The 126,861-nt window shown below is 42.0% G+C and overlaps 2 protein-coding genes and 1 long non-coding RNA gene across 3 annotated transcripts; 1 reads left to right on the top strand and 2 right to left on the bottom strand.

Moving 5' to 3' along the window:
* Positions 1–2,714: 2,714 nt before the first annotated feature.
* LOC129411275 (uncharacterized) lies at positions 2,715–6,436 on the bottom strand. Its single transcript, XR_008633232.1, has 3 exons — positions 6,330–6,436; positions 4,582–4,635; positions 2,715–3,117 (listed from the first exon to the last, which is right to left on the bottom strand). It is a non-coding gene; the product is annotated as an uncharacterized LOC129411275 (long non-coding RNA).
* A 5,841-nt stretch (positions 6,437–12,277) lies between these two features.
* Positions 12,278–125,493, bottom strand: brf1a (BRF1 RNA polymerase III transcription initiation factor subunit a). The gene is made up of 19 exons (XM_055158579.1): positions 125,245–125,493; positions 123,771–123,953; positions 122,759–122,836; positions 121,983–122,156; positions 120,488–120,519; positions 109,799–109,871; positions 88,698–88,847; positions 87,432–87,525; positions 87,170–87,296; positions 86,123–86,165; positions 85,952–86,044; positions 83,882–84,220; positions 67,323–67,384; positions 65,697–65,778; positions 65,561–65,616; positions 62,522–62,781; positions 29,968–30,025; positions 16,214–16,382; positions 12,278–14,461 (listed from the first exon to the last, which is right to left on the bottom strand). Exons 2-19 carry the CDS (start codon positions 123,943–123,945, stop codon positions 14,427–14,429), a joined length of 2,100 nt encoding a protein of 699 aa, XP_055014554.1. The 5' UTR covers positions 123,946–123,953; positions 125,245–125,493; the 3' UTR covers positions 12,278–14,426.
* LOC110153411 (BTB/POZ domain-containing protein 6-B) lies at positions 92,663–106,045 on the top strand. The gene is made up of 4 exons (XM_020917294.2): positions 92,663–93,591; positions 98,022–98,112; positions 99,536–99,654; positions 103,899–106,045. The coding sequence occupies exons 1-4, from the start codon at positions 93,173–93,175 to the stop codon at positions 104,929–104,931; spliced, it is 1,662 nt and encodes a 553-aa protein (XP_020772953.1). The 5' UTR covers positions 92,663–93,172; the 3' UTR covers positions 104,932–106,045.
* Positions 125,494–126,861: the final 1,368 nt, after the last annotated feature.

The raw sequence follows: 126,861 nt of genomic DNA, 5'->3' as shown, positions 1-126,861 counted from the left end.
AGTAGTAGTAGTAGTAGTAGTAGTAGTAGTAGCAGTAGTAGTAGTAGTAGTAGTAGTAGTAGTAGTAGATGACCGTTTTTTTGACTGGTGTTTTAAATTAAATTTAAATTGAATATTGAAAATAGAGATCAAAATCATTTTTTTGTTCTTGTTGATGTTTTTGACACTAAAACAGAAAAATGAAATAAACTCAAAATAAATTCCCATTTTATTATTTTTGGTTCTTAATTGAAATTCAAAAGGAGCAGTGGTACCTAATGGACCTTGCTCCTTTCGACTGTTTATTCAGACTTTTGACATTGTTATAGCTTTAAACTTCATGAATGAAATCAAATAAATAAACTTGATTCAGATTTCATTCCTGTCTCTCGTGCTTCAGCTGCTCTGTGTGTATTCTGAGTTAAAGCTGTAAATTCCTTTGATTGTTGTTAATGATTTGTCGAGTTCATATTTACACCGGTCGTCTGAACAGAACAAACAGCTGAGACTGTGGCCCCGCCCTCATAAACAAACACCGGGCTAACGCTAATGAGCTAATGGGTCGTTTACAGGCGTTACCGTGACGACAGAGTGAGTGTTAATGAGTTTTATTTAACGAGTGACACATTTCGAGGTTTGTGATAATGAGAAGTCGAAGACAAAAGGAGCAGACAGAACAGACGGGAGGGTCAGTCGTCTCACCGGGTTAATCAAGATGGATGCCACTTTGTGTGAGTGAGAGAGCAAACGATCAACTGGAACGAACGGAAATCACAGAAAAGTGTTGGGATACAAAGCCAATTCAAAAAATATGCTAATTTAATGTGTATTTAATGTGTAATGTGTAAATATTGTACATCACTCATTTACTTCTCCATGTTACCTTTTATTGTATGGAAAAAGTCCTGGTTCAGTCCTGGTGCAATCCTGGTTTAGTCCTGGTTTAGTCCTGGTTTAGTCCTGGTTCAGTCCTGGTTCAGTCCTGGTTCAGTCCTGGTTCAGTCCTGGTTCAGTCCTAGTTTAGATCTGCTTCAGTCCTGGTTTAGTCCTGGTCTAGATCTGCTTCAGTCCTGGTTTAGTCCTGGTTTAGATCTGCTTCAGTCCTGGTCTAGTCCTGGTTTAGATCTGCTTCAGTCCTGGTTTAGTCCTACTTCAGTCCTACTTCAGTCCTACTTCAGTCCTGGTTCGGTCCTGGTTCAGTCCTGGTTCAGTCCTGGTTCAGTCCTGGTTCAGTCCTGGTTTAGATCTGCTTCAGTTCTGATTCAGTCCTGGTTCAGTCCTGGTTCAGTCCTGGTTTAGTCCTACTTCAGTCCTGGTTCAGTCCTGGTTTAGATCTGTTTCAGTTCTGATTCAGTCCTGGTTTAGTCCTACTTGACTTTTGGTTCAGTCCTGGTTTAGTCCTACTTGACTTTTGGTTCAGTCCTGGTATTTAGTTTTTGTTTATTATTTGTTACCTTTGTTATTGTATGGAAAATGTTATATTCTCTCTATTATAACACCATAGATATAGAAAAGTAGATCTCACATGGATGACCGCGGTCTATTGGAACAAATGCGTCAACAAAGCCGCCATCTTGGTACTGGGTAACTCTGCTTTAAATGAATGAACGTCAGTCGGAGACAAGGCGACACCAGTGTTTCCCACAGAACAAGGAGCACTGTGTGGAGCTCAAGGATCTATTAGTCCAAGATTAGTTCTGGTTTAGTCCTGGTTTAGTCCAGGTTTAGATCTGGTTTAGTCCTGGTTTAGACCTGGTTCAATCCTGGTCCAGTCCTGGTTCAGTCCTGGTTTAGTTCTACTTCAGTCCTAGTTCAGTCTTGGTTCAGTCCTGGTTTAGTCCTACTTGAGTCTTGGTTCAGTCCTGGTATTTAGTATCATGGTCCTACAAAATAAAATCTTACTTTTGTCTTTTTATTCCGCTCGTTCGCATGCGGCGCAAAAGTCCAGCATCTTCGCTGATACTGTGAAAAACTTTACCTTAGACCACAGGTGTCAAACATAAGGCCCGGGGGCCAGATCCGGCCCTCCAAGACTTTTAATGTGGCCCTTGGGTGATTTTGTACAAAAATATTTTAATTATATTTTCTATTAAAATATTGGTAATTTTCTGCGGTGCTCAGCATAGCAGCGTCTCTGTACGTGGCCCCTCCCACCAGAGCAGCACAAATGAAGACTTGTCTCTTTCCAAACGCTCTTAAAGGACGATCGTTTTGACTGTTGACCGTGACACCCTCATCAGAAAAATGTCCAACATGACAAAAGCCGAGTGCAGGATTTTCCAAGAAAAATTGGACTTATTCCTGTTTACATACAAGTTAATGTTCAAACATTGTGTTGAAATTGACATTTTTCTTAAAGTTTCAGGTTGTTCATAATATTATAAACATATAATAAGAAAGAGTTCATCAATTAAAAAAGATTTCTGTAATAGATTTGCGTTTCTCTGCACAAATATTTGAACTTATTGTTATTTTTGGGGTTTATATGACATGAGTTTTCTGATCCGGCCCCTTTGGGATCAAAGTAGGTTGGATGCGGCCCCCGGACCAAAATGAGTTTGACACCCCTGCCTTAGACCATGGAACCATGCCTGAAATAACACATACGGTACGGGGGTGATGTGCAGTTAATTACACCACAAAGACCACAAAATCAAGTATACTGAATCAGATAAATAAAAACTGTAACATAAAGTGTAGGGGAGAATGAAACTGTTATAAATATTTCCTCCAGATATTGTATGTTTTAATGTTGTTTTGTTTTGTTTTGGACCTGTTTTATTGTTTGGAAATATTGTTGTATTTCATTATTATAATGGAGTCAGGTTTGTCAAGTTGTTGTGTAGTTTTGTATCCTGCTGTTGTATACTGTATATTGTGTGTGGGGGATGGTGGACTCGTGTACTTGCTGTAGTAACAGAAACTAGATTTTTTTTTTTTTTTTGTACATACCTGTCTTTCATTTTTCCTTCCGGCCATCCATCCATCCATGTGTCTGGTTGCTCCTCCTCCTCCTCCTCCTCCTCCTCTTCCTCCTCTTCCTCTCTGCTCTCTGACTCTGCTCCGAGCCCCAGAGCACCCACAATCCTCCAGTGTCTGTGGGGTTAGCTCGGTTAGCATTAGCCACAGGGTCATACACTGTAAAAAAAAAAAAAAGTATTCATAAACAGCAAATGCAGGTTATTTTGCTTTGTTTTTATCCAGTGGCAGAGTTAATTTAATTTGTGGGCTCTAGGTGAATTGAGTTTGGGGCCCTCATTATAATGCATTTGCATTATTGCATTGCATAATGTTTAGTCATTTGTTTGTTTGCTTTTTTGTATTATTTTAATATTTATTGTCTGTTTTTCCCATTGCACTTGAGACACACACATCTCTATTTGAATCACAATGGACTAGAAACTTGTCTTATTAGTTATGTTGCCTATAAGGCTACGTTCAAACTGCAGCCTGAAGTGACCCACATCTGATTTTTTGGCCTCTATGTTCCTGTATCTGATCTTTTAACAACAGTCTGAAAGACACAGATCAGATTTTTTTCAAATGTGACCCAGGACACTTGGATATGTGCTCCTGAAACTGATACATATCTGATCTTTTGACATGTGACTTCAGTGTGAACGGCCAAAGCGCATTCATCCACCTACACGTTATCAACAAGACACAAACGTCACTATTCTGCGCTGAAGTAGGAGAAAATTGTTAATGAACTCTGTGTCACTAAAGTGAAGCACATCACCACTCACCACTCTTGGCTCCGTCTCCACATCCACATGTTCCTTTCAACGGACGTCGCTGCTGCTGTCCCACAAAACACCACGACCAAAAACCTCGTCCTTCTCCTTCTCAATCTCCTCCTTAAAACAAGTAAGTTGTTCATGTTCTGGCTCCGGTACGAGAGGAACTTTAAAATCTCCAGGTGCTCAATGCTGCGTCCATGTTTGGACAACTTCCGTAAACACAGAGACGCTCACTGTGGTTGAGGTCATCGTGTCTCCAGTGTCACATGTGGGACACTTTTGGGCCATTTAATGTTCACACTGGAGTCACATACAAGTCACATTTAATTGGAAATGTGAACGACCTCACAAAAACATCGGATTTCACAAAAAAATCCGAACTGAGCGTTAAGTCCTGCAGTCTGAACGTAGCCATAGATAACTAGAACTGAAAGTAGTTTTATATTTTTGCAAGTACAATTACATTTTTGTGATTATTATTATTAGTAGTTGTTGTTGTAGTTGTTGTTGTAGTTGTTGTAGTAGTTGTTGTAGTAGTTGTTGTAGTAGTTGTAGTAGTTGTTGTAGTAGTTGTTGTTGTAGTTGTAGTAGTTGTAGTTGTAGTAGTTGTAGTTGTAGTAGTTGTAGTTTGTAGTAGTTCTAGTAGTTCTAGTAGTTGTAGTTGTTCATAGTGCAGCCACAAACTAACTCCTATTGGGTTCATTTCTTATTCTGGACATTCAGGCAGAGGAACCGAGGAACCTCGTCCCCCGTTAAGAATCGATCTCAGAACACTTCAAAGATCGACTGGTTAACTCAAAGTCCATTATAATGGACACAAATGATTGGGCCGGGTCTCAGGAGGATATGACATTAAACTTACTTATCTCCATGGCGACAAACAGGTGAACCAACCAAGCCAAGCTGCAGGTCAGATCTGTGGAAAAGCAATCCCACTCACATTAAGAGTTCCATATATTTCACTGTATTTTTGAGCAATAAAAACCTGTGTAACTGAATAAATACAAAATAAGATTATTTTAATGCACTCCAGACAAAGCACTGACATCTCCATGGAGACAAACAGAAGAAAAGTTACACAGTGCACCTTTAACCTCACTGTTTTGATTTTTTTACAGTGAATCTTTAGAGTTTAGTCTTGTTAGCTCAGTTAGCGTTCGCCTGGGGCCTTTCTCTGCAGATGTGAATCTCTATGGAGACGCCCACACTCCTCCCACACATCCCTCCGTCCGTGCATCCCTCCATCCCTGCGTTTATTCGTCTTTTGTCTGAGTTTCTGTCTGTTCTGTGTTTGGAAACAGATCGGGGAGCTCCTGTCCTCGGGCCACAGAAAATACCAACATCCACAAGGAAAAAAACATAAAAATACAGAAACGGTGGAGAGTCTGAACAGAGAGAGATAAAGTTAAAGAGAGACAGAGAGGAGGAGAAAGAGAGAGAGAGTTTGGAGGTGAACAGGTCAGACTGAAAGCAGCAATTACTACAAACACATCACTTTACACATCTACACAAAACATTCATTCAGAAATCTTCCTTCTGTTTTTCTTGCTCTTGAACTAGTTTGAAATGCAGGGACTCCCAGACTTCCCCCACCCGAGACGCTTCCCCCAGCTCCTCCAGGGGGACTCCAAGGTGTTCCCATACCAGCTCAGAGATAGTGTGTTTAAGGTCTTCCCCGCGGCCTCCTTCCAATGTGACATCCCTAACCGTTTGTGGACTTTAAAAACACAGAGGAGCACGTCTATCTGATGACATCATGAGGTGGGACAGAGCATTTTAAGATGATGTTGTAACGACGTCCACATGATGAACTCAGAGACACATGTAAAAGTGTCATGATGAGAAGGCTCTCTGTGGTTTTCATCTTCTGTTTCACATCACCTCAGTTTGATCTGGATTCAGAGATCTGCTCTCCCTCTCTTTGTCTTCTCCTCTTTTCAGCCTTTCCATCTTCCTCCTGTCTCTCTGTCCCCTCTGTCTGCATCTCTCACTCCTCTCCCCCATTCATTCTCCTCCTCCACTTCTCTCCTAACTCTATCTTTCGGTCTCACCTCCTTTTTATCTGCATCCTTCTCTTGTCTCCTCCCACTCTCTCTGCTCTTTCTAGAGAAGCATTCACATTAGGACTTTAGAACCATGCCGAAGCTCGGATGGCCCCTAAGGGCCTGGCTCCACTGCACGCGTCAGCGTTTACGCGCGTAACCTCGCGGCACCGGCTCTGTGTTTCTCAATGAGATCTACGCGCGCAGGACATACGCGCACCTGTCACGTGCACTGGAGCCGCCCTCATTCACTTTTCATGCATTCTGAAACTTACGCGTCCAAAAGTTGCAGCGCATAGGGCAAAATACACCCTGCACGAGCGTAAATACGCGTGGAGCCAGGCCCGAAACGCAGTATGTTTGTCCAGTGTGAGCGGAACGAACCACGCTCAGTCACGTTTGGGACTTTGGCTCTGTTGGAGGAGGTGGGCCAAAGCATGACACGGTGATCATGTACACGCACACGCACGACTTTACTACAGGAGCCGTGTGTGTGCGCGCATGTTACTCACACGAGGAAAACAGTGAATAAAATCTGCTCCAAAACACACGACAAACCCGCGCTCACCTTCAATAAAAACACACAGAAGTTTATGTGCCTCTGGTCTCCGGCATCATCACTGCTCCACGCAGTTTTTACCTCCATAAACTCAGAGGAGCGCGGACCATAAGGACGTCACAACCTCACTATTTACTACATATTTCTGCCGCTTTTAGATCTTATCTCCGCTAAAAGTGTCAGCACATGTTAACAACGCTGTTTGATGACGTCATCGGGCGTGGTTCGGTTGTGCAGGTGTGAGTGCGGAACACAGAACCCACAGCAATGGTGCTTGAGCACAGCACGGTCCGAAAGTCCAGTCCAGTTCATCATTATTTCTCTGTAGCCCCCCCTCTGTCCTTCTTTCTCCCCCCTCTCTCTCCATCCTTCTCCTTCTCAGTTCTTCTCTCTCTCTCTCACACACACACTCTCTTTCCTCTCCTCTCCTCCCCCTCAGTCTGTCTCTCTCTCCTCTCTCTCCTCCCCCAGTCTCTCCTCTCTCCCTCAGTCTCTCTGTGTCTCTCTCTCTCCTCCCCCTCAGTCTCTCTCTCTCTGTGTCTCTCTCTCCTCCCCCTCAGTCTCTCTCTCTGTGTGTCTCTCTCTCTCCTCCCCCTCAGTCTGTCTCTCTCTCTCCCCTCTCTCTCTGTTCTCTCTCCCCCTCAGGATTAGTTTCTAAACGTCTCTATAATCTCCACGTGTCATTTCACACATTGATTTTTACAGTTTGCTCTTATGTAACAGGTTTAAGCCCCCGAACAAAACACAGACACATGAACCCGGACAGAGGGCACCAGGACGTCAGCAGTATCGAAAACCACATACTAAAACCAGTATCGAAACTAGATACTCATTTTTTGCAGATATCGATACTAAAAAAACAAAGAACAAAACCTAAACAAGAACAAAAACCTATAAAAAACCTCCCAGGACCAGTGAGGGATTAAAGCCACGTGGGAATAAAAAAGAAAGTTCTATGATTTCATGTTGAAAATCTCATTCTATTGTCTAAAGAAAGTGTTTTTGTGATCATGGAGTCTATTCCGTAGTGTAGAAATAAACAATAGTCCGTCATTGTGAACAGGAAGTGCACAGACCGGCTTCTGTTCTTAAGGTATTTTAAGGTATTTTCAGGGTTTGTTCTTGAATTCGTGGAAACCAAAACAGAGCCACAGGAAGTGAGCGCACATGTTTGGAGTGACTTCCTGCGATAATGCTCTCAGGAAACGCGAGCAGAGGATGCAGAGGAGCAGGGAAGTAGAAGAAAGGGTGGGAGGAGAAGAGGAGGTCAGAGGAGCAGAAGAAGGTCAGAGGAGAAGGTCAGAGGAGGAGAGGAGAGAGTCAGAGGAACAGAGAAATGGTCAGAGGAGCAGAGGTAGGAGTAGAGGAGAAGGTCAGAGAGGAACAGAGGGTCAGAGGAGCAGAAGAAGGTCAGAGGAGCGGGTCAGAGGAACAGAGGGTCAGAGGAGCAGAAGAAGGTCAGAGGAGGAAAGAAGAGGGTCAGAGAAGCAGAGGAGGGTCAGAGGAGGAGAGGAGAAGGTCAGAGGAGCAGGGGACAGGGTCAGAGGAGCAAAGGGTCAGAGGAGCAGAGGAGAGGGTCAGATAAGCAGAGGAGGGTCAGAGAAGGAGAAGATGGTCAGAGGAGGAGAGGAGGAGCAGAGGAGAAGAAGAGAAGGTCAGAGGAGGAGAAGAGGAGCAGAGGAGAAGAAGAGAAGGTCAGAGGAGGAGAAGAGGAGCAGAGGAGACAGTCAGAGGAGCAGAGAAGATGGTCAGAGGAGGAGAGGAGAGGGTCAGATAAGCAGAGGAGGGTCAGAGAGGGAGAAGATGGTCAGAGGAGGAGAGGAGGTGCAGAGGAGAAGGTCAGAGGAGAGGGTCAGAGGAGAAGAGAAGGTCAGAGGAGCAGAGGAGAAGGTCAGAAGAGCAGAAGACAGTCAGAGAAGGAGAAGAAGGTCAGAGAAGGAGAAGAAGGTCAGATGGAGCAGAGGGGAGGGTCAGGGGCACAGAGAGGGTTTAATCTGACTTCTTAATTATGAATTCATCTTTGAAGTTAATTGTTCCAGAAACAAAACTCGGCGATAATTAAGTCTAAACAAACACAAGCTAATTAGAGAAGTTAATTAATGAGGAGAGGAGAGATTAAAGGTACAGACCTAAGGAGAGAGGAAGGAAGGAAAGGAAACAAGGAGATATGAGATAGGAATAAGATCAGCCTGAAGCATTCTTCTTAGCCAAAAAACAAAAATACAATATTATCTTCTAATTAAAAGCTCATTAAAAGTTCACGGTCTTGTTTAGGAGTTTGAGTTTCAACAAAAAGATGAGAGCGACTAACTGAAAGCTCGAATTTGATTTGAGACTTTTTTAACAGCACTAATCAGCTCACTAAGTCAGTTCTTTCTGGTCAGATTACGTTAAAATAAAACTCAGATTAGTCCAACAAGCGTCAGACAGAGCAGTGCATCCTGTTAGCATCACAATCCCAGGGAATGTTGATGAATGTTGACAGTAGAATGTGGAGCAGAGACACAATAGACGAGTTTCATTGTTGACAAAAGTGCACGTTGCATGCTGGGAATTATTTTGGTCGGCAGCAAGAAACACTAATTCAACATGACGGACGGAGCGAGAAAGCACGTAAAGCACAGGTGTCAAACATAAGGCCCGGGGGCCAGATCCGGTCCTCCAAGACCTTTAATCTGACCCTCAGCTGACTTTCTATTTTAGTAGAAAGTCATCTGATTGCCAGATTAAAGGTGTTGTAATTATATTTTCAATTAAAATCATGTTAATTTTCTGTGGTGTTTATCACAGCAGCGTCTCCAGCGTCTCTGTACGTGGCCCCTCCCACCAGAGCAGCACAAATGAAGACTTGTCTCTTTCCAAACGCTCTTAAAGGACGATCGTTTTGACTGTTGACCGTGACACCCTCATCAGAAAAATGTCCAACATGACAAAAGTGGATTTTCCAAGAAAAATTGACTTATTCCTATGTACATACAAGTTCATGTTCAAACTTTGTGTTGAAATTACATTTTTCTTAAAGTTTCAGATTGTTTATAATATTATAATATTTTGTAAAAGAAAGAGTTCATCAATTAAAAAAAGATTTCTATAATAGATTTGTGTTTCTCTGCACAAATATTTGAACTTATTGTTATTTTTGGGGTTTATATGCCATGAGTTTTCTGATCCGGCCCCTTTGGGATCAAAGTCGGTTGGATATGGCCCCCGGACCAAAATGAGTTTGACACCCCTGACGTAAAGGGTATTGATCCCGGTTATTTATCCACTCTAACGGCAGAGGACCCAAGACCATTTGACCAGAAATTGGTCATAAGCATCGATGGAGCCAAATCACCCTTTTCAACCCGACAAAAGGTGGACCAAACCAAATTTCTGGTCAGAATCACCAACTACCTGGACAAATATTCACTTTGGTGATATCCACAATGACTTGGTGGAAACTCCTGGGCCATTCACAGCAGAAAAGATGAAAACCATCCAAGAGTCTTGATGTGTTGTTGAACTTGTTGGAGTCCACGGTTTGTTAGGATCTTCTACGTTTGCTCTGCGGAATGTTTGAAAGTCGTTTAATTCACCGTTAGTGGTTCTTTTCACTCAGAATACAAAAAAGACATTTTCCTTCTTCCTGTGCTTCTATTTGTGCATCTGATAATGCAGCAGGAATTTACCATTATCTGGGATAAATACGCGAGGTTACACACTGTGTTTGACCGCTACCGTGTTTCTTGCCTCCGACCAAAATATTTCCCAGCATGCAACACGGGCTTTTAATAACAATGACGTCAGCTGAAACTCGTCTATTCCATAAATGTTTTCCCTGATCATTTCTGTTAGGATGGGAGGGCATCTGACACAAAAACATCGACACGTACAGTTCAAGTTTTCACAGTTGGTGATTTTACTGATGCAACTCAAAAAAACATTTGAAATTGATGCAGCATTTTCAAAAAACAGTCGATAATCTATTTTCTATTGGAAAATTTTAGACAAAAATCACAGTCGCCAAACGCAAATGTAAAAATATATTAGTCCATTTTTAACTGTAAACAAAACACTCAAGAAAGAATTCCCTATTGTCCTAAAAAAAAAATAATAATAATAATAATTTTGGTTTAAATTTGAAAGAAAAATCATTTAGCACATTTTGGCAAGTCAAAATTAAAGGTGCAGTGTGTGGAGGTTCTGCCAAATGCTTCTTTCTGTGGAGATGATTTGTTTTGCCTGGAATTTTCTGCAGCACGGCATTAAACATGATCTATTTTCAAAGAAGCAAGACCAAGTTACAGGTCAGATCTGTGGAGAGGTGACTACACTTACAGTAAGAATGCTGTTCAGAAGAACGTTCAGCTCTACTTTACATTTATTATTTACAGGTGGTTTTAGAGCTCAAAAATACTCAGAAAAACAGACATTGTGACTGTGAGCGGGGTCGCCTCTCCACAGATCTGACCTGTAACTTGGTCTGGTTTGGTCTCCATGAAGATAGAAAGCTACCTGAAAAGTTACATAATCCACCTTTTAAGTTTGAAATGTAGGTTTTGTAAATATCCGTTACAAACTGAACCCGTGTTTTAGGTTTGTGGAGCCAACAGTTTCACGTCTCTCACTGGAAAACACAAAACCTAGGAGAGATAAAGGTGCACTGTGTAACTTTTCTGGTGGAGGGTCCATCAAATGCTTTTCTCCATGGAGATGTTATTGCTTTCACAGTATGGTATTAAATTAAACTTTCCATCTTCACGGAGACCAAACCAGAGTAAGTTACAGGTCAGATGTGTGGAGAGGCGACCCTAGTTTTATAACTTTGAGTGACTTCTGGTCATTGCACAATTCATACTGGGAAAGATTTTCTGAAAAAGTGAGCATCAAACCTCCATGTTTGTTTTCCCAGTGGGATGTGTCTATTGACAAAGTCGATCTTTTCAAGTCTTTTGAACCATATCACTTTTGTTTCTGGTTCTGATATTGTCAGATTTTAGTTTTGGGATTCAGACATTGTAATTGTGTGGATGTTGGATCCTAACAGAGGAAAACGGCTCGAGAAATGTGCTTTGGAAGTTTGCGAACTCCATAAATGCAAAAGGGAATCAGATGTGTGTGACTGTAAACCTCTGTTCAAACTGTTTTCCTTCCCAATGGAATTGAAAAATAGTGAAAGGTGAAGGTGATGGGCAGGATTGATCCACAGGAAGGATAAAAATTGTAACCTTTGACTGTCTAAATCATCCCGAGTTTGCAGAGAACATTTTGTATGTAGAGCTCCAACAAAGCGGGATCTCATTTGTTTGTGCGAGAGGAGCAGAAGACAAACAGACTGAGCTGCACTTTCTTGTTCTTGTGGTTTTACAGCAACATCACGTCTTGGTCTCTTTGCAGTGGAAGGTGTTTCTTGGTGAACAGTTGGTGCCTTTCGCTTTGGTGATGACTTTTTAAATTCGTAACCGAGGTTAAGTCAGGGATCAGGATTTTGCTTTGTTGGAGCTCTACATACAAAATTGTTCTCTGCAAACTCGAGATGATTTAGACAGTCAAAGGTTTCCTTTTGGTTCTTCCTGTGGATCAATCCTGCCCATCACCTTCACCTTTCACTATTTTTCAATTCTGTTGGGAAGAGAAACAGTTTGAACAGAGGTTTGCAGTCACACGCATCTAATTCACTTTTGCATTTATGGAGTTCGCAAACTTCCAAAGCACATTTCTCGAGCTGTTTTCTGCTGTTAGGATCCAACAACCACACAATTACAATGTCTGAATCCCAAAACTAAAATATGACAATATCAGAACCAGAAACAAAAGTGATATGGTTCAAAAGACTTGAAAAGATCGACTTTGTCAATAGACACATCCCACTGGGAAAACAAACATGGAGGTTTGATGCTCACTTTTTCGGAGGATCCTTCCCAGTATGAATTGTGCAATGACCGGAAGTCCTGAGATTTGTGATGCATGTCTTGAATAAATGTAAAGTAGAAGTGTTTAATGTCACACTGTGGAACATTCCAGGCAGAGCAATGATGTATGTAGAGAAACAAGCGGTTACACAAGTTACACATTGCACCTTTTAAATTACATGAATTCTTAATAAATTTTCTGAATTTGGGTAGATTAGACAAGTCAAGTAAAATTATCTACTAGTAATAATCTACTACTATTACTTTCTTCTTACAGATATAGTACCAGATTTTTTGTCCATGTACATGAACAAAACGCCTCAGTATAACATGTTATATTTTCTGAGAATCAGAAAGTGTGTGTTAGCATCCTAGTTGTTATGAGCATCATGCAAAACTCCACTCCGGCTTCAAATGAACCATCGAGGTGAATAATTCGGATGTTCTGAATGCATAAGGTGAGTGAGGAAGAACTGCAAACTGTTTACAATGATCCAGTTCTGTTTTTCACGTTTTTAAGACAACAAAAATCAGGTACAGAGATTTAAATTTAAGAAACACAATATTCGTTGTCTTCTTTCAAGTGTAAAGAGTTGTTTTTTTCTAATTTAAAGTTAATTTGAGTAGAAAAAGTCGTGTTCCATCCGTGGATAATTTGACTTTTCAGGTCAAATCTGCTCAAATCCAGATACTAGAGTAATTCATTCTAGTTCTGTTCACTTACTCAGATATAAGTCTTCTCAATGTGTAATCTAAGTGTAATTTTGGAAAAACAAAACACAATTAATACCTTTTGAATTGCCAAATGTTTTTCTTTCAAATTTCTAACCAAACGGTCACATCAAAATGAATCCTCTAACACACCAAACATTTGAAACCTCATTTTCAAGCACTCCATGTCAGTTATTTTTACATTTACTTTGCAGACATAAGGCAACAGTAATTGAGTAAATACATGATGGTTTTTCCTGATAGTTCAAAGCTCGAGTTTGAGAACACTTAAGGCAAAAAGTGCAGTAAAGTTATTAAAGCGCGTATGACAGGTTTTGGCAATTCTCTCATTTTGATTTAATTTGTTAGGATCACATCTGTTGAAAATGTTAATTATAGTTTTCCATCAAACAAGAAGCAATTTGTGAAGAGAAGTTGGACAAATTTGTTGAGACTGACAGGAAGTGTTGAGTTTCAACAGATCATCACATTTAGTCAAATAAGTCGTCCAAACCGTCATAGGCACTTTCATTTATGATTCTGTAGCATTTGCAGGATCTGTGTTGGAGTCATAGACTTCAAACACGTTCAAAGAAATGAATATTCTGTATTCTTTTTCTTTCTAGTTTTGAAATCCTGCCTTCGTTCAGATAACACACATTATTGCAGCGCAGAATGTGATGAGTTCAAACTCAATTTTACACAAAGAAATGACTTAAGAGACACTTTGAGAATAAACACTTTCCACATCAAAATGACTTAAAGGTTTTAGATGACATAAAATCGACTCTTGTGAGCTTTAAGTCATGTTCTAATGTGATTTCCTCCTCAAAAACAGACCTGGAGTCGTGTTTTATTTCATTCACACATGCTGGAAGTGCTCCACTGTGTTTTTAAACTCTATACATCTTCACTGGAATCATTTGGATCATTTCAGACTTGGAATTGCCGATCTCTACTAAACTAAAAGTAAATTATGTGTATGACAAAATGTGTGAATGAAACAAAACACATCTCCAGGTCTGTTTTTGAGAAGATAACAAGATTATAACACGGCTTAAATCTCAGAGAGTGAGTTTTGTGTAATATAGAACATTTAAACCATGACTTAAATTATTTCAAGTACTTATTTTGATTCTGCTTTCATTTAAATAAAGTAATAAATAAGAAAAGTTGTAGTTTTTTAACCTGTGTAGGCTAAATTCTTAAATAATTATTCAGATTTCAAGTGATTTTACCCAATGCAGATGCTTCTTTTCGTAGTGCAGATCCCCAAATGTAGTAGTTGTTCCTATGACGACAGTTCAAGTCATTCCTCATTTGACGTTATAAATACTAGGCTTGGTTTTTATGTGCAACGAAACAAAATGGCCGCCGGGTTAAGCAGCGTTTTTTTGTTGTGCGTTTAGTTCAAGTCCATCGGTTATTTAGCAGCAGCTGATGAGAGGAAAGAAGAGAGAGGGAGAGGAGGACAGAGAGGTGAAGAAGAGGAGAGGAAAGGCTAGTAGTCGTCATAATCTCCGTCTGATCCATAACCTGAAACACACAAGAACACAAAAACACATTTAGCTTCTTTGAACGATCAATTTCTACTTAAAGCTTCACTGTGAAACTTTTCTGGTAGCGGGAACACCACCTGCTCGTCTCCAGACAGATATTATTGCTTTGTGTGGAATTTAAGTTTCTATTTTGGATTTATTCGAAGTGTTTGTGTTAGTAAAATTGAAAAACGTGCATTCCTCAGCAGATCTGACTTGTAACTTGGTTTGGACGTGGTTATGTTTAATGCCATACTGTGGAACATTCAGGACAAGTAATAAAATAATTTCCGTGGAAACAGCCAAATGACATCGCCAGGCCAAGTTACAGGTCAGATCTGTGGAGAGGGGAGTCCATTCACAGTGAGAATGTGTTTGTTTCTGGATATTTTTGAGCAGTAAAAACAGGATAGTTACATTTAATGCAACAGTGTGGAACATTGTGCACTAGGATTGACAAAAGAATCAAAAATCAGACACTAATTGATACTAAAACTAGTGTTGAAACGAGATAATCATTTGAGCAGGTATTGATACTAAAAAAGTCACATTCTCAGGACAGACATGAATCTTTCCTGAATGTCTTTAGAAGGATGTTGAGCTGCATCAGAACAAGTACAAGAGCACAAAAACTCTCCTTAAAACTAGAAAAATACACCTGTTTTAAGTTGAAATGCACTAGAAACAAGTGAAATTTACTTATCAAGAAATGTTAAAACAAGAAAATATATCTAGGCCTCCATAAATCTCAAAATAATAATAATAATCTAAAATATGTAACAATAATATTAGTTTACAGTGATATAAAATAAAGCATAAAACAATTCATGAATCACTGGATTTCTATAGAACCTTTCAAGATACCAAAGCTCTTTATACAGAGTCAGTCTGTACCATTGGGCCCTCTGACCACCACCATCAACACACATACATGACACATCCACAAGTGTCTTGCCTAAGGACACAACAGTCCGATGAGGTTTATTTGGTCTTCTGATAATTTACGTTATTAGGTTCTTTTTTCAGACCAAGGGTTTGTTTTCACACCTGACAGTTTCGACTGCTCACTGTGCTCTTCCTCAGAGTCTTGTGATGTTGCTCTGATGTGTCCGGTTTAGTCCTGGTTAAGTCCTGGTTTAGTCCTGGTTAAGTCCTGGTTTAGTCCTGGTTAAGTCCTGGTTTAGTCCTGGTTTCGTCCTGGTTAGTTGTGGTTTAGTCCTGGTTAAGTCTTGGTTAAATCCTGGTTTAGACGTGGTTTCATCGTGGTTAAGTCCTGGTTTAGTCCTGGTTTAGCCCTGGTTAAGTCTTGGTTTAGCCCTGGTTAAGTCCTGGTTTCTTTGTGGTTTCGCCGTGGTTTAGTCCTGGTTAGTCCTGGTTAGTCCTGGTTAGTCCTGGTTAAGTCCTTAGCCCTGGTTAAGTCTTGGTTTAGCCCTGGTTTCTTTGTGGTTTCGTCGTGGTTAAGCTGTTTAAATCAGCTGAGCGACATGTCACAGCAACATCACCTGACTCTGTTCTGCTCCCTGCGCTCTTCCTCAAACTGTCAGGGATGAAAAGAAACTTGGTCTGAAAAAAGAACCTAATAACATAAGGACACAACAGTTTAGTTTTTTTTGTCACTATTGCCCCACTGTGGCACATGATATTTCCCAGCGGTCGTGACCAGACCCAGCTCTGCTCAGCCACAGGATCTACCATTTACTCTTGAAAATAACATTCTATCATCTACATAAAGAAGCGTCCTGTTTCTCACCGCTGGCTCCGAGCAGCTCCATGGCGCTCACACAGCCTGCCTCCTCTTCCTCCTCCTCCTCTTCCTCCGGCTCGTCTTCATACACCACAGGTCCGCTCTCCACCAAAGCTCCGCCCGAAGAGGAGGCTGCCACCGGGACCGGGACGGGGAGAGGCCCTTCTGCTGCCCCCTACAGGACACAGCACACGAGAGGTCAGCCCGTCTCCTCCTGATCTGAGAGTCTTTGTGAGAACAGAGGATGCAAAAGAGAGGGTGAGAGGAGAAGAGGATGCAGATGAGAGAGACCGAGGAGCAGAACAGCAGAAGAGAGGGAGGATGTTTCGGAGGAGAAGGTCGGATGGAGCAGAGGAGAACGGTCAGATGGAGGAGAGGAGAAGGTCAGAGGAACAGAGGAGAGGGTCAAAGGAGCAGAACAGCAGGAGAGGGTCAGATGTTGCAGAGGAGAAGGTCAGATGGAGCAGAGGATGAAGAGGAGAAGGTCAGGGGAGCAGAAGATACAGTGGAGATGGTCAGAGGAGCAGAGGAGAGGGTCAGACAGAGTTTAAATGAGCAGAATTGTCGACTTGGCAAAGCAGCTTCCATCTCGTACATGTGAACTTCTGCTCTAACACTAAACTATAAATATATGAACAACCTCCAGGCCCAGAACTCTTCCTTTTGTCTTAAATATTTCAAAGGAAATATCTCTGTTATCATGTATTAAGGCATTCCAGGAAGTCCATATTTGGCCTCACATGTACGCATCATCAAAGTGTGACGGCGGTTTCATAATTGGCTTAGCATTAGGAGGACGGTGAAATGCAGAGTCCACGTTTTAAACAAAAGCACATTTGGCCCGGAGCGGAGTTTCCTTCAGATCTAAAACAGTGTGGAATTATAAACTGTTCTGGGTCAAAAAAGGAGAGATACAGCAGGTCACAGAAGAGGAGAAGAGAAGAGAGGAAAGGAAAGGAGAAAAGAGGAGAGGAGGAGAGAAAGAGAGGAAGAGAGAAAGAGAGGAAGAGAGAAAGAGAGGAAGAGGAGAGAGACGAGTCTCATAAAAATATGATATGAACTTGACTTAGAAAGAGCACAGAGTTTAGTTTGGTTTAATCTTGGCCTAGTCTGGTTCAGTACACGATACAGTCCCTGTTTAGTCCTTGTTAAGTCCTGGTTTAGTTGTTGCTTAGTCCTGGTTTAGTCCTAGTTTAGTCTTGGTTTTATCCTGGTTTAGCCTCTGGTTTAGTCTCTGGTTTAGTCTCTGGTTTAGTCTCTGGTTTAGTCCCGTTTAGTCTTGGTTTAGTTCAGGTTTAGTCTCTGATTTAGTCTCAGTTTTGTCCTGGTTTAGTCCCATTTAAGTCTCAGTTTAGTCTCTGGTTTAGTCTCTGGCTTAGTCTTGGTTTAGTCTTGGTTTAGTCCTGGTTTAGTCCTGGTTTAGTCCCTGGTTTAGTCCCTGGTTTAGTTCTGGTTTAGTCCCTGGTTTAGTCCTGGTTTAGTCCCTGGTTAAGCCTCAGTTTAGTCTCTGGTTTAGTCCTGATTTAGTCCTGAAAAAAAAAAATCATATCACCATATTCCACCTCATTACAGAAATCCCAAATCAAATTATTTCAAACAATTATTTTTGATCTTTCCTTTTTGATGAGTTTATTGCTCTTTTAACTGTGTTAATATTTGACTGTCCTGAAAGGTACTATACAAATCTAATGTATTATTATTATCATTTATTATTTGATGTTATTTTATTTCATTGTTAAAATCAACCTATATAGAGAAATGAAGGACCAGTACATGCAGCACATTTATAAACCTCGAGGAGAAAAGTGGCTGCTCCAGGTTTTGCAGAGGAGACCAGCTCAAAGACGACTGTGAACAGAATGAATAAGAAATCCATTCATATTTTCAATTGCAGCATTTGTGTAACTGAATAGAGTAATAAGCTGCCAGTCCCTCTACATTCTGTCTGAATCCACAAGTGTGAGTAACGGGACAAAAGAACGAGAAAAACCTCTGTCCACACTTCAAACAATCCAACCAGACGCTCATTTGTATCAGACATGTCCTCTTGAAAACTCTTCTAACGTTCAGAACAAAACCTAAAACTTCTTTTACCGGAGATAAATAAGAGTTTGGTGCTTCGATACTGCAAAAATCGGATGTTTCTCAGTCCTTTATGAAGCTTTCCCCCTTTTTTTTTAATCATATATCAGAACATTACCTGGTCCCTGAAGGGCTGAGCAGGTTTTCTATTCACCCTGTGTGTGTGTGTGTGTGTGTGTCTGTGTGTCTGTGTGTGTGTGTGTGTGTGCGTGTGTGTGTCTGTGTGTGTGTGTGTGTGCTGTGTGTGTGTGTGTGTGTGTGTCTGTGTGTGTCGTGTGTGTCGTGTGTGTGTGTGTGTGTGTCTGTGTGTCTGTGTGTGTGTGTGTGTGTGTGTCTGTGTGTGTGTGTCTGTGTGTGTGTGTCTGTGTGTGTGTGTCTGTGTGTCTGTGTGTGTGTGTGTGTGTCTGTGTGTGTGTGTGTGTGTGTGTGTCTGTGTGTGTGTGTCTGTGTGTGTGTGTGTGTGTGTGTCTGTGTGTGTGTCTGTGTGTGTGTGTCTGTGTGTGTGTGTGTGTGTGTGTGTCTGTGTGTCTGTGTGTGTGTGTGTGTGTCTGTGTGTGTGTGTGTCGTGTGTGTCTGTGTGTGTCTGTGTGTGTGTGTGTCTGTGTGTGTGTGTGTGTCTGTGTGTGTGTGTGTGTGTGTGTGTCTGTGTGTCTGTCTGTGTGTCTGCGTGTGTGTGTGTGTCTATGTGTGTCTGTGTGTGTGTGTGTCTGTCTGTGTGTCTGCGTGTGTGTGTGTCTGTCTGTGTGTCTGTGTGTGTGTGTGTCTGTGCGTGTGTGTGTGTGTGTGTCTGTGTGTGTCTGTCTGTGTGTCTGCGTGTGTGTGTGTGTCTATGTGTGTCTGTGTGTGTGTGTCTGTGTGCGTCTGCGTGTGTGTGTATCTGTGTGTGTATCTGTATGTGTGTCTGTGTGTGTATCTGTCTGTGTGTGTGTGTGTGTGTGTGTGTATCTGTATGTGTGTATCTGTGTGTATCTGTGTGTGTGTATCTGTATGTGTGTCTGTGTGTGTATCTGTATGTGTGTGTGTGTGTGTGTGTGTGTGTCTGTGTGTGTGTGTCTCTGTCCACTTGTGATAATTCCACCATTTATGAACCGACTGTCACCAAATTTGTTACGTGGGTCAAGTCCTCGTGCCCGATGCCACAAAAACAAGTTTGGTGATGATCCGAGGTCATTTGAGGTCACACGGGTCATTGAAAGGTCACGCCATTATAAAGGATAAGGCAATTTCTGCAAATTCTGAACCATCTGCGGCCTAAAATATTCCCCCAATCATCACACAAGTTGGCACACACATAACATGTACACTGGAGGTTACAGGTTGAAACCGGTCAAGGTCACTTGAAGGTCAAGGTAACCAGGGTCAAATATGTGTTTTTGGTCATAACTCCACAAAGGAGTCTCTCAAAATTCTATGCATTTGTATCGTCAAATATGAATATTTTTCAAGATAATCATTACTTCTAACAGTTTTTTTCTCTTTCAGTGTAGCCGTTAAAATTCTAATTGGAACAAAAATAATTTCCATTTCTTGTTTTTCTGGTGATACACAACACACTGATCTACAGTCACACAACTAACACACACACAACTCATGAAAAATGACATTTTCGTTACACAAATATCACACTAATGTTCATGGGCCTGTACACATACACACATTACATTGTGGATATAATGATCATGTGATATGGGCTGGACTCCTCATAAACTGTTTCTGTGCTGATGAACTGACCCACCGACGCCTCATGTGGACCAGGTTGATATCTCTGATTGCACTTGTTTGTTTTTGACCTTAACAGAGCATGCACCTCTCTGATTGGTTAATCCCCCTGTCAATCACTCACTCTGAAATCAGTCAAACAGGACACAGCTCCAGATCCACTCGTCTTTGTCAAGTTTTGTCAAAGCGTGTGGTTCTGACTGGACTTGTGAGATAATAACAGGGCTCGTGTACAGACCCATCGACAAATTTGGGAGCCTGGAACAAGAACACTCACACGGGCCCCTTTAAATATTAATTAACAGACCGAGATTCCAGTTGTGGGCCTCGGTAACCTGCTCGTAAACATGCGTGCACCCTGGACAACAGATGAGACTTTATGAAATTTGCTTAGTACAAATAAATTGAGTGTTATTCCAAAAACTCAGAGTGTATTTTAATGAGTACAGAAGTCTTGATGATCCAGTTTAGGTTGAAGTTGGAGTAAAAAGCCCCTCTCCTCCCCTCACTCTGTTTTTCTCTCTTTAAATCTCGGAGGATTTAAACTCGTTAAGTCGACATCTCATTAAAACCACAACAACATCAGAGGAAAAGACTAAATGAGAGGAACACAGGCGCTCTGGTTTAGTCCTGGTTTGGTCCTGGTTTGGTCCTGGTTTGGTCCTGGTTTGGTCCTGGTTTGGTCCTGGTTTGGTCCTGGTTTAGTCCAGGCCCAGTCCCTGAATAAACACAAACCAGTCCTGCATAAATCTTGGTTAAGTCCAGCTATTTAGTCTCTGATTTGGTCCTGGTTCAGTCCCTGCATGGTTCAGTCACTGGATCAGTTTAATCCTGATTTAGTCTTGGCTTAGTCCTTGATTCAGTCCTGGTTTAGTCCTTGGTTCAATCCATAGTTTAGTTCCTGGTTACTACAGGTTTAGTCCTGGTTGAGCCATTGTTTAGTCCTGCTTTAGTCCTTCTTTAGTCCTGGTTTAGTCCTTGGTTTAGTCCTTGGTTTAGTCCTTGGTTTAGTACTTGGTTTAGTCCTTGGTTTAGTCCTGGTTTAGGACTTGGTTTAGTCCTGGTTTAGTCCAGGCCAAATCCCTGAATTTAATCAAACCAGTCCTGCATAAATCTTGGTTAATTCCTGCTATTTAGTCCCTGATTTGATCCTGGTTCAGTCCCTAGATCAGTTTAGTCCTGATTTAGTCCTAATTTAGCCCTGGTTAAGTCAGTTTAGCAATGATTTAGTCCTGATTTAGTCCTGGTTTAGTCCTTGGTTCAGTCCTTGTTTAGTCCTTGGTTCAGTCCTTGGTTTAGTCCTGGTTTAGTCCTGGTTCAGTCCTGGTTCAGTCCTTGATTCAGTCCTGGTTCAGTCCTGGTTTAGTCCTTGGTTCAGTCCTGGTTCAGTCCTGGTTCAGTCCTGGTTCAGTCCTTGGTTTGGTCCTTGATTCAGTCCTGGTTTAGTCCTTGGTTCAGTCCTGGTTCAGTCCTGGTTCAGTCCTGGTTCAGTCCTTGGTTCGGTCCTGGTTTAGTCCTTGATTCAGTCCTGGTTTAGTCCTGGTTTAGTCCTTGGTTTAGTCCTTGGTTCAGTCCTTGGTTCAGTCCTGGTTCAGTCCTGGTTCAGTCCTGGTTCAGTCCTTGGTTCAGTCCTTGATTCACTCCTGGTTTAGTCCTTGATTCAGTCCTGGTTTTAGTCCTTCAGTCCTGTTTAGTCCTTCAGTCCTGGTTTAGTCCTGGTTCAGTCCTGGTTCAGTCCTGGTTTAGTCCTTGGTTTAGTCCTGGTTCAGTCCTTTTCAGTCCTGGTTTAGTCCTGGTTTAGTCTGTTTAGTCCTGGTTCAGTCCTGGTTCAGTCCTTGGTTCAGTCCTGGTTAGTCCTGTTTAGTCCTGGTTCAGTCCTTGGTTCAGTCCTGGTTCAGTCCTGGTTCAGTCCTGGTTAGTCCTTCAGTCCTGGTTTAGTCCTTGATTCAGTCCTAGTTTAGTCCTGGTTCAGTCCTGGTTTAGTCCTGGTTCAGTCCTGGTTTAGTCCTTATTCAGTCCTGTTTAGTCCTGGTTCAGTCCTGTTTCAGTCCTGTTAGTTTAGTCCTTGGTTTAGTCCTGGTTTCAGTCAGTCCTTGGTTCAGTCCTGGTTTAGTCCTTTAGTCCTGGTTTCAGTCCTTGGTTCAGTCCTGGTTCAGTCCTGGTTTAGTCCTGGTTAGTCCTGGTCCTGGTTCAGTCCTGGTTTAGTCCTGGTTCAGTCCTGGTTCAGTCCTTGGTTCAGTCCTTGGTTCAGTCCTGGTTCAGTCCTTGGTTCAGTCCTGGTTCAGTCCAGTCAGTCCTGGTTCAGTCCTGGTCCTGGTTTAGTCCTGGTTTAGTCCTTGGTTTAGTCCTGGTTCAGTCCTGCTGCAGTTCAAATCTAAATAAGACACACTTGAAGCATTAATGAAGAGCTGCTGCCTAAATTAGAGACGAAAGACTTAACTGGGTCACAGAGAACGAGAGAGGAAAGGAGGGAGGGAGGGTGGAGGAAGAGATAGACAAAAAAGGGGGGTTAAAGGAGAGAGAGAAGAAGAGAGAGGGAGAAAGAGTAGAAAGGGAGAGAAAAACCAAAAAGGAGAAAGTGACTAGAAAAGAGAGAATAAAAAGAGGGGATAAAGAAGAGAGAAATAGGGGAAGAGGGGATAGAGAGAGAAAAAAGGAGGAGAACGAGAGAGAGAGAGAGAGGGTGATCGGGAGAGCAGAGAAAGCGTAGAGAAAGAGGGAGGAGCGACAGAGAGGTAAACAGAAGGCAGAGGAGAGGCGCTAAACCAGGGTTAAACATGTCAGTGCCACATGAGACCGAACAGACTGGTCTGATCAGAACAGATTTAAACGTGTGAAAAAAGGAGGGAGAGAAAGACAGAGAGAAGGAGGGAGAGGAGACTGAGACATCTGCTAACGATGATCTAATTAGGACACGATTTAAGCACAGACAAAAATATAAAGAGGGGTTTATATTACTGTTTTTACAAGTCCAATTAGGCCAGAGATTGTAACGTAAAAGGAGAGTTATTGAAAAATGTAATTGTGATTTTATTTTCAAAACTTTTAGAGCTGTTTCTTTTCTAATTAACCCTCTCAGAGTTGTTCCGTATTTTCCGCACTATTGGCGCTCTGGATTATAAGGCGCACTGTCACTGAATGGTCTATTTTCGAACTTTTGTCACATATAAACCGCATCAGACTATAAGGCGCATTAAAGGAGTCAGTCAAACTTTATTTAAGGCGTTCACAATAACTCTCAACTTTGTTCAATTGTAACTAGGGATGGGCATGAGTAGTCGATTAATCGATAATTGATCATTAAGAATTTCGTCGATTACATTAATTTTTACCTACATTTGACAAACTGAATGTAGGTTTCTGTGCGTAGCGTAGGGTGATCATATGTCTGTTTTTCCTGCGGACATGTTCGTTTTCCATGTCCTGTCTTGGCCGTTTTTTTATAAAGTGATGCAAATGTTCAGGTTTTCATTTCCTTTCATTGGGCCATTAAACTGAATGTCTCTCGTAGCTCTCCGTGCACCAGAAGGAGTGAGCAGACACAAACAGTCGGTCAGTCTGCAACATGCCGAAGCACAAATGTGTATTTAACGATGATTTGTACCAGAAATTTCCCGCTTTTCGTCCCGGTCGAAACAGTGTCAGTGTTCAGTGTGTCAGGGACCTCAAAGCACCAGGACACCGAAAAACATGAAAAAGTTTTGCCAGGTGAGAGTCGCTCAATGTGGATGACGAGTCCCCACCTCCCTCCCCCCGTACGGTGTCCTGGTTTTGACAAACACAAATATGACTCAGTGGAATATAGGTTAGTGTGACCATGTCCTTTAATCTGACAGAAGTTGAACCACATCAGTGCACAAGAACTGTTTTTTTCTTCACTTAGTTTATGCAAATGAGCCATGAGGTTTTAAGTTTGGTTTCTGTGAGACTTGCACAAATCTGCATTAAACACATTATAATGTCAAACAGGCTGATGTGGCTCTAGAGTGGTTATTTTTATATGTCGTAAAGTTGAATTTATTTATGCAGATTAGGAGTGCAGATAGTAATAATAATGATGATCATTTTAATATAAAAACGTTAATGATTAATCGATAATCGATCGTTAATTCTCCCGACGATCGATTAATGAAATTTCATCGAATGCCCATCCCTAATTGTAACATGTAAAAAAAAAAATACTGTCTGAGATGCTAAATTGTTCTCGTATTCACAATAAGTCATAATAGTTTGAAACAGTTGGGTGATTCCGGCGTCCACACGTCCACATCCCTCTGGTCATTATCCGAGTCAGTGTGGTTACTGTTCCCTGGAGTTCAGTTCAGTGATGATTCTGGTCTTGGTAAAAGCTCGGACCACAGTTCATACTGATTTTTAGCCCAGGCGTCCATGATCCGTTGGCAGATCGTGGTGTAAGTGGCTCGGCGCTGTCTCTCTGTCTTGGTGAATGTGTGTTTCTTCTCTCATCCACTGCTCCCACGCAGCTCCCACTTTCACTTTAGAACAGTCTTGAGTTTAAAGTGGGCGTTGTGAGCGTGTCTCTTGACAGGTGCATTTTGATATTCAAAGGAATCACAGTCTGTATTACTCCTGATGCTCCTGACTATGGGAGCCGTAACGCTGCAAGTGGAGCGGCTTTTTGTACTTTACTAAAGTTGCACTAAGACACCCCAATAAATTCATATATAAAGTGCTCTGGATTATAAAGCGCAGAGTTGTTTTTGGATGACCTTAGAGGCTTTTAAGTGCGCTCTATAGTGCGGAAAATACGGTATTTAGAGTGATTCATGTTTGAGTCCTTTATTAAAGACGTCATTGGTCCAAATATTCCTGTTTTAACCCTCAGACAAGTCCACTGCTCTGTGCTTTTATTCTTAAATCAGTCATATAGTGTTTGTGTTTGCTCTGTGACGTCTGTGGATCATTTTGTTATAATCTGGACATTTTAAATCACAATATTTATCTAAAACGACTTAATAAAAGAAGTAAAACCGCTGATTTCCGAGACTGCCGTCGCCGTAAACGTCATCACACTAGAGCAGAGCGGTTTTATTCATTTGTACCAAAATGAGGAGAGACGCTGCAGGGCACAACGTGTGTCAGAATCCGAAAATCAAAGTGGAGAAAGAAGCGCGGACAGAGCAGTGGACGAGTGGACGGGAGCTGTTGGTGTTTTGAAAATAAGAGATTAAAGATTCCTCAAACGTGCACAAATCACTTTAAATACAACTTCAGAGGATCAGTCAAAAGGAAACTAATGTAACAGGGGAGAAAAACTGTGAAAAGTCCAGTTTGCAGAAAGTGTCTGATTTAAACAGTCACACACAAACACACAGGACTGATGTGTGGCAAACCCTCTTTAAACACTCACGAAAAAAAGAAACAAGTCCCTGTTGGTAAAGTGAAGAGTAGCTGAAATATTCATAGGCCTGAGAGAAAGAGGGAGAGAAGAAGTCAACAGAGAGGAGAGGGAGGGAAAGAGAAGAGAGAGGAGGAGAAAAAGAGGGAGAGGAAAAGATAAAGAGGGGGAAGGGGGGAGAGAGGGGAGGAGAGATAGAGAGGGGGGAGAGAAAGGAGAAGGTGGAAAGAGGGGAAGAGAGACAGGATGAGAAAGAGTGAGGAGGAGGAGATAAAGGGGTGGAGAGAAAGAGAGAGGAGGAGTGAAAAATGGAGAGAGAAGAGACAGAGAAAGGAAGAGAGAAAGAGAAGGGGGAGAGAGAAGAGGAGAGAAAGAGAAGGAGGAGAGAGTGGAGAGAGAGGAGGAGAGAATGAGAAAGACAGAGAAAGCAAATGGAGGGAGCGGAGAAAAAGAGAAAGAGAAAGGAGGAGAGAAAGAAGGAGGGAATGAGAAAGGAGGAAAGAAAGCAAATGGAGTGAGCGAAGGAGAGAAGGAGAGAGGATGAGAGAAAGAGAAAGAAGAAGAGAAAGAAAGGAGAAGAGAAATAGAACGAAGGAGATAGAAGAGAATGAGAAAGGAGGAGAGAAAGCAAATGGAGAGAGTGGAGGAGGAAAAGAGAAAGGAGAGAAAGAGAGGGGGGAGAGGAGGGTAGAGAAAGGAGATAGGGAGTGAGAGAAGGAGAGAAAGGAGCAGAGAAAGAGAGAGAGGGGGAGAGAAAGAAAGCGAGGGAGAATGAAAGAGGCGTATCCATGAAAACCAAAGGATGCGCTCAAATATTTAACATGAGTCTGGGAACTGAGACTGAGCCAATATTGAACAAAACTCAACTTTCCCACACAACCACCGCCAACGCCATGTCCCCCCGTGTGTCAGATGCCCTCCCCGTGTGTCAGATGCCCTCCCCGTGTGTGTGTCAGATGCCCTCCCCGTGTGTGTGTCAGATGTCAGGATTCTTGGACTAGTTGAAGATTCAGATTTCATTCTTCTGTCCAGTGTTACAGTAGAGATGTTGTGTTTGTGTTTGTGTTTGCTACAGAGGATTTGGACATTTTGTTTCAGTCAGATTCTGTGTGTGTGATTGTTTTGAGCAGGAATATTCAGAGCAACGGTCGAGAGAGTCTTGAACATGGAACCAGGGAAAAGGTCTGAGGTCTGAACCAGGTCTGAACCAGGTCTGAACCAGGTCTGAACCAGGTCTAAACCAGGTCTAAACCAAACCCCTCTGAACACTGAACCAGGGTCTGTCTGAACCAGAGGTCAATGAACCAGAACCAGGTCTGAACCAGGAAACCAGGACTAAACCAGGTCTGAACCAGGAACCAGGTCTAAACCAGGTCTAAACCAGGTCTGAACCAGGTCTGAACCAGGTCTAAACCAGGTCTGAACCAGGTCTGAACCAGGTCTAAACCAGGTCTAAACCCAACCAGGATTAAACCAACACTAAATCAAGACTAAACATGAACTAGGACTAAACCTGACACTAAATCTGGGCCTAAACAAGCAAATAAACCAAGACTGAACCAAGACTAAAACGAGGATTAAACCAGGGACTAAATCAGAGACTAAACCACTGGGACTAAACCACTGGGACTAAACCACTGGGACTAAACTGGTTTTAGTTTCAATAGTCTCGTCTCAATTTGCAGAACATGTCTCCTTGAATATTCCCTCCTCTTTTGTCCCTCTCTCCTCTTCGTCCTGATTAAAATAGTTCCTCACACATCCAAACCCCACAGTCTCGCCTCTGTCCCTGCGTTACATAACGAATGGGGACAGAGACGACCAATCAGAGCGCGGCGTTCACGGGGGGCGGGGCTTAGCTGTTCATTCATAAAAACACGTGACGCAGACGGACAATGAGGATGGAGGGATGAGAATGTGAGAGAAAAGAGGCAGAAAAGGGAGAGAGCAAATACCAAACTAAAAAAATGCATTCCTCCAACAAGAATATAGAGAGTCAACCTGAACTGAACCAAGACTAAACCAGAACTAAACCAAGACTAAACCAGAACTAAACCAGGATTAACCCGAGACTAAACCAAGACTAAACCAAGACTAAACCAGAACTGAACCAGGACTAAACCAGACTAAACCAGGACTAACCCAAGACTAAACCAAGACTAAACCAGAACTGAACCAGGACTAAACCAGGACTAAACCAGGACTAACCCGAGACTAAACCAAGACAAACCTGAAAACCAAGACTAAACCTGAACTAAAACAAGACTAAACCTGAACTAAACCAGGATTAAACCCGAGACTAAACCAGACTAAACCAAGACTAAACCAGAACTGAACCAGGACTAAACCAGGACTAAACCAGACTAACCCAAGACTAAACCAAGACTAAACCAGAACTGAACCAAGACTAAACCAGAACTAAACCAAGACTAAACCAGAACTAAACCAAGACTAAACCAGAACTAAACCAAGACTAAACCAGAACTAAACCAAGACTAAACCTGAACTGAACCAAGACTAAACCTGAACTGAACCAAGACTAAACCTGAACTGAACCAAGACTAAACCTGGACTAAACCAGAACTGAACCAGGACTAAACCAGGACTAAACCAGGACTAAACCAAGACTAAATCAGAACTAAACCTGAGCTGAACCAAAACTAAGCCAGGATTAAAACAGAACTATACCAGGACTGAAAAAGACTAAACCATGACTAAACCTGTACTGGTCCAAGACTAAACCAGGGACTAAATAAGGACTGAACCAGGAAAAAAACAAGACTAAACCAGGACTGAACCAGAACTAAACCAGGACTAACCCAGGACTAAACCCAAGACTAAACCAAGACTAAACCAGGACTAAACCAAGACTAAATTAGAACTGAACCAGGACTAAATCAGGACTGAACCAAGACTAAACCAGAACTAAACCAGGACTAAGACAGGACTAAACCAAGACTAAACCAGAACTGAACCAGGACTAAACCAGGACTAAACCAGGGACTAAACCAAGACTAAACCAGGACTAAGACAGGAGTAAACCAAGAATAAACCAGAACTGAACCAGGACTAAAACTAGGGACTAAACCAGGACTAAACCAGGACTAACCCAAGACTAAACCAGACTAAACCAGGACTAAACCTGAAATGAACCAAAACTAAGCCAGGACTAAAACAGAACTATACCAGGACTGAAAAAGACTAAACCAAGACTAAACCAGGACTAAATGAAAGCAGGTGTAAAATGGAGCAAAACCTGGACTGAAGCAGACTTTTCACTGTCACTGTGTGTGACCTCTAGAAGAGCTGACCGCTTCATTTTACACCGAGGATGTGATTTATGATCATGTCTGATGGACAGAATATAGAGAGGAGAGAGAGACAGAGGGAGAGAGAGAGAGAGAGAGACAGAGGGAGAGAGAGACTGAGGGAGAGAGAGACTGAGGGAGGGAGAGAGGACAAGGGCAAAAGAAAGGAGGAGGGGGACTGACAGTAAGAGCAAGAAGAGAAGAGAACAGAATCCTGGTTTAGTCCCTGGTTCAGTCCCTGGTTCAGTCCTGGTTCAGTCCTGGTTCAGTCCTGGTTCAGTCCTGGTTAAATCCTGGCCTGGTTTTGTAGAGTCACTGTGTTATTTTGTCTGCAACATTTGTGTGTTTTTGTTGAGTTGTGTCTGCTTCAGCTTAACACTGCATTTTCACAGATTGGGGTCAACGCTGAGTCAGTCAAACGCTTTTATACATTTTGCGATTCCACAGACGCTAGAAAATGTGGAGGCTGCACTTTTGAAATCTCATCCCTCCTCATATAGAGAGTTCATATAGACACACATCCAAGTGACTCAAGACGAGGCAGAGCTCAAACACTCACGTTTAAAACCTCTGCACTTTTTCAAGACGAGGCAGAGCTCAAACACTCACGTTTAAAACCTCTGCACTTTTACACAGACTGGACTAAAACACAAAAGAGACACAACAGAGGGAGGGAGAGAGAGAGAGAGAGAGAGAGGGAGAGAGGAGAGAGAGAGAGAGAGAGAAAGAGACAGAGGAGGACAGAGGGGAGGAGGGAGAGAAATGGAGGGAGAGAAGGAAGGAGAGAGAAAATTAGGAAGAGAAAGAAAGAAGGAGAGAGTTGGTGAGGAAGGGGAGAAGAAGAGAAAGAAAGAAAGAAAGAAAGAGGGAGAGAAGGGGCGAGAGAAGGAGAGAGAGAAAGAGGGAGAGAGAGTGAGCGAGGGAAGGAGAGAGGGGGTGCACAAGAGGAAAGTGTGCTCCTGAGGGTTTAAGGTGAATATTCTGTAGGTGTACTTTCTGTTCATTTCCACCTTAACAATATAATTTAAAATTTTGAAATTAGATTTTTGTTCTTTACAATTACAGGATGTGTACAGTTGTCATGGCAATCAGAGCGGCCATGTTTCCTCTAGTTTGACTTCCTCATTCTGAATGTTTATTAAACTATAACTAATGTGTTTTTAGTGATTTAAGAGACACAGACTGTCCATGAAGGTCAAGTGTGCACGTGAGGAAAGTGCATGTGAAAAGTGTGCACTGTGCACGTGAGGAGTGTGCACGTGAGGAGTGTGCACGAGGACAGATGGTCTGACCTGGTCCAGGGCCTTCTTCTTGGGTGGAGGTTTGTGTCCAGTGATGAAGGGCTGCAGTCTGGAGACACAGAGACAGAGACTCTGTCACACAATTATACAAACTAAACATCATGCACATCATAAACTAAACATCAGAGTGTATTTAAAACACACTATATTTTTGGTTATAGAGGTGGGTAATATTACCCAAGATACTTTTTGACAGAACAATATTTCACCTATATTATGGAACTCCAACAGAAAGGTGCTAAAACATGTCTTTAAGGTCCTATATTTACTGTATTTTCCGGGCTATAGGGGCGCTCTTAAGCCTCCAACTCCATCAAAAAATGACTGCGCATCACAATCCAGAGCGCCCCATACATGAATCCACTCAGGTGTCCCAGCACGACTTCAGTAAACTACAAAGCCGCACCACCCACAGAACACACAAACACACACGGAGCAGACAGGGACCACACAGCGAAACACACCCACAGACACACTCATCACTCCACGCCGACGAGGAACGGAACGGAGGAACGAACCGAAAAAAGTGAGTGCAATGTGCCACTTCTAGACACAACTGAACAACTGAGTCACTGCGAACACGCCGACAATCCGTTGGTCCCAGACACACCCTCCCTACACGCCACAACTGAACAAAGCCCAGAGTCACTGTGAACAAACAAACAAACAAAACCACTCACCCATCACACTGTTGGGTTTCCTTTAAAGTCCCACACGGTTTATTTGTGAAAAAAGTTTGAAAATAAACCATTTAATGACAGTGCGCCTTATAATCCAGAGCACCTTGTAGTGTGGAAAATACGGTACTCAAAATTTATTCTGTGATTTTTACTCCAGGACTGAAATTATCCAAATGATTCTAGTGAAGGTGTGAATAAAACAAATGACTCCAAATCAGAAAATAGTGTAATAAATGTAAAGATTGAGCTTTCAGTTGCATGCAGAAACATCACTTTGTACCCTGATTTTTTCAATTTTCCTTTTATAATCAGCTCTTTTTGCAGCATTTTATTATAAATGTTAACACTCAAGATTCAAATTTGCGATATCTTAAAAATAACATTCACAATATTCACTCTTTGTATTCGACTCTTTCTTCAAATTGGTAAAAAACGACTGATATGGAAAAATGAACGTACTGATTTAAAATAATAATGTCTGTAGGCCATTTTAAAAACCCATGAAAATCTGATCATTATTAAACTAAAATCTCCTCTATTTTCCCACAGACCTGGTTCAGTCTCGTCTTTGTCTCCGCTCATTCTCTCCTCATTTACATATCTTTGTTTTTACGTTTTAGCCCAAAGCTCAAAGTCTGTGAAACCTCCTCCTCCGCTAATGATGTCCCGGGGCTGAGATCTGACGATACCGAACAAAATGGCCGTCTACACCTGGAAACCATGGTAACGGATTTAAATTAAGAGGAAGATATAATCGTTTGGTCCAGATAACTTGGAATTTCCATATTTATCCAGGAGTATTCCGAGGAAACCCACACAGACACGGGAAAATAGGTCAGATCAAGATGAGGAGCGGCAACGTTTAAGAGAAGAGTGAAATCTGAAATCTAAGAATCCTAAACAGGTCGAAACTACACAGGACACACATCTCCATCCAAAAGTACTTCAATGATCCTGGGCAGAAGGTAAGAAGTAGAAGAGCGTGCAGTCTATGAAGGTAAACAGTGTTGGGGAGTAACAGATTACATGTACCAGAGTTATGTAATCAGAGTACAAATGATGAGTAACTGTATTCAGTTACAGTTACTGTTTCAGTGAGTGGTCATTGGATTACAGTTACTTTGTTGAAATAAATGGATTACACAGAGGGATTTTCCTGTTTTCACATTTTGGGCTAAACCCCCCTTTTTTTTTTTTTTTCGGTAATTCCACTCATTGCCAGAATCTAAACCAGGACTAAACCAGGACTAAAACCAGGTCTAAACCAGGACTAAAACCAGGTCTAAACCAGGACTAAACCAGGTTTATACTAGATCTAAACTTGATCTAAATCAGGACTAAAACCCAGTCTAAACTAGAGCTAAACCAGGTCTAAAATAGATCTAAACTAGATCTAAACCAGGACTAAACCAGGTCTAAACCAGGACTAAACCAGGTCTAAAACCAGACTAAACCAGGTCTAAACCAGGACTAAACCAGGTCTAAACCAGGTCTAAACCAGGACTAAACCAGGACTAAAACCCAGTCTAAACTAGAGCTAAACTAGATCTACACCAGGACTAAACCAGGTCTAAACCAGGACTAAAAAACCAGGTCTAAAACCAGGTCTAAACCAGGTCTAAACCAGGACTAAACCAGGACTAAAACCCAGTCTAAAACTAGATCTAAACTAGATCTACACCTGGACTAAACCAGGACTAAAACCCAGTCTAAACAAGAGCTAAACTAGATCTAAACCAGGACTAAACCAGGACTAAACCAGGACTAAAACCCGGTCTAAACTAGAGCTAAACTAGATCTAAACCAGGTCTAAACCAGGACTAAAACCCGGTCTAAACAAGAGCTAAACTAGATCTAAACCAGGACTAAACCAGGACTAAAACCCAGTCTAAACTAGAGCTAAACTAGATCTACACCAGGACTAAACCAGGACTAAAACCCGGTCTAAACAAGAGCTAAACTAGATCTAAACCAGGACTAAACCAGGTCTAAACCAGGTCTAAACCAGGACTAAACCAGGTCTAAACCAGGACTAAACCAGGTCTAAACCAGGACTAAACCAGGACTAAAACCCGGTCTAAACTAGAGCTTAACTAGATCTAAACCAGGTCTAAACCAGGACTAAACCAGGACTAAAACCCGGTCTAAACTAGAGCTTAACTAGATCTAAACCAGGACTAAACCAGGTCTAAACCAGGTCTAAACCAGGACTAACCAGGTCTAAACCAGGACTAAAACCCGGTCTAAACTAGAGCTTAACTAGATCTAAACCAGGACTAAATCATGCTGTGTGGACGTGTCTCCTCTTCTTCTATCAATAATATTTTTAATTTGGTCAAGAAAAGTCTGGGCTTTTTATTTTCTTTTAGCAGACAAAACTTCTTATGTTACGATATCCTCGTCTTTGCTTCTCTACAGAAAACCAAGTAATCCAAAGTACTCAGATTACTTTACTCATTTTAAGTAATTTCATGGATTACGTTACAAACTACATTCTGGGGGTATGTAATCTGTAATCTGTAGGGGAATACATTTTAAAAGTCACCTTCCCGACACTGAAGGTAAATGTGCTGCAAAATGACAGAGTGTAAACTTGATTTGAGAACTTGTAGAATATAATGTGACAATGTGTAGAACAAAACTTTGAACTTGTAATTACCTATTTTCATACACGTGTTTGTTGAATTTGCAGTCACGGTGGAAAAAAACACACGAGCGCTTGAAATAAATGTGTGCACTTGTAGAGTGAAATTTTCACTTGTGGAAAATATTTACACACACGAGAGAAAAATCTGAATAAATGTGTAGGTTGATGTTTGCATGAACAGAGTGACAGCCACATAAAAATGACAGGTACAACCACAACTTCTCAAATGTGTCCCAACAGTTTCAAATCTGCAAATCTGCCTTGACTTTTGCAACACATTTTGCGATGGGGGGGTGACCAGTCAGAAAGGGAGAAGATGAAGAATCATTGGTTCATTTGTTTTTCAAAATAAAACCAAAAATATGAAAACGAAAAAACAACAACTTTCTTCATTATTTGTCTGCAAAACCAAAATGAAAAATCGGAAAACAGGACTAAACCAGGTCTAAACCAGGTCTGAGTCCCGGTCTGAGTCCCGGTCTCAGTCCCGGTCTCAGTCCCGGTCTCAGTCCCGGTCTCAGTCCCGGTCTGAGTCCCGGTCTCCTCATCACCTGATAGTCTAGGCGGGGCACCTCCGGGTCAGTCCCGACACTCCTGCAAACATCAACCTACACATTTATTCAGATTTTTCTCTCGTGTGTGTAAATATTTTCCACAAGTGAAAATTTCACTCTACAAGTGCACACATTTATTTCAAGCGCTCGTGTGTTTTTTTCCACCGTGACTGCAAATTCAACAAACACGTGTATGAAAATATGTAATTACAAGTTCAAAGTTTTGTTCTACACATTGCCACATTATATTCTACAAGTTCTCAAATCAAGTTTACACACTCTGTCATTTTGCAGCACATTTACCTTCATACAGTCTTCTCTTTGGTTCTTTCTCCGGAGACAGAACCTTGACACAGATCCTAAAAAGCCTCCATGGATTTGAGCAACCGGATCTTTTCTGGAAATAATCTTTGGAGAATCCCAGAGGCTGGAATTAGCAGGATTTTCCAGAGTCGGGTTTGATTAGACTTCTCCTCAGGGTTTAAGCACCGTCAAGATTTAGAACAGAGAGAGGAGGGACGTACACTGATCTATTAGAGGAATGTAGCGTGTTTTAGATCTGGACTAGACCTGGTTTAGTCCTGGTACCTGGTTTGGACCTGGTTTGGACCTACTTTAGTCCCTATTAGATCTTATTTAGACTTTGTGTGGACTCAAACTAGAACTGGATTATCCATAGGTTTAGTTTTAATTTTTGAAATGATTTTATTCTGTCCCTGGTTAGTCCCTGGTTAAGTCCCTGGTAAAATCCCTGGTCTAGTCCCTGGTCTCAGTCCATTAGCTGTCCTTGTGTGATCACTGCGGCGTGTCTGTGTCTGATCCTCCCTATTCCCTCAGGAAACAAGATCCTACAAGTCTCTGATTTAGTTCTGGTTTAGTCCCAGTTTAGTCCTCGGTCTATGCCTGATTTAGACCCTGGTTTAGTCCCTGATTTAGTCCCTGACTTAGACCTGGTTTTAATACTTACAAATTAGTCCCTAGTCTAGTCCCTGATTAAGACCCTGGTCTAGTCTCTGGGTTAGTCCCTCATCTAGTCACTGATCTAGTCGGTGGTCTAGTCCATGGTCTTGTCCTTGGTCTAGTTTTCGGTCTAGTCCCTGGTCTAGTCCTTCCACAGTCACAAATTAGTCTCTGTTCTAGTCCCTGTTCTAGTCCCCACTGTAGTCCTTGGTCTAGTCCCTTGTGTAGACCTGGTTTAGGAGTTCTATAGTCGCAGATTAGTCCATGGTCTTGTCCCTGGTCTTGTCCCCGGTCTAGTCCCCGGTCTAGTCCCCGGTCTAGTCCCCGGTCTAGTCCCCTGTGTAGACCTGGTTTAGTAGTTCTATATTCACAGACTAGTCCATGGTCTTGTCCTTGGTCTTGTCCTTGGTCTTGTCCTTGGTCTTGTCCTTGGTCTTGTCCTTGGTCTTGTCCTTGGTCTTGTCCCTGGTCTTGTCCCTGGTCTTGTCCCTGTTCTAGTCCCCGGTGTAGTCCTTGGTCTAGTCCCTTGTGTAGACCTGGTTTAGGAGTTCTATAGTCACAGATTAGTCCTTGGTCTTGTCCTTGGTCTTGTCCTTGTCTTGTCCTTGGTCTTGTCCTTGGTCTTGTCCTTGGTCTTGTCCCCAGTCTAGTCCCCGGTCTAGTCCCCGGTCTAGTCCCCGGTCTAGTCCTTGTTCCTCCTCAGACATTACAGCTTAACAGAAAAACAGAATGAAACTTTAGCCGTGAGCAGAATGTGTATGTGCCAAAATCCAACAACAAAACGAGGTCTAAAAATATTCTGTGTCTTTAAACCCAAATGATTCTTTTAAATTCATGTAATTCTTTGTAGACATTTACTTTTACATATTTTTGTAGTAAATGAACAAAGCGCAGTCACAGTCGGGCTCACACAGGATTAAAAGAGCAGTTTTAAATGAAGCTGTGGTAAAAAAAGAGGAGGATTGTGCAGACTGTGACATTTCGGGGTCACCAACTTTAATTAAAATTCAAAGCAAAAGCTGCGAAATGGAGATAAACTCTGTCCGTGTGTTTAAATAGACTTCTAAAAATATCTGGCATATCAAACTGTCATCTCCACAGATTTAAACGTTCAAACTCTTCTGCAGTGACTTCAAGCTGGGAGTGTTCTACATGCATGTCTGTGGGGGAATGTTCAGCAGTTACCATGGAGACACAATGCACACTTTATCAAACAACTTAAAAACAACTTAAGAAAATAGAGAATGAATTTAAAGAGCACATTTTCAGGAGCCTGTGATCAGTTGTGAGCGTTCATGGTCCTGTTTATTTGTGTAAAAACAAAACTCAGGTTAAAGTCGACTTGGAGTAACAGAGCTTCAAGAGTCAAACTCAAAATCACAGAGGCCAAAATGAAAAACTGGGACAAACTAAAGATTACTGAATAATTTTCAACAACATTTGCATGTTTTCTCTTCTTTCAAGATATGTAATGTGAAATCTTTTCTTATTAAAATAAATATTTAATAATAGTTTTGCTTAAACACTGAATCCAGAACAAGCAGAATATTAAATAATAACAACTAAGTGAGTAACGATATCAAAGTCTCACGATACGATATCGTAATATTATGAACCTCATGGTACGATATTTATTGCGATATCGTGGGAAAGCTCACGATATGGAGGGGAGGCTCATGATTAGGGATGTAACGATATCCAAATCTCTCTGTGCGATATTTTCATGATTTACATCTCACGGTACAATATTTACTGCAATATTTTGTGGAGGCCAATATGCTTCTTTTTCCTCTTAAAATGCCTTGACAAGACTTAATCCACAGAAGTAAGACTTAAAAGTGTTACAACTGTTATTTCTTCATGTAGTCTGCGCTGAAATGAAGCAAAGGATCATGGTCTATGTAGTTCCCTCTACTGCTGCACCATAACCATTCATTTAAGCGAAGAGACTTGTGATTCGATATATTGTGATGGTCCACGATATTATTGTCACAACTTTGACGATATCACAATATTTCGGTTATTGTTACATCCCTAATAACAACATTTTAAATCAATAATGTGTCAATAGTCTATCTGAAGCCAGCGGGCAGCTCAAATACATATTTGACATGATCTCATGGGCCAAATATAATTATATCATGGGCCAAACTTGGCCCCTGGGCCTGAGTCTGACATGTCTGGAGTAGTGCTTTCAGTTAGCGTCACATCCTCAGGGAATTGTCACATTGTCACATTTTTATACAGCACATTTCCACCTTCAAAACTCACAGCTCTTTACAACAAGAAACCACTCACCCATTCACACACACATTCACACACCAGTGTACACAGACTCTGTGGGGGTGAGGTGGGTTAAAGTGTTTTGCCCAAGGACACAACAACAGCATTCATCTGTGGGAGCTGGAATCACACCAGACAACCTGTGGGTCAGTGGATCTGACCGCTCAACCAATGATGTTTATGTCGAGAGCTGGAATCAAACCACCAACCTTCAGATCAGTGGACAAACGCTCGAACAACTGAACTCCTCCTGGAATGTTTACGACAGAACCTGAACCAGAACCAGAACCCACTAATCTCCATGGATACCGTATGTTATTGCTTTTCCTTGAATGTTTCTCAGTGGGGCATTAAACAAATCTGTTGGTTTGAGCGACGCAAACACATTTAACTGAATAAATGCAGTAAGTGTAATATAATATTTGGCACACTTTGGAACATTCCAGAAAGGCAGCACCAGCTCCATGGAGACAGTGAATTAGAATTAAATTTAAAGATTATTTCCCATTGTGAGTGAGAAATCTAATCTGTTTGGTTGATTCTTGAAAATCTATTTGCAGAGAATCTCTGAGGACTTTTTTCTCACAGTTAATCCACAAAACAACCTGATCTGATCTTATTATTCAAACTGACACTCCTCCCAGATGCCCTCCCGTCCTCCTGTTTCCCTGTGTCAGATGCCCTCCCAGGTGTTGTGGTTGGATAAATGCAGCAGGAGAATGGACTCACTGATACAAACAATCAGGAGAAACATTAGTGGGTTTTGTAGATTTCTTATCGTGTAAACAGAAGGACGTCGCAGTGTTCTGACGGTTGAGGACTTGTGTCAGTGCAGTTTGTGAAAAGCCCACTGAGCTGTGAGAGTCCATCACATCTGATCAATAATCCATAATCAATAGTGCACCCTCACTGATGGAGGACGGTTTAACAGATGTGAGAGTCAATACTGGTGAGTGTGTTTGGTGCTTTCTCTGACACTCACAGCGGACATGTTTACACTCACACTCATGAACGACCACTTTAACTCAAGGACTAATGCACTTTTAAACATGTTATTGTGACACCTGCTCTCTCTGCTCTCTCTCTACTCTCTATCCTCTCTCTCTCTGCTCTCTCTCTGCTCTCTCTCTGCTCTCTCTCTCTGCTCTCTCTCTCTCTCTACTCTCTCTCTCTGCTCTCTCTCTCTCTCTCTGCTCTCTCTCTCTGCTCTCTCTCTGCTCTCTCTCTCTGCTCTCTCTCTCTGCTCTCTCTCTGCTCTCTCTCTCTCTCTCTGCTCTCTCTCTGCTCTCTCTCTCTGCTCTCTCTCTCTCTACTCTCTGCTCTCTCTCTCTGCTCTCTCTCTCTGCTCTCTCTCTCTCTCTGCTCTCTCTCTGCTCTCTCTCTCTGCTCTCTCTCTACTCTCTATGCTCTCTCTCTCTGCTCTCTCTCTCTACTCTCTCTGCTCTCTCTGTACTCTACCCCCCCCATCTCCCCCATCTCTTTACTCTCTCCTCCCTAAAATTATTTCCCAAATTTCAAAGACCTGCAAATCATGTCAATAAATGGATGTATTTCATCATATCTTGTGTTATTCCATCTTTGAACTGTTGATGAAGGTACATGATTTTTCAAAAAAAAAAAAAGTATTTAAAATGATAAAAATTAGCTTGGAAGGACTGACATATTTTAAAGAAATAGTTACTTTTCATTTTGAAGTAAGATTAAAGTATTTGGAAGAAAAAAGCGACGAATGATGTAAAATCCTGCACCTTCTACTTGTTTGCACAATTTTCCCTCCGTTACTTTTCCCTCCGTTACCATGACCTTTCTTAATAAAAAATCTCATGAGTCAAAAAGTAAGAGGTTTTTCAACCTAATCTTGTACCATATGGTAAGAAAATTATATGAAGCAAATATTCAAACCAGTTTGTTAAGGATATGGAAGTGAGAACCAAGAGTTATCACTGTTTGGATTTATTGCCCAAAAAGTGCTGCATATTTCATTCCCTCCGTTACCGACATGAGTTTTTTAAATTTTTTGTCAACAACTTGAAAGAATATCACAGGTTTAACTTGACCCTGTTGGAGTGTAACTCTTTCCTACATTCTGATACTTTACTTATTTCAATAGTCCCTCTAGTTTCTGAATAAGAGACATTTGAATGTCAAAAATCTGCCTGTTTCCCTCCGTTACCACTTGACCAGACCCCCTGGTTTAGTTTAGAAAGTGTAATGCTCCATTTTAAATATCGTTGATTAACTAATAATAAATAAAAGTCCAAACTGTCTCTTACAAACACCTCAAACTCTAAATGCAAATCTACACCTGTTATTTTGGTGAGTGTCAGTGCAGGTGAAGCGTAAAGTAAAAGTGATAGGAACAAGATGTAAATATGATAGAAACATTAACAATTTTAAATCAAAATACTATTAATTAAAGTAACAAAATAAATACACTCACAAATAGGAATGGACAACAACAAAAAGATGGATATGGAACAACTGTTATGAAAATATAAACTTGATATGTCCAGTTCAGCTCAATTAAAAACAAAATATCCAACTTTAGATGTCAAAATGGACCAAAACAACGTAAAAGTCCTTAAAGGTTCCATATCAAACTATTTTCTGATCTATGTTCTAATGTCGTTTCCTCATCACAAACAAAAGTGGAGTTGTGTTTGTTTCATTCACATGTTTAAATGGGAAAATCCTGAATGTTACTTTTATTGTACATAAGTGTTATATTTTTTTTGTATTTTATATTTTTGCTCCACTGAAACAGTGTGTTACATTAGAGTCTATTTTTAAGTCTATTTTTAAATTATTATTAAGCTATTATCTATTATCTGTTTTATTGCATGTTACCATTTTGGGACTAATAAAGGCATCTCTTATCTTCTCTTATCTTAATAAAATCTGCCTTTTTTAACATGTGACTTTCAGTTCATTTCTGTTGGATGGAAAACTTTGTGCTGTTTCAAATCTATACATTTTTCTTGTAATAATGATTATTGCGTGAGTCAGTATTTGGATGTGGATTTCCATCGACTGTGCAGTTGTTCAGGATCAGCAGCACAAACTCTCTCCTGGTCTGATCTGCTCTCAGGACTTCAGCGCTGGTGTCGCTCACTGTTGCCCTGTTGTCAGTGAATGATGAGCCTCGTTTACAGGGGTCAGGGGTCAAACGGCGGCTGACGGCGGCTGACGGCGAGCCCCGCGGCGACAGACTTTCGGGCAGCTCCGTCTCCACGGTGACGGTTTACAGCAGGTCACCGGGGAGACGCTTTACAGCAGCGGGGAGTGGCTCCGAGGCACGGCAGGGACCCGAGGGAAAGATCACCGACAGGAGCGGAGCCAGAGGAGCTGACAGGAGCAGACAGGAGCAGAGCCAGAGGAGCTGACAGGAGCAGAGCCAGAGGAGCAGACAGGAGCAGACAGGAGCAGAGACAGAGCAGACAGGAGCAGACAGGAGCAGAGCCAGAGGAGCAGACAGGAGCAGACAGGAGCTGACAGGAGCAGAGCCAGAGGAGCAGACAGGAGCAGACAGGAGCAGACAGGAGCAGACAGGAGCAGAGCCAGAGGAGCAGACAGGAGCAGAGCTGACAGGAGCAGAGCCAGAGGAGCTGACAGGAGCAGACAGGAGCAGAGCCAGAGGAGCTGACAGGAGCAGAGCCAGAGGAGCTGACAGGAGCAGACAGGAGCAGAGCCAGAGGAGCTGACAGGAGCAGACAGGAGCAGAGCCAGAGGAACTGACAGGAGCAGACAGGAGCAGAGCCAGAGGAGCTGACAGGAGCAGAGCCAGAGGAGCTGACAGGAGCAGACAGGAGCAGAGCCAGAGGAGCTGCAGGAGCAGAGCCAGAGAGCTGCAGAGCAGACAGGAGCAGAGCCAGAGGATCTGACAGGAGCAGACAGGAGCAGAGCCAGAGGAGCTGACAGGAGCAGACAGGAGCAGAGCCAGAGGATCTGACAGGAGCAGACAGGAGCAGAGCCAGAGGAGCTGACAGGAGCAGACAGGAGCAGAGCCAGAGGAGCTGACAGGAGCAGACAGGAGCAGAGCCAGAGGAGCTGACAGGAGCAGACAGGAGCAGAGCCAGAGGAGCTGACAGGAGCAGACAGGAGCAGAGCCAGAGGAGCTGACAGGAGCAGACAGGAGCAGAGCCAGAGGAGCTGACAGGAGCAGACAGGAGCAGACAGGAGCAGACAGGAGTAGAGCCACTATAATATGGTTAAAACAATATTAAAGGAGAAATATTGTACAAAATGGACTTTCCAGAGCTTTTAAACATGTTATAGTCATTTCCTTTTCATGAAGACTTTTGCTGTTGTATTTAGAGCAGATTCTCCAACCTTTTGTGTCCGGTGAGCTCCTTTCACAAAATAAAAATGCCGGAGAGCCACTCATTTAGCCGTCACAAGAAACAGAGTTGATATAAGAGGGCAAAACCTAAAAACACGATCCATTTCTTAGAGCACAAAGTTGAAAATAACACATTTACAGTGGTTATTCAGTAGAGAATGTATAATTGAGAAATCCCTTGGCGAGCGACTTGGAAGGAGGTGGAGAGTTACTGGTTGGAGAGTCCTGATTCAGAATGATTCATGCATGTTTGATTCATGTTGATTCTCCTGTTTTCAAGACGTTATTTTTCTGATCTCCTCTGTTTTCAACTGTGACGCACGCACTTCCGTCTCCATGTTATTTTCTTCATGGGTGACACACACGTAGGATTCGGCGGCGTTGTGTCGTCATTTTGGTCCAAACGGACAAATGATAGTGTGATGTTCAGAGCACGGTCCTGCAGCGACGGATACAGCTCCCACTAAACACCACCATCTTCCAACTCACTTTTGTCGTTTCAGATCAATATTGTGATCAAAAAAAATGTCCAAAATATAACAATGATGATTTTCAGAGGAGCTTTCACTGTCAATATTTGGTCAGACTTTTTTTTTTATTCCTTGATAATGAGACAAAATGCATCAGTTCTTCTGGTTTTCCTTTTCTGTTTATCATTGACGCCGATAACGGACTCCCCCTCCCCGACTCACTCCTCCATCCCTCCTTCACTCCTCTCGCTCTTCTCTCTTCTTTCCTCTCTCGCTCTCCTCCAGCTCTACTCGTCTTTCATCCGTCTCTCTCTCTCTCTAATTCATCTCAACTTTTCTTTCTCTCTTCTCTTCATTCTTCTCCGTTTCTCTCCCCTTCTTTCCTCTCCTCCTTCACTCTTTCAGTCCTCTCTTCTTTCCACTCTCGCTCCCCCTCTTCTTTCTTCTTTCTCTCCTCCAGCTCTAGTCTTCCTTCCCCCATCACTCTCTCTAATTCATGTCAACTTTTCTTTCTCTCTTCTCTTCATTCTTCTGTGTTTCTCTCTCCTTCTTTCCTCTCTTTCTCCACTCTTTCAGTCCTCTCTTCTTTCCTCTCTCTCCTCCAGCTCTACTCTTCCCTCCCCTGTCTCTCTCTCTCTCTCTCTCTCAAATTCATCTCAACTCTTCTTTCTCTTCTCTCATCATTCCTGTTTCTCTCTTCTTACCTTCTTTCCCCTCTCTCTTCTTCATCTCCACTTTTCTTCCCCCTGTCTCTTTCATCTCCATTCTTTTTTCTCTCTTTCCCCCTCTCTTTCTCTCCTCTCTTCATTCCTGTTTCTCTCCCCTTTCCTCTTTTTCTCTCTTCTTCTTTCCTCACTCTCTTTCTCTCCCATTCTCCTGCCTCTCCACTCTTTTTTCGCTCCTCTCTTCATACCTTTCTTTTTATTCTCCCTCTCTGCTCTTCTTCTTTCTTCTCTCTCTCCCCCCAACTTTTCTCTTCTTTCTCTCCTCTCATCTTTCCTCGTTCTCTCCTCTCTTTCTTTCCTCTCTGTGTTTCTCTCCCCTTCTTTCTTCTCTTATTTCCTCTCTCTCTGTCTCTCTTCCATCTCTTCTTGCCCGTTTCTCTCTTTCATCTCCACTCTTCTTTCTCTACTCTCTTCTTTCTTTGTCTCCTCTCTTCATTCCTGGCTTTCTCTCTCCTTTCCTCTTCTTCTACTTCTTCTTTCTTCACTCTCTCTCCCCTTCTCCTGTCTCTCCACTCTCTTTTCTCTCCTCTCTTCATTCCTTTCTCTTTTCCTCCTTCTCTTTCTTCTCTTCTTCTTTCCTCTCTCTCTCCTCCATCTCCCGTCTCTCTCCTCTCCCCTCCACTTCACCTCCACTCTTCTTTCTCTCTTCTCTTCTTTCACCACTCTCTTTTTTCTCTCCTCCCTTCTTTCACCACTCTCTCTCTCTCTCTCTTCTCCATCTCCACTCTTTTTCTCTCCTCCATCTCCTGTCTTCTTTCTCTCTTCTCTTCTTTCATCACTTTCTCTTTCTCTCCTCCATCTCCACTCTTCTTTTCTCTCTCTCCCTCCTCCCTCTACTTTCTCCTCTTCTTTCCTCCCTCCCTCCCTCCGTCCGTCTCTTCTCCTCCGTCTCTGGACACATGCGTCTGCCGTGACTCGAGCGTTTCCTCTTAATCTTCTTAAAGCGATGAAACTAATCCACGGCTCAAAAGAACAGAAGAGGGCGGCCATTTTGACGCCGGGCCGAAAGGGGGGAGGAGGAGGAGGAGGAGGGAGAGAGAGAGGAGAAGAAGAAGGGAGAAAAGGAGGAAGGAGAGAGAAAAATGAACAGAATCTAATAAAAAGGGAAGAGACAAGGGGAGAAAGGGACAGAGAAAGAGAAAACTATGGAAAGGGGAGGAAGAGAGAGAGTGTTGAGGAGTGAAAAGAAGTCAGGATGGAAGAAAGGGAGGAGGGAGAATGATGGAAGAAGAAGAAGAAGAGGAGGAGGAGGAGGAGGGGGGTCCATGAACTAAACTAAAATGAAGAGAATCTAATAGAGGCTTTAAAATGGGGGAGGAAAAATTCTTAATCCCGTCTCACAAATGTCACATGGTTTTGGGGGATGTTCAGTTTCAGATTATCACATGTTTAGTGATTTGATGTGGAGATTTTTTTTTAAAGAAAATTAAGAAACATACTTTTATACAATTATGTCTTATTTCACATCTGTCTCTTTTTGTTACTTATTCAGAATTGATCATTACCATTTCTACTTTTCCTCTTTGTTATTATATAATATTGTGATGTGTGAGCTCCTGTGTCCAAATCATTTCCTTTGTGGATCAATAAAATCTGTCTAAGTCTAAAAGGAAATTCAACTCTAGTCTTGTAACAAGTTGTGTTCAGACCAAACGCGTCTGGTGCAAATAAATCACATCAGATGTCCTAGTTTGCTGCTTGGTTTTTTTGAGTCATTCGCTTCATTCGTGCGTCCAGATCGGTCGAGTTTGGGAATATGGTCGCGCGAGTAAATCCGCTCTGTTCGCTGTGTTCGCTGCAGAAGGATCAAGTGCGGCTGCGCGGTGTCCTCTGCATCTGCTCTTTTCATTTGGAACAATGGCGGACTTGGACTACAGCAAGCGGGCTGACCAGACCGGGACCAGACCGGAACTGAGACCGGGACCAGAATAAAGGAGAGAGGAACAGAGTCTGGTGTAGTTCCTGCTCTGTTGAGCTTCTTCTGGTCTCTGTACTGGCTCATGCTGGTGTTCGTATAATATCATCCTCCATGTTGAATAAAAGTCACGTCTGTCTCAGTGTTAAACATCACTGTCAAAACATGGCCCCTCATTGGTTGATGTGACGTGAATATTTGCAGAAAGTACAAAATTTTCAACTCTGGGAATTCTCGCATCAGCGCCAGTTTCGCAAATTCGTGCCGCTCAAAATGTGCGAATCGCGCCGCCCAATTTGCGTCATTCACAAATCATTCACCTTGTTCACACCAGACGCTTTCGGTCTGAACATGGCTTTATACTTCTTTATACTTCCAGTCAAAAGTCTGGACTCACGCTCTTCTAACAGGGTTAAATCCAATCCGCTCAGATCATAGATCCAACCCAGATTTTCTCCCATGTCACATGACCTGTCACCGCCCACTACCCCACCCACTTTACCCACTTATCCAATCACAATCTGTCAGACGGAGTATAAGAAGGTCCCAGACTTGTCTCTCCTCACAGAGTTTCTACTTATTACTGAACCAGACCTTTAGTTGGGACATTGTCATGTGTTTTTGGCATTTGAAGTGAACTGAACCGACCAGGTGACAAATACCAAGTCAAACTAGAAGACAAGTGAGGAGACGGCCTCTGATCAAGTCTCCGGTCTGGGCTGAGGCTAACAGTCTGTCCTCTCACTCTTCCACCTACTCGAGCCACGCCAACTAAAAGAACTATTCAACCTGTCAGACAAATGCACCTTTCACAATAACAGATTACAGACCTTCACTGTTGTTCGATTTCTGGTCTTTTCCCACGCTGGGTGAACGGACCAGTTTTTGATTGAGTTTCAGCTTCAAAGGACATTTAATAGATTTTTGATTGATCTGATTCTGTTTGATTTTGTTTTGCTGCAGCACTTGGACATATTGGGTTATTACACTTTTATCTTTTATCCACATTATTCATTTTCAGTCGTTCTGTTGTCTTCATGTACGGCCCCTGATCTCTTACATCTTCTGCTCATCAATTTCCGTTTTAGAAATCATACACTTATTACACATTTAAGTAAAATAAATGGAATTATTTAGCAAAGAAAAAAGTTACAGGGTTCCCACTCTTTCTCTCTCACTGACAAATTTTCAAAACTTTTCCAAGATTTTTTTCATGACCTAAAGTGAATTTTCTATGACTTTATGGCACCTTCATGTGTAGAACTGATCAGACTTTTAGATCTAAATATGAAATGTGAACTCTTTCCACTCATCTTATGGTTTGGGATTGTAGTTTTGAACATTCTAAATCCTGTCAGTGCGTTTATTGTCGTCTCTTTTAAACAAAAGGCGCAGACGTTCAGAAATAATCACAATAGTCTCATGAGAACTGAACAGAACGCTGGAGTTGTGTGAAAGAGATACTCAAATTCCATGACTTTTCCAAAACTTTCATTGAATATACAAACTTCCATGACATCTCCAGGCCTGGAAAATAACATTTTGAATTTCCATAACTTTTCCAGGATTTCCATGAGCGTGGGAATCCTGAAGTGAAATAAGTCAAATCGCCATGTTTGTTTTCCCAGTGGGATGTGTCTATTGACAAAGTCGAGCTTTTCTAGTCTTTTGTTTCTGGTTCTGATATTGTTTTGAGATTTGGACATTGTAATTGTGTGGTTGTTGGATCTTAACACCGGAAAACGGCTCAAGAAATGTGTTTGCGAACTCCATAAATGCAAAAGGGAATCAGATGTGTGTGACTGCAAACCTCTGTTCAAACTGTTTCTCTTCCCAACGGAATTGAAAAATAGTGAAAGGTGAAGGTGATGGGCAGGATTGATCCACAGGAAGAACCAAAAAGGAAACATTTGACTGACTAAATCATCCCGAGTTTGCAGAGAACATTTTATATGTGGAGCGACCAATCAAAGCAAAATCCCAATCCGTCACTCAACCTCGGTTACGAATTTAAAAAGTCAACACCAAAGCAAAAGGCACCAACTGTTCACCAAGAAACACCTTCCACTGCAAAGAGACCAAGACGTGATGTTGCTGTAAAACCACAAGAACAAGAAAGTGCAGCTCAGTCTGTTTGTCTTCTGCTCCTCTCGATTAACAAACAAGATCCCACTTTGATGTCGCTCCACATATAAAATGTTCTCTGTAAACTCAGGATGATTTAGTCAGTCAAATGTTTCCTTTTTGGTTCTTCCTGTGGATCAATCCTGCCCATCACCTTCACCTTTCACTATTTTTCAATTCCGTTGTGAAGAGAAACAGTTTGAACAGAGGTTTGAGTCACACACATCTGATTCCCTTTTGCATTTATGGAGTTTGCAAACAAATTTCTTGAGATTTTTTCCGGTGTTAAGATCCAACAACCACACAATTACAATGTCTGAATCCCAAAACTAAAATATGACAACATCAGAACCAGAAACAAAAGTGATATGGTTCAAAAGACTAGAAAAGATCGACTTTGTCAATAGACACATCCCACTGGGAAAACAAACATGGAGGTTTGATGCTCACTTTTTCGAAAAATCCTTCCCAGTATGAATTGCACAATGACCAGAAGTCTGAGATTCTTGATGCGTCTGTAAACTCATAAAAATCCTCTTATCCACATCTAAAAAGTGACATAGTGAGGCTTTAACTGCAGCTTGTATGAGAAATATTGAATTGCATTTTTTTCTGTATTAAACGTCCAAAAATAGTAAAGCTCGATATAAAAATCTCACATGTGGAGTTGTATTAAGACATACGGAGAAATAAGGATCAGAAAAGTGAGAGATTAGAATGTTTTTTAAATCCTTTGCTCCGTTAGAGTCCAGAGTTTTTCTCTGTCGACACTTTTCCGTGTCCACCATCCCGGTTTGATCCTCGGATTAAGTCCAAATGTCCCAGTTTTAAAAGGGTTGGAGTTGGAATTCCAGAGCGACCCGGAACCCCAATTTGTCACAGAGAGAGGGACAGAGGGAGGAGGGGAAGAGCAGAAGAAAAGAGGAGAGGGGGTAGAGAAGAGAGATAGAGGCGAGTAGAGAGAGGGAAAAAAAGAGGAAGGACAGAGAGTAGAAGAGAATGAGAAAGTAGAAGAGGAGAGGAGGTAGAGAAAAGAGAAAGAGGGAAGTACTGTAGAAGAAAGAAGGGGGGACAGAAAGAGAGGAGAAGAGAATGAGAAGAGGGGGGAGGAGAGGATGAGCAAAGAAAAAGAGGATGAAAGAAAGAGAATGAAGGGGATGGGAGAGAGGAGAGAAAGTGAGAGAATAAAAAAAGAGAGGGAGAAGAGAGAGGAGACAGAGGAAAGGAAATAGGACAAGAGAGTAGAGGGGGAGTGATCAAGAAAGAGAGTGAGTGGGTAAAAAGAAAGAATAGATAGAACAAAGAGGTGGAGAAGAGAGAGGAAGGAAAAAGAAGGGAGAAAGAGGAGATATAAAGGGGGGAAGAGAAGGAAAGATAGAAGGGACTAGATGGCAAACAAGAGAGGAGATCTTTGGCAGGAGAGTGAGAGAAAGAGAGAGGAAATGAAAGAGGGCAGAGAGACTAAAGAGAGGAGGGAGAGATGGAGGGAGGACAGAGAGAGAGAGAGCAGAAGAGACAAAAGAGAGGAGGGAGAGATGGAGGGAGGACAGAGAGAGAGAGAGAGAGCAGAAGAGACAAAAGAGGGAGGGAGAGATGGAGGGAGGGGAGAGAGTGAAAGACTTTAGATTAGACCAGAACTGGACCAACGGACTAATCTTTGTTTTCTCCCTCTTTCCTCCTCTCTTTCACGCTCTCTACTCCCTCCATCTCTCTCTTCTTCTCTTTTGTCTCTTCTGGTCTCTTTAATGTCTCTCTCTCTCTCTCGCTTTCTCTGTTCTCTCTCTCTGTCCTACCTCCATCTCTCCCTCTCTCTCTGTCCTCCCTCTGTCTCTACCTCTCTCTCTGTTCTCTCGCTGTCCTCCCTACGTCTCTCCCTCTCTCTCTCCTCCCTCTGTCTCTGTTCTCTCTCTCTGTCCTCCCTCCGTCTCTGACTCTCTGTTCTCTCTCTCTGTCCTCCCTCCGTCTCTGACTCTCTGTTCTCTCTCTCTGTCCTCCTCCGTCTCTCTCTGTCTCTCTCTCTGTCTCCCTCCCTCTGACTCTGTTCTCTCTCTCTCTCCTCCCTCCGTCTCTGACTCTGTTCTCTCTCTCTGTCCTCCCTCCGTCTCTGACTCTGTCTCTCTCTCTCTCCTCCCTCCGTCTCTGACTCTGTTCTCTCTCTCTGTCCTCCCTCCGTCTCTCCCTCTGCCTCTGTCTCTCTCTCTCCTCCCTCCGTCTCTGACTCTGTTCTCTCTCTCTCTCCTCCCTCCGTCTCTCCCTCTGCCTCTGTTCTCGCTCTCTGTCCTCCCTGTCTCTCCCTCTCTCTGTCCTCCCTCCGTCTCTGACTCTGTTCTCCCTCTGTCCTCTCCTCTCCTCCTCCCTCCCTCTGTCTCTCCTCCGTCTCTCCTCCCTCTGTCCCTCCCTCCGTCTCTCCTCTCTGTCTCTCTCTCTGTCCTCTGTCTCTCTCTGTTCTCTCTGTCCTCCCTGCGTCTCTCCCTCTCACTTCTCTCTGTCCTCCCTGCGTCTCTCCCTCTGTTTTCTCTCTCTCTCTCTGTCCTCCCTGCGTCTCTCTCTCTCTCTTCTCTCTGTCCTCCCTCCGTCTCTCCCTCTCTCTCTCTCTGCCCTCCCTCCATCTCTCTCTCTCCTGCCAAAGATCTCCTCTCTCTTTCTCTCTCTGTTCTGCCATCCCAACTTCTTTCTCTCCCTCTCTTTCCCCCTTTATACCGCCTCTTTCGCCCCTTCTTTTTTCTTCCTTCCTCTTCTCTCTTCTTCACCTTTATTTTCTCTCTTTTTTCTCTCTTTTTACTCTTCTCGATCACCCTATTTTCTCTTTCTTCTTCTCGCCCCCTCTACTACTCTCGCCCTATCCCTCTCTCCTCTTCTCTCTTCTCTCTCGGAAAGAGGGAGAGAACAAAGACTTGTCCGTTGGAGCAGTTCTGGTCTAATCTAAAGTCTCTCTTTCACACGGAGAAACCCAGCGCCTGGACACAGCAGATTAGATGAACTGAATGAGAAGGATTGGAAAATATGGACCGGGATTATTTCAAAAAAAAAAAAAAAAAACTGCAAAAACTGGAGATTTTTAATTCAAACTGGGTCAAGAATTAGAGAGTTCTGCTTAGTGAGAAACGTGTATTTAACAGAAATCACATATTAGTTCTGTTTGTGAGGATGTTTCTTTCCCCCAAAACAACTTTAAAATACTGTTTACGAGTCAGAGCTGCGGAGATGACACAGATTACAGGCTCAGGGGAAATGTTCCGTTCAAACTGTTTAACTCTGTACAAAAATAACATGTTTACAGGAAGAGAGGGCAAGATGTGCTGGAACTGGTTTAGACCTGGTTTAGTCCTGGTTTTAGTCTGTGGTTAGTCCCGGTTGAGTCCTTGGTTGAGTCCTGGTTTAATCCCTGGTTTAGTTCCAGGTTCAGTCCCAGGTTCAGTCTCTGGTTTAGTCCCTAGTTTAGTCTCTGGTTTAGTCCTGGTTTAGTCCTGGTTTAGTCCCTGGTTTAGTCCTGGTTTAGTCCCCGGTTTAGTCTCTGGTTTAGTCCCCGGTTTAGTCTCTAGTTTAGTCTCTGGTTTAGTCCTGGTTTAGTCCCTGGTTTAGTCCCCAGTTTAGTCTCTGGTTTAGTCCCCGGTTTAGTCTCTGGTTTAGTCTCTGGTTTAGTCCTGGTTTAGTCCTGGTTTAGTCCTGGTTTAGTCCTGGTTTAGTCTCTGGTTTAGTCCCAGGTTCTGTCCCAGGTTCTGTCCCGGTTTAGTCCTTAGTTTAGTCTCTGGTTTAGTCCTGGTTTAGTCTCTGGTTTAGTCCTGGTTTAGTCTCTGGTTTAGTCCCTGGTTTAGTCCCTGGTTTAGTCTCTGGTTTAGTCTCTGGTTTAGTCCCCGGTTTAGTCTCTGGTTTAGTCCTGGTTTAGTCCTGGTTTAGTCCTAGTCCCTAGTTTAGTCCTGGTTTAGTCTCTGGTTTAGTCCTGGTTTAGTCCTGGTTTAGTCCCAGGTTCAGTCCCGGTTTAGTCCCTAGTTTAGTCCCTGGTTTAGTCTGTGGTTTAGTCCCTGGTTTATTTCCTGCTTTAGTCCAGTTTTAGTCCCTGGTCCAGTCCCTGGTCCAGTCCTGGTTTAGTCCCAGTGTAGTCCTGGTTTAGTCCCAGTGTAGTCCTGGTTCAGTCCCAGTGTAGTCCTGGTTTAGTCCCAGTGTAGTCCTGGTCCAGTCCCAGTGTAGTCCTGGTTTAGTCCCAGTGTAGTCCTGGTCCAGTCCCAGTGTAGTCCTGGTTTAGTCCCAGTGTAGTCCTGGTCCAGTCCCAGTGTAGTCCTGGTTTAGTTCCAGTGTAGTCCTGGTTTAGTCCCAGTGTAGTCCTGGTTTAGTCCCAGTGTAGTCCTGGTCCAGTCCCAGTATAGTCCTGGTCCAGTCCCAGTGTAGTCCTGGTTTAGTCCCAGTGTAGTCCTGGTTTAGTCCCAGTGTAGTCCTGGTTTAGTCCCAGTGTAGTCCTGGTTTAGTCCCAGTATAGTCCTGGTTTAGTCCCAGTATAGTCCTGGTTTAGTCCCAGTGTAGTCCTGGTTTAGTCCCAGTGTAGTCCTGGTTTAGTCCCAGTGTAGTCCTGGTTTAGTCCCAGTGTAGTCCTGGTTTAGTCCCAGTGTAGTCCTGGTTTAGTCCCAGTGTAGTCCTGGTTTAGTCCCAGTGTAGTCCTGGTTTAGTCCTGCTTTAATCCCTAATGTTGTCCCAGGTTGAGTCTCTTCATTAACTTCTTGTATTACAACTAAAAGTCTGTAATTTAACAACATTTATTTGAGCTTCCACCGTCTGTATTAAATATTATCCATGTTTACTACAAGTTCTCCTCTAGTGCTGCTGTTACTCCGTCTCCTGCTGTTGAGTCTTTTCCACTGGTCTTTCCATTCTCTCCTAAACAAAAGAAAAACCTCGCTCCTGTTTAGACCCAGGGACAGACCGGGATTCGGATCAGGGTTGTGGACTGGGAGGGTCTGGTTTAGGGCGGGGCTATAGTAAAACACATCGGGACTGAACTGAGCGCGTGCAGAACCAAAACATGTGGGCGGAGTTTCCTGTCCAGATTTTACTACTGAATGTGCTTCCTGTAAAAACAAACCACAAACAAATACAATAAGACCAGAGAGGGCAGTGTGGTCAGGTGTCTTGCCCAGGGACACAAAGAAACTATGTACTCAGACTTTGGAACCAGCAAACCTGTACTTCATAAATTCCACTATGTGCATTGTGTAACTTTTCTTTTGGAGGGTACGTCAAATGTTTTTCTCCATGGAGATGTTATTGCTTTGTCTGGAATGTTCCACAGTATGACATTAAACCTTTCTATCTTCATGGAGACCAAACTAGACCAAGTTACGGGTCAGATCTGTGGAGAACTTTACTGGTGGAGTTTCCGTCACCTGCTTGTTTCCATGGAGATGTCATTGCTCTGCCTGGAATGTTCCACAGTGTGACATTAAACAGCTCTACTTTACATTTATTCAATTACAAGTGGTTTAAGAGCTCAAAAACATCTAGAAAAACAGACATTCTGACCGAGCGGAGTTGCATCTCCACAGATCTGACCTGAAACTCTGTCTGGTTTGGTTTCCATGAAGATAGAAAGGTTTAATGCCGTACTGTGAAACATTCCAGACAAACAATAATGGACGCTCCATCGGCAAAGTTACACAATGAACCTTTAACTGACAACAAATGTCTTTGGAGTTTTTTTAGTCTCTGAGTTTAGTCCCTGGTTCTAGTCCCTGCTTCTAGTCCCTGCTTCTAGTCCCTGGTTCTAGTCCCTGGTTCTAGTCCCTGACTCTAGGCTCTGGTTCTCGTCCCTGGTTCTCATCTCCCGCTCTCGTCTTCGGCTCTAGTCTCCGGTTCCAGTCTATGGTTTTAGTCTCTGGTTCTCATCCTTGGTTCTCATCCTTGGTTCTCGTCCCTGGTTCTCATCCCTGGTTCTCGTCCCGGTTCAAGTCTCTGGTTTAAGTCTCCGGTTCAAGTCTCCGGCTCTAGTCTCCGGTTCCAGTCTATGGTTCTTGTCCCTGGTTCTCATCCTGGTTCTCGTCCCTGGTTCTCGTCTCCGGTTCAAGTCTCCGGTTCCAGTCTACAGTTTTAGTCCCTGGTTCTAGTCCCTGGTTCTCGTCCCTGGTTCAGTCCCTGGTCCCTGGTTCTCGTCCCTGGTCCAGTCCCTGGTTCTCGTCCCTGGTCTCAGTCCCTGGTTCTCGTCCCTGGTTCCAGTCCCTGGTTCTCGTCCCTGGCTCTCGTCCCTGGTCCAGTCCCTGGCTCTCGTCCCTGGTCCAGTCCCTGGTTCTCGTCCCTGGTCCAGTCCCTGGTCCAGTCCCTGGCTCTCGTCCCTGGTTCTCGTCCCTGGTCCAGTCCCTGGTTCTCGTCCCTGGCTCTAGCAATGCACCTTTAACCAACAACAATCACGTCATTAGGGTTGAACAACGGCACCATTTTCTGAAGCTATTGTGAAAAAAAATACACAGATGTTACACTTTGTGTCAGTTTTTGTTTCGTGTGGAGAGGCCCAGTAACTACAGAGAAATGAATCATGAACCAGGTCAACAAATCTGCGTCTGACACTTCCACAGACTCTGAGGACTCGGACACGTCTCCAGCTCAGTTTACGGAGGGATTTGCAGTTGCTTTTGTAGTTTGGTGTTTTTCCTCAGACACTTCCTCTCTCTCCCGCTTCCTGTTCTATTCTCGGACACATCTGCACAAATCGCTGACTCTTCCAAATGTTTGTGGGTTTCTGCGGCAGCTCCAGTGACCTGCTTCCCTGAAAAATGAACCAGGAATACACGTTTACAGAGAAGAAAGAAGAAAGTTTGAAACGTGAGAGAGAAGGAGAGAAGAGAGAGTGAGAAAAAGAGAGAGGAAAGGTGAAGAGAAGAGAGAAATGAGGATGAGGTTGAAACATGGAAATAGGAGGAGGACAGAGATAGACTGAGGAAGAGAATAGACAGATAGTGCGGGAAGAGGGAGAGAGAAGAGAGATACAGACGGAGAGAGAGCAGGGGAGAGAAAGAGAGAGGTGGAGAGAGACAGAAAGATACAAAGAGATGGTGAGAGGGAGATGGAGAGAAAGACAAATGCAGATAGAGAGAGAGATGAAGAGATGCATGGGAGAGAGAAATGGAAAGATAGCTGAGAGACAGAGAGAAGAGAAAGAAGAAAGGATGACAGAGGGTAGAGAGAGAGAAAGAGAGGAAGACAGACAGATTTGTTGAGGGGGAGATGGCGAGAAAGACAGATAAAGATAGATAAAGAGAGAGATAAAGAGATGGTGAAGGAGAAAGAAAGATGGAAGATGGAGAGGAAAAAGTATATTTAAAGGCTTTGTACATGATTTTTTCCCCATGTATTTGAGTAAAATGTGTCTTTCCCAGTACAGATATTTTAAAGGTCAAAATAAGTCTACTGTGTCTGTCTACATCTAATTGTAAAGCATTTTAGTGTTCGATAACCAGGAAGTGCACATTAGCTTGTTAGTTGTCGCCAGCTTTACAGCCATGTTAAAAGCTCCTCTGGTGTGAAAAGCTTTTATAAACTCATCGTGGGGAATAATGAGGATGAATTCATAAAGTAAGTAGGCGTGTCACGATGACAAATTTCAAAGTTCGATATATTGCTGACAAAAATACAGATGATAAACGATAATACTGAAACTAATTTAAGCCACTGATACCAAAACCACAAAAATCCTCTAAAAAAAATCATGAGCTGCAATAAATAAACAGCAGAATGAAACACTTGGTGATTTAGTTTGCATCTGTAATGACTCACTGAAGTTATTCATTTGACATTCTATCGCTTAAATCTTATCATACAGGCAAGAAAATGTACTGACCCCAAAAACATTTGGTTTCTACTGAATGTTAAGTTGATATAGTATATTTATTTATATTATTGTAAAAGGTAAGTGAGGAATAACTTTGGATGAATGCAAACTTTTCTGGGAGGGTCTGTCAAACACTTTTCTCCATGGAGATTAGGGATGGGCATGATTAGTCAATTAATCGATCATTGATCATTAAGAATTTCATTGATTACATTATTTTTAATCGACAAACCGAATGTAGGTTGCTGTGCATAGCAGCTACAGGGTGACCAAACGTCCGTTTTTCACTTCCTGTCCTGGCCTGTCCGGGTTTTTTTTTTTTTATAAAGTGATGCAAATGTTCAGGTTTTCATTTCCTTTCATTGGGTCATTAAACTGAGCGTCTCTCGTAGTGTCTGTGCATCAGAAAGAGTGAGCAGACACAAACAGTCAGTCAGTCTGCAACATGCAGAAGCACAAATGCACATTTAAGGATGACTTGTACAAGGAATTCCCCGCTTTCCATCCCGGTCGAGACAAGTGGGAGGCCATGTGCACAGTGTAAAAACAGCACATATGTGTCAGTGTCCAGTGTGTCAGGGACCTCAAAGCACCAGGACACCGAAAAACAATAAAAAGTTTTTGCCAGGTGAGAGAAGCTCAATGTCGATGACAAGTCCCCACCTCCCTCCCCCGTACGGTGTCCTGGTTTTGACAAACCCAAATCTGGTCACAATAACCTGTATTCACCTGAGTCGAGTCCTTTAATCTGACAGACGTTGAACCGCATCAGCGACAGAGTTGATTTTTTCTTCACTTAGTTTATGCAAATGAGTCATGTGGTTTTACATTTGGTTTCTGTGAGATTTGCACAAATCTAAACACATTCTAATGTCAAACAGATTGATGTGGCTCGAGAGTGATTATGTTTATATGGCGTAAAGTTGAATTTATTCAGGCAGATTAGTAGTGCAGATATTAATAATAATGATAACTTTAATATAAAAACATTAATGATTCATCGATAACTGATCGTTAATTCTCCCGAATGCCCATCCCTAATGGAGATATTATTGCTTTGTCTGGAATGTTCCACAGTATGGTATTAAACCTTTCTATCTTCATGGAGACCAAACCAGACCATGTTACAGGTCAGATCTGTGGAGATGTGACCTGCTCACAGTCAGAATGTCTATTTTTCTAGGTATTTCTGAGCTGTAAAACCACCTGTAACTGAATAAATAAATGTAAGGTAGAGCTGTTTAATGTCATAATGTGGAACATTCCAGGGACAAATGAAAGTTGTCGGCAATTTTAAAAACAGTAAAAATCAGGTACAGAGACTTTTAAGAGAAGAAAAGAGGTTTGTTTGTGGAGGATGGAGGTCTGTGGAGGTCTGTGGAGGTCTGTGGAGGTCTGTGGGGGTCTGTGGGGGTCTGTGGGGTCTGTGGAGGTCTGTGGAGGTCTGTGGGGTCTGTGGAGGGTCTGTGGAGGTCTGTGGGGGTCTGTGGGGGTCTGTGGGGGTCTGTGGGGGTCTGTGGTCTGTGGGGGTCTGTGGGGGTCGGTCTGTGGGGGTCTGTGGGGGTCTGTGGAGGTCTGTGGAGGTCTGTGGGGGTCTGTGGGGGTCTGTGGGGTCTGTGGAGGTCTGTGGGGGTCTGTGGGGGTCTGTGGGGGTCTGTGGAGGTCTGTGGAGGTCTGTGTCTGTGGATGTGGGGTCTGTGGGGTCTGTGGAGGTCTGTGGAGGTCTGTGGGGTCTGTGGGGTCTGTGGAGGTCTGTGGAGGTCTGTGGTGGTCTGTGGGTGGTCTGTGGGGTGTGGGGTCTGTGGGGGTCTGTGGGGTCTGTGGGGGTCTGTGGGGGTCTGTGGGGTTTGTGAAGGTCTGTGGAGCAGAGGGAGAGGAGGGGCGTCCAGCTGTTCTAGTGTGAGGCCTGAGAATGACATGAATTCTACACATGAGGAGCTCTGGACACAGTTGGGAATATTTTGGCAATAAACTGGTATGTTCAGTCTGCTATTTTCAAAGGAATTCTTCTTCTCTGTTGGGCAGAAGTTTAATACAGACGGAGAACGCTTAAATAAATCCAGATATAATGAAGTGTTTGTGTTGTGATACAGTCAGGTTTTTGGTTTAGTCACTGATAGAAAAGATCAGGTTCAACATTCATGAATTTACACTCTTCTTTCCTCCATTGCTCCTGTCTATCTCTCTCTCTTCCTCTCTGCTTACTTTCCTCTTTTTCTGTCTGGCTCTCTCCTCATTCTCTGCTCACTTCTACTCTACATCTCTCCTATATTTCCCCTATTCTATTCTTCTCTTCTCCTCTCTTCTCGTCTCTCCCCCATTCTTCCTCTTTCTCTTCTCTCTGCCCCTTTCTTCCTCTACTGTTTCTCATTCCCCTATCCCACCTCTCTCCTCTTTCTCTCTTTCCACTTTCTCTCTCCCACCATCCTCTTTCCCTCTCCCTTTCCTTCTTTCTTTCTTTCTTTCTTTCTTTCTTTCCTCTTTCTCTCTCCCTTTCGTTCTTTCTTTCTCTCTTTCTTTTTCTTTCCCTTCTTTCTTTCTTTCTCTCCTTTCCCCCTCTTTCCATCCTCCCTTCTCCTCTGTTCCCCTCCCCTTTCTTTCTCTACCTCTTCCTCCCCTCTCCTTCCTCACCCCCTCTTTCTATACTCCCTTCAATCTCTTTGCTTCTCTTCCATTCTCTCCTCTTTTTCATCGCTTTCCATCCTCCCTTTCTCCCTCTACCCTCTCTCCTTCTCTCCCTTTCTCTCTCTCTCCCTCCTCCCCCTCTTCTCTCTCTCTTTCTCTCCGTCCGTCTCTGCTCGGTTGGTTCAGAATGACTTCTTTGACTCAGAACTTGCTGCTGGATCATTTAAACTCTGCTCTGACAAACAGGAGCTTTGTGCCTTGTTCAAACTACAACACTGAAGCATTGTGTAACCACGGCAACTCCACCAAACCACTCCATACTACTCCATCAACCAATCACCAGCAGGCGGCACGGTGGCAGAGTGGTTAGCCCGCGTCCTCCTCTCAAAACGACATACTTCTGCATTTAATAAAACATGTTGTAATTCAAAAGTAGAGAGTGTTTTGTGAATGAATCTTTGATAGACACGATTTCAGGTGAAAGGTTCATTCTTAAAAACAGGATGTTTCATTCATAAAGAAAAAGCCATTTGTGAAGTAGAGCGGTTCAAATGGGGCTAAAAACAACAACAACCACAACAACAACCACCACCGCCTCTCCTCTGCATCCTCTGTTAGATCTGAGACATAAACTGTATATATAAATGGACATAGTCAATTTGAGAGCTGCCGTGCTCCAAACAGGAAGTGAGCATGGGGGCGCTTCTGGTTCCATCGACAACAAATTCACTTTACAATGAAAATTTGTCCCCCCTCTCTCTGACTGCTGCTGGGAACCTAGTTAATTTGTTCTTAAAATGTTCATATTACCGTATTTTCCACGCTATTAGGTGCTCTGGATTATAAGACGCACTGTCATTAAATGGTCTATTTTTGAAATTTTTTCACAAATAAACCACACAGGACTTTAAATGAAACCCAACAGTGTGATGGGTGAGTGGTTTTGTTTGTTTGTTCGTTCACGGTGACTCTGGGCTTTGTTCAGTTGTGGCGTGTAGGGAGGGTGTGTCTGGGACCAACGGATTGTCGGCGTGTTCACAGTGACTCAGTTGTTCAGTTGTGTCTAGAAGTGGCACATTGCACTCGCTTTTTCGGTTCGTTCCTCCATTCCGTTCCTCGTCGGCGTGGAGTGATGAGTGTGTCTGTGGGTGTGTTTGGCTGTGCGGTCGCTGTCTGCTCCGTGTGTGTTTGTGTGTTCTGTGGGTGGTGTGGCTTTGTAGTTTACTGAAGTCGTGCTGGGACACCTGAGTGGATTCGTGTATGGGGCGCTCTGGATTGTGGGGCGCGGTCGTTTTTTGATGCGATTAGAGGCTTAAGAGTGCATCTAATAGCCCGGAAAATACGGTAACCCATTCTACATGATCCTGGTGTTTTTATTTCACTGTTTTGTCCATAAATAAATTCTTTTTCATAATATGACCCTCTGGTCCAGATTCGCCCCTATAACTGCAAGCCTCAGTGAGCTTCATTTGACTGGAGCCAAACTATAGTGTTGCTTTTGGACCAATTGGAGTGAGAGTTGCTGGAGCAGAGCTAGTGCGGGCTCAAAGCGGGGTGAGGTAGGGTGATCAGATTTTAGAAAATAAAAAACTGAAACATCCCTTTTTTGATTGGACATAATAAAATTGTGAAATGAGTGTGTACTTAAGAAAAATTGTCCTGTACTTGGCACTAATGTGACTCACAGGGTATCCCCAGGTTTAACTACCCCAAATTTAAGACTTTTTAAGACTTTTTTAAGACCACTTAAATGAAAATTAAGACCAACATCGCACCTGTTATGTGGGCGGAAAACACCAGATCCAAATCTAATAAATGATCAACCAACTACGGTACTACATCTAGAACTTAAGAGCCACTGTGGACTAAACCTACACTTCCCCATGATCCATCCGTCTTCCTCCACTATACTGATTATTTACTCATTGCCGCCAGCACCAGAAACCAAAGTTTTTTCTGCATAATCCAAATTAGACGTTCATTCATGTGATTTCACGTTGATGTTTTTTTTTTCCTTCCTCCATTTAACATCGCACTGCAGACCGGTTGAGTTTACAAAAAATAACCTAATGAAATTTAAGACATTTATGAAAAATAAGACTTGGACAACATCATTTAAGACTTTTTAAGGCCTTAATTTAGGAACATGACATTTAAGACCTTTTTAAGACTTTTAAGACCCTGCAGATACCCTGGACTCAGTACAGTCACATTTTCATGGTCGTTTTTAAGTGTGTGTCTCTCTTTACTGCTGGCAGGGATCAGATTGGTCAAAAATAGAGACACCTGGGACATTTCTTGTATAAAACTGGAACAAATCAGTGGTTTTGTATCAATCTGCTGGGACAGGGGACACAGGGCTCAAAACTGGGACTGTCCCGGGTCAATAGGGACATCTAGTCTCCCTAGGCCTTTCACACAACGAGCACTTTTAGGCCCTGTGAGAATTTAAAGATGTTAAAACTTTTATGTTGTGAAAATAGAAAACAATCTCTACAAAATCTGACCTTTGTGAAAGCTGTGGATGCCCTGAATTACCAAAAAATGCATTGTGCTTTTATGGGAGAATTCTTTCTGGGCCCAAGCTCCTGGGAGCTGCAGTACCTGGAGCGGCCACTAGTTTCAAGCCGGGACAGAGGGGGAGGGGCTTATCCAGTTTTTATTATAGATCCATGCTGTATATATGAATGGACATAGCTAATGCACAAGCTGCCACATTCCACATAGGAAGTTCACATGCGGCTCTTCTGGCTCCTTCAGACTCTGGCTCCCATTGACTTACATTGCAATATTGTGGCTCCTCTCTGCTGCAATGAATCTTAAAATGTTCGTATTAACCCACTGCTACATGATCCTGGTGTTTTTATTTCTCCATTTTGCCCGTAAATTAATTCCTATTCCTAATATGGAACTCTACTCCAAATTCGCCCTTATAACTGCAGCATCGATGAGCTTCATTTGACTGGAGCTGAACACTACGGGTGACTCCACACTCCCTTAGTCCACTTCTTCATACAGACTGCGATCTGACCCCTCCTCTGCACCATATATTCATTTTCATGTCTTGTCCCCCGAGATCAAAGCTGTCAGTGCCATTGTGCCGTTGAGCAGCGCACGTCTCCGTCTGCCTCCGCGTCGGCCCCGGACTTTAACCTCTGACCTCGGTTTTGGAAGCGTTAAACGTGGATCAATAAAGTTTCAGATTACAAAACCGCTAAAAGAGAGACCCCCAAACATGCCATCCATCATCCTGTCAGAGGAGGTCAGTGTGCACACGGCCCGCCACGTCTAAGCTGCTTTTAAACTCTAATCAATACTCACCATCTCAAAATCACATCAATACAAGGTTTATTATTCTTCTATCTGTGCCGAAAATAAACTTCTAAATGATATGATGGCTGCTCCTTAAAATCTGGATTTATTTAGCTCACAAAGTGTATTTCCATGAACTCTCTTGTCTTTCAAAGTATTGATTAAGAAAATACAGAAGATAGAAGAAGTTTTGTCTCAATATGGAAATTTCAAAGCTGATTTCCATACTTAGGAATAGAATCAATACTCAACACTGACTGACACTGAATGCAACAATGATAATAAAAAAAAAAAACACTTTCTTTAGACAATAGAACGTGATTTTCAACATTAAAGGTGCATTGTGTAACTTTTCTGGTGGAGGCTTTGTCAAATACTTTTCTCCATGGAGATGTTATTGCTTTGTCTGGAATGTTTCACGCTGGTCACGTTTACATGATGTTTTTTTTTTTTAAATTCTGAATACATATTTCTGAATTAAATAGCTCTGAATTAAAATATTCTCCTTCGAGTTTATGTGGAAATAATAATTCTGGAAAACACGTAAACTCGTTTTTATTTAATTGGGCTCAGGGTCTGGGGGTGGGGAAGGGTTCTGATTGGACGGAGACACGAACGTATTTATGTCGATCGGAAGAAAACACACACTTCAGCTGCTACCAGTTTTTCTGTCATCTCGGTTTGTTGTTACGCCACGGACACAAACACGGTCCACATTTTTTTCGCAGCTGGAGAATTCTGTCATTACGCTTTACGTCTGTCAGCTGAGGAGGAGAAGGGAAGAAGAAGACAAAATGAGTGTGAGGCTGTTCTACCTCAGCCCACTCCTGCATCCCACTCACAAATCCAAAGAGACGTGGATGAAAGTCCAAAGTCAGGACTGGTGGAGCCGGATTGTCCAGATCGTGTCAGAAGGACGACTCAACGAGCATGAGCTGAACAACCACAATTATTTTTAAGAAGAATAAATGGTTACGGGGGGTTGGGGAGTGCGCGTGGAGATTCCGAGCAACAACCGTAGTTTTGTTCATATTCACGTGTTTCGGAGGGACGTAGGAGGCTTCTCAAAGTCAAAGCGCTGTGAGAAACACTGGGAATAATCCACCCGCTTACTTCAGAATTAAGTTCAATTCCAAACACTGTTAACACTGAACATGTACCAGTCAATCATAACCATGTGCAATTATTTTTAAGTCTATTTTTTAATTATTTTTAAGCTATTATTTATTATCTGTGTTACCTTTTCCTGCTGTTCTGAAATAGTGCGTTGCAACACTGGAATTTCCCCACTGTGGGACTAATAAAGGCATATCTTATCTTATCTTAAATAATCATTTTCATCAGGAATTAAAGTGTTTACATGGTCTTTTTAAAGCAGAATTCATTTTAATTCAGGATTAAATCATTTTTATTCGGAATTAAAGCTCTCATGTAAACGGCAACTATGGCTTTAAACCTTTCTATCATCATGGAGACCAAACCGAACCAAGTTATCGGTCAGATCTGTGGAGAGGCGACCCGCTCACAGTCAGAATGTTTGTTTTTCTAGGTATTTTTGGGATATAAAACCACCTTTAACTGAATAAATGTAAAGTAGAGCTGTTTAATGTTATACAGTGAAACATTTCAGGCAGAGCAAAGATGTATCCATAGAAACAAGCAGGTGATGGACCCCCAACTAAAAGTTACACAGTGTACCTTTTAAATCATAGTACTTTCTTTTCTATTCCCATGTGTTTTATATGTGTGTAATTCCTCAGTGGTCCATGGGCGCACACTAGTCTATGTGCTCTTCTACTTGTTCAGCTCTGAATAGTTCTCTTGTATTTCCTCCATGCACCTGTACCCCGAGCTGCACAATATATTACACTCTTATTGAAAAGGCAATTTGAGTTGGAGCTATTTTCAAATCACAAAGGCTATTTAGATAATAGAGTCTCCAAAGGATCAAAAATACACCGTCTTTTAATAGAAAAATCTCATTGCACCTGTAGTTTAGACTCTACAAACATGTTCTGAAATACATTCTTGGATTAGTTTAACGGTTGTATATTATGCTAAATCTACTCTTGGGAGCTTTGAGCCACATCCCCGTTCTTACCTCTTTCCCAGAGTGCTTAGCGGCGTGCTGAGGGTTAGGGGTTGGCTGGCTGCTCTCTTGGTTCTTGGAGTGAGTTTGGGGGTCTTCTGGGTCTCCTCCTTCACTTCGGGCGGGCTCGCTCCTGGTTTCACGTCCAGATCTTTCAAAACGTCGTAGTTTATTTTTGACGAGATCTTTTTGGCTTCTAACATTTTGCCGATGGCCTCTCCGGTTGAGTTGGCTGTGATGGAGTCTCTCTTCCTGCTGCCAGGAGCACGACGCTGAAGAGAGACAAGAAATCAGGTTAGAAAACAGAAAATATCCTACTACGCCAGATGAACTTCCTGTGTTTAAGTTTAGGCCTAAAATAATGCTGTAGATGTGGATGGGGATGTAACAATAACCTAAATATCATATCGTATCGATAAAAGTCTCACAATAATATCGTGCAGGGTCACAATATATCGAATTACAAGTTCCTTTGCTTAAATGCATGGCTTTATAGTAGCAAATAAACATAGAGAACTCCATAGCCCATGATTCATTTTAGTACAAACAACATGAAGAAATATGTTTTTTAGTAGAATTTTTGACATTTTGACAGAAATAATTCACACCAAATACTTGTCAGGGTATTTTAAAAGCAAAAAAGTGTACAATTATATCAGCCTCTCCAAAATATCGCAGTAAATATCGTTGTAAATATCGTACCATGAGATGCATATCATGATAATATATCAAGATATTTGGATATCATTACATCCCTAAATGTGGAGTTAGTTACATTTACATTCGTTTTGTTTTTTGTTTTTTTTTATTAAGTGTAGTTTAGTTTATTATACATTGTACATTTTATTTAAAAGGTTAAATTAAGGTCCTATGTTACAAAAAATGGATTCTTGTGAGTTGTAAGTCATGTTATAATGTTACCTCCTCAAAAATAGACCTGGAGTTGTGTTTTGTTTCATTCACACTTGTTTCAGTAACAATTTATTATTAGTCCATCTACATCTCCAAAGCTCAAAATGCTCTGTTCCACGTTGTGATGTCATGAACTGGTAGTTTTCAAGTGAACAGCTCCTTTTAACTTTTGGCAATTCCAGAGCTGAAATCAAACTAATGATTCTAGTGACTCTTCATTGAAAATCTGTCCCTCCTCTTTCTGCAACTGCTGTGAGTTTCATCATTTTGGTCTTAAAATGTTGTATTAACCTGTTCTACGCGATCCTGGTGTTTTTATTTCGCCATTTTGTTCGCAATTAAATAATTTTTTCTAATGTGGAACTAGCTCCAAATTAGCTCCTATTTCTGCCGGCCTTGTGAGCTTCATTTGACTGGATCTGGATGCTGTGGGTGATGTCACTCTTCCTTAATCTTGCATGTGGGGTAATCTGTATAAAGAAGTGGACTAAGATTTTTTTTGTTTTTCTACTGCAATGACTTTAAAGTTGCACTGTGTAACTTTTTGTTGGGGGTCCATCACCTGCTTGTTTCTATGGAGATGTCACTGCTGTGTTTGAATGTGCCACAGTATGACTTTAAACAGCTCTACTTTACATTTATTCAATCACAGGTGGTTTTAAAACTCAAAAATAGCTAGAAAAACAAACATTCTGACTGTGAGCAGGGTCGCCTCTCCACAGATCTGACCTGTAACTTGGTCTGGTTTGGTCTCCATGAAGACTGAAAGGTTTAATACCATACTGTGAAACACTCCAGACAATAACAAGCAACAACACCTCCATGGAGACAAGCGTTTGACAAACCCTCCACCAGAAAAGTCACATAATGCAGCTTGATGTACATTGAGCACATGTGTGTTTTTGTCCTCTAAAAGTAAAAGTATTCACGTGTAAAGAGGCGTTCCTGTTTTTTTCACACCTTTAGTCTCCATTAGAGCGAGAGATTAGGGTCATTATTTCACCTTCACCTTAAACTCCTCCTCCTCCTCTTCCTCATATTCACGCTATTAATCACGTTTCATGCTACAGTGGGTGACGAATGCGTCTCTGTGGGTAACTAAGCACAAAATATCTGTTTAAAGACCCTTTATTACACTGTTTTTCTGTTTCTGTGTTCTAATGTTGTTTCCTCGTCACAAACAGACCTGGAGTTGTGTTTTGTTTCATTCACACAAGTTGAACACACAAACCCTGCACATTTAGACTTCTCTCAAACCGAAAACACTCTGTTCCACCTCGTGATGTCGTTTTTAAACTCCACACACCTTCATTAGAATCATTTGGATCATTTCAGCCCTGGAACTGCCAACCTCTACACTAAACATGAAAACAACCACTACATGACATCACAAAGTGGAACAGGGCATTTTGAGCTTTGGAGATGTAGATGGACTAATAATCCAGGATTTCTCAAACATGTGTGAATGAAACAAAACACAACTCCAGGTCTGTTTATGAGGAGGTAACAACACGATAAAGAAAAACAAGTTGATGTGTTACAATCAGAAATTTATATTCTAATATTCTGTGTTTAGTCCTGATTTAATCCTGGTTCATCTTTAGTTTAATCCTGGTTTTGCCCTGGTTTAACCTGGTTTAGTTTTGATTTTATTCCTGGTTTAGTTCAGGATCAGTACTGGCTCACTCCTGGTTGCAGTCCCGTGCAGTCCCGTTTAGTCCCTGGTTTAGTCCTGGTTTAGTCTCTGGTTTAGTCCTGGTTTAGTCCCTGGTTTAGTCCTGGTTTTTGGTCCCTGGTTTTAGTCCTGGTTTTCCAGTCCTGGTTTAGTCCTGGTTTAGTCCTGGTTTAGTCCTGGTTTAGTCCTGGTTTAGTCGTTTAGTCCTGGTTTAGTCCTGGTTTAGTCCTGGTTTAGTCCCTGGTTTAGTCCCTGGTTTAGTCCTGGTTTAGTCCCTGGTTTAGTCCTGGTTTAGTCCTGGTTTAGTCCTGGTTTAGTCCTGGTTTAGTCCTGGTTTAGTCCTGGTTTAGTCCTGGTTTAGTCCTGGTTTAGTCCTGGTTTAGTCCCTGGTTTAGTCCTGGTTTAGTCCTGGTTTAGTCCTGGTTTAGTCCCTGGTTTAGTCAGTTTGTAGTTTGTGATTTTACCTTTCTCTCTTTGTAAATGCCGAGCTCTTTCTCTTTGGCGATTTTGGCTTCTTTTTCTGAAAATAAAAAACATTAGTATTACTTATTCTTACAATGAAACAAAATCCATTAAACGTCAGTAATAAACCACACAAACCTCTCTGCTCTTTGAGGTAGTCGGAGTTTTCTGCCATCCACAGCGCCGTTTTGATCTGGATCTCTCTGTCGTTCAGAAGATACTAAAAAATAAGCAAAAATAAACAAGTTTTAATGAGAAAAACACAGCAAAAAATATTAAATAAAGATTGTGATAGCAATATTGACAAAAATGTGCAGTTATTATAGTATTTCTGTTTACTCAGATTTTAAAACTGCAGATAAAAATGTATTAAACTTTTTGATTTAAAGGTTTTTATTGGTAGAGGAAACCATAGCACCCAAATAAATGTACACAGGCACAGCTAGAACATGCAAACTCCACAGAGAAATACATGGAAGAGCATTACATCAGATGCCCTACCCGCACCGCAGTGTTGGGAGTAACGTGTTATAAAAGTAACAAATTACTTTAATCCATTGCTTTGTGCTGTAACGCAGTAATGTTCGGAATTACAGGGAAAAAAGTGGTAATATTTTACTCAGTACAAATGTCAGTAATGCTTTTTTTAAAATCTGGATTGAAGTGGTGGGTTTTTTGTTTTTCTTCATACAAACTCACTAAAATCACCGCGATGTCAGCAGCGGTGAAACGCCGGAGGTGCGCTCGCGTAGACCGTGATCGCGAGCGAAAGGACTGACGCAGAACTCCACACTCCACGGAGCTAAACACAGCTGACACCCGATCGCGCTCGGGGTTCTCTCAGGGGCGGTCCTAGATTCCAAGTTCTAGTCCAAGATTAGTCCTGGTTTAGTCTCAGTTTAGACATGGGTTAGACCTAGTTCAGGCCTGGTTCAGCTCTGGTTTAGTCCTAGTTTAGTCCTGGTTTGGTCCTGGTTCAGTTCATCTGGTTCAATTCTGGTTTACTCCTGGTTCAGACCTGGTTCAGCTCTGGTTTAAGTCCTAGTTTAATCCTGGTTTAGTCCTGGTTTTGTCCTGGTTCAGTCCTGATTCAGTCATGGTTGAGTCCTGGTTCAGCACTGGTTTAGTCCTGGTTTAGTTCTGGTTTAGTTCTGGTTTAGATCTGGTTTAGTTCTGGTTCAGTCTGGTTTAGTTCTGGTTTAGTCTGTTTTCTGGTTTAGTTCTGGTTTAGTGGTTATTCTGGTTTAGTTCTGGTCTGGTTTCTGGTTTAGTTCTGGTTTAGTTTAGTTCTGGTTTATTCTGGTTTAGTTCTGGTTTAGTTCTGGTTTAGTTCTGGTTTAGTTCTGGTTTAGATTTGGTTCAGTTCTGGTTTAGTTCTGGTTCAGTTCTGGTTTAGTTCTGGTTTAGTCCTGGTTTAGTCCATATAAGGCGCAAAAATTCAGCATTTTCACAGTTATTTTGGTGAGAGTAACTTAAAAGTGCTGCAGTAGTCGTGTAATGTCTTAGATTTTAAACACAATAATATTGTAATGTAACTAATTACTTTGAAATGAGAGTAACAAGTCATAAATTACAGTTTTAAAGTCACTTGTCCAACAGAGCCTACCCGTCATAACCAACCACATTACACTTTTCTACATTATTCAGCCAGTTTGGACTATTTTACACAATATCACTCCTTTAAAATAAAAAGTAAGAATGCTATGTTTTGTTGTTTTTATTTTATGATTTGATTTGATTTTATTTTTTCCATCAGGTCCATACCAGTTCTATTTCCTCGTCATCTATTCCACTGAGGTCCAGCTCTCCTCCGTCAGTCTCTGCATCTGTCAAAACAAAATCAAACTAAATTAAACAAACATTATAAACCCAGTGCAGGCTTTTACTGTGAAAGTCTAAACAGGAAGTGAACAGGAATAAACAAACATGAAACAGGAAACAGGAGCTGTCTGAGATTAGAGCGAGAGGACGTCCTCAGAGTCTGAGCAAATACAAACAACTGATCACACACGCAGACTCTCACTGGGATTTACTCCGTCTTATTCAGAAATGGTAAAGGTAATTTAGACTTGGCCACGTGGAAATACACAAATGTTTACCAAAGAACAACCAGGACTAAACCAGGACTAAACCAGAGACTAAACCAGAGACTAAACAGGACTAAACCAGGACTAAAACCAGGACTAAACCAGACTAAACCAGAGACTAAACCAGAGACTAAACCAGGACTAAACCAGAGACTAAACCAGGACTAAACCAGAGACTAAACCAGAGACTAAACCAGGACTAAACCAGGACTAAACCAGACTAAACCAGAGACTAAACCAGGACTAAACCAGAGACTAAACCAGAGACTAAACTAAACAGAGACTAAACCAGACTAAACCAGACTAAACCAGAGACTAAACCAGAGACTAAACCAGAGACTAAACCAGAGACTAAACCAGAGACTAAACCAGAGACTAAACCAGAGACTAAACAGAGACTAAACCAGAGACTAAACCAGAGACTAAACCAGACTAAACAGGACTAACCAGACTAACCAGACTAAACCAGACTAAACCAGACTAAACCAGACTAAACCAGGACTAAACCAGGACTAAACCAGGACTAAACCAGACTAAACCAGACTAAACCAGAGACTAAACCAGGACTAAACCAGAGGACTAAACCAGGACTAAACCAGAGACTAAACCAGACTAAACCAGAGACTAAACCAGGACTAAACCAGGACTAAACCAGAGACTAAACCAGAGACTAACCAGACTAAACCAGACTAAGACTAAGACTAAACCAGACTAAACCAGGACTAAACAGAAACCAGACTAAACCAGGACTAAACCAGGACTAACCAGAGACTAAACCAGAGACTAAACCAGAGACTAAACCAGGACTAAACCAGACTAAACCAGGACTAAACCAGGGACTAAACCAGGACTAAACCAGAGACTAAACCAGGACTAAACCAGGACTAACCAGACTAAACCAGGACTAAACCAGGACTAAACCAGAGACTAAACCAGAGACTAAACCAGGACTAACCAGGACTAAACCAGGGACTAAACCAGACTAAACCAGGACTAAACCAGGACTAAAACAGGACTAAACCAGGATTAAAGCAGGTCTAAACCAGGACTAAACCAGGACTAAACCAGGACTAAACCAGAGACTAAACCAGAGACTAAACCAGAGACTAAACCAGAGACTAAACCAGGACTAAACCAGAACTAAACCAGAGACTAAACCAGGACTAAACCAGGACTAAACCAGAGACTAAACCAGGACTTAAACCAGAGAGACTAAACCAGGACTAAACCAGAACCAGACTAAACCAGAGACTAAACCAGGACTAAACCAGAGACTAAACCAGACTGACTAAACCAGACACTAAACCAGGGACTAAACCGGGACTGAAACCAGGGACTAAAGCAGGGCTAAACCAGGACTAAACCAGGACTAAACGAGGACTGAACCAGGACTGAACCAGGACTGAACCAGGACTAAAGCAGGACTAAAGCAGGACTAAACCAGGGACTAAACCGGGACTGAACCAGGACTGAACCAGGACTTAAACAGGACTAAATCAGGACTAAAGGTACTGAACAAGGACTAAACCAGGACTACAACCAGGACTAAAACAGGTCTAAACTAGGACTAAACCAAGTCTGAAGCAGGTCTCCTAAAGGCATTTCCTGTGTAAAAATCCCCGTGTTGTCAGGTCAGAGATGATGTGATAAACAGCTGTGTTTTGGAGATCCTTTCGTTGTTTTATTGATTTTGTGAAACGAGAAATTGGCGTTTGCCAGAACACCTCAGGCTGAAAAGGAAAAAAAAAATATATAACTTCACATTTTTAAACACTTCACAAAGAAATCCAGCCTGATTTTAATGAGGAGAATTATAATCTGCTCATTTAAATTCAGAGCCAAATCCATTAAAGAGCAGACAAAGAAGAGAATCATTTGGATTTTGTTCATAAGAAATGTGGTGTAGTCATGGTTCAGATTTGGTCTAGTCTTGGTTCAGTCCCTGGTTCAGTCCCTGGTCTAGTCCTGGTCTAGTCCCGGTCTAGTCCCGGTCTAGTCCCGGTCTAGTCCCGGTCTAGTCTGTAGAAAAATATTAATTTGGATTTTGTTAATTAGAAAAGTCCAAATTTGAGGGAAAGTCCAGGAGTGGATAATCTGGTGTAATCCCAGAGGTGTCAGATTACATCAGATTAGATCAGAGACTGGATTAAAATCTGTGCTTTTTAAAGGGGGATTTCCACAGACATCTGCAAAGAACTGTCTGTCTGTGGAAAACCAAAACTAACACACTTCATTTAAATCATTCTCAACCGGGTCTTAACCAGGTCCAAATCAGGTCTCAACCGGGTCTCAACCACGTCTCAACCGAGTCCCAGCCAAGTCTTAATGAAGTCTCAACCGGGTCTAAACCACATCTCAACTGGGTCTCAACCAGGTCTCAACCACGTCTCAACCACATGTAATAACAGGTTTAAAAACAGAACTGAAACCATTTTGAACCAGGACTCAGTTAACAAGGTCTGGACCAGGTCTCAACCAGGACTGAAGTGGGACTAAAGCAAGATTAGGGCGGGACTAAAGTGGGACTAAAACTAGGACTGAACCAGACTCAGCCTGATCTAATCAAGGTCTACAGCAGGTCTCAACAAGGACTAAATCAGAATCAAACCAGGACTAGAGCAAGATTAAAGCAGGACTAAGGTAGGACTAAACTAGGACTGAATCAAGACTGAACCAAGACATAACCACAACTGAACCAGGACTACAAGATCTAAACTTGGACTGAACCAGGACTAAAACAGGTCTAGACCAGGTCTATGAAATCAGAGCCAGGTCTGGGTTAGTCCTGTTAGTCTTATAGTTAAACATCTACTTAAAAGTCAACTTAAAACTCTGTCCATTTAAACAAAAGCTTCTTAATCTGATGAGTGTGTCCAGTTCACGCCCCGTTACCAGCGGCTTTTCCCTCTGAAACTCTACACCGTCTCACTACAAAGACTCGTTTACAAAAGGTGAATCTTCAGAGAGGAGAGACAGAGCTAAACCAGGTCACAAAGACAAAAAGAGGAGGATTAAACGAGGGTATTTAAAAAAAAAGAAGAGAGGGACAGGAGACAGGTGAGACAAAAACAGGGACAGGGAGAGGCAGATCACACGGAGAAATATCTGATGAACTAGAAAATAAACAGCAAGAAAGTAACGGGGGAACAGTTTTAGGGAAAAAAGAACTGTGGGTTGCAATTTTTCTAACACCTATTCCACTCCTGGGCCTTTCTGTGTGGAGCCTGCATGTTCTTCTTTTGTCTGGCTGGGTTTTCTGAGATTTTCTACATCAACCCATTTTCAAATCTTCCAGCTGAGGTAGTCCTGAGTAGGGCTGGGCGATATGGAGCAAAAAATATATCTGGATATATTTAGCTATATCTCGATATACGATATATATCTCGATATCTGTACAGGAAAAATAACCCCCCAAATCCACTGTACAAACAAATTCCACAGTGTTCATTTAGGAACAAAGTGCTTCTGTGACATTAATAAAAACATCTCTGTATACAAAAATAATACATATTGCCTTCTTTTCATTTAAAATTAAATTAAAACAACTCAGCTCAAGTTCATGTTTGCATTAACTCTGTTAACCATATGATAATCATAACCATGAGCTCCTTTAGCACAGGAAGTTTGGGAGGTTCCTTATATTAATAGATCCATGTTCCTCACCAGCTGTAAGGAGCTCTGAGGTATCCCACAATCCACTACACAGATCAAACCCAACATTGTATAAATTACACTTCAGCAGATTATGAATTTAAATCTTCTGCAGAAATAAAATTTACATGAATAAACTTTACAACACATAAAGCTTTACTATAGAGTCACATCAGCCCGTTTCAGATTATAATGTGTTTAATGCAACTTTGCAAACATTTGTTTAGGTTTTACAGAAACTAAACTTAAAACTGCATGGCTAATTTGCATAAACTGTAGCACTGGAAAAAACAAAAAAAAACAAAAACAGTTTGCTTCTTGTGTCGCTGATGCAGTTCAGCTTCTGTTGGACTAAAGGACACGACTCAGTGGAATATAGGTGTTCTCTTCATGGATCTATTGGTCTCTCTGTGACAGAGGACGTGCTACTGTTGGCCTTGTCTGTAAACAGTGGAAAAGGCACATGGTGCTACTAACTTAGACACGTACTAACAGTAGACACGTGTCTGCTGTTCGTCCAACACCTTAAAATCAAAGTATCTCCGTATAATGGAGCCAGTTGTCCTTTTTTGAGACGAGTTCTGTATTCTCCAGGCTGGTTTTGGGCAGCACCGTGTTGAATGAGACACACAAGAGGGGAGCATGAGAGAGGAGGGGGAAAAAAAGTGAGGAGGTGGAGGTGCGCGGGGACGAGTACAGAGACGGCAATAAGCGAAGGGGCGAAATCAGAATATATAAGCATAATATCAATATATATACGATATGTAAAAATCCAAATCAAGTTTAAAAAAATATCTCGATATATTTTAAATATCGAGATATCGCCCACCCCTCGTCCTAGGTCAAGATCTGGAGATGGTCCCACTGCTCCTGACAGGTTTAACCAGAGACACCGAGAAATGGGTCAAATACAGAAGATAAGGTTCCCTCTGGTACAATAAACCTAACCTTAATTTGAGATTTGGGTTTTAAAATCAGAGTTAAGATCACAGGCTGCATTTTAAACCCCGGCTTCAAACATCTGAGAGAAATCTGTGTAAAAGCTGTAGACCCTGTGTTACGTCCCCTTTGCTAGGGGAGAAAGGGAAGTAACAAAAAACCAGGATGTTAAAGGTTTAACTAAAAATTGTGCATTTATTATTTACAGTGTAAGGGAAGACAAACAAAAAACAGGCAATTAAGGTGAAAAATAAATAGGAGTTAAACAAAATAATCTAATAAACTAAAAAGCCCTAACTAAATACAAGGTACCGAATCTAACTCAAGGTTTACTGCGAACAAAAAAAGCAAAGGTGTCTCAACGAACTAAACAAGGCAATAGCCGGCAATATAACAAAATGAGACAACCCAAACAGCAAACAAAAGTGGCGAGCTGGCCGCAGTGATCCAGCCACCCCGAGCAGGCGAATGATGGTCCCTTTTCAATCCCCCGCTATCACAGGTGTCATCCGCGGATTGGTGGAAGCGCAGGGATGAACGGCCAATCCCTGACGCACTGCGACGCTAGCCTCCGCCCCGCGTCGGGTACTCCCGCGCATCCGGGTCCAGGGCTCGCGGACCGGGAGCATCATGCGCAGACAAAAGCAATTAAAGAAGAACGGGAGCACTTTAAACAAATATCAAAGGGCCAAGGCCCGTAACACCCTGTAGTTTAACTTCACCGTTTTTTGGTCGAAATGGTGAAGTTTGTATTCGTTTTGGCCTTTCGTCCACACGGAGTGGGCGTTTTGAGTGGGCGAAAACGTCAATTTTTTTTTCAGCCCGTAAAAGAAAAATCTAGGAGCGTTGTCGAGTGGACGTAGCCTAAATCTCTATAAACATGTTCTGAATGAGACCAAAGATAACGCTGGTCCAGAATACACACTTCTACTACTACTTAGCTTCTTAACATGTTCAACTTTACAAAGATGTGAGTCTGGTCACCTGTGAATCTCTGAGTTTTCAGAATCAGGGACATACACGGTCCACCCGTATACAAAATAATATAAAGAAAAGGGGTTGAAAAACACGTCGGATTTCTTCAGAATGACGGAAGAGAAATGTGATTTTGTTTGTAAATGACAGACAACCAATGAGCTCCTTCTTTTCACATGAGTCACTGAAATCAACAAATCTGATTGGACAATCACGTTCGGTTGGACTAGAGACAGACAAGAACAGAGATGTAGGGAGAGACAGACGATGGAAAGAAAGAGGAAGAAAAGAGTGATTTAAAGTAAGAGAAAAGAAGATTAGATTTAGATTTTTTTAGGTTTATTGTCATTGTACGAAATACAACAAAACTTCGACAGAGCAAATCTGTAGCAGCAAAAATTAATAAATATAGACACATTCTCACATCCATAACAATAAAATCATAAAAACAAAGTAGAGAGGGAAGAGAAGAGAAAAAAGAGGGTGAGAAAAAGAGAAAGGAATAAGAGAAAGGAAAGACAGAGATACCAATTTGTATTAAAAAATGCAGAAAGATCGGATCGAAGATTGGATGAGTTTTTAAGATATAAGATATAAAAACACAATAATTATAAACCGAGTTGCATTGATTAAAAAACTGAAACTACAATTTTAGACAATTTTAGAAACAAGTGCAGAGAGAGAGAGAGAGAGAGTCCTGATTTAGACCTGTCTCCATTCTGTCCGTGAGAAAAGCTGATTGTTGAGGAAAAGCAGACGAGAGAGAGAGTGACCACTGCACCCCCGTCACCTTTGACCTCTGACCTCCAGGACTGTGGAGAGAGGGAGGGAGAGAGAGTTCCAGAGATTTAGAATTTTAAATACGGCTGAATTTCTCACTTTGTATTTTTTAACTCTGACAAAACATGTTTGAATGGTTTTTATTCTGAATTTATAGTTGCTGAAATTTTAAGTGCACATTTTCAGTATGTTTCAAATTCAAAATAGAGATTTCACTTTTTAAATATTCAGCGCAGATATTTTCAAGCCCTCAAATTCAACAGTCAAAATTCACAGGGAAAAAATTGGTAAAGAAAATCCAAGATGTCAAGGCAGAAGCAATCGATCACGTGTGAGTGAAGAGGACAGAGGCTGTTTCCTATTGGTCGTTCTCATCTGTGGGCGGGGCTTACGCTTAAGAAATAAAAGAGATGAGGTTTTGATGAGGTGAATTTTGACCTGTTTGTTACTAAGGCTGCGTTCAGACTGCAGCCTGAAGTGACCCAAATCCAATTTTTTGGCCTCTATGTTTCTGTATCTGATCTTTTAATGACAGATCCGATTTTTTCAAATGTGACCCAGGACACTTGGATATGTGCTCCTGAAACCGATACATATCTGATCTTTTGACATGCAACTTCAGTCTGAACGGCCAAAGTGCATTCATCCGACCTACACGTTATCAACAAGACACAAACGTCACTATTCTGCGCTGAAGTAGGTGAAAATTGTTAATGAACTCCGTGTCACTGAAGTGAAGCACATCACCAATCACCACTCTTGGCTCCGTCTCCACATCCACACGTTCCTTTCAACGGATGTCGCTGTCACTGCCCCATAAAACACCACGGCCAAAAACCTCGTCCTTCTCCTTCTCAATCTCCTCCTTAAAACAAGTAAGTTGTTCATGTTCTGGCTCCGGTACGAGAGGAACTTTAAAATCTCCAGGTGCTCAATGCTGCGTCCATGTTTGGACAACTTCAGTAAACACAGAGACGCTCGCTACAGTTGACGTCGTCGTGTCTCCAGTGTCACATGTGGGACACTTTTGGGCTGTTTAATGTTCACACTGGAGTCACATACAAGTCACATTTAATTGGAAATGTGAACAACCTCACAAAAACATCGGATTTCACAAAAAAATCGGAATTGAGCGTTAAGCCCTGCAGTCTGAACATAAGTTAGGTTGGATCACTTTGGATTGATTGCTTCTGCCTTAGAATGTTGGATCTTTGCCGCAATTTTTTTTCACTCCGAATTTTACACTATGAATTTGAGGGCTTGAAAATATTTGTGCTGAATATTTAAAAGGTGATGTTTTTATACGGAATGTTACACACTTAACATTTCATTACAATTCTGAATGTTTTTTTCAGCTTTAAAAAATTCAAAGTGAGAAATTCAAAATCTGATGAAACAAATTTCCATAGAAGAGGGAGAGTGAGGTAAGGAGAATGAGGGAGAGAAAGGGATAGAGAGACTGAGTGAAAGAGAGTTAGGGGGGAGGGAGAGGAGAGAGAGAAGAGAGAGAAAGAGGAGGGGTGGTCTGACAAACACCTGCCCCCCACACACTGAGCTGTTGCAGACCACACAAACACCTGCTCCAACACACCCCAGAGCGGAGACCGGACCTGATGCGTCAGATGCCCTCCCCCCTGCGTCTCCATGGGGGTGTCATTGTGTGTAAAAGCTGCTCAACCTGTAGTTTAGGCTCTACAAACATGTTCTGAAACACATGGGGTCCTTGGATTATTTTCAGATTTCAGTCTTCTCTAATCTAATTGTACAGCTCAATTAATTGCGACTCCTCCACTCCCACTGAGACGCCGGCCCCTCCCAGCCTGACCCGCTCGCTCTCCCACGCATAAGTCACATCACCGCCTGCCCCTGGGAATCTAACCCCCAACTGCTGACCTCCTACACAGCTCTGAGACACCGAGTAAGACCTGGTTTAGCCCCTTGTTTTCCGTACTCTGTTAAAACATTACGCAGGATTACAGGAGCCTTTCCAAACTCCCTCCCTGTTTTTGTCTCCTCTCTCAATCCATTTCCCTCTCCTTTCATCTCAGTCTTTCTCTCTCCTAACACCTGTAAACCATCACGCCATCGCACCATCAGTACGTCTCCTCTGCTCCTCTCTAACCAGGTTTAAATCGACCTCGCAGCAGAAGGAAGGAAGGCTCATCTCCAAACACAATCTGATCTCACACTTACAGGAAATGACAAAGACGTTGGACCAGAGCAGTATCCCACATCAACCAAAAACATCCAAATCCTCCAGCTAATGTAATCCTGACCAAGATCCTAACCAGAGCTGGAGAAGAATGAAACAAAACAACTCCAGGGATGTTTTTGAGGAGGAAAACGCATTAAAACAGCTGAAAATGCTTATGACAGGTTCTTATGATTCTCAAATTTCTCCTCAGTTTGGTGGGATAATACCTGTAGTAAATATAAATTATAGTTTTACACCCATTGAGAAGCAGTCTGTGAAGAAAAGTTGAAAAATACCGTATATTCCACTCTATTAGGCACTCTGGATTAGAAGGCGCACTGTCATTAAATGGTCTATTTTCAAACTTTTTTCACAAATAAACCGCACCAGACTTTAAAGGAAACCTAACAGTGTGATGGGTGAGTGGTTTTGTTTGTTTGTTCGTTCACGGTGACTCTGGGCTTTGTTCAGTTGTGGCGTGTAGGGAGGGTGTGTCTGGGACCAACGGATTGTCGGTGTGTTCGCAGTGACTCAGTTGTTCAGTTGCGTCTCGAAGTGGTTTAGTAACCACCGGTGTTAATGTATTGTCTTGAAAAAGGAAAGGGGGGCAGATAACATAAAATTTTTTCTTCTTTCTGCTCCTTTCATTCATTTGTTGTGTGTCTGATGTTGTGACACTGTCGATCTCTTTTTATGCTTTATGAAATATATAAATAAATAAATAAAAATAAAAAAATAAGTGGCACATTGCACTCACTTTTTCGGTTCGTTCCTCCGTTCCGTTCCTCGTTGGTGTGGAGTGATGAGTGTGTCTGTGGGTGTGTTTGGCTGTGCGGTCGCTGTCTGCTCCGTGTGTGTTTGTGTGTTCTGCAGGTGGTGCAGCTTTGTAGTTTACTGAAGTCGTGCTGGGACACCTGAGTGGATTCGTTATAGGGCGCTCTGGATTGTGGGGCGCGCAGTCGTTTTTTGATGCGGTTAGAGGCTTAAGAGCGTGACTAGTAGCCCTGAAAATACGGTATGTTGAAAATTATGGATTAAGACCCAGTTTACACAGAAACAAATCCGCGTATCAGCGTACCACTGTATCGGAAATGCCCAGACCAGTTGTTTCTGTGACCGCAATCCTTCCCTATCCACACAGCTTTGAGCATATTTGTTTACGTTTTACAGAAACAACACTTAAAGCTGCATGGCTCATTTGATAAAGTAAGCATTAAAAAAAAAAACAGCTCATGATTGTGCGCTGATGCAGTTCAGCTTCTGTTGGACTAAAGGACATGACTCAGTGGAATATGAGTGTTCTCTCTGTGACAGAGGGGTGTTCTGCTGATGGTGAGTCTGTTCTGTGTTTCTGTCGTGTTGGAGATGGTTCATGTGAAACTTTTCAGAGATTATACGTCTGCAGGTCGTACACACAGACACACGTTTATATGAATGGACAGATATTCTAGTCTCTTAGTGTTTTGGCGGTGAATTACTTTGCGGTGCATAGACCTACATCAGTGTATCAGTGTTTTCAGGCGTCCACACAGTCAAGGATCAGATCTGTACAAACATGAATTCGTGGGAGCTGGAGGCACCAGATCATTTTGTCTCTGGATCCATTTTCAATTGGATTAGTGTGAACGAACACTGCACCCACAACGAAAACGACACGAATACGTACTAGTGTGGACGAGGCCTTAGAGAGTTCTGTTTCCATTTTGATGACGTCACACTGGGAGAATTCTCAAATGTTTTGTCACAATTTTCACATGAGAAACACATTTATCTGATATTTTGAACATTATTTCAACAAAATAAAGGTGTTTTCTTCTATTTTTATTTGTCAAATAAAACTGTTTTGGCTTACTGTATATCAAAGTTATGGAATTTCCTAACGCTATGTCACGATTTCCAAAGATGAAGTACAATTTGAAACTTACAAATTGACCAAACTGTGAAAAAAATATTAACATTTCATCTTAAATCTTAAATATAATTATCTTAGCTGTGTTTTGGACAAATGAGTGGTCCAAATTGTCTTAGGCACTTTAAAGCTCACAAGAGTCAGGTTTGTGTAATATAGGAGCTTTAAAATTGCATTGTGTAATTTTTCTGGTGGTGCCACTTGCTTGTCATCATGGAGGTGTTTTTATTTTGTCTTGAACTTTATGCAGTGCAACTATTTATTAGTAAAAAACAATAACTTAAAACATGCATGTGTGTTGTCAGCAGGATTGCCTCTACATAGCTCTGACCTTTAAACCTATAAAATGACCAAAATGCTGAGCCAGATAGTTTCCCACAGTCATCAAAAACATGCTAATCCTCCAGCTAATATAGTCCTGACCAGGATCCTAACCAGATCTGGGGAGGAGGCCAGCTCGGGCAGATGTGACTCTTTGTCTCAGAGTTGTCGCTGTGAGTTTGCTGTTGTGGACTTGTGTGTTTCTATGAGACATGCTTAATTTGTCCTAACAATCTAATTTAAACAAATAACGAATTATTTTGTATTTACGATCAACCAGCAAAATGTAAATTTCCCAGAGTTTTCCGCAGTCATTTCCTCTGGTTTGAGGTCTGTCATCAGCGTCTGCCCTCAGTCTCATCTGCTCTACTCTTCCACATGTTCCCACTGTACACTGGCCCTCTGCAACTGCACTTAGTCCTGGGTTAGTCATGCTTCAGTCCTGATTTAAGTACCTGGTTTACTCCTGATTTAGAAGCTGGTTTAGTCTTTGGTTTGTCCCTGGTTCAGTCCTGGTTCAGTTGAAGGTTTAGTCCTGGTTCAGTCCCTGGTTCAGTCTCTGGTTCAGTCTCTGGTTCAGTCTCTGGTTCAGTCTCTGGTTCAGTCCCTGGTTCAGTCCTGGTTCAGTCCCTGGTTCAGTCCCTGGTTTAGTCCCTGTTTTAGTCCTGGTTCAGTCCCTGGTTCAGTCCCTGGTTCAGTCCCTGGTTCAGTCCCTGGTTCAGTCCCTGGTTCAGTCCCTGGTTCAGTCCCTGGTTTAGTCCCTGGTTTAGTCCCTGGTTCAGTCCCTGGTTCAGTCCCTTGTTTAGTCCTTGGTTTAGTCTCTGGTTCAGTCCCTGGTTCAGTCCTAGTTTAGTCTCTGGTTTAGTCTCTGGTTTAGTCCCTGCTTCAGTTCAGGTCTAGCCCTGGTTTGCCCCCCTCACCCTCCTCTCTCTCCCTCCTCTCTCTCCCTCCTCCCCCCGTCCTCCCATCTCTCCCTCCTCTCTCTCCCTCCTCCCCCCCGTTCAGAGCAGGTGGTCCTGTGGTGCTGCTCTGAACAGCAGTTAGTCAGTGGATTAACAGCGTCATCCGTATGGAACAGTTTTAATATTTAAAGACTAACACACATTTTACGAGTCTGAGTCGACAATAAAAAATAAAATATTTATCAAACAGGTGCAAGATTTACTGCGACCAAAGCACTTTACACTGAGCATTCAGGTCAGGAGGGAGAGAGGGGGGTAGACACGGGGCAGAGAGGAGGGGTCGATACAGGGGTCAAATGGGGGGTGATGGGGTGGAGGACACTACAGACATGTCAACCATTTTATTACAGTACAAATGTTCTTTACTGCAGCAATGGGGATGTAACAATAATTAAAATATCATAATATCGTGTCGTTAGAAGTCTCACAATAACACTGGGGACCGTCACAGTATATAGGAACTACATAGACCATGATCCTTTGTTCCATTTCAGCAAAAACAGCATGAAGAAATTATATTATTAAGCACTTTTAAATGTAGTTCTTCAGGTTATGACAGAACCAAACGACTGTCGAGGCATTTTAAGAGGAAAAAGTCACATAGTCACAGTTTTTTTTAGCCTCCACAAAAGATCGCAATCATCGTACTGTGAGATGCATACCGTAAAAATATTGTACTGAGGGATTTGGATATCGTTACATCCCTATAGAGCAATAAATACTTCTCTCTCCAGGCCAAATAAGAGTCAGGTCTGTGGAGATGCAAGCCTGCTCAGAGTAAGAACATTTTTGTTTTTTCAGCTTAATAAAACACAACCAAACACAAATAAAGACATACTTTTTTAAAATTCAATTTTTTTGGTTAAAAAGTTGCATACTGTGGCTTTAAATTTGGGACTACTATTACTACTACTCAAATTATGCAAATTAACTGACACAGCTATTGATGCTACACCTTTTTGGTTCCTCTTCCCACTGTGAGTAAGTTTAGAAGTGACAAAACCTTGATAACAATATGAAATGATGGGTTTTTTTTTTTCCTGCACCATATGATTTAGTTTGTCTCCTTTTTGTTTCCATCCTTTGAAAATACCAGATTTTGTGCACTATTTAATGTTTTGTCCATCAAATTCCATTCACTTCAAATTATAAATCAGATGTTTTGTCTTGTTACCTCTTTAAAGGCACACAGTGTAACATTTCTGGTAGAGGTTCTGCCATCTGATTACCTCCTAAAATGTTCTACAGTATGGCATTTAATTTAACTCCATGGAGACAAGCAGACCACATCACCAGACCAAGTTACAGGTCAGATCTGCGGAGAAATGGACCCGCTGTCTGAAATATGCATGTTTTGTGGTAGTTTTGAGAAATAAAAACACCTGTAATTAAATACATACAACTTATACTGGTATTCGTTTAATGCCGTACTGTGGAACATCCCAAACAACACAATAAGATCACCATGGAGACAAAGAGGTGGCACCAGAAAAGTTAAACAATGCACCTTTACATTAGTCTTTACATTTCCCAAATATTTTTCTACTTTTTGCGTAATTTCTTGAACCACTACTTTATACTCTCTACTATATTTTGAAGTAACAGTACTTTAAAAATACAATAACACAAAATAAAGGACAAAGTGTGTTCACGTGATGTGCCTTTACCTCTCTGTAGTGTGACTGAACACGTATGAAATTTACAAGGTGATAATAAAAGCAGAGCCTGAGGAAACACAGATGGGTCAGACAGAGTAAAGATGACTCCACTCTCCATTACAACTGTGAATCAGAGCCGTGAATCACACGCTTTTAACCTGATTATCTTTGCTTTAATTCACTTAAGTTTAGTCATCCACTATTCCACATGTGTCACTGTCTCAAACACATCCACCGCACACAGTAAGAAGCCGATTACAGTGAGAGAAAACATTTAAAATAATTTCATTCTGGTCACAACAGCAGAAAACAAATCTTATATTTGAGAGGTTACAGTATCCAGGACAATTTGCCAATATTAATATTTATATATAATCTTAAAATCTATAGAACAGACAAAATTTATGTGAAGTAGGGATGGGACGAGACAAAATATCCAGAAGATACATACATAGATATATCCTGTATTTTCTGCTCTATTAGACGCTCTGGATTATCAGGCACACTGTCATTAAATGGTCTATTTTCGAACTTTTTTCACAAATAAACCGCACCGGACTTTAAACGAAACCCAACAGTGTGATGGGTGAGTGTTTTTGTTTGTTTGTTTGTTCACAGTGACTCTGGGCTTTGTTCAGTTGTGGCGTGTAGGGAGGGTGTTGTTTGGGACCACTGGATTGTCGGCGTGTTCGCAGTGACTCAGTTGTTCAGTTGTGTCTAGAAGTGGCACATTGCACTTGCTTTTTCGGGTCGTTCCTCTGTTCCGTTCCATTCGTCGCCTGGAGTGATGAGTGTGTCTGTGGGTGTGTTTGGCTGTGTGGTCACTGTCTGCTCCGTGTATGTTTGTGTGTTCTGTGGGTGGTGCGGCTTTGTAGTTTACTGAAGTTGTGCTGGGACACCTTCATGTATAGGGCGCTCTGGATTGTGGGGTGCGTAATTGTTTTTTGATGGGGTTGGAGGCTTAAGAGTGCGTCTAATAGCCCAGAAAATAAGGTATGTATATAAGATACATACATTTCATGGCTCAGTTTCCAATTTTGGACTCACAATTTTATTATTTATTTCATTTCATGGGTTTGTTTCCTTTTTAACAGTAAGAGATGTAACTCACCAACATGTAGCCCTTTTTATTCTCAATCCGAACACATGGAAAAAAAATCTCACAAGATCATTTTCCTCATGTGTGGTCGATCTTGTGGCAATTTTGTCTCATGAAATCTTGTGGCATGAGATTTTGTCCCATCGATCATGTGAAGCTATAGTGAACGTTTTTCAAATCTACTTTTTCCTTTTGTAATAATAAATGCATTTATGTGGGATGTATATTAATATCTTCACTCATTTAGTCTGCTCAAAAACAGAGTTGATGCACTGAGGACAGGCCACATGGCATGCTTCCAGCTCCATCGACTCTGGCTCCCATTGATTTACACTGGTAGTGTCTCACTTCTCTTTCCTCGCTTCCTTCTCCTTAAAAGGCTCTATTCACGCTAACGCCACAAACCAGGAAGACGTTTGGAAACATGCAACGACAGCTTCCGGAGGGCTCTGTTCACGGTGAGAAGTCTGACCAAATCTAGGAAAAATGAGAAAATGGCCCAGTTTTCTTCATCTCCATGTCATTGTATTCTTTCTTTTTTCCTTTTATAAACTGCCTATTCATTTGTGTATTATAATTTTTCTTACTAAAAAATTTAAAAAGATGTCATTGTAGTGTTCTGTTTTGTTCGGCAGATCAACAGTTACAACCATCGGCCTGTGAGTGACTTGTTTGTGAAAAGCGCTGCTGCTAAATCCAGTTTATCACATGCCCAGTATCAGTAACTACACAGACAGTTGTCGTCGCATGTTTCCAAATGTCTTCCTGGTTTGTGACGTAAGCGTGAGTAGAAGCGTGAATTCCTCTCCTCGATTCTGCAGGAAATGGGTGAGGAAGTCCTGCCCACAGAGGAGACACAGGGAGGAGAGAGGAACTCAACTCCTCACTGAGACCAATAAAGTCTGATTCTTTTCTCTGGTGTCTGCTCCTGAAGCCTTGCTCAGGTTTACCGCTTCCTTCTGTGGTTTTCTTCGGGGACACCACTTAACATGGCACGTTTGATTGACAGCTGAAAAATGGAGGATCAAAGAGAAGGAAGCAAGGAAAGAGAAATGAGACACGGGCATTTAAAAACCATAGTCCCTCTCTGTGACTGCTGTGAATCTCATCATTTTGGTCTTAAAATGTTCATATTAACCCGCTCGACATGATCCTGGTGTTTCCTATTCCTAATATGGAACTCAGGTATAACCGCCAGCCTCCATGAGCTTCATTTGACTGGAGCCGAACACTACAGGTGACATCACACTTCATTAGTCCACTTCTCTATGGGACAAACTGGGACTGACACACGGACTCACACAGACGGAGACAGAGAAAAAATATCGGTGCTAAATATTTGCTAAATTTTCAATATCGAACAGAAACCGATATCTAAGGAAATCCTCCAATCAGACTCTTCTGGATTCAAACAAAATGGCACCAATTACACAGATACAGCATTCAAAAGGGGTTTAACGATATCCAAGTCTCACGATACGATATTGTCAAACTGAATATGCTCCTTTTTCCTCTTAAAATGCCTTGACAAGACTTAATCCAAAGAACTTTGACTTAAAAGTGCTTATTGTGAGAACTCTGATGATACGATATCATGATATTTCAGTTATTGTTACATCCCTAATATTCAAACAACGCAAGGTGTGTGAAGTGTATTGCCTAAGGACACAACAGTATGCTCTTGGTTGAAGCTGGGATTGAACCACTGATATTCTGGTTAGAAGGCAAACATCTAAACTCCCTCTCACCTTTGTCCTTGTGCTCCGTGATGCAGTGGCTGATGGACTGGCTCAGACCCAGGGTGGCTGTGGAGCGGATCGGCCCCAGGATGGACTCCAGCGTTGGGGCGTTTCTCTTCGGGATGCCCCCCTGGTCCTGGCTCTCCGCCCCCTCCGTGTCCCTCTCCTCTCCCCCGCTCGCAGCGCTGTCCTGGGGCTGCTCGAGCTTCCTCAGGGCCTCTATGGTCAGTTCATCCAGCTCCCTCCCAAAGTGCTTCGCCACCGCCTGGAGCTCGTCTTCCTCCTCTTCATCGCCGTTATCCGCTTTGGTCGCAACAAACATGGCCTCCTCCAAGTCCTGCACGGGCACTGGGAAAGAAATGTACAGGATATTTATTGGTAAAATTACAATTGTGTCACACCCTCCTATTCATGGGTTTCAGGTTATTTGTATTTGCAACATTTTGAGAACTCCCAATCAAAAGATGAGAATATGGGAGGGCATCTGACACACAGGGACACAGGAGGAGGGGAGGGCATCTGACACACAGGGACACAGGAGGAGGGGAGGGCATCTGACACACAGGGACACAGGAGGAGGGGAGGGCATCTGACACACAGGGACACAGGAGGAGGGGAGGGCATCTGACACACAGGGACACAGGAGGAGGGGAGGGCATCTGACACACAGGGACACAGGAGGAGGGGAGGGCATCTGACTAGGGGTGTTAAAAATATTGAAATATTGATAAATTGTATTGTTAAATTTCATGATACAATATCGATATTGAGGGCTGCTGTATCGATATATCGCCAAGAGTATTTTTAGGTATATTTTACAAAATTAATTCATGAAAGAGCTACGATTATATTGACATTTTCACTGTTTTGAATAAAATTGGTGTTTTTCATATTAACTTCGCACAAACTAAGGCTGCGTTCACACTGCAGCCTGAAGTGACCCAAATCCAATTTTTTGGCCTCTATGTTCCTGTATCTGATCTTTTAATGACAGTCTGAATGACACAGATCCGATTTTTTCAAATGCGATATGCGATATGTGCTCCTGAAACCGATACATATCTGATCTTTTGACATGCAACTTCAGTGTGAACGGCCAAAGTGCATTCATCCACCTACACGTTATCAACAAGACACAAACGTCACTATTCTGCACTGAAGTAGGGGAAAACTGTTAATGAACTCACTGAGGTGAAGCACATCACCACTCACCACTCTTGGCTCCGTCTCCACATCCACACGTTCCTTTCAACAGACTGTCCCACAAAACACCATGGCCAAAAACCTCGACCTTCTCCTTCTCAATCTCCTTAAAACATGTAAGTTGTTCATGTTCTGGCTCTGGTACGAGAGGAACTTTAAAATCTCCAGGTGCTCAATGCTGCGTTCATGTTTGTGCAACTTCTGTAAACACAGAGACGCTCGCTGTGGTTGACGTCGTCGTGTCTCCAGTGCTCATGCAGGACACTTTTGGGCCATTTAATGTTCACACTGGAGTCACATACAAGTCGCATTTAATTGGAAATGTGAACGACCTCGCAAAAACATTGGATTTCACAAAAAAATCGGAATTGAGCGTTAAGCCCTGCAGTCTGAACATAGAATTAGTAGACTTAAGACTTTTAGTATCACAGCCATGATTTAGTCTTTGTTTTTCAGTGAACCGTATCGAATTGATTTGAAATATATCGTATCAAATCGTACTGAATCGAAAGTGTACTGTATCGAAAACCGTATGGTATTGTGGCCTGTGTATCGAGGTATGTATCGTATCGGCAACTCGTGAATGACCCAGCCCTACATCAGACACACACAGAAATAGGGCATCTGACAACATTTTGATGACCTTTCTCTCAATGGAGTTTATAAACAGGAAGCTGAAGCCCATAGATAACCGTGTGTCAGATGTCCTCCCACCCTCCTGTGTCCCTGTAGTGTTAGACTGAGGCTCTATTTAATCTGCAGATGTTGTGATTTGTCTGATGCCCTCCCAGATGCTGTCGTGTGGTTGGAGAAATAAAGCAGAAGAATGGACTTTGCAGTTGAGGAAAATGCTCAGTTTTCCGTGTTGTAGTTTACCTTCTCTGGTGTAGGCTGCGTAGATCCCTCTGAGTTTGGGTCGACTGTTCTGGAGCTCGGCGTCGATTTCATCCTCAAATTCATGAATCTCATCTACAACAAAATGAAAAATGAAGTAATAATGGAAACTGTATTAAATGTTGAAATGTCATTTTAAACTCAAATTCTTACCTTCGATCTCATCGTCTATCTGCTTCTTCAATTCTATCTCCAGCTACAAGAAGAAAAAACTAAGCACTAAGTATAAAATGAATAGACTTAAAGATTTTGATACCACAATAATAATAAATCATATTTATTTAGACAACAGAATGTAATTTTGAACATTAAATGATAGTACTTTTTCTTTTCTATTCCCATGTGTCTTATATATGTGTGTAATCCCTCAGTGGTCCAGTAGGTTCCATAGTGTCCGTGGGTGTATACACGTCTATGTGCTCTTATACTTGTTCATCATTCTAAACACATTCAGGAAAGGTTTCTGTCCTGTGAACAGGACTTTTTTACTATTTTTCATATAAATCAATATTTATGACAAACCTAGTAGGGAAAAAATGTGACTGTTTTTGTTTTGTTAAATGGGACTGATTAAAAGACTTATGTTCAGGAAAAGACATTTGACGTGCTGTTAGCATGCTAGTTGTTGTTGTTAATTTCACAGTGAGGCCAAAACTCTGCTCTGGTCTCAGAAATTTAAGATGGTAAAAATCAGCTACAGTTCCTTAAAAGATTTGACTCAAAGACTGTTACATACTACTACTGTAGCCACAGCTGCCCTGGAGCAGACTGACAGAAGAATGGATTCTAATTTGCCCCATTGGCCTTAGTGCAAAGGTGCTGCGTTGTGTGACTTTTCTGGTGGAGGTCTGTCAAATGCTTTTCTGAGAGGAGATGTTATTGCTTTGTCTGGAATGTTTCACAGTGTGGCATTAGATCTTTCTATCTTTATGGAGACCAAACCAAGTTACAGGTCAGATCTGTGGAGAGGCGACCCCACTTACAGTCAGAATGTCTGTTTTTTTAGGGATTTTTGAGATGTAAAACCACCTGTAATTAAATACATGCAAAGAAGAGCTGTTAAATGTCACACTGTGGAACATTCCAGGCAGAGCAATGACATCTCCACAGAAACAAGTAGGTGATGGACCCTTGACCAGAAAAGTTACACAGTGCACCTTTAAGTTCGTTCTAAAACATACAAATATAACTGCTCCTCACCCCCTGATATTTCTTCTTCCTGAGTCCAGCGGTGAAACATGGAGGGTCACACTCCTGATCCAAGTCCAGCCTCATGAACTCCTCGATGGTCATGTGACTGGTGGGCGTGTCCTCAAACTCATTCAGCCTAAACAGGAGAAATAACACCACAAATACAAGAAGTTTTTAAAAACTTTCAGATACACCAATAAGACTCCCAAACAAAACACAGATTTGAAAAATGTTTAAAGCTCAAACTCAACCCTGTCTGCTGTCCCCTCACCTTTTCCTCAGCGTAGTTTCACACACTTTCACCACGTCCACGATTTCTTTGATCGTTCGTCTGAATTCGTACATTCGAGCAGCCACCAGGAGAGCTGCAAAAGAATCGGTCGGTATAGTGGAAATCATTTAGTTTAAAGGACATATTTCGGACATATATGAAACTTTGACATGCCTTTAACTGTTCAGTTCAACTTAATGTGTTGTTTTGAGAAACGTAATCAGCTCTGATCTAAAACTATTAAACAAAAGCATCAGAAACGATTTGATTCTCCATTTTGTGTGGAGTTTGGAGCTTGGTCTGAAAAGCATACATTAATATTACATAAACTGCAGCTCATTACTGCTCTAATGAAGTTAATCTTCTGTAATGGGGCGTCTTAAAGGGACAGTTACGTAAGAGCCATTAGACTCAGCTGACTCCACTCAAACATACAGGCGCCGGCTCCTACACACACGTCCAAAACAGAGTAACAGCATTAAGCCGAAACCAGGCTCCAAACTATGGACCAAGGGCCAAATGCAGCTCAGAGACTCAATGTTGACCATACTTTTACTTTTTTTTGCAAGTTTAAAAAAGCTCCAGCATCATGAGCTCAGAGTTTGCTGTGAGACAAAGACGTTGTATTCTGGTGCCAAGTTTATTTATTGGTTTGGAGGTAGTTTTGTTAAGTCAATAGAAGTTCGTGTGGTATATGTATTACGCACAAGCATAGCATTACCACGGCAGTACCGTATTTTCTGCACTACTAGGTGCTCTGGATTATAAGGTGCACTGTCATTAAATGGTCTATTTTCAAACTTTTTTCACAAATAAACCACACCGGACTTTAAAGGAAACCCAACAGTGTGATGGGTGAGTGGTTTTGTTTGTTTGTTCGTTCATGGTGACTCTGGGCTTTGTTCAGTTGTGGCGTGTAGGGAGGGTGCTGTCTGGGACCAACGGATTGTCGGCGTGTTCGCAGTGACTCAGTTGTTCAGTTGTGTCTAGAAGTGGCACATTGCACTTGCTTTTTTGGTTCGTTCCTCCGTTCCTCGCGTGGAGTGATGAGTGTGTCTGTGGGCTGTGCGGGCGCTGTGTGGTCGCTGTCTGCTCCGTGTGTGTTTGTGTGTTCTGCGAGTGGTGCAGATTTGTAGTTTACTGAAGTCGTTCTGGGACACCTGAGTGGATTCGTGTATAGGGTGCTCTGGATTGTGGGGCGCGCAGTCGTTTCTTGGTGGGGTTAGTGGCTTAAGAGCGCGCCCTATGGTGCAGAAAATACGGTACCTGCTCCACAGAGTCCCGAGGGCCTTCGTCCTGTGTGCATCCAGTCCCTCTTCATCCTCTGCACCAGCCTCAGCGCCGTCATGGAAACCTCATGATTCTTCTCTCCAAACTCCAACATCTGAGCAAAGCGTGGGATGTACAAACACGGGTCTGAAACAAGAGAGAGACATGTTTAAATACTGTTTAAAACTATAACAAACCGACCAAACTAAAGCTACAACATCTGAGCAGAGGCCGGGATGTACAGGCACAGGTCTGTGGAGAGGAAATGAAATTAATCTGGCACAAAAGTGGAACTATCACTGAAAAAAATTGCAATTATCAACGCACATTACACTCACATTTTTCTTCCTCGCCTGATACATCTGCAGTTTTGTTTAGTCCAATTCGATCACCATTGATAATCCGTGATGAGCTCCTCTGCCTGAAGTAAAACCAAAACCACTGAGTACTTCAGTGTTTCCGCCCCTGACCACTTCACAGCCCACATCCTGCTCCAGATCCTCCTATTACTGACCAGAGGAGAACCAGAAGAGCAGACAGAAGAGCAGAGCCACAGGAGGAGAGCCACAGAGGAGAGCCACAGGAGGAGAGCCACAGGAGGAGAGCCACAGGAGGAGAGCCAGAGGAGCAGAGTCAGAGGAGCAGAGTCAGAGGAGGAGAGTCAGAGGAGGAGAGTCAGAGGAGGAGAGTCAGAGGAGGGGAGCCAGAGGAGGAGAGTCAGAGGAGCAGAGCCAGAGGAGTAGACAAGAGTAGACAGAAGCAGAGCCAGAGGAGGAGAGCTAGAGGAGAAGAGCCTGAAGAGCAGAGCCAGAGGAGCAGAGCCAGAGGAGGAGAGTCAGAAGAGCAGAGCCAGAGGAACAGAGCCAGAGGAGCAGAGCCAGAGGAGGAGAGTCAGAAGAGCAGAGTCAGAAGAGCAGAGCCAGAGGAACAGAGCCAGAGGAGGAGAGCCAGAGGAGTAGAGCCACAGGAGGAGAGCCACAGGAGGAGAGCCACAGGAGGAGAGCCAGAGGAGGAGAGCCAGAGGAGCAGAGTCAGAGGAGGAGAGTCAGAGGAGCAGAGCCACAGGAGGAGAGCCAGAAGTAGAGCCAGAGGAGGAGAGCCAGAGGAGCAGAGCCAGAGGATTGGTTCATTGTTCTTTCTTGCTTTTAGTTTTTGACAAAGGACTCATGTATCTTTAGTTGTCTTTAGTGGAAAGTCTATGGAGCCAACAGTAACAGGAGCCACAGTCCCATCCCCCACCTCTCTCTCTCTCCTCTCTCTCTCTCTCTCTCTCTCTCTCTCTCCTCTCCTCCTCTGCTTTGTCCCCCTCTCCTCCCTCTCTACGTTCTCTCTCCTCTTTTTCTATAGTAATAATAGGTTTTCCACACACAGTAGTAAGTCTATATATTGTGCCAAAGAGCTGAAGACGAGAGGACAATGCTGCTTTAAACGTGAACTGTTCAGTAATTACCACTGTGAGGAGATTAGACCAGAGGCACTAAAGAAACAACACAACAAAAAGTCTAATGGGCAAACTTGAACCACTGTTACATTATACAGTTTATAATTAGAAATCTATTTTATTCCACCTTAACAACTTGTAACTTTTAACTTCAAGAAGGTTTAAAATCCGAAATAATGAGTAAGTTATCGCTATTTATTTAAACCATGTTATAATGATGTTTACTCATGTCTGAAGCAGTTTAATGTCTGAGTAATATAGCAATCTCCCCACGTATTGTGATAGCACTCTGAAGGGGAAGTGACTTAGCACGGGGAGCAAAAACAGAGCATCAAAAACAAAAGTGAGATTTATTAAACAACTTATTAACATTTTCAGCAAGTAGCATTTTCAAAACAATAAAATGTAACACAGTGATTGAAATATGTTAAGTGTTGGCAGATTAAATCCCAAAGAAGTTAAATATCCACCCACCTTCCAACTTTAAAATAGAATGTAAACAAACAACTACTAAACCTTAAAGCCAGTGCTAAAAAAGTCCACTGTTCATCCCAAGTACAAGTGTTACAAACTCTTGATACCAAAAAGAGTAAAAGGTTCTAACAATGTGATTTTGTGAAATGACAAAAACTCCACAGACAAGGTGTGTTTTGCTCAAGGACACAACACCAGCCACGACTACTTTAAATACATTTACTCTCGTAGTATGATCAACTAATCATCATGAATACAGACATTTGGCAAAAAAAAGAAAATATGCTCTCTTTTTTTTTTTTTGCCACTTCTTTGTATTTTTTTTTTTAAGTATTTTGCAGAGATTTTAAGAACAATTAAAGAATGAAATGTGATTTTGATAAAGAATTTTAGCTGATTTTAAATGATTCAAGTGATTTCCTAAATAAAAAAATAAAATAAAATAAAAATAATAAATAAATATGCTCTTTTAAAGGTGCAACTTTTCTGGTAGCCTGATTGATCAGCCGGTTTCACTTCGTACAAACCGTCTGACTTCGCAGCGTTTTTGTTTGCTCGACAGTAGGTGGGTACTTTTTTTTATTTAACCAATCACTGCCAACCAACCAGTCGTGACATATAGAATGCGCCGCTAATGGGGCAAACTGGTATATTAAGCTTTTCCCAAATCCTGTAGGAAGAAGGACAATAACGTCTTTCCCCTTGATGAAATTCACCAAACATTCTCTTTATTCCGGCTTTACATCCTCAATCTTAGGAATCGTTGCCAACACAGAATGTCTGGCTCTTCACTGATTGGCTGGTGCCCAAACTTGCACTTCCGGGGTTTTTGGCGAACCTTCTAGTGTATTCTGATTCCCGACCTAGTAGGTGGAGAGAAATGAAATTGCGCGGAGGCACTAGATGGCACCAGCCTGGCTAACTGATCTCATCATTCACTCAATCATGGTGACACACTTTTGTAGTCAGAGCTGTCCTGGGGCAGACTGACAAAAGCTGCCCATCTGCTCCTCTGACCACCACTCACACTCACACATCATATTCACACAGAGCCAAGTGTCTTGCACAAGGACACAAAACACACGTTACAGCTGTGAATCTTCAGAAATGTGTGAAGTGCTCAAAACCACTGAGCCACTGCTGTCTGAGTTTAGTCCTGGTATAGTTCAGGTTTAGTCTTGGTTTAGCCCTGGTTCAATCCTGTTTTTTAGTCCTAGTTTAGTCCTGGTTTAGTCTTGGTTTAGTCCTGGTTTAGTAATCGTTCAGAACAGAATTAATACTGAAAATCAATACTGATTCAGTCCTTGTTCAGTACTGGTTTAGTCCTGGTTTAGTCCTAGAGAGAAATGAAATTGAACGAAGGCACTAGGTGGCAGTGGACTGGCTACTTTTCTGGTTGGGGGTCCACTAGATGCTTATTGTTCTATAAATGAGATGAAACAATTATTTTGGGGGAGTTAATATCTATAATGGACATTTATATTTGTACTAGTGTGGAACTTTTAGTTATTTTTTGTACTGTAATATGATTTGAGGTGGAGAGGGTTGAATAAATGATCCATTAGATAGATACAAACCAAGTGCAGCTCATGCTTTAGACATTGTACATTTATAATAGGAATAGAAAAAATATTACTTGAACCAACAATGAATTCCAATAGAACCAGCAGTAGCATGTTTTAGAATTGATAATAGCCTCTAATGAATATGTTGTACTGTGTTGAAACAGCCTTTCACTACTGGGACAGTTCTTTGTACAATGCCCCAGAGAGCGCTGTGATCGCTACGCACGTAGTTCCCACAGCTGACCAGGGCGTGGGGCAGATAGATTCCCTTTTAGATTACATTTATTTATTTTTGTTCCATTGAAGCAGCAGCGGGAGCCTCGACCGATCAGCGGGACGTGGGAGGACCTGTTCGCCCCGTGACGCACTCTGCAGAGCGGCTGTGGGCGGCGCCATGGCCCGCCGAACGTCACCGCAACACCGGAGCCTCATTGGCCGGGGGGAAAGCTTTGGGTTGGGCATCTGAAGTGAGGATCACGACTGGGAGAAAAACACTACAGAAAATATACAGCACGGGCAAGAAAAAAACTCCACAAACGACTATTTACCACGGAGGAGAGGAGACGCGGATGAGAGCGGAGACTGGAGTCGTTTTTGCCCGATGTCGTGAGCGGGAACGCGGGAGGAGTAGCGCAGGATTACCGGGGGGAGAAGCAGCGGTCGGATTACACTGAAAAGGGAAAACAGCGGTCCAGAGGGGATGAGGTGACCGCCACGAAGCCTCGGGAATACGGGATAGAGTTGTGCGTAAAGACGGAGAAAGGACGTTTTTACGCAGCGCTCTTGGATCTATTTCAAATGTTGTCGTGGTGATAACTGATGTTTTTACGCATTGGGGAGCTGTCAGATGATAGTTTCACCCTTCTAAAAAATACGAGACCGATTTGAGTTGAGCCCAAACCAACCACCAGTCTGCTGCCACCGACCGCTCCAGTCCGAAAAAGTCCGAGTGCGGTTCGTCGTTTTCCGGAGAGGAGCGGTGGATTGAGCCGATGCCAACGGCAGATTGCAGGTTGCTCCATCATGGCCGGGTCATGAGGTGTCTAACCTGCCTCCTATTTTTACCAGAAACCCTCAAAAAGTCGCTGAAAATCGGTACGCTCCCAGGCAGGCTCCCGCTATGTTCTGAGCTCCTGACTCTCTCACTCAGCCTCAAAAATAAGAAGAAAAAACAGGCGCAGGAAAAGAAGATGGCTGCAGAGTTGTACCCCGCGAACGTGAACGGCACCGCGGGCCTCCAGAGCGGGACCACGGTGGCGGACACGGAGAAGCCCAAAGAGGTGCAGGTTTGCCAGGCGAGCAGCAGCACCAGCGCCGCAACCACCCCGACCTCCAACCAGCAAAACATCACCAACAACAACACGGTGGAGCCGGCCAGCTGGCAATGCAGCCACCCCACGCTCCGAGAAAGGTAAACAGCGGGCAAACTTTGCATTTTTACGCACGAAAACACGACAAATACGCGTACAAACGACATTAGAGCGCAGATGGGTTATTGCAATGACATGACAACGTAATGTATTCACGATAGCGCACTCCAAAAGGACACTGCGTTCGTTCCAGCAGTCCGCATCCTTTTTACACCGTGAGAAAGCAAAACAGTGTGCGTAAATGTGCTTTTAACTTTTGAATTCGTAACCAGATAGTTCTCAAAATGACCTTACTGCGCGGCTTGGTTTGTAATCGGAGACTGCAGCGTTGAGTTTCGCTGTTACCTACTCCAACGAGGAGCTACGTGCAACACAAGCAGTTTGCAGCCGCCACCAGTCGCTGCAACAGGGACCAGACGCCAAAACGAATGATGCATGTTCTTAAAATCGCGTAAAGGCTGACTCAAAACGTAATATACATTTACCCCCCGTCAATAACACGATGCGTCAGTGGAATTCATAGGTTATAGCGTATTCTTTAAAGGACACAGCGTTCATTGCGTGTTTGCTCCCTACTCAAAGTCAAACTAAAGTAAACATTGCACAAACGTGAGAATTTCCACTCAAAGCGCTTCAAGAATGTCATTATAATGCAGTTGGGTGTAACTTGAAACAATTGCGTATTGAATTACACACAGAATTCACCTTTATCACGTCAAAAGATATGACTTGCACTATAATCAGTCTTGACTCTAGTATGTCTTGAATTTGTGCTCAAAACTATCAGTAAATAACTACGGCGTCAGATTAGTGTCAGAAAATGTAAAATTGTTCCAAAGTTGGTCACGGTTACGCGCAGGGACAGTGCAGTGGCTATAGCGCAATGTGAAAGGACAAGACGTACGCTGCTAAAAGCTCCCACCCTCCTCGTGCTCTGGCAGAGGTAAACACACAACAAAGTGAAATTTGGCTGCAAAAAGTAGCTCCAAAACGGTGTCATATTACAGCTGGAATCATATGACAAAGAAGGGACATTAGTACACTTTTTGTTATCACTCAATTGTCCCTTTATACAGGTTTTGGTCCTGATGTTGGCATGGTTTAGTCCTGGCTTAGTACAAGTTTAGTCCTGTTATAGTCCCGGTTTGTTGATTGTTTTAAAACAAGGTTTATTCCAAGTTTAGACTTGTTTAGACCTGGGTTAGATTTATTAAAAAGCTCCTAGAGTTGGATTAGTGCATTTATTAACGACTTGATCCTGGTTTAAGAATGATTTTGAGTGGGTTCAAGTCCTGGTTTAGACCTTAGTCCTACTTTAGTCCCGCTTTGGTCCTGTTTTGATCCTGGTTTGGGTCTGTATTGGTGGTCCTGTTGTGGTCCTGTTTTGGTCCTGCTTTAGTCTCTGCTTTGGTCTTGGTTCAGTCCTACTTTTAGTCCTGTTTTGGTCCTGGTTTAGTCTCTGCTTTGGTCCTGGTTCAGTCCTACTTTTAGTCCTGTTTTGGTCCTGGTTTAGTCTCTGCTTTGGTCCTGGTTCAGTCCTACTTTTAGTCTTGTTTTGGTCCTGGTTTAGTCTCTGCTTTGGTCCTGGTTCAGTCCTACTTTTAGTCCTGTTTTGGTCCTGGTTTAGTCTCTGCTTTGGTCTTGGTTCAGTCCTACTTTACTCCTGTTTCAGTCCCTGCTTCAGTCTTTGTTATGTAATGTGAATAAAGTGCATATTCAAATGAGGACGTGCATTTAACCTCTGTAATCTGCAGCTACAGTGAGTTTTTCCCTTGAGTTTCTCAAAGTCACCTTGTATAAGCACTAACCAGGTCTACATCAGGACTAAACCAGGCCCAAACCAGGTTTACATCAAGATTAAACCAGGCCCAAACCAGGTCTACATCAGCACTAAACCAGGACTAAACCAGGTTTACATCAAGATTAAACCAGGCCCAAACCAGGTCTACATCAGGACTAAACCAGGACTAAACCAGGTTTACATCAAGATTAAACCAGGCCCAAACCAGGTCTACATCAGGACTAAACCAGGATTAAACCAGGCCCAAATTAAGTCTACATCTGGACTAAAACAGTACCAAACCAGGACTACACCAGAACTGAACCAAATCTACATATAGCAAGACCAAACCAGGACTAAATCAGGACCAATCAAAGTCTATATTAGACTAAATCAGGACAATACCAGGACTACATCCGAACCCTACCAAGACTAAACCAAGTCGACGTTGAGAGTAAACCAGGTCTACAGCAGGAACAAACCAGGACTGAACCAGGACTGAACCAGGACTGAACCAGGACTGAACCAGGACTACTCCAGGACTAAACTAGAACTAAACTAGAACCAAACAAGGACCAAACAAGGACCAAACCAGGACTACACCAGGATTACATCAGGACCAAACCAGAACCAAACCAGGACTAGAGCAGAAGCAGCCTACAGCTACTCTCCATCATAAAGGAGGGGGCCTCACAGAAAACACACGGGACATTTACATTTCCTCTCCTCTTTCACATTTAAACACTCGTGGATTTGGGCGACAGACTTCGAGACATTATTTTTATGTAAATCACCTCAAACATGACTCAGGATGTAAACAGGACACACGAACTGAACAACTCCTCTCACTAAAACCTTATTTAAAAGAGCCGCTTCATTTGAGGCACACTTAAATTCACTTAAAGATTCATTATGTAACTTTTCTAGAGGAAAGTCAGCTGTGGAGATGTCTTTACTTTGCCTGCGATGTTCCACAGTATGGCATTAAATGATTCTTATTTGTTCTAGCTTTTTTGTTTTTTTCTCCAATAAAATGTGTTATTATTAAAGCGTCTGGCTCGCCTCTCCAAAGATTTGACCAGTAACTTCGTCTATTGGCATCACCTGCTTGTCTCTGTAGAGTTGGACACTTTTAATGCCCTACTGAGGAACATTCCGGGATAAGCAATGACATCTCCATGGAGACAAGAGATCAACCGTGTTTTAAATTTTTATTTTATGGCCAATGCAGATAACAATTGTTTAGAATCCAGAGCAACCGATAACTGCCAATATTTCTGGAATGATGTAGAGACAGTTTTGATTATTTTCCTCAAATTATGTCATTTAAATTTACTTCAAACTCACTCACATCATCTCTTTTTAATCGCAAACTTTTAAAAGAGCTGTGTAGTCATGTTTTGTGCTTCGTATTAAAGTGTTAAATAAAACTTTGTGAATATTTTTTGGGCAGCAGATCAACAAACTAAAAACAAACTTATCGACCTGTATTGATCTTTCTCTGATGGAGACTAGAAAGTTACAGAGTACTGCTTTAACTTGAACTTCATGTACAAGTATGTTAATTTAAAGACAATACAAATGTAAAGTAAAGTGTATTTACGTTGTTGACATGTTTCACCGGTGACAGTTCTGAATTTGGCTTGCAGCAGCAGCCGAAACATGTCAACAAGGTAAATACACTTTACTTTCCACTTGTATTGTCTTTAAGTTAAAATACTTGTACATGAAGTTCAAGTTAAAGCAGCTCTTTGTGACTTTCTGGAGAACTTAAAGAAGTTAAAGTACATAAGAAGACAAAATGAACATCTTTGGCCAAATGAATGAAAATCTGTTTACTGGCACCTGCTCGTCTCCATGGTGATATTATTGCTGCGTCTGTCGTGTCGTCTGTTTTGATATTTTTCTGTAGCCGTATTTCGCACTTTCAAGTTTTGTTTTCGTGACAGGACTAGTTATTGCTTTGCCTGGAATGTTCGTCAGTATGGCATTAAAGTTCACTGCCTCCACGGAGACAATCAGGCTGAGTTACAGTTACAGTTACAGCCTTGAGGAAAATGCATGTTAAGTAAAATACCGTGAAACAATCCAAACAGCGCAATACATCTCCATGGAAACAAGAAGGTGACAGACCAGACTCCACCAGAAAAGTTCCACAGCGCGTCTTTCCGTTGAAATCTTGCGTCGCCATGGTTACGTACGGCGCAGCGATGTTACATAAACCGATATCTGCCTTTGTTGAACCTAAATGTGAATATTTTCCCAAATGTTGAAAATAGCTCATGTCTCTAGGCAGAAGGAGGGAGTAGGAGTCCTGGTTATGCAACACTAATTCTCTCCATCTCTCTCTCTCCCTCTTCTCCTCTCCTCTTTTTTCCTCACTTTCTCTGTGGATCTCCCCTTTTTTTTTTCTCAAACTGTTCCCCGATTTTCTTTCCTCTCTCCATCTCTTTGGGTCCTTTTTTCCTCTCACTGTCTGTCTGTCTCTCTACACTCTCATCTTTCTCTCTCCTCCTCCTCTTTTTCTCCCCTCTTTTAACTGTCACATCCTCTCTCTATGCTCTTTCTCTCTCCCCGTCTCATCTTTCTCTTGTTCTTTTTAAACTCCCTCCTTGTTTCTCTCTTTTCCCTTGTCTTGTTCCTCTTCTCTCTCCTTCTCTCCACCTCTCTCCTCCTTCTCTCCATCCACAGAAATGCCCTGATGTTTAACAATGAGCTGATGGCGGACGTGCACTTCATAGTTGGTCCACCGGGGGAGTCGCAGAAGGTCCCTGCCCACAAGGTAACACCAGAGTCGGGTTTGGGGAGACGGGAGAGGGGGGTGAGCCTGGAGGAGTTTGTACAATTATTATGCAAGGATTTAAATGTGAGCTTTTCTCATTCTGCTCAAGTTTGTCGCTATTATTCTGTCTCCTTTTCAAGTTTAAAGCCATATTGTGAAACTTTTTAGGGACAAGCAGGACAAATTGTACTTTAAAGATGCACTCAAGCAGGATAAGTTTGTACAATAATTATACAAGGATTTAAAAGTTCAGGAGATGGTGCCGAAGAAAGAAAATTTAGATTGTAATTATTAGGGACACCACAAGATCTGGTGAGACAAAATTCCTACAAAATCATGCAGACGTAAAAAAAAATCCGTGAAATTTTTTAGTTAAGTAGCCCTTTTTTTTTTGGATTGGTCAAAAAAAGGATTACTTATTAGTGAGTTACATCTCATAGTTCCAAAAAGCAATACTAGAACGGAAATAAAAATATAATATCAAATAAAAAATGTGGAGCCAAAATTGTAAACTGAATTGCAAGATTTATATATTAGGAATTCTGTTAAAATCTCTCTTTGTCTCGTTCTCATGGACCCAGTCTCAGATCTTGTCTCGTCTTGTGGAAATTGTGTCTCGTCCTATTCATTATGCACAGAAATTGATAGTACTGAGTTATATTTAGCTTTTTAAATATATCCTTTTAATAAAACAGAGTACTTTTCAGACCCCATAATTACTTCTACCCGAGTAATATGTAGTACAGTGTAACAGTTCTCTTCTTACTTGAATAAAAGTTGTGCTTCATCTTCCTGAGTCTTAAGTGACAAAAGTTTTATGTGACAATATGAAATTATTTGAACATTTGTGTTTCTTGCAGCTCCTTCAGATACAATTTAGTTTGACCTTTGAAAATATCAGATTCTGTGCATTATTTAATGTTCTGTCCTTCCAAATACTTTCACTTATTAATATAATATTATAAATCAGTTATGATAGTCACTCTTGAGTAGTATTGTTTCTAAATACTTTTTTTTACTCTCACTTGAGTCATGTCTTGGACCACTACTTTGTTCTTCTACGTGAGTGATATAATTTTTGAAGCAGTAGCACTTTTACTTGAGAACAACATTTCTCTACTCCAAGTTAGACTAAACAATTATAATCAGTGTTTGTTAGTAGAGCTGCAAGATTAATCAAAACTGAAATCACAATTTGAATGGACACAATTTGCAAATCACAAAGACTACAGTTTTTGAAGTCTCATAATTTCCTCCACAAACAGCCAGCTCTCCTGTCTTAATCTGCATAAATACAGCGAACCCTGTAGTTTAGATCTGTACAAACATGTTCTGAAATGTGATTCTCTGTTTATATTATGTTTCTGTTTTGTTTGTGTTTGTGAAATGATCTTAAATCTTGTTTTTGATTGTGTGTCTTCAGTACGTGTTGGCTGTGGGCAGCTCCGTGTTCTGTGCCATGTTCTACGGAGATTTGGCCGAGGAGGAGTCCGAGATCCAGATCCCAGACGTGGAACCTGCAGCTTTCCTCATTCTGCTCAAGTAAGTCACTATTTATGCGTTACGTTAATGTTTAATGTACCTTTCCAACAGAAAGTTGACTTTAAAACAGCATGGTTCATCAAACGTTATTGCGTTACTGATGTTATTGCTTTGTCTGAATGTTTCACAGTATGGCATTAAACCTTTCTATTTACATTGAGACCAAACCAGCCCAAGTTAGAGGTCAGATCTGTGGAGAGGCGATGCCGCTCACAGTCAGAATGCCTGTTTTTCTAGGTTTTTTGAGTTCTAAAACTAGCAGTAATTGAATAAATATAAGGTAAAGCTGTTTAACGTCATACTGTGGAACATTGGAAGCCGGGCAATGACACCTCCATAGAAACAAGCGAGGTACAGACCGCCAACAAAAAAGTTACATAGTGCAGCTTTAGGTTAGATAACACTCATACACTGACTACCCTTCTCATTTAATTGAACAAAACTACTATTCGAGCTCTTCTCTCTCCCCAAATACTACTACCGTATTTTCCGGTCTATTAGACGCGCTCTTAATCCTCCAACCCCATCAAAAAACGACTGTGCGTCCCACAATCCAGAGCGCCTTATACACAAATCCACTCGGGTGTCCCAGCACGACTTCAGTAAACTACAAAGCCACACCACCCACAGAACACACAAACACACACGGAGCAGACAGCGACCACACAGTGAAACACACCCACAGACACACTCATCACTCCACGCCAACGAGGAACGGAACAGAGGAACGAACCGAAAAAGCGAGTGCAATGTGCCACTTCTAGACACAACTGAACAACTGAGTCACTGCGAACACGCGACAATCCGTTGGTCCCAGACACACCCTCCCTACACGCCACAACTGAACAAAGCCCAGAGTCACCGTGAACGAACAAACAAACAAAACCACTCACCCATCACACTGTTGGGTTTCCTTTAAAGTCTGGTGCGGTTTATTTGTGAAAAAAGTTCGAAAATAGACAGTGCGCATTATAATCCAGAGCGCCTAATAGTGCGAAAAATACAGTACTAACAATTCTGCTGCATCTAACACTTAAACTAGTATACTGTAAATAAATGTAAGTTTTGTCTCATTGTTCAAAATTACAAAATGCATTTCTACAGACTCACCTAAGCACATTTGAACATTTGTAGGAACTGTATGTATCCTGTCACATCTGAACTTGTGTCTCCAGAGCTTTCACCTGCAGACAGACACACATCCACGTTTGTCTAATTCTCAGTTTATGTTCAGGCCTCATGTGAAAGAAGCTCAGAACTTCCAGTATCCCCTCCCTGAGCTGCACAGGCTGCACTAGCACTGACTCATGATTGGTGCAGTTTCTGGGGTTTAGGTAAAGACCGTTCAGATCAGAGAGAGGCATTTGAGCTTTAAACACGCTGGATTTCTGAGAGACTCGTGTGCGGCTCATTCTGCTTTCTGATTGGATAATCGTCTCGAACCAAAACACCAAATTAGGATGTAAACATTTTGGCTGGCGACATGTCCAGTGTTTTTGTAACTAAGAATAAGTCAGCATTAAAATGGTTCAATCAATAAGAGCAGGTTGGTCAAGTTTATGAAATTTAAAATCAAAATCTTAATACAGTTCCTTTAAACCTCCAAATGTATACCCCCGTCTTTCTCTCCTCTCCTCCCTCTCCGTCCTCTCTCCATCTCTCCCTTTATTCTCTTCCCTCTATCCCCGTCTCGTCTTCTCCCTCCCTCTTTCTGTAACTTCAAAGTAAATTATCATAGAATTACCAGCCCTTCTCTTCTTCCCTCCATCTTCTTCCCTCTTTCCTTCTGTAACATTATCACAGAATTCACACCTTTTTTCATTCTCTCTGTCTCTTTCTCTCTCTCTCCATCCATCCTCTCTCTTCCCTCTATTCATTCTCTCTCCCTCCATCCTCTCTCCTCCATTTCTCCTCCCTCTCTCCCTTCTTCTGTAACTTCAAAGTGTATTATCATGACTCATTTGAAACCGAGTAAAGCCCAGATGTCTGTGCGTGTCTGTAATTACGGCTCGGGCTCTGCTCTTTGTTCACCCCTCTCCCCCCTCAGAGCCTCTCCGCGCTTTCAACTTAACTAAAAATAACTTAACTCCGGCGACTTTGTTGTGGTTGGAAAACGACTCTCTCAACTTCAGAAACTTTGTTAGTTTTTATGGGACTTCAAGACTTCAAATGTTCAAAATGGGGGGTTTCTAGGTCTAGTAAACGCTCGTTCAGTATTAGAAAGACAGAAAAGTAATTAAGATGGACAAGATAAAGTGAAGTGGTCTGTTTAAAACTGCTCTTAAGCTGTTGACAGACTCGTAACAGGAATGCACTACGCCTATGGGAAACATCCAAGCAATTATCCTGTATTTACTGAGATTCTGGAGATTGGGGAAGCAGAAGTAGACGGACTAAACCACGTGTTAAAAGTATTGCAATTACATTTGTGATTTATGTTTATAATTAGTCACGTTGTTTATAATTCAGGAGTAAAGACGTTTGAGAGAAGACTGAAATCTGAAATCTGAACATCACACTAAGCCGAGAATCCCGTGTATTTCAGAACATGTTTGTAGAGCCCTAAACTACAGATTTAGCAGCTTTTACGCAAAATAAAACATCGTGAAGACACAGGCAGGGCATCTGACGCAAAGGGACATTTCAGAACATGTTTGTGGAGCTTTAAACTACAGAGTTGGCAGTTTTTTTTATGTACAATGAGACAGGAGGTTTTGTTGTTTGTGGAGGAAATTATAGTACAGTTTGTTTCTGTGATTTGCCAGTTGCGTTTGTTCAAATTTCAGTTTTAATTTCATGTTCCTAAATTAAGGCCTTAAAAAGTCTTAAATTCTGTTGTCCAAGTCTTATTTTTTTCACAAAGGTCTTAAATTTCATTAGCCTATTTTTTGTTTGCTCAACTGGGCTGGAGTGCAAAGTCAAATGGAGGGAGGAAAAAAAAACAAATGAAATCATGAAACGTAAATTAATGTCCAATTTGGAGCATGCGCAAACAATACTTTGTTTTCTGGCGCTGGCAGGAATGATTAAACCATCAGTAGAGTGGAGGAAGACGTTGAATGGATCATGGGGAAGTGTAGGTTTAGTCCACAGTGGCTCTTAAATTCTAGATGTAGTACCGTAGTTGGTTGGTCATTTATTAGAATTGGATCTGGTGTTTTTCGCCCACATAATAGGTGTGATGTTGGTCTTAATTTTCATTAAAGTGGTCTTAAAAAGTTTTAAATTTGGGGTGGTCAAACCTGTGGATACCCTGCACGATCAGACTGAGTTTTAAAACAAAGCTCAGGTTAAAGTCTAAGAGAACTTCAGACAGATCAGTGCCCACAGTTAGCAACACACCCCCAGAGAGAATGTTGACAGCTGCAAATTATCAACTGTATGAAAAGTCACTAGGGATGTAACAATATCCAAATCTCTCAGTACGATATTATTACGATACGCATCTCACGGTCTGATTCATGTAAAAAACATATTTCTTCATGTTGCACTGAAATGAATCATGGGATATGTACTGTATTTTCTGCACTATTAGTCGCTCTGGATTATAATTATCATTAAATGGTCTATTTTTGAACTTTTTTCACAAATAAACCGTGTGGGACTTTAAAGGAAACCCAACAGTGTGATGGGTGAGTGGTTTTGTTTGTTTGTTCGTTCACAGTGACTCTGGGCTTTGTTCAGTTGTGGCGTGTAGGGAGGGTGTGTCTGGGACCAACGGATTGTCGGCGTGTTCGCAGTGACTCAGTTGTTCAGTTGTGTCTAGAAGTGGCACGTTGCACTCGCTTTTTCGGTTCTTTCCTCCGTTCTGTTCCTCGTCGGTGTGGAGTGATGAGTGTGTCTGTGGGTGTGTTTCGCTGTGTGGTCGCTGTCTGCTCCGTGTGTGTTTGTGTGTTCTGTGGGTGGTGTGGCTTTGTAGTTTACTGAAGTCGTGCTGGGACACCCGAGTGGATTTGTGTATTGGGCGCTTTGGATTGTGGGGCGCAGTCGTTTTTTGAAGGGGTTGGAGGCGTAAGAGTGCGCCCTATAGTGTGGAAAATACAGTAGTTCCCTAAGTTAATAGGCTGTTACTACTATAAAACCATGTATTTAAGCAAAGGAACTTGTAATTCAATATATTGTGACAGCTCACGATATTATATGAAACGATATCATGATATTTCAGTTATTGTTACATCCCTAAAACTAACCATTCATACAATGTCCTGTCATTCTAACACTTATTTTTTTTCTGTTTCTCTCAGGTACCTGTACAGTGACGAGATCGACCTGGAGGCTGACACAGTTCTGGCGACTCTTTACGCTGCTAAAAAGTACATCGTCCCTGCGTTGGCGAAGGCCTGCGTCACGTTTTTGGAGACGAGTCTGGAAGCAAAAAACGCGTGTGTCCTCCTCTCCCAAAGCCGCCTTTTCGAGGAACCCGAGCTGACGCAGAGATGCTGGGAGGTGATCGACGCTCAGGCAGAACTGGCCCTTTGCTCCGAGGGATTCTGCGAAATTGACCTGCAGACTTTGGAAATTATCCTGCAACGCGAAACTCTGAACGCTAAAGAAGTGGTGATTTTTGACGCGGTTTTGAACTGGGCAAGCGCTGAATGTAAAAGACAAGGTTTGGGGCCTACCATTCGAAACAGGAGAGAGGTGCTCGGGAAAGCGTTGTTTCTGGTTCGAATCCCGACTATGACGCTAGAGGAGTTTGCAAACGGAGCAGCCCAGTCTGATATTTTAACGTTAGAAGAGACGCACAATGTTTTTTTGTGGTTCACCGCCGCTAAAAAACCACAGCTGGACTTCCCGTTGACGCCCAGAAAAGGGTTGGCGCCGCAAAGATGTCACCGCTTTCAGTCTTCGGCGTATCGTAGCAACCAGTGGCGTTACCGCGGGAGATGTGACAGCATTCAGTTCGCCGTGGACAAGCGGATTTTCATCGCCGGGCTGGGGCTGTACGGGTCGAGCGGCGGGAAAGCAGAGTACAGCGTTAAGATCGAACTGAAGCGCCAAGGGATCATCCTGGCGCAAAATCTCACCAAATTCGTTTCGGATGGATCTAGCAGTACTTTCCCGGTTTGGTTTGAGAATCCCGTACAAGTCGAGCAAGACACTTTCTACACGGTGAGCGCGGTGCTGGACGGGAGCGAGCTGAGCTACTTCGGTCAAGAGGGAATGACCGAAGTCCAGTGCGGAAAAGTGACGTTCCAGTTCCAGTGTTCTTCGGACAGCACCAACGGGACTGGCGTGCAGGGAGGACAGATACCAGAGCTAATATTTTACTCCTGAATTCTCAAAAAAAAATAAAAATACTGAGAATAATTGTAAAACTGTAAAAGCCTTTAAAGGTGCATTGTGGAACTTTTGTGGTGGAGGGTTCGTCAAACACTTTTCTCCACTGACATCTTAATACTTTGTCTGGAAAGTTTCACAGTGTGGTTTTAAACCTTTCTATCATCATGGAGACCAAACCAGACCAAGCTGCAGGTCAGATCTGTGGAGAGGCGACCCCACTCACAGTCAGAATGTCTGTTTTTCTAGGTATTTTTAAGCTATAAAACCACCTGTAATCGATTAAACATAAGGTAGATCCGTTTAATGTCACACTGTGGAATATTCCAGGCAGAGCAAAGACGTATCCATAGAAACAAACAGGTGACGGACCCCCAACCGAAAAGTTACACAGTGCAGCTTTAATGAAATGTAGCAAACTAAAGCTGCGATCACATAAAAGTACTTCCATTTTTGAAAACTTGTGCCGGATGCCCTCCCCTCATCTTATATCCATGCGTTAAACTGCCCTCGCGTTCTCGTATATGCCTGTGTGTGTCAGATGCCCTCCCAGTAGATAAAGTCCACAGTTGCTTGAAATTAGATGGACAAACCTGAATGTGCCTGATTTTGACGTTTAAAAGTAATATAAACGAATTTCATTTGTACGCGATATTTATGACTGTGCCTAAATGTAATGTAATGTAAAAGCATAGCAAAAAATAATATAAATAATAATTATACTTTAAATTAACACAGCGATACTGCATCACATGTGACCTACTAACACCTATTGAAAACTGCAATGTTTAAAGAGGGGGTATTAACTTCTAACACGTCATATATTTCGATCACCATGTTACCTTTTATTGTTTTGAAAATGCTATATTCACAAAAGCAGCATATTAACATGTTTTATAAGCTTCACTTTCACTTTGGACGCCGAGTTTCACTTCCCATTGCTCCCTGCGCCAAGTCACTCCCCCTTCAGAGCGCTGTCACAACACAACTACTGCACATCGTATGAAACTACTGCATGGATGATATCGAAAACCTCTTCAGGCATGTTTTTGGTTACGGAACAACATTATAACAAGCTAAAAAACATTATAACAAGCTAAAAAAAAAAGAAGCATAATACCTAGGGATGGGACAAGATCTCGTGCCTCAAGATCTCGCAAGACAAAATTGCTACAGGATTGTGCACACATGAGAAAAATGATCTCGTGAGATTATTTTTGATTTGAGAAGCTGTAGTTCCAAGAAGCAGTACTACAATGACCACTAAGGTATAAAATATATAAGAAATAGTGTCAAAATTGTGAAATGAATTGCACTACTTATTACAAATGATGCCAAAATCTCATCGTCTCGTTCTCGTGGTCTGTTTCGTTTCTTGAAAATTGTGTCTCGTCCCACCCCTAACAATACCCCCTCTTTAATGATTATTATATTTTAGTTTGTCTTATTATGGGTGAGGCTTTGTAAAGATTTGTTAATTTATTTTTTAATCAGTAAATATTTAATTGTTTTAGAATATTTTTAGTTTTAATTTAAATCTATTTTTTACTTGTAGTTATTAAATCTAATTTATACTTCTGTTCTTTTCTGTTATTTATACAAGACATTTCTAATTGATTGATTGCAAAATAGTCTTAAAATTATGAAAATCAGCCAGTATATTTACATTTATGTCCTCTTTTGTCCATGTGTCTGCGTAATTGACTATTTTTATCATTTAAAACATTGCATTAAAGGTGTTGTACCTGATTTTTACTGTCTTAAAAACATGAAAAATAGAACAGTTTGCAGTGGTCCAAAGTTATTCCTCACTTACCTTACGCATTCTGAGCATTTGCCAACACAGTACAGCTAACCTCAACTAGCATGCAAACCTGCACTTCCTGATTACTGGATAATAAAACATTTTATAATTAGATGCTGATAATGCACAGCTGGATTATTTTGATCTTAAATAGCACGTATTAGTTTTCTCTCAAACTGAAAATGCCCCGTTCCACTTTGTGATGTGATGTGGTAGTACAGGAAGTGCTCCACTGTGTTTTTAAACTCCATACACCTTCACTAGAATCATTTGCATAATTTCAGACCTGGAATTGCCGATCTCTACTGAACTATGAGTAAAAGTTGGTGGCATTTTGAGCTTTGGAGCTGTAGACAGACTAATAATAAAGAGTTACTCAAATGTGTGAATGAAACAACCCAACTCCAGGTCTGTTTTTGATGAAGTAACAGCATTAGAACATGACTAAAAGCTCACAAGAGTCTATTATAATATATTAATGGAGCTTTAAGAGCAGCTTATACAACACATCTGTACTGGAGCGAGACCAACTCCACTCAGATACATGAAAAACAGAACAGGTACAGGCCTTTTAATATTACAATAATGCAAGAAAACATTTATCTTGCAAATTTTGAATGTATATTAAATGTTGAAACTTTTAAAAATATATCATTTGAAAAATGGGAATCCTTTTGTGTGATCGCAGCTAAAGACACTTGAGTCCACTGATCTGCCTGGATACACGCGAAGAAAGCATTAACTATTATTCTGTATTTATGTTTTATTTTATTTTATTTAAAACTAACATTATTTTTGGTTGCCTGTCGAGCTGTGGACCCTACGGAAGCAACGTTTCTGTAAAAAAAACTGTACAATTTAGTTCCATATATTGGTTTGTTGCTATGGTGATGCAGCTGGACTTTACTGTAGTGATATCATTCAAAGTAGTCTATTTTTTCTTGTTGTTTGCACTTCGGAGGATGGCCTAAACGAAATGTGTCTTTTGTAAAATATATTTGTGTGAAACGGCGCGATGCTGTTTGGAAATGTACAAGAAGCTTATCCAACATAAAGATATTATGTCATGAACTAAGTCTGGGTGTGTGCTGTTTCTTACAGGTGGGATAATAATGGGGTGCAGGGGGGTTAAGAGGGATTAAACAAATATTGTGTCTTGAAGTTCACAAAACGGCGCCATACAGAGGATTTAGCCCTGAGGTATTATGCATGAAAACAGACGCTTTTAATACCCCGATATTTTTCATCCTAACATGCTAGGAATGCTCCACTGAAAAGTTGTAAACATATCCATCTGCAAGGAGACCAGCAGGAGACCATGATCAGGTCAAATAACACATCAGATCTATGGAAAGGCAAGCACCCTCTAATAAACATGTTTTTCAAGGTATTTTTGAGCAATAAAAACACCTTAAATTGAATAAATGCAAATTAGTTTAATGCCATACTCTGGAACATGTGAGGGGAAGCACTAACATCTCCATGGATACAAGCAGGTGTCGTACCCAAATAAAGTAAGGCAATGTCACAAATGTGTCCTCAATCACTATACACTGTACAAAATAATAACTTATATAATAACTTGTTCCTCTTGGCTGCACTGGGGCAGAGCAAAGGATCATGGTCCATGTAGTTGTTGACAAAATAGGTGGAACTCTTCGAGATTAGAGTATAGACCAGGCAGTGTTGGGGTGTAACAGATTACATGTACCGGCATTATGTAATCAGAGTTATTGAAACAGTAACTGAATACAGTTACTCATAAGTGGTAATTGGATTACAGTTACTTTGTTGAAGTAAATGGATTACATGGTGGTATTTTCCTGTTTTCACATTTTGGACTAAACCAGGACTAAAACCAAGACTAAACTAGGACTAAACCAGGTTTAAAACCAGGACTAAACCAGGACTAAACTAGGTCTAAACAATATGGCACTAACAGTAGGTGGACATCATTTCAGGAAGCAGTGATCTCATATAAAAATCTTTTCTCTATCAATAATATTTTTAATACGGTTAAGTAAAGACTGGACTTTTTATCGTCTTTAAGCAGACTTATCTTATGTTAAGATTTCCTCGTCTTTGCTTCTCTACAGTAAACACTTGCCTGTTCATGGAGACTTGGGCTCAACAGCCAATTTGATGACAACTAAAGAGAATTTTCAGGATGTGGTTGCTACATTCATATAGTTTTAAAAAGCATGACAATATCAAGTAATCCAAAGTATTCAGATTATGTTACTCACTTTAAGTAATTTAATGGATTACGTTTCAAAGTACATTTTGGGGTATGTAATCTGTAATCTGTAGGGGAATACATTTTAAAAGTCACCTTCCCAACACTGAGACCAGGGGCCTCCAATCTTTTTCCTCCTGTGAGCTACTTTTTGTAAAACGAAAATGCCACAGAGCTACTCATTTTAGCGGTCGCCAGAAATGTTGTAAATATAAAAGCCATGGTGCGCCGAAGATGAGGTACAGTTAGAAGTCTATAAAACACAACCCTTTATCAAGTTTTCAGGGCATAAAATTACACATCAAAATTGTACAATTACAAAGGAAATAGGTATTTAATCAATCAAATCTGAGTTATTCAGCGCAATATGTATAATTCAGAAATCCCATGGCGAGCTACTTGGAAGAGGGTGGAGAGCGACTGGTAAATCCAGAGCTACAGACTGGAGATCCCTGACATAGACTATTAATGGACATAGTTAACCTGCTAGCCAACGAGTCCCAAACAGGAAGTGAGCATGGGGAAGCTTCTGGCTCCAAAGAACTGGAATATTATCTCCCCTCTTTCTGTAATTGCTGCTGTGAGCCTCATCATTTTTGGTCTTAAAATATTCGTATTAACTCACTCTACATGATCCTGGGGGTTTTATTCGACTATTTTGTAGATAAATAAATTCCTATTCCTGGCTCCAAATTTGCTCCTATAACTGCTGGCCTCATGAGCTTGTGTGGTGTGGAGCAAGAGCAGAACACACAATATCACACACGAGTTCAAAGCCCTGAGTTCACTCGTCTATGAAACAGTGAGTGTTACACATGAGTTACCTATGGCTGGAGCATTGATGCACAGTTCTCTGGCCAGAGTCAAGAAGGTTTTCCCGAGCACGTACACATTCACCTGAAACAAATACAACCATAGATTTAAAAACAAGACTAAATACTACATATCATTTCATCAAACTTTAAATAAGCATAATGACATGGAATTAATATATGACCCGTCACACTCTCATTCCATTTTTAACCTGGTCCCGGAAGGGTTGGCCAGGTTTTGTATTCACCCTGCGTGTGTGTGTCTGTCCACCTGCAATAATTCCGCCATTTATGGACCAACTGTCACCAAATTTGGTACATGGGTCAGGCCCCCGTGCCCGATGCCGCAAAAAAAGGTTTGGTGACGATCCGAGGTCATTTGAGGTCAGACGGGTCAATTGAAAAGTCATGCCATTATAAAAGATCTGCAATTTCTGACGCATCTGCAGGCTAAAATATTCCCCCAATCATCACACAAGTTGGCACACACATAACACTGGATGTTAGAGGTTGAAACCGGTCAAGGTAACCAAGGTCAAATGTGCGTTTTTGGTCAGAACTCCGTGAAGGATGGAGCTAGAGCAAAAGGAGTGTTATTATCTATTTATAATTCTATGCATTTGTATAGTCAAATATGAATATGAAATATGAATAGTTTTCCAGATAATCACAAATTCTAACAGTTCTTTTCTCTTTCAGTGTAGCCGTTAAAATTCTAATTGGAACAAAAATAATTTCCATTTCTTGTTTTTCTGGTGATACACGACACACTGATCTACAGTCACACAACTAACACACACACAACTCATGAAAAATGACATTTTGGTTCCACACTAGTAAACACAGACATTCTCATGTGTGACCAATATCACACTAATGTTCATGGGCCTGTACACATACACACATTACATTGTGGATATAATGATCATGTGATATGGGCTGGACTCCTCATAAACTGTTTCTGTGCCGATGAACTGACCCACTGACGCCTCACGGGGACCAGGTGGTTATGTCTGATTGTGCTTGTATTCTCTATCTCTACTTTTTACATTGTATATACACACAGAAGACAACAAATATATGAAACAAGATATATGGGATGATGTAGAAAAGAAAAAAAAAGTTAAATGACTACTAACTAACTAAATATTTGTTTATATTTTATAACCAAATCTTCAAAATTTTCTTTTTTCTTACTATTTTCTACATTCTATATATGTCCACTGGGAAGAGAAATATCAGGAAGCACGATAGATGACAAAAAGTTAAATGACTAAATATTTTTCAAGAAAGCAAAGAGTGGCTCATTGAAGGATTTGGTTATAAAATATATAAAACATATTTTGTTATTTAACTGTTTTCTTTGCTACATAATTCCACATATCTTATTTCATATGTTTGATGTCTTCTGTTATTATATCAAATATAAAGTAGTAGAAGTATATGAAAAACACTGAATAGAGAGAGTCCAAACATTTGTCTTTTGGTGATATAACGTCATGTTCAAGAGCAGAGCTCTGTGTAAAGCCACATGCAGAGCCTTCCATCACTGTTAAAGAGCATTTGAGTTGAAGATGTGAAAATGAAAATATGTCCAGTGTCCTGTTACATAACCGTCCCATCTCTGTAATGTGTGATTAAACCTGCTGTTCTCGGGATTAACATCTGTGGTTTGGACCAAATCATTCAAAATATAAAACAGACGGAAGCTTTCAGCAGACGAGGGACAAAAGGCAAAACAGGACTCACATAAAAGCACTTCAAAATCTTTAGTTTTGTGACCGGATTCACAAACTTTCATATTAATCTCACAGTCCCTTTAACTGATGACGAGCGTAAAACCTGTTGACCCTGCAGTTTAGATCTGTACATGTTCTGAAAGGTCCCCGTGTGTCAGATGCCCTCCCCCATGTGTGTCAGATGCCCTCCCCGTGTGTGTGTCAGATGCCCTCCCCCTGTGTGTGTCAGGTGCCCTCCCCCTGTGTGTGTCAGATGCCCTCCCCGTGTGTGTGTCAGATGCCCTCCTCAGGTGCGTCAGGTGCCCTCCCCCTGTGTGTGTGTCAGATGCCCTCCCCGTGTGTCAGATGCCCTCCCTGTCTCTCCTGTAGTTTAGATGTGTACAAACATGTTCTGAAATGTGATTCTAGTTTTAGTTTGTCAGTTCAGATTTCAGTGTTTTTGTCAATTCTTCTGGACGTGTTTCAAATGTGAACTTTGAACAGAATCCTAATACAAGAGGAACCAGATTAGACTCTTTTCTGATCTGCTATAATGTTGTTTCCTCATCACAAACAGACCTGGAGTTGTCTTTTGTTTCATTCACACGTTTAACACACAAACTGTAAAAAAACTGTTCCACCTTGTGATGTCATGAAGCTGTAGTTTAAGTTAACAGCTCCTTTTACCCTTTGTTCAGTAGAGATTAGCAATTCCAGGACTGAAATAATGAAAATATTCAAATGATTCTAGTAAAGGTGTGTGTAGTTTTAAAAAACAAAATACAAGAGCACTTCCTGTATTACCAGATGACATCACAAGGTGGAACAGAATGTTTTTAGGCTGAGAGAAGAACTTAAAACATGTGTGAATGATGTAATATGAGCCCTTTCAAATGTGAACTTTGAACAGAATCCCTTTATTAAAACATGAATGACAAATTTAAACACAATCTCAATGCTTGTCAAAAAAATGTCATAGTTTCTCTCCATCACCCTCACTTCCTCTGGGACGGGTGCACGGTGGTGACTTCTACAAAAAGGAGCAGTCTTGGATGATTGTGTGTATTGTCCAGAGTTGGGGGATGTTTGGGGGATGTTTGGGGGGTTTGGGGTCAGATTTTGGGGGTGTCCTGGTTGAACTCTTTTGTGGATTCCTTCAGAGGGAGTGTGCCTAAAGTGTGCCCGGCCCCTCCCCTCCCAGATGTCCTCATTGTGTTCAAGAAGTGACAGAAGGAGAGAGAGAGAGAGACCCCCACTGTCTATTCTCTCCTCCCTCCTCCCTCTCTTCTTCTCTCTCCCTCCTCTCTCCCCTCCCTCTCTCTCTCTCTGTCTCTCTCTCTCTCTGTCTCGGTCTTTCTCACCTCTCTCCCCCCCTCTCTTCTCCCCACTCTCTCTCTCCTCTCCTCCTACTCTCTCTCTCTCCTCTCTCTTCCCTCTTTTCTCTCGCTCCCTCCTCTCCTCTCCCCTCTCCCTCTTCTCTTTCTTTCTCCCCCATCTTCTCTCTCTCCTTCTCTCCCCACCTCCTCTCTCTCCCCCCTTCTCTTTCCCACCTCCTCTCCTCTCTCTCCCCTCCTCCTCTTCTCTCCCCCTTCTCTTTCCCATCTCCTCTCCTCTCTCTCTCCTCTCTCCCACCTCCTCTCCTCTTCTCTCCTCTCTTCTCTCCTCTCCTCTCTCCTTCTCTCCCACTCTCCTCTCTCCTCTCTCCTTCTCTCCCACTCCCTCCTCTTTCCTCTCCTCTCTCCCCCTCCTTCTCTTCTCCACTCTCCTCTCCTCCTCTCCTCTCTCTCCCCCCTTCTCTCTACCTCCTCCTCTCCTCTCTCCCCCACCTCCTCATCTCTCTCTCTCTGCCGCTCTCCCACCCTCTCCCCATCTCTCTTCACCTCTCTTCCTCCTCTTCCTCCCTCTCTCCCTCCTCTCCTCTGCTTCTCAAACACAGCAGTGTCACAAACCTGTTGTCAGTCAAATCCAGACTTACCATCACAGTTCTGTCACAACAATAAAACTCCACACTCGATTTCGATACAAAGAAATAGACTCGATACTCAATACCGATTCGGATGATAATAAAAACACTTCTTTAAACAACAGTGGTACTTTTTTATGTTACATGTGGCCTTATATCTGCGTAATCCCTCTGTCCCTGCGATTTTTCCTCTTTCTTGGTTTGTTAAAAAAAAAACAGCTGTATTTGTTTTGTCAGAGCATGTGTGTTAGAAGAATTAAAAGTGTGTATTCTGGATCCAAGGGAAAAGAAAAATCATGATATTCAGTGGGGCTGAACAATTTGGGAAAAATGTCTAATTGCAAACATTGAGCTTAGATTTGTGTTTGATGTTTTAATAATAAGATTCTGTTAAAAGGTCACATTTTTACTCTGAAAAGACTAAAATTTGACAAACTAATACAAGATAATCACATTTCAGAACATGTTTGTACAGATCTAAACTACAGTGTTGGCAGTTTTTATGCAGAATAAGACGGGAGATGTTGTTTGTGGAGGAAATGATGGTACTTTGTGATTTGCTAATTGCTCCATTCAACCAGATCTGGGTTCGATTCATCTCCCAGCCTTAATGTTCAACAATAGACACAAGCTGGAGCCGGGAGAAGGCACGGGCTTTAACCTCGGGGGAGTGAGGGGGGTGGAGGTGCATGGAGCAGACAGCGTGTTGACCTCTGAGCCCTGGTGACCTCTGCTTTCACTGCTCTGTCTCTTGAATAACTCCACAGGTGGTTCAAACTTTAGGACACACTTTCACTGTGAGTCCAAACAAACAGCTGCCGCAATTGTGCATTTCTCTTCGGTTTAATTAGCTCTGCCTCGAAAAGCACAGTCTGGGGTCCACGCTTTCTTAACATACTTCCTGTGGACAAATATTCACAGGTCAACATCCGTAGAGTCCGTCTGCATCTCCAAACACAACTCCAGGTCTGTTGTGATGAGGAAACCACGTCAGAACAGATCAGAAAATGGCATAATATGAGCTCTTTAAGGTTTCATCTCTGACAGTTTGAAAAATATTGTGGAACCTGTGAAGTTGTCAGACAGAGAGGAGCGCGGGGGGACCAGGGCCCCGCAGGAGGCTCCTCACAGACAGTCAACATGGCTCCTCAAACTATGTGTCAGACGGTCACTGAGGAATGTGCCCATCTAGAGTCACAGAACCACCACAGAGACTGAGACCATCACTCAGGCTTTATTACACAGGACGCAGACTGTCAAGAAAAGGACTAAACTAATCATCTACTAGTCATAAACCAGGACTGAACCAGGACTAAACCAGGACCAAACCAGGACCGAACCAGGACTAAACCAGGACTAAACCAGGACCAAACCAGGAACCAGGACCAAACCAGGACCCAAACCAGGACTAAACCAGGACCAAACCAGGACTAAACCAGGACAAACCAGGACTCTAAACCAGGGTCCAAACCAGGACTAAACCAGGACTAAACCAGGACCAAACCAGGACTAAACCAGGACCAAACCAGGACCAAACCAGGACTAAACCAGCACAAAATCTAGGGTCCAACCAGGACCAAACCAGGACTGAACCAGGACTAAACCAGGACTGAACCAGGACTAAACCAGGACTAAACCAGGACTGAACCAGGACTGAACCATAAACCAGGACTAAACCAGCAGCAAACCAGGACCAAACCAGGACCAAACCAGAATCAAACCAGGACCAAACCAGGACCAAACCAGGACCAAACCAGGACCAAACCAGGACTAAACCAGGACAAAATCAGGACCAAACCAGGACCAAACCAGGACTAAACCAGGACCAAACCAGGACCAAACCAGGACCAAACCAGGACCAAACCAGGACCAAACCAGGACCAAACCAGGACTGAACCAGGACCAAACCAAAAATAAACCACGGACAACCCAGGACCAAATCAGGACCAATCCAGGACCAAACCATGGATAAACCAAGGATAAACCAAGACCAAACCAGGACTAAATCAGAGCCAAACCAGGACCAAACCAAAGATAAACCAGGACCAAATCAGGACCAAACCAGGACTAAACAGAAAACATAAAGCATTTAAACCATTTTCCAAATTTAAACCAAACTCTGACACCGGATCTGCAGTGTCTGTCACAGTTTGTCCAGTTTTGAGTCCCGTAGGAAAAATGAAACTCGAGTTCTAAACTTTCCACGGGGACGCTAAGTGAATGTGACCAGGTCAAAGGTCACGCTGAACTCCCTTTGATCAGAAGAACACAGAAGAGGGTCTGGTTCAGTCCCTGGTTCAGTCCTTGGGTTTCGGGGATCACTGGATCATTGTTTTACATTTAGTTCACTGTAAACTGAGATACTGATCTAAAACCAAAATCTCACCGTAGCACGCAGCGGGTTTTCAAGTATCGTATTCCTTTTTTGAATACTCACTGTTTAGTACAGAGGGTCGAAGAAAACAGGATTTTTCTGAGTTTCCAAGCCTCAAATGAAGATCGATTTTATTTTCATGGACAAAACTCTCACCATTTGACTCTTGAACAGTGGGTCAGATCAGTGGCAGATGTTTTCCTTTACAAACCCGAGTTAAAGAGCAGAAGGTCAGAGGAGACGGAGGAGTCACTGAGCAGGAGCAAAACAGATGGAGCATAAATTTAAAGATCAATATTCACTGTTCCATTCACAAACACTGCACCTGCACGACCACAAAACAGGACTAACCCAGGACAAAACCAGAACTAAAACTGGGCTAAAAGAAGACTAAACCAGGACTAACCCAGGACTAAAAACCAGAACTAAAACTGGACTAAAAGAAGACTAAACCAGGACTAACCCAGGACTAAACCAGAACTAAAACTGGACTAAAAGAAGACTAAACCAGGACTAACCCAGGACTAAACCAGAACTAAAACTGGACTAAAAGAAGACTAAACCAGGACTAACCCAGGACTAAACCTAAAAGACTGGACTAAAACTGGGCTAAAAGAAGACTAAACCAGGACTAACCCAGGACTAAACCAGAACAAAGCAGAATAAAGCAGGATTAAAACTGGACTAAAACTGGACTAAAAGAAGACTAAACCAGGATGAAACCAGGACTAAACCAGAATAAAGCAGGATTAAAACTGGACTAAAACTGGACTAAAACTGGACTAAAACTGGACTAAAACTGGACTAAAACTGGACTAAAACTGGACTAAAAGCAGGACTAAAACTGGACTAAAAGCAGGACTAAAGCAGGACTAAAACTGGACTAAAACTGGACTAAACCAGGTCTAAACCAGGACTAAACCAGGACTAAAACTGGACTAAAACAGGACTAAAACAGGACTAAAACAGAACAAAACCAAGACTAAAACCAGGACTAAAACCAGGACTAAACCAGGACTAAAAAAGGACTACAGCAGGACTAAAGCAGGACAAAACTAGGCCAAAACCAAGACTAAAGCAGGACTAAAACTGGACTAAAACTGCACTAAAAGCAGGACTAAAGCAGGACTAAAGCTGGACCAAAACTGGACCAAAACTGGACCAAAACTGGACTAAAAGCAGGACTAAAGCAGGACTAAAACTGGACTAAAGCAGGACTAAAACTGGACTAAAACAGGGCTAAAACAGAACAAAACCAAGACTAAAACCAGGACCACAAAAAGGACAGCAGGGCTAAAGCAGGACTAAAGCAGGACAAAACCAGGACAAAACCAGGCCGAAACCAAGACTAAAGCAGGACTAAAAACTGCACTAAAACTGGACTAAAAGCAGGACTAAACCAGGTCTAAAGCAGGACTAAACCAGGACTAAAGCAGGACTAAAAGCAGGACTAAAGCAGGACTAAAGCAGGACTAAAAGCAGGACTAAAGCAGGACTAAAGCAGGACTAAAGCAGGACAAAACCAGGATGAAACCAAGACTAAAAAAGGACTAAAACTGGAGTAAACCTGGACTAAAACAGTACAAAAGCAGGACTTACACTAGGGACTCAAACCAGGGACTAAAACCAGGACTACATCAGAACCAGGACTGAACCAGGGCTCAACTAGGACTCAAACAGGACTACAGCAGGAACCAAACCATGAACTTTACCGGGACTAAATTAGCAGATCATTATTCAGTGTTTCATTCACAAACATTGCACCTGCGAGATCAAGGCTGCAAGAAAATGACAAAAATAACAAGAAAGTCATTTGGGGACCACTACATCTGCTCAGGAGTGTAACAATAACAGGCCCGAACCAGGACCGAACCAAGACCGAACCAAGACCGAACCAGGACCGAACCAGGGACCGAACCAGGACCACACCAGAGACTGAATCATTTAAGAATATTTGTCGAAGTTTCATCCAGATTTGGTCTCCTCTGTACCTCTCCTCCTCCCCCTCGTTCTCCCCCTCTGCCTCTCTTAAAACGCCCTGGTCCATTGCTCTAAAAATAGTTCCCCCCCCCCCCTCCACCCTCCACCCTCTCTCTCTCTCTCTCTCTCTCTCTGTCCGCTGCGTGTTTGGGGGGAGTGGGACAGGAGTGGTTCAGGCTCTGGGTGTGGTCCTCCTCTGTCCCCCTCCTCTCTCCCACCCGCTCTTTCTCTTCTCTTCTCTAACCCCTCTCTCTTCTCTCTCCCCTCTTTAACCCCTCTCACGCCTCTCTCTCTCAGTTCTCCCTCTCTCCCCTCTCTCTCCCTTCTCCCCTGTCTCGTCTCTCCTCTCTCTCCTCTCCTCTCTCTCCCTTTTCCCCTCTCTCTGTCTCTCTCCCCTCTCGCTCTCCTCTCTCCCCCTCTCACCCCTCGCTCTTCTCTCTTTTCTCTCTCCCCTCTCTAAACCCTCTCACTCTCTCTCTCCTCCCTCCCCTCTCTTTCCTCTTTCCCCTCTTCCTCCTCTCTCCCTCTGTGCTGTGCATGTTTTGGGGTACAGGAGTGGTCAGTCTCTGGGTGCTTTCTCCCTCTGTCTCCCCTCCTCCCCCTCTCCTCTCTCTCCCTCCCTCTCCCCCTCCCTCTGGTGCATGTTTTGGGGTACAGGAGTGGTCAGTGTCTGGGTGTGGTCTCCTCTGGTTCATGTCTCTCTCACAGCTGCTCATTTGGCTGTAGTATTTTTAGTATTTTTAACCCTACAGTTGTTTAAACGTGGGCACTCCCTCTTCTGCCCCGGGCTCTCGGGCTCTCGGGCTCCTGGGCTCTCGGGCGGGGCAGGGCACAGTAGGCAGAGGGGTGGAGTTTGAATTTTTTAAATGTTGAGAATACTTAACATAATGTGGTAAGTGGCAGCAAAACAAAACAAACCAAACCAAAAACAGAACCAGTGAAAAGAAAACAGCCACAAAGTTCGATTAATCATATAGAGAAAACCAGCTGATGCACTCGGCTCCAGTTATTTAGTACCTGATTCTATTCCTCAGTATAAATGTTCACAATATATAAGACAATAGAGACCAACCCAGTATGTTGTCTTGCTCAACAACACTACCACAGAATGCATAGGTGGGAACACACTACCAACTATTTAAAAGTACGTCAAATGAATTATTGAGAGCTTTAAGCAATTTTAGCATGTTGTTACCTCATCATAAACAGACCTGGAATTGTGTTTTGTTTTATTCATACATGTTTGAAGTAACTCTTTATTACAGGGGTGCCCACTTTTTCAGCATGCAAGCTACCTTTAAAATGACCAAGTCAAAATGATCTACCCACTACAAAGCCAAGCAAACTGTTCTGCACTGACACACTCTGCATCTATTTAAGAGAAATTCCACTGGCACTTTACACAAAACTATGAAAAGAGAGAAGACAGTGTGTAGGATTTTTAAACTTGTTTTTTCAAGTTCCTAACTGGAGTTACACTCTCTTACTGGTTTTGCAGTTGGATTTACCAGCCTCTGCACATTTACCAAATCAAAGGCACAGTGTGACAAATACAGATGCATTTATGCACTTTTATTAGTCAAACTTCAGCCACATGTCACGAGAGGCCTGTTCTGTGCTGGAGGCTCCTCTGTACCAACACTGAAACATAAATTGAGATGAGTTTTTGCTTCGCATTTCTTCTTGCTTTTCTAATCAGTGCATTGAGGAGGGAGCCTGTGTGCGCTGTACACGAGGAGGAGCAGGAGGGTGAAAAGGCGAGGAGCGGCGTGCTGATGAGAGGCAGATGGACAGGTAGGATGTTTAAGGAAGTTTAACCTGCCCTGTGATACACGCTGGTACACGAGGGCACACGCTGCTGCAGACGAGCCGTGCGTAAGGAGTGTGTGTTTGTGATGTGCTGCACAGTATCCGCGGGTTCTAAAGGCTGCAATGAGATGCCCTGCTCGCTCCCGCATGGTGGTACAAGTTTAGTGCTGACAGCAGAGGCCGTAATGAAATATGATCACACATGTCGAGTGTCAAACCTCGGGCGAGAGACAAGACCGAGCCCGAGTCCGAGACGAGTACTACAGCACTGCGATCTACCTACAGTACTTTGGTGATCGACATATTGAGTACCCCTGCTTTATTATTAGTCTGGCTATATCTCCAAAGCTCAAACTGCTCTCTTCCACCTTGTGATGTCATGAAGCAGTGGTTTTCAAGTTAACAGCTCCTTTTACCTTTTTGCCAGTGGAGACGGTCATTTCCAGAGCCAAAATCATCCAAATGATTCTAGTGAAGGCGTATGGAGTTTAAAAACACAGTGGAGCACTTACTATATTATCACATGACATCACAAGGTGGAACAGAGTGTTTTCTGTTTGAGAAGTCTAAATGTGCAGGGTTTGTGTGTTAAATATGTGTGAATGAAACAGCTGCTCTGTTTGCTGCTCTGGTCGGTGACTGGTATTTTCAGACATTAATCCAGCTTTAAAAAGTCAAATAAAATTATGACAAAATGTTTAGAATAATTTCCATTGTAACTAAAACTAATTTGATGCAGAATAAAATATCTGAGAAATATTCAATATTGAATCAATACTTTATTACTGTTAATCCTCCAATATTATTTAGACCAAAATCATTCCTGGTAAAAGAGAAGAGTTTGAGCTGTTTCTTACCTGCACCAAGTCGCTGAGGTCCAGAAGCATGTCTGAGGAATCTGAGTCAAAGAACTCAACACAAAAGAGCAGAGGAAATCCTTTTCAGCACAATATACAAAGATTTAACCCAGAGACACTTAATAAAGGACGGGTTAAATTAGGGCAGTAATATTTATCCACAATCTTTATAGGTCCAGTATTACACAAAATTGACTCTTGTGAGGATTAAGTCATGTATTTTGTTTCATTTACACATGTTTGAACAACACTTTATTATTAGTCTGTTTACAGTAGTGTGTGTCCCTGTGTGTCAGATGCCCTTTCTTCTCCTATAGGTGAGCCTCTGTAAGGATCTGAGTGAGTGACAGCTGGATTTAACCAATCACAGTGAAGAATGAACTTTCAGAAGAAGCAGATGACTCATTTTTATTTATACCTGTATTTAACCAGGGAGTCCCATTAAGACTCAGAATCCCTTTCACAACACAAGCCCTCTGACTCTTTTGCCTCTTAAAATAGAAAATCACAAAGCATCTGATACTCAACACAGATTTCAATACTATGATGATAAAAAAAATTGTTTTCCATTAGACAATATGTGATTTTAAACATTGAATGGTAGTACTTTCTTTTCTCTTCCCATGTGTTCTTATATGTGTGTAATCCCTCAGTGGTGCAGGTAGGTTCCATAGTGCTCCATGGGTGTATACTTGTCTATGTGCTTATTCTGATACAGCTCAACTTCATTCTAAAGACATTCAGGAAAGGTTCATTTCTGTCCTATCAATGGGACTTTTTTAGTATCAATACCTGCGAAAAATGAGTGTCTAGATCAAGGGTGTTAAACTCATTTTGGTCCAGGGGCCGTATCCAACCTACTTTGATCCCAAAGGGGCCGGATCAGAAAACTCATGACACAGAAACTCCAAAAATAACAATAAGTTAAAATATTGGTGCAGAGAAACACAAATCTATTACAGAAATCTTTCTAAATTGATTAACTCTTTCTTTTACAAAATATTATAATATTATGAACAACCTGAAACTTTAAGAAAAATACAATTTCAACACAATATTTTAACATGAACTTATTTGCAAATAAGAATAAGTCAATTTTTTTGGAAAATCCTGCACTTGGCTCCACTTTTCTCATGTTGGACATTTTTCTGATGAGGGTGTCACGGTCAACAGTCAAAACGATCGTCCTTTAAGAGCGTTTGGAAAGACACAAGTCTTCATTTGTGCTGCTCTGGTGGGAGGGGCCACGTACAGAGACGCTGGAGACGCTGCTGTGATAAACACCGCAGAAAATTAACAATATTTTAATAGAAAATAGTATTAAAATATTTTAGTAGAAAATCAGCCGAGGGCCAGATTAAAGGTTTTGGAGGGCCGGATCTGGCCCCCGGGCCGTATGTTTGACACCTGTGGTCTAGATACTAGTTTTAGTATCGATTAGAACATGATTTTGAATAGTTTTGACAACTCTGCAAACTAAATATTATAAGGATACGTGGCGTCCCCTCGGTTCTGCAGACCATATAGAGGCAGGCAGCAGCCACGTGCACGCTCTTCCTCCCTCGAGTCAGGCCTTTGCTCAAAGCCATTCGGTAAAAGTTAAATGCCGTGTCCAGACAGTGCTGGTTCATCTGTAACTGCTGCCCCAACATCGTGATCTGGGTCTTCGCTACAAGAGACAAGGTAATATTTCAGTTTTCATTTCATTTTTTAAATTGAGCAAATTGTTGCACAGTGTAACACAAGGAAAACTTTTTAAAAATAAGTACATACATACTACAGAAAAACACAGCAATGCACAACGGGCTGCAAAAGTTTAAGGTCCCCTGATGCCCTCCTGTTCACTTGTATCCCTGAGTGTCAGATGTTATCCTCCTTTAACCGTGTGCGTCAGATGCCCTCCCATCCTCTTCTCCTATATCCCTTTAGTGTGTACCTCAGATGGTACTGATGAAATGTCTAGTTAGGACTAAAGCAGGGCTAATCCAGGACTAAACCATTTCTACTGTCTTTCTGAAGATTTTGTTGAGAGGCTGAATAAATATTAAACAGACAGATATAACAGAGCAAAAGTCATATCAATACTAATTTAATATACCTTCATTTTCCCCATGCACCATTCTTTACATTTGTGGGAAAGTCAAAATAACTGCGTCCTTATTTCCACAAATAAATCCAAATGAATCTGATCAGTGTTTGTGTGTGGTGCAGTGTAAGTCGCTATTCTTCTGTCTGACTGTGGGTGTGTAGCGCCCTCTGGTGGTGGCTCACCTTTCTGCAGCGTCTGAGCTCTGGACTCTCGGCCCAAAGAAATGTGGGAATCTCCAAATGTGGGAGCTCTGGATCCACCTGGAAAACAACAGGAACATCAGGGAATCAAATATGGATGAATTAAATCCAGTTTACTACAGTTTCATAATGTCATTTTATTGCATGAACATCATTAAATGAGGACTGGTCTAAACCACGAAAGACAATCAGCATTAATACAGAAAAGGGTATTAGAGCTCTCAATCAAATGACCTGTTAGAAAAGCCCACAGCTACTGTATTTTAAACTGTAATTTACCATGTGTTGTACTGTAGCATTTTACATTTTATTATTATGAACCAGGACAAACACTCTCAGCGGAGGATTAACTTTGACATGATTTCTGAATTCACTCCAGATGTGGTCTGTGTATTCACCCAATGAACATGAAGTATTCAACTTGAGCAAAAATGCAGCAAAATTTGAATTTCAATTAAAAAATAAACTGTCTCTCTCTCTGTCTCTCACTCTCTGTCCCCGTCTCTGTCTTTCTCTGTCCGTTTCCCTCTCTCTGGCTCTCTCTTTCTCTGTCCACCTCTCTTTCTTAGTCCACCTCTCTTTCTCTGTCCGTCGCTGTCTCTCTCTGTCCGTCTCCCTCTCTCTCTGTCCGCCTCCCTCTCTCTCTGTCCATCTCCCTCTCTCTCTGTCCGCCTCCCTCTCTCTCTGTCCATCTCCCTCTCTCTCTGTCCGCCTCTCTCTGTCTCACTCTCTCTCTCGTCCTTTTTAATCTCTTAACAGAAAGTGTCCCAAATAAGTAATTTGTACAACAGCACTATAAGCCTGGTCCACATGTCTGCCCTCTGCTGCAGGGACATGAATGTGAGGTTGTGACTCAATCTAGTGTTCATTCTGTGCAACTACAGTCAGCACAATCCAATTCAAAAGCCTCACTCTACACTAGACCTGATGGCCACACAGCTCAGAACAATTGGAAGGGTGTAGTTTTAGGATTAAAGTGATTTTTGACTCTGACCTTGTGAAGAGACAAACTGTCCGACGGCGAGAGAGCCTCCCCCTCCGCTCTCCACAAACTCCACCTCAGAGACGATGAGACTGTCCTCCAGCACAGACCCGCAGCCCATACACACGGAGACGCCCCGAGCATGGTCTACGTCTACTTCTGAGGAACCACACTGCCTGCACACCATGGTCACACCTGAAAGAGAAGAGAGGAGAGAAGGAGAGAGGGCAAGAGAGCGGGAGGGACAGAGGGGAGAGAGAGGAGGGAAAGGGGTATGTTAGTGTCCTCTGCATTTGACCCATCCTTCAGTGTCTCTGGGTTCAACCTGTCAGGAGCAGTGGAGTCTGTCTGTGTCATTTCTTAGCAATAAAAACACTTGCAATTGAATAAATGCAAGGTGAGATGAATGCAATACTATGAAACATTCCAGGCAAAGCAATAACAGCTGTCAGAAGCAATACAGATTAAGACAGAGGGGGGGCACGTGAGGCATTAGCTGACGTACAGAAATCCACACTAGCATTTGTGTTATGACAATTGCCAAAAATGCTGTTTCATTCTTAGCAACAGTGGAAATCTTCCATCTTATCCATCTATAAAATCCAACTTAAAGAGCCTATTTTCTGATCTATATTATAATGTAATCACAAATGGACCTGGAGTCGTGTTTTGTTTCATTCACACATGTTTAACACACAAAGGCTGCATATATAGGTGGAGTTCTTCTCTCAGACAGAAAACCCGAAGCCTCCTTGTGAATTCACGTGGTAATACAAATACAGGTAGTGTTCCGCCATGTTTTTAAACTCCATACACCTTCACTAGAATCATTTGGATAATTTCAGCCCTGGAGTTGACCATCTTTACTGAATAAAAGTGGAAAAAGGTAGCTGTTAAGATGAAAACTACCACTACAAGGTGAAACAGAGCACTGAGCTTTGGAGATGTAAACAAACTAAAAATAAAGCAGGATTCCTCAAACATGTGTGAATGAAACAAAACACATCCCCAGGTATGTTTTTAAGAAGAGACCAACATTATAACATGGCTAAAAGCTCACAAGAAGAAATTCTGCATAAAAAAAGGATCATTAATGTATTGATATTTTTTCTCATTTAAACACCCTTTGAAGAGGATCTCTATCAATTGCCTCTGCCGCTTAACTGGTGAGTATTTAATGGCAGTGACATCGCAATTTATTATTTTACCACTTTTATGAAGGAATATTGGATCATTTTTGCAACTCTATACACACATGTTGTATAATTCTTCTATTTCTTATAAGATCAACACATTCTGTTACTTTTCTGTACCCCGAATAGCGTAGCTACGTGGCACTGGTAAGCTCTCGCTAACTCCGCTATTTTTTTCCCTTTTGTCAGCTTAAAAAACACAATCTATTCAGCAAACACAAAAGGCGTATAATATATACTTTATGCATTAAAATAATGCAGAAAATTTGCATAAAATGTGTTGAAATTCTTACCAACTCTGCCCCAATCACAGCGTATGTCAAAGCACGCCTCTTCGGTTTCCACACGTTTTCCACTTTAATCTTTAATTTAATCTTATTTATTGATTATTTCATGTTGACAACACCCTACAACGACTCTGTAACGAGTTTATTCCCCGTTAAACGAAACAAAACCCGCAGAAATGTCTAAAAACGCAGAATTTTTTAGCAAAACAGAGGCGACACGTGTAGAGAGCGGTGCAGAAGCCGGCGACCGGACGATACCAACACTGCTAAAAGAGGGGGGCGCTTATCGGACTAAACCAAATATTTAAGCACAAGAATAATAATAAAAGCCAATTATGGGCCTAACAACATGTATCATACATATACTACGTTAAAGCACTACCCGTGTCAAGTTATTAATTCGTAATGTGTTTAAAATGTGAATGTTTTTGGTTCTGAACACCCCTTTTGCGTGTATAGGCATTGTATATGGGGTTAAATGGTCAGTTCCTGATGAAATCCTGTACAGTGAACTGAAATTTGCTGATCAATAAAAATGACTCAGCAGCTGATAATCTAATCAATTCAAACAACAAGACACTGCTGGAACACTGCTGTATATTTTTCTTTTACATATTTTAATTTGTTTGCTATTTAAATAATTGCAGAAAGCCTATGAACAAGATTTAACACGCATGGTTATGGACATTTTCCCACACTACTCAAAAAGCTTTTAGTGTTTGAAACTTGAAAAACTGCATAATTTATCTTATACTGGGGGGTGGGGCCACAGACAAGACTGTACAAAAATACCATCTATATAAAGCTTTAGGGGGCAGGAGTACTACTTGAATGTGTAGAGATTGTGTACAAATTTTATTTTTGTTGGTAAAGGGACAGTCTCAAATACAAAGTTGAAAAAGCTGAGGTGTGATTTTAACTTTATCTGCTATGTCATACTACATGCTTTTAACTATTTGTACTTCTGTACTTTTTTCAGCTTTAGAATATACCAACTATTTGAATATACAAAAACTGTCAGCTTAAAGGTGCATTGTGTGACTTTTCTGATGGAATCTCTGTCAAATGTTTTTCTCCATGGAGATGTTAGTGCTTTGACTTGAATGTTTCACAGTATGGTATTAAACCTTTCTATCTCCATAGAGGTCAAACCAGACAGTTACAGGTCAGATCTGTGGAGAGGCGACTCCAACCAAATACAGTGCACATTTAAGGAATGATTTTAAGATTATTTTGATGGTTTTAAATTGTCTACATGGTTTGGCCCCTCCCTCTCTCTGAGCTTCTGTGTGTCCATGCTCCCAGTAGAACCTTGAGATCAACAGAGCAGATGATTTTAGATGTTTCAAGATCCTGGCTAAAAAATGAGAGAGGACAGGGCCTTCAGTGTAACTGGTCCCAGTCTCAGAACAGCACAATCTTTAAATATTTTTCAGTCTTTGTTGTTGTATGCGCTGGCATTTAACACAAGCTCAAGGGACTTTTGTATTGTTCTGTTTTATTGTGTTTTTGTATGTTTACTTTGGGCAGCGGTGGTTGTTTTTAAATCTGCCTTACAAACTAAAATTGACTTGACAATTTAGAACTTGTATCTTATTGGTAGTTTTCAGATTCTGTGGGGCA

This window comes from Boleophthalmus pectinirostris, unplaced genomic scaffold (genome assembly GCF_026225935.1).
Source record: "Boleophthalmus pectinirostris isolate CB_2022bp ecotype Guang Dong unplaced genomic scaffold, ASM2622593v1 HiC_scaffold_10, whole genome shotgun sequence".
Classification (NCBI taxonomy): domain Eukaryota; kingdom Metazoa; phylum Chordata; class Actinopteri; order Gobiiformes; family Gobiidae; genus Boleophthalmus; species Boleophthalmus pectinirostris.
This window is presented reverse-complemented; position numbering and strand designations above follow the sequence as displayed.

What these genes read in the sequence shown, in the direction of transcription:
- LOC110153411 (XM_020917294.2), top strand. Translation starts at nt 93,173, where the DNA reads ATGCCAACGGCAGATTGCAGGTTGCTCCATCATGGCCGGGTCATGAGG. An exon ending in CACCCCACGCTCCGAGAAAG is followed by an intron (nt 93,592 to 98,021) that starts GTAAACAGCGGG and finishes CTCCATCCACAG; the next exon opens with AAATGCCCTGATGTTTAACA. An exon ending in AGAAGGTCCCTGCCCACAAG is followed by an intron (nt 98,113 to 99,535) that starts GTAACACCAGAG and finishes GTGTGTCTTCAG; the next exon opens with TACGTGTTGGCTGTGGGCAG.
- brf1a (XM_055158579.1), bottom strand. Translation starts at nt 123,945, where the DNA reads ATGGTGTGCAGGCAGTGTGGTTCCTCAGAAGTAGACGTAGACCATGCT. An exon ending in GATAGACGATGAGATCGAAG is followed by an intron (nt 86,045 to 86,122) that starts GTAAGAATTTGA and finishes ATTTTGTTGTAG; the next exon opens with ATGAGATTCATGAATTTGAG. An exon ending in CGCAGCCTACACCAGAGAAG is followed by an intron (nt 84,221 to 85,951) that starts GTAAACTACAAC and finishes TTTCTTTCCCAG; the next exon opens with TGCCCGTGCAGGACTTGGAG.